The 144,179-nt window shown below is 47.5% G+C and overlaps 1 protein-coding gene across 1 annotated transcript; it reads left to right on the forward strand.

Annotated features, from left to right (window-relative positions):
• The first annotated feature begins 97,331 nt into the window (after positions 1-97,331).
• Positions 97,332-100,881, forward strand: LOC123143711 (uncharacterized). The gene is made up of 5 exons (XM_044562672.1): positions 97,332-97,979; positions 98,081-98,188; positions 98,707-98,804; positions 99,386-100,059; positions 100,548-100,881. Exons 1-4 carry the CDS (start codon positions 97,727-97,729, stop codon positions 99,422-99,424), a joined length of 498 nt encoding a protein of 165 aa, XP_044418607.1. The 5' UTR covers positions 97,332-97,726; the 3' UTR covers positions 99,425-100,059; positions 100,548-100,881.
• Positions 100,882-144,179: the final 43,298 nt, after the last annotated feature.

Consider the following 144,179-nt stretch of genomic DNA (forward strand, 5'->3'; position numbering starts at 1 on the left):
TGGGAGTAGGACTCCACCTGGCGCGCCCCTCCTGGCCGGCCGCACCTCCCCCCTTGCTCCTTTATATACGGGGGCAGGGGGCACCCTAGAGACACAACAATTGATCGTTTGATCTTTTAGCCGTGTGCGGTGCCCCCTCCACCATAGTCCACCTCGATAATACTGTAGCGGTGCTTAGGAGAAGCCCTGCATCGGTAGAACATCATCATCGTCACCACACCGTCGTGCTGACGAAACTCTCCCTCAACACTCGGCTGGATCGGAGTTCGAGGGACGTCATCGGGCTGAACGTGTGCTGAACTCGGAGGTGTCGTGCGTTCGGTACTTGATCGGTCGGATCGTGAAGACGTATGACTACATCAGCCACGTTGTGCTAACGCTTCCGCTTTCGGTCTACGAGGGTACGTGGACAACACTCTCCCCTCTTGTTGCTATGCATCACCATGATCCTGCGTGTGCGTAGGAAATTTTTTGAAATTACTGCGTTCCCCAACAGTGGCATCCGAGACAGGTTTTATGCGTTGATGTTATGTGCACGAGTAGAACACAAGTAAGTTGTGGGCGATACAAGTCATACTGCTTACCAGCATGTCATACTTTGGTTCAGCGGTATTGTTGGATGAAGCGGCCCGGACCGACATTACGCGTACGCTTATGCGAGACTGGTTTTACCGCCGTGCTTTGCGCACAGGTGACTAGCGGGTGTCAGTTTCTCCAACTTTAGTTGAACCGAGTGTGGCTACGCCCGGTCATTGAGAAGGTTAAAACAACACTAACTTGATGAACTATCGTTGTGGTTTTTATGCGTAGGTAAGAACGGTTCTTGCTCAGCCCATAGCAGCCACGTAAAACTTGCAACAACAAAGTAGAGGACGTCTAACTTGTTTTTGCAGGGCATGTTGTGATGTGATATGGTCAAGACGTGATGAGATATAAGTTGTTGTATGAGATGATCATGTTTTGTTGAAGTTATCGGCAACTGGCAAATGCTTTATGGTTGTCTCTTTATTGCATAAGATGCAAGTGCCAAATAATTGCTTTACTTTATCGCTATGCGATAGCAATAGTTGCAAGAGCAATAGTTGGCGAGACGACCATGTGACGACACATTGATATAGATCAAGATGATGGAGATCATGGTGTCATGCCGGTGACGATGGAGATCATGACCATGCTTTGGAGATGGAGATCAAAGGCACAAGATGATGATGGCCATATCATGTCACATATTATGATTGCATGTGATGTTTATCTTTTATACATCTTATTTTGCTTAGTTCGGCGGTAGCTTTATAAGATGATCTCTCACTAAATTTCAAGGTATAAGTGTTCTCCCTGAGTATGCACCGTTGCGAAAGTTCTTCGTGCTGAGACACCACGTGATGATCGGGTGTGATAGGCTCTACGTTCAAATACAACGGGTGCAAAACAGTTGCACACGCGGAATACTCAGGTTAAACTTGACGAGCCTAGCATATAACAGATATGGCCTCGGAACACTGAGACCGAAAGGTCGAGCGTGAATCATATAGTAGATTTGATCAACATAAATGATGTTCACCATTGAAACTACTCCATCTCACGTGATGATCGGACATGGTTTAGTTGATATGGATCACGTGATCACTTAGAGGATTAGAGGGATGTCTATCTAAGTGGGAGTTCTTAAGTAATATGATTAATTGAACTTTAATTTATCATGAACTTAGTCCTGGTAGTATTAGCATATCTATGTTGTAGATCAATAGCTCGCGATGTTGCTCCCCGTTTAATTTTATATGTTCCTAGAGAAAACTAAGTTGAAAGATGTTAGTAGCAATGATGCGGATTGGATCCGTGATCTGAGGTTTATCCTCATTGCTGCACAGAAGAATTATGTCCTTGATGCACCGCTAGGTGACAGACCTATTGCAGGAGCAGATGCAGACGTTATGAACGTTTGGCTAGCTCAATATGATGACTACTTGATAGTTTAGTGCACCATGCTTAACGGCTTAGAATCGGGACTTCAAAGATGTTTTGAACATCATGGACCATATGAGATGTTCCAGGAGTTGAAGTTAATATTTCAAGCAAATACCCGAGTTGAGAGATATGAAGTCTCCAACAAGTTCTATAGCTAAAAGATGGAGGAGAATAGCTCAAGCAGTGAGCATGTGCTCAGATTGTCTGGGTATTACAATCGCTTGAATCAAGTGGGAGTTAATCTTCCAGATAAGATAGTGATTGACAGAATTCTCTAGTCACCATCACCAAGTTAGTAGAACTTCGTGATGAACTATAGTATGCAAGGGATAACGTAGATGATTCCCGAGCTTTTCATGATGATGAAATCAGAAATCAAGAAAGAGCATCAAGTGTTGATGATTAACAACACCACTAGTTTCAAGAAAAGGGCAAAGGGAAAGAAAGGGAACTTCATGTAGAACGGCAAGCAAAGTTGCTGCTCAAGTGAAGAAGCCCAAGTTTGGACCTAAGCCTGAGACTGAGTGCTTCTACTGCAAAAGGACTGGTCACTGGAAGCAGAACTACCCCAAATAATTGGCGGATAAGAAGGATGGCAAAGTGAACAAAAGTATATTTGATATACATGTTATTGATGTGTACTTTACTAGTATTTATAGCAACCCCTCAGTATTTGATACTGGTTTAGTTGCTAAGAGTAGTAACTTAAAACAGGAGTTGCAAAATGAACAGAGACTAGTTAAGGATGAAGTGACGATGTGTGTTGGAAGTAGTTCCAAGATTGATGTGATCATCATCGCACAATCCATATAACTTTCGGGATTAGTGTTGAACCTAAATAAGTGTTATTTGGTGTTTGCGTTGAGCATGAATATGATTGGATCATGTTTATTGCAAAATGGTTATTCATGTAAGTTGGAGAATAATTGTTGTTCTGTTTACATGAATAAAACCTTCTATGGTCATACACCCAATGAAAATGGTTTGTTGGATCTCGATCGTAGTAATACAGATATTCATAATATTGAAGCCAAAAGATGCAAAGTTAATAATGATAGTGCAACTCATTTGTGGCACTGCCGTTTAGGTCATATTGGTGTAAAGCGCATGAAGAAACTCCATGCTGATGGGATTTTGGAATCACTTGATGCTTGCGAACCATGCCTTATGGGCAAGATGACTAAGGACTCCGTTCTCCGGAACAATGGAGCGAGCAACTGACTTATTGGAAATAATCCATACTGATGTATGCGATCTGATGATTGTTGAGGCTCGCGGCGGGTATCATTATTTTCTGACCTTCACAGATGATTTGAGCAGATATGGGTATATCTACTTGATGAAACATAAGTCTGAAACATTTGAAAAGTTCATATAATTTCATAGTGAAGTGAAAAATCATCGTAACAAGAAAATAAAGTTTCTATGATCTGGTCGTGGAGGAGAATATTTGATTTACGAGTTTGGTCTTCATTTGAAACAATGCGGAATAGTTTCGCAACTCACGCCACCTGGAACACCACAGCGTAATGGTGTGTCCAAACATCGTAACCGTACTTTATTAGATATGGTGCAATCTATGATGTCTCTTACCGATTTACCACTATCGTTTTGGGGTTATGCATTAGAGACAGCTACATTCACGTTAAATAGGGCACCATCTAAATCTGTTGAGACGACACCTTATGAACTTTGGTTTGGCAAGAAACCAAAAGTTGTCGTTTCTTAAAATTTGGGGTTGTGAAGGTTATGTGAAAAAATTTCATCCTGATAAGCTCAAACCCAAATCGGAGAAATGTGTCTTCATAGGATACCCAAAGGAGATAGTTGGGTACACCTTCTATCACAGATCTGAAGGCAATATATTCGTTGCTTATAATGGATCCTTTCTAGAGAAGGAGTTTCTCTCGAAAGAAGTGAGTGGGAGGAAAGTAGAACTTGTTGAGGTAACTGTACCTACTCCCTTATTGGAAAGTAGTTCATCACAGAAATCTGTTCCTGTGACTACTACACCAATTAGTGAGGAAGCTAATGATGATGATCATGTAACTTCAGATCAAGTTGCTACCGAACCTTGTAGGTAAACCAGAGTGAGATCCGCACCAGAGTGGTACGGTAATCCTGTTCTGGAGGTCATGTTACTTGACCATGACGAACCTACGAACTATGAGGAAGCGATGATGAGCCCAGATTCCGCGAAATGGTTTAAGGCAATGAAATCTGAGATGGGATCCATATATGAGAAGAAAGTATGGACTTTGGTTGACTTGCCCGATGATCGGCAAGCCATAGAAAATAAATGGATCGTCAAGAGGAAGACGGACGCTAATAGTAGTGTTACTATCTATAAAGCTAGAATTGTCGCAAAAGATTTTCGACAAGTTCAAGATGTTGACTACGATAAGAGTTTCTCACTCGTATCTATGCTTCAGTCTATCCGAATCATGTTAGCAATTGCCGCATTGTATGAAATCTGGCAAATGGATGACAAAAACTGCAATCCTTAAATGGATTTATTAAAGAAGAGTTGTATATGATGCAACCAGAAGGTTTTGTCAATCCTAAAGGTGCTAACAAAATATGCAAGCTCCAGTGATCCATCTATGGACTAGTGTAAGCATCTCGGAGTTGGAATATACGCTTTGATAAGTTGATCAAAGCATATAGTTTTATACAGACTTGCGGTGAAGCCTGTATTTACAAGAAAGTGAGTGGGAGCACTACAACATTTCTGATAAGTATATGTGAATGACATATTGTGGATCGGAAATAATGTAGAATTATTCTGCAAAGCATAAAGGAGTGTTTGAAAGGAGTTTTTCAAAGAAAGACCTCGGAGAAGCTACTTACATATTGAGCATCAAGATCCATAGAGATAGATCAAGATGCTTGATAAGTTTTTTCAATGAGTACATACCTTGACAAAATTTTGAAGTAGTTCAAAATGGAATAGTCAAAGAAAGAGTTCTTGCCTGTGTTACAAGGTGTGAAATTGAGTAAGACTCAAAGCCCGACCACGGCAGAATATAGAAAGAGAATGAAAGTCATTCCCTATGCCTTGGCCATAGGTTCTATAAAGTATGCCATGCTGTGTACCAGATCTATTATATACCCTACACTGATTTTGGCAAGGGAGTACAATAGTGATCTAGGAGTAGATCACTAGACAGCGGTCAAAATTATCCTTAGTGGAATAAGGATATGTTTCTCGATTATGGAGGTGACAAAAAGGTTCATCGTAAAGGGTTACGTCGATGCAAATTTTGACACTGATCCAGATGACTCTAAGTCTCAATCTGGGTACATATTGAAAGTGGGAGCAATTAGCTAGAGTAGCTCCGTGCAGAGCATTGTTGACATAGAAATTTGCAAAATACATACGGATCTGAATGTGGCAGACCCGTTGACTAAACTTCTCTCACAAGCAAAACATGATCACACCTTAGTACTCTTTGGGTGTTAATCACATAGCGATGTGAACTAGATTATTGACTCTAGTAAACCCTTTGGGTGTTGGTCACATGACGATGTGAACTATGGGTGTTAATCACATGGTGATGTGAACTATTGGTATTAAATCACATGGTGATGTGAACTAGATTATTGACTCTAGTGCAAGTGGGAGACTGAAGGAAATATGCCCTAGAGGCAATAATAAAGTTATTATTTATTTCCTTATATCATGATAAATGTTTATTATTCATGCTAGAATTGTATTAACCGGAAACATAATACATGTGTGAATACATAGACAAACAGAGTGTCACTAGTATGCCTCTACTTGACTAGCTCGTTGATCAAAGATGGTTATGTTTCCTAGCCATAGACATGAGTTGTCATTTGATTAACGGGATCACATCATTAGGAGAATGATGTGATTGACTTGACCCATTCCGTTAGCTTAGCACTCGATCGTTTAGTATGTTGCTATTGCTTTCTTCATGACTTATACATGTTCCTATGACTATGAGATTATGCAACTCCCGTTTACCGGAGGAACACTTTGTGTGCTACCAAACGTCACAACGTAACTGGGTGATTATAAAGGTGCTCTACAGGTGTCTCCGAAGGTACTTGTTGGGTTGGCGTATTTCGAGATTAGGATTTGTCACTCCGATTGTCGGAGAGGTATCTCTGGGCCCTCTCGGTAATGCACATCACTTAAGCCTTGCAAGCATTGCAACTAATGAGTTAGTTGTGGGATGATGTATTACGGAACGAGTAAAGAGACTTGCCGGTAACGAGATTGAACTAGGTATTGAGATACCGACGATCGAATCTCGGGCAAGTAACATACCGATGACAAAGGGAACAACGTATGTTGTTATGCGGTCTGACCGATAAAGATCTTCGTAGAATATGTGGGAGCCAATATGAGCATCCAGGTGACGCTATTGGTTATTGACCGGAGACGTGTCTCGGTCATGTCTACATAGTTCTCGAACCCGTAGGGTCCGCACGCTTAACGTTTCGATGACAGTTATATTATGAGTTTATATGTTTTGATGTACGAAGGTTGTTCGGAGTCCCGGATGTGATCACGGACATGACGAGGAGTCTCGAAATGGTCGAGACATGAAGATTGATATATTGGAAGCCTATATTTGGATATCGGAAGTGTTCCGGGTGAAATCGGGATTTTACCGGAGTGCCGAGGGGTTACCGGAACCCCCTGGGGGCTTAATGGGCCATAGTGGGCCTTTGTGGAGAAGAGGAGAGGCGGCCAGGGCAGGGCCGCACGCCCCTCCCCCTAGTCCGAATAGGACAAGGAGAGGGGGGGCGCCCCCTTTCCTTCCTCTCTCCCTCCTCTTTCCCCTCCACTCCTAATCCAACTAGGCAAAGGGAGGGAGTCCTACTCCCGGTGGGAGTAGGACTCCACCTGGCGCGCCCCTCTTGGCCGGCAGCACCTCCCCCCTTGCTCCTTTATATACGGGGGCAGGGGGCACCCTTGGAGACACAACAATTGATCGTTTGATCTTTTAGCCGAGTGCGGTGCCCCCCCCCCACCATAGTCCACCTCGATAATACTGTAGCGGGGCTTAGGCGAAGCCCTGCGTCGGTAGAACATCATCATCGTCACCACACCGTCGTGCTGACGAAACTCTCCCTCAACACTCGGCTGGATCGGAGTTCGAGGGACGTCATCGGGCTGAACGTGTACTGAACTTGGAGGTGCCGTGCGTTCGGTACTTGATCGGTCGGATCGTGAAGACGTACGACTACATCAACCGCGTTGTGCTAACGCTTCTGCTTTCGGTCTACGAGGGTACGTGGACAACACTCTCCCCTCTTGTTGCTATGCATCACCATGATCCTGCGTGTGCGTAGGAATTTTTTTTGAAATTACTGCGTTCCCCAACAGGAGCGTGTCATAACAAACAGAACGGTGGAAAGTTGCATGGCAATATATCTCGGAATGGCTATGGAAATGCCATAATAGGTAGGTATGGTGGCTGTTTTGAGGAAGCTATATGGTGGGTGTAAGATACATGCGAAATGTGCGCGGTATTAGAGAGGCTAGCAATGGTGGAAGGGTGAGAGTGCGTATAATCCATGGACTCAACATTAGTCATAAAGAACTCATATACTTATTGCAAAAATCTATTAGTTATCGAAACGAAGTATTACGCGCATGCTCCTAGGGGGATAGATTGGTAGGAAAAGACCATCACTCGTCCCCGACCGCCACTCATAAGGAAGACAATCAATAAATAAATCATGCTCCGACTTCATCACATAACGGTTCACCATACGTGCATGCTACGGGAATCACAAACTTTAACACAAGTATTTCTCAAATTCACAACTACTCAACTAGCATAACTCTAAAGAATCAAACTTCTCATCGTATTCAATACACTTTATATGATAGTTTTTATTATACCTATCTTGGATGCTCATCACTTTAGGACTAAAATTTTAACCAAAGCAAATTACCATGCTGTTCTAAAATACTCTCAAAATAATATAAGTGAAGCATGAGATATCAATAATTTCTATAAAATAAAATAAACCACCACCGTGCTCTAAAAAGATATAAGCGAAGCACTAGAGCAAAATTATCTAGCTCAAAAGATATAAGTGAAGCACATAGAGTATTCTAATAAATTCCGATTCATGTATGTCTCTCCAAAAGGTGTGTACAGCAAGGATGATTGTGGTAAACTGAAAATCAAAGACTCAAATCATACAAGACGCTCCAAGCAAAACACATATCATGTGGTGAATAAAAATATAGCATCAATTAAAGTTACCGATAGACGAAGACGAAAGAGGGGATGCCTTCCCGGGCATCCCCAAGCTTAGGATTTTGGTGGTCCTTGAATTTTACCTTGGAGTGCTTTGGGCATCCCCAAGCTTAGGCTCTTGCCACTCCTTGTTCCATAATTTATCAAATCTTTACCCAAAAACTAGAAAACTTCACAACACAAAACTCAACAGAAAATCTCATGAGCTCCGTTAGTATAAGAAAACAAATCACCACCTTAAGTTACTGTAATGAACTCATTCTTTATTTATATTGGTGTTAAACCTACTTTATTCCAACTTCTCTATGGTTCATACCCCCCGATACTAGCCATAGATTCATTAAAATAAGCAAACAACACACGAAAAACAGAATCTGTCAAAAACAGAACAGTCTGTAGAAATCTGTATCAAACGTATACTTCTGTAACTCCAAAAATTCTGAAATAAATTGGTGGACGTGAGGAATTTATCTTTTAATCATCTTCAAAAAGAATCAACCTAAAAGCACTCACCAGTAAAAAATGGTAGCTAATCTCGTGAGCGCTAAAGTTTCTGTTTTTTACAGCAAGATCACAAAGACTTCACCCACGTCTTCCCAAAGGTTCTACTTGGCACAAACACTAATTTAAAACATAAAACCACATCTAAACAGAATATAGATGAATTATTTATTACTAAACAGAACCAGAAAGCAAGATAAATAAAATTGGGTTGCCTCCCAACAAGCGCTATCGTTTAACGCCCCTAGCTAGGCATTGATAATTTTAATGATGCTCACATGAAAGAAAGGAATTGAAGCGCAAAGAGAGCATCATAAAACACGTGAAAAACACATATAAGTCTAACATACTTCCTATGCATAGGAATTTTGTAAGAAAACAAATTTTCAAGGCAAGCAAAAACTAGCATATGCAAGGAAGAAGAAACAGACGATAGCAATCTCAACATGACGAGAGGTAATTTAGTAAGATAAAAATTTCTACAACCATATTTTCCTCTCTCATAATAATTACATGTAGGATCATAGGCAAATTCAAAAAATAGCTATCACATAAAATATTTTCAACACGATCCACATGCATGCAAAGTTGACACTCTTCCAAAATAGTGGGATTAACATTAACTAAAGTCATGACCTCTCCAAACCCACCTTTATCAAAAATTCCATAAGATTGAACATTCTCCAAATATGTGGGATCTAAAGTTGACACTCTTCCAAACCCACTTTCAATAATATTGCGAACATTATTATCAATCTCATATTCATCATGGGGCTTAAATAAATTTTCAAGATCATAAGAAAAATCACCCCAATCATGATCATTGCAACAAGTAGTGGACCTAGCAAAACTAGCATCCCCAAGCTTAGGGTTTTGCATATTATTAGCACAATTGACCTTAATATAATTTATAATAACATCATTGCAATCATGCTTTCTATCGGAGGAACTATCAAGTATGGGCGCAATAGCAACGATCTCATGTTTAACATAAGGAACTATAGCAAATTCGTCTTCAAAAATATTGGCATCATGGCCACAAGAATAGCAAGCATCATGTTCATCAAGGGAAATTTCAATCAAATCATCGGAATCATCATTATCTATAGATTCATGCATATCATTATTTCTTCCAAAGCAACGGTCATTCTCTCAATAAATTCTTTGACATAGAGATTATGAGCATAGTTTTCATAGCAATATTTAAGCATGTCAAAATTTTCAGATTTGTAGAGAGTAATATCATACTTTTGAATCAAAGAAGCAACTTCATAAGCACCCTTAAAAGAAACAAATTCTTCAATTTGTTCGATATCATAGTAACTATAAACACCCGTTGCATAAGAAAATAAGATTTCATTATTATTAAATTCACATAGGTAGGGAAGGTGTTTTTTATGGCTCTTAGAGCAACAAGTAAAATCATAAATTTCACAAAGATTCCAAGCATAACACAACAATCTGTTTATTTGATCCCATAAGAGTCTCCCTTTTTCAGACAAACGGTGACGCACAAAATGAGCCCATCAACTAGGCTAGTTGGGGTTTCAGCACGAGCACATAAGGATCAAAGATGATCCAAGTAGAACACTTTAAGTGGATCCGTATCAATAGATGTTTAGCAAGAAAAGATGCAAGCAAATAGAAGGCACATGGAAACACAAACAAAGATACATATGGGAAGAAGGCGAAGAAAAGGCAATGGTGAAGTGGGGGAGAGGAAAATGAGAGGCAAATGGCAAATAATGTAATGCGAGGGATAAGACTTTGTGATGGGTACTTAGTGTGTCTTGACTTGGGCGTAGATCTCCCCGGCAACGGCGCCAGAAATGGCTAGTTGCCAGGAGATAAAATCTTGACTTGACTTGGTGCAAATATCCCCGGCAACGGCACCAGAAATCCTTCTTGCTACCTCTTGAGCATGCGTTGGTTTTCCCTTGAAGAGGAAAGGTGATGCAGCAAAGTAGCGTAAGTATTTCCCTCAGTTTTTGAGAACCAAGGTATCAATCCAGTAGGAGATTACACGCAAACCCCTCGTACCTGCATAAACAAATAAGAACCTTGCAACCAACGCGAAAAAGGGGTTGTCAATCCCTTCACGGCCACTTGCAAAAGTGAGATCTGATAGAGATAATAAGGTAAATATTTTTGGTATTTTTATGGTATAGATTGAAAAGTAAAGATTGCAAAATAAAATAGATCGGAAACTTATATGATGGAAAATAGACCCGGGGCCCATAGGTTTCACTAGTGGCTTCTCTCAAGATAGGAAATTCTATGGTGGGTGAATGAATTATTGTCGAGCAATTGATAGAAAAGCGAATAGTTATGAGAATATCTAGGCATGATCATGTATATAGGCATCACGTTCGCGACAACTAGATCGAAACGATTCTGCATCTACTACTATTACTCCACACATCGACCGCTATCCGGCATGTATCTAGAGTATTAAGTTCATAAGAACAGAGTAACGCATTAGGCAAGATGACATGATGTAGAGGGATAAACTCAAGCAATATGATATAAACCCCATCTTTTTATCCTCGATGGCAACAATTCAATATGTGCCTTGCTGCCCCTGCTGTCGATGGGAAAGGACACCGCAAGATTGAACCCAAAGCTAAGCACTTCTCCCATTGCAAGAAAGATCAATTTAGTAGGCCAAACCAAACTGATAATTTGAAGAGACTTGTAAAGATATCAAATCATACATATAAGAATTCAGAGAAGAATCAAATATTGTTCATAGATAATCTTGATCATAAACCCACAATTCATCGGATCTCGACAAACACACCGCAAAAAGAATTACATCAAATAGATCTCCAAGAGAATCGAGGAGAACTTTGTATTGAGATCCAAAGAAAGAGAAGAAGCCATCTAGCTAATAACTATGGACCCAAAGGTCCAAAGTGCGGCAGATCCAAAATTATAAAATCAATCTGCAGAATCTTGTTTATCCAGCACTTAGCCAAATGCTTACTGATAGATCAGAAGTATCATAACTTGTCATGGCGGCTTATATAACCATCGTTACCCGCCATATAACATTAGGCCCCTTTTAAGCTGCCATCATATGCTTCATAACCTGCATAACTCGGTAATATTCTCCGGCTTAACCATGCTTGCTTATTCATCCTCATAATTTGGTTCTGCACAATGTATTTGACTTTTAAACTCTGGCCGGCTTAACAGCATAATTCTTAACCTGGCAATATTTTCCTTTGTAGTTCATAATGTCAAAAGCAAAATCCGTCGCCTCTGGTTTAGAATTTACTTCATTTTCTGAAGTGTTGTAGATCCACAGCCATTAGCCCTTCACGATGGTTTAAACAATAATTTGTAACCTGCGAGGTGCCCGCCGGTTTAATAACATCTTAAAATCGTTTTGTTCAGGCCGTGCACCCCAATCATGACTAAGACAGTTATGTCATGCGACGGGGTCCCGTCTATTGTCACAGAAGAAATGCTTCAAGAATATGTCAAAATCGGCTTCTTACCAGCAAAAAATGTCATTCACTGGCGTGTTCCCCAGCCAGATGAAGTCAGACCTCAGCTGCAGGATAAGGAGGTTATTTTTTTTACTGATCACATGAACCGGGGTTTCTCACCGCCCGGGTCAAAATTCTTCCGAGATGTTCTGTATTTCTTTCAGCTTCATCCTCAAGACATCGGACCCTATTCCGTCTCAAATATCTGCAATTTCCAAGTCTTCTACGAAGTATATCTTCAAGAGGAGCCCAGCATTGAACTTTTTAGAGAATATTTCTCTCCGAGCCGACAGAACGAGTTCACCGATGGACCCAGCTTAGAGCTTGGTGGAGTCTCAATTCAGCGGCGGAGAGATGCCATCCTTCCTTATGCTCAGCTTCCAAGTCATCCCAAGGATTGGAATCAGAGCTGGTTCTATTGCCAAGATACTTCTCCTGCTGACGAGAACCCCTTGCCGGGTTTTCGTGACCAGCGGCTCAGCCCGAGGCACCTCTCCCCAAACGGCTCACCACTACTGAATGAGCCAAACTTATGCCTACCTTTTCAAAGGTTAGAGCGTTGTTGGCCAATAGATTGACTGGTGTCGACCTGGTCCTTTGTTGCGTAGCTTGGAGGGTCATACCTTTGAGCCGCCGGTCCGGGTTAATGTGCACATATACTGGTGATACCAAAGATCCGCTGCGCCACTGCCCAGCATGTTTATCTGATAAAGCGATTAATGATATGACAAAAACCCTTCTCAACGAAAGCTTGGAGAGCTGCAGCAAAGTGGGACTGAACCCCTTCTGCAAACTTAACCCACCACCTGAGGTAAGTTCCTTAATCCTCTTATTTGTCCTCACTGTTTATATGATATGTATATCTCTTATCTTCATATGACTTACATAGGCTACATCCGCCTTTTGGAACAAGAAATATGACGAGAAGGCGGCCAAGAAAGCCAGGGCTAAAACTAAACCCCTTCAGAAGAATAAGAAGAAATCAACCGCCTTATAACTTTTAAACTTGGAGGAAGATGATGAGTCGGAGGGAGATCTTGATTCCATTTGCTCTTTTTTCAATTATCTTATTGACACTGATTGCTATCAGGACGACGCGGAAACCAGCCAGGCGGGCGATGAAGAGATAACTATTATTTCCGCCGACTCAGAGCCTTTGCCAAGACAGAAAATTTGCCAAGTAACCCGGAAAGTAAGGTTTTCTCACCCCTTAGCTTACTTGGATCCCAACTTTATTTTGAAGCAACAACAACATGAGAACCGGCGCAGAACTCAGATTAGCGGCGGCGGAGAGCTTTCCTCCGGGTTACCTAACACACCAGCCCCACGTAAACGCCGGAACGAAGTGGTTCAGAATTCCAACTCTTTTATTCCCAAGGCAGGTCTTATTTGCCAGCCACTTAATCCTTCCGACTCAAATTATCAGGGGACCTCTCACTCCTCTTCTGGCGATTCATCTCAGACCCAGCTTCTGGCTTTCAAGACTGCCCCTGGGTAAAGATTTTATCTTTGTTATTTCACATTTCTGCACATACACTGACCTCGTCTCTTGTCCGCAGTGGGATGGCAAAGCCTAGCAAGAAGGCAAAAATTAATAAGCCGGTTGAAGACCCAAAAGCTCGTTAGCCGGAGAAGACCGGTATCTGAGGCTTCTGTGCAACACCCAGAGGCAAGTGCTGATGACCCGCCACCAAAGAATCCTGGCGCCTCCACTGATCATACAATTATCGACCCTTTGAGTGCTGAACCGCCAAGCCCAATCAAGCCTTCAGAACCAAATACTGAAGAGGTTCTGATCACCGGCACTGGTTTCCAAGAACCGGGGAATCCCACTGTCCTGGTGAAACACTCTGCCAAAGAAGAATTGATTGAGAAATGCAAAGTCAAGTTTGACATGGCCAATTATTCTCATCTGAGCATCAGTGAAGTACTCTCCGGTTATCTCAGCCAAGTGCACACCAGTCGCGATCTGGAGATTGACATGGTCAAACGCATGCACCAGAAATATGAGGTATCAACTTCTGCCTTGTCTGTAAGATATATTCCTTCAGCCCCCAAGTCTACTGAATATGATAGAATTGAATATGCTGTAGACTTTTTAGATAGCCTTAGATATGTATGTAAGTCAAAACCAGTAGCACCCAAGGGCCAGTTTAAATTTATCAAGTTAAGCCGGGCTTTAGATAGTAGTGATCAACTTTGCACCTGTAGCCCCCAAGGGCCGGTTTAATCAACATGAATAAGCTAGGACTTATCATCATCACTGAATAAAATCTCACCTTATCGCCCTCACAGGCCGGATTATCTTGGAAAAGATGAACTGGATTTTCCTGTCACTGCTTCATAGAAGAAACTTTCTGCACCCATTAGCCCCAAGTGCCAAGTGCTATTGCTTGCAAAGGGCTTGGTACTTTTTCCGAATTTATATTGTGACATAACTGTTGATAATTATTCAACCTTTTTATTTACAGGAAGCCTCAGCTCAATTTGGATCTCAATTGGCTGATGTAAAAAACTGACTTGAACTGCAAGAAGCTGAGACCCGGAAGGTTGACTCCAAGTTCAAATTTAGCTTGGATGAAGCAGAGAAGCTTAAACCTGGGTTTAATACTGAGAAAGCCGTCTGGGCTGAAGAAAAAACCACCCTAATACAGAGAGCTGGAAAAGCTGAAGCCTCTTTGCAAGATGTCACCACAGAACTTACCGGCTTAAAGCATCATATCACACAGATGACCTCTGCCATTTTTGGTAAGTAAGGCTTTAAATATTGTAATGAATTTCCACACTCCACTTTGTAAGCCGCCTAATGACTTAACCAAATTGCATTATACAGGCCCCAGGAGCAATAATCTTGGTCAAGAGATGCTGATAAAGCTCAAGGCGGTTTACACGCTGGTGGAACAGTTATATACTGGTGCGCAGTGTACAATAGCCACCATCTCACCAACCAATCAAGCACCATCCCTTCTTAGTGACGTGTTGAGCAAACTTTCTGTCCTGCCCGCAAGAATTGAAGAAATCAAGCGTCAGCTGCGAGAGCCGGTGCCATTACGGCTTTAAGCCGGGCTAAGGCATGGCAGGCAGAATTAGACCCGGCCGAGCTAGCTACTGGCTGCCCCAACTTCAAAGAGGACGGGTCTCCCTTTGATAAGAAGGATTTTGCTGCCTGTGTGAAAGAGATATGTCTATTGGCGAGCCTTATTGCCGAAGAAACAGATCTATCGAGATATCAAGCGGCTTATACAGCGGACAATCAGAAGATGACAACGCCGGCTTACAAAATTGTGGATCTCATCTCTCCAATCCGTAAGCATACTTTTGCCCCCGAAATTGATCCGTCTGAGCTTATCGATGACGAAGCTGAATTTCAAGCCTTGACTGGCATCAATTGGTCATCACCTAACTTCGAGACGACGGAGGAAGAAGAAGAACTAGCGCATGATGACCCGGAAGCCTCAACCCGCCAAGATCAGGAAAATTAATCCACTGGACGGCTCATAATCTGCCTCTTTAGACGTTGCTTAAAAACACTTAATCATTTGGGCTCGTGGAGCCATGTAATAGACTAGGAAAACAATGATCTGTCGTGCCATCGTGCACGTTTTATCCTCGGGAAAACTGATGGTACTTGTTCTTTTGCCTTGAAAGATTATGGAAAGTAGATCATGTTATCTCATAATGCATCTGCACATTGAAGAAAAAACGCCCTGGCGGTTCTCGTCAGGGCGGGTCATAACATCCAACATGATATGTCCTGGCGACTTAAAGTCTAGGACTAGGGCGGTTTGAAAAAACCAAATACTTATTCAAATATGATATCATACCTATAGACCAATAGTATATCGGTGTTGTAAATATGTAAGTTTACAAGCCGGAAGCTTGACATGAATCCAGAACAGTGCAGCTCGATTCTGTTTTTGAAAAAATTTCTTTTTTATCCCATAAGCCGGCTCTCACGTGACATAAATTCATTGTTTTAACGTTAACCAGTTCCGGGTCTTATTAAAAAGAGTAACTGGTCAAGAGTACAATGGGCCACATAGTGGAGAGACTGCGACAATGGGTGAGTTTGTCCTAGCTCTCTGTAAGCCGGCTCTCACGTGACAAAGGCCGTCGTTTTAACGTTGACAAGTTCAGGGTCTTACTAAAAGAGTAACTGTCAAGAGTACGACGGGTCACCTAGTGGAGTAGCATCAAGCAAACAGGCAGGTTTAACTCAATGGTCGGCTTGAAAACTGGATCACATGGGTGTGAACAGCTATGCTCGGGGAGCAGGAAGCCCCCATGTGACCAATGAGGTGGCTGGAAGCCGGAGCACGATGGGTGCGCGAGCTATGTTCATTGAACAGGAAGCCCCCAAATGTCCAATAAGGTGGCCGGAGGCCGGATCAAGTTGGGTGAGCAAGCTATGTTCAATGAACAAGAAGCCCCCAAATGTCCAATAAGGTGGCCGGAGGCCGGATCAAGATGGGTGAGCGAGCTATGTTCAATGAATAGGAAGCCCCCAAATGTCCAATAAGGTGGCCGAAGGCCGAATCAAGATGGGTGAGCGAGCTATGTTCATGAACAGGAAGCCCCCAAATGTCCAATAAGTCGGCTTGATAACCGGATCTCATGGGTGTGAATAACTATGCTCGATGAGCAGGAAGCCCCCATGAGACCAATGAATCAGGGAACAAAGACTCAATTTTGCTGGGAACTGAAACGACAGAGGCCCTGAATTCTCAGGGGTGCCGGCTTTATTAAACTGAATCATAATATATACATTGGTATAAATATGTACATCACAAGAGACGGTGGCTCACGTGTAATAAGGCCGAAGATGAGCAATATTCCACGGCCGACGTGTAGTCTCGAACATCGACAAGGTAGTATGACCCGTTGTTCAGATTTTTGCTGACCACAAAGGGCCCTTCCCAAGGTGGGGATAGCTTGTGCATGCCAGTTTGATTTTGGATGAGCCGGAGCACCAAATCTCCTTCTTGAAAGGTCCTGGTCCTAACCCGATGGCTACGATAACAACGCAGATCTTGCTGGCAAATCGCCGAACGAGCCACTGCAAGGTCACGCTCCTCATCCAGAAGGTCAAGAGCATCCTGACGTGCTTTTTCATTATAGCTTCAACATAAGCCACCACACGGGGCGAGTCGTGGTGGATGTCACTTGGGAGAACCGCCTCTGCTCTGTAAACCATGAAGAACGGCATGTAACCCGTAGGTCTGTTGGGGGTGGTATTGATACTCCAAAGCACTGAAGGTAACTCCTCAACCCAACAACCCGGCGTCCTCTGCAAGGGGACCATAAGCCGGGATTTTATGCCTCTCAAGATTTCTTGATTGGCTATTTCAGCTTGGCCATTGGACTAGGGATGAGCCACTGATGACACATCAAGACGAATATGCTCTCATTGACAGAACTCTTTCATAGCACCTTTAGACAGATTAGTGCCATTATTAGTTATAATGCTGTGAGGGTAGCCGAAACGGAAAATCACCTTTTTGATGAATTGAGCCGCTGTCACCACATCACACTTACTGACCGGTTCTCCCTCAACCCACTTAGTAAACTTGTCAACCGCCACCAAAAGGTGGTTCTTTTTATCCTTGGATCTTTTAAAAGGTCCAACCATATCCAACCCCCAGACCGCAAACGGCCAAGTAATCAGAATCATCCTAAATTCTTGAGCCGGCACATGAGCTCATCTTGAAAATTTCTGACAACCATCACATTTACTGACCAAATCCTCTACATCAGCATGAGCCGTCAGCCAATAAAACCCATGACGAAAAGCCTTGGCCACAAGAGACTTAGAGCCAACATGATGACCACAATCTCCTTCATGAATTTCTCGTAGAATCTCACGGCCTTCCTCGGGAGAAATACAACGTTGAAACACCCCTGTGACACTACTTCGGTGCAACTCTCCATTGAAAATAGTCATTGACTTAGACCGTCGGGTTATCTTCCTGGCCGAAGTTTCATCTTCAGGTAACTCGCCCCGGGTCATATAAGCCAAATATGGAACTGTCCAATCAGGAATAGCATGAAGAGCCGCCACCAACTGCGCCCCCGAGCCAGGAATAGCTAGATCTTCCTCCAAAGGCAATTTGACTGAAGGGTTATGTAGAATATCAAGGAAAACATTAGGTGGTACCGGCTTACGCTGAGACCCTAGCCGGCTTAAAGCATCAGCCGCCTCATTTTTCCTGCGATCAACATGTTCCACTTTATAACCTTTGAAATGACCAGCAATAGCATCAACCTCTCGGCGGTAAGCCGCCATGAGTGGATCTTTAGAATCCCAAGTGCCTGAAACTTGCTGAGCCACCAAATCTGAGTCGCCAAAACACCTCACCCGGCTTAGATTCATCTCTTTATCCATCCGAAGACCATGGAGCAAGGCCTCATACTCAGCCGCATTGTTAGTACAAGGGAACATCAACCTTAAAACATAACAAAATTTATCACCTCGTGGGAAAGTCAAAATAACACTAGCCCCCGAGCCTTCCAACTGCCTGGATCCATCAATGCGAATAGTCCAATATGTGCTATCTGGCTTCTCCTCAGGCATCTGCAGCTCAGTCCAATCATTGATAAAATCCACAAGTGCTTGAGACATGATTGATGTCCGAGGCATATATTTCAAACCATGGGACCCAAGCTCAATGGCCCACTTGGCTACACGACCTGTGGCTTCTCTGTTTTCAATAATATCCCCCAAAGGAGTAGAACTGATCACAGTGATCGGACGACCAAAGAAATATTGCTTCAGCTTACGACTAGCCATGAACACTCCATACACCAGTTTCTGCCAATGTGGATACCAATGCTTGGATTTAATGGGGACCTCACTGATATAATAAACTGGCCGCTGAATCAGATATTCCTTGCCTGCCTCTTTCTGTTCCACCACAATTGCTACACTTACCACTTGGCTATTAGCAGCCACATATAACAATAAGGGCTCCTTGTCAATAGGAGCTGCAAGGATTGGTGGCTCAGCTAACTGTTTTTTCAATGCTTCAAACGCTTGATCAGCAGCATCACTCACTACAAAAAAAGACACATCCGTGACATTTTGAGCCGAATTTTTTTTCTGTCATACTTATGACACTTCTATGACGATAATTGTGACAAAACCCGGTATCATCATAGATGTGGTGGGGTCCTACTTCTAAGACAAAAAATCATGACAGAAAATGGGCTTTTCGTCCTGGGCGGGCCGGAGACGTAGCTGCATGACATTCTTTGGGCCGTCCATGACGGAAAAAACCGTGGTAGTAGCGAGGGTGAGGAAAATATCGGGGTGTTCCCGGTTACGGTGGGTGGTCAGGGCCGAGCGATGCGCGTTTCTCTCGTACATGCACGCGCGTGGGTGCGAGGCGTTGGGCTCTAACTGAACCCGAGCAAGGCATTGGGATCTAACTAAACCCGAGCGATTGCACTGCAGGCTACGCGTTACTGAACCTGAGCGATCGATCGATGGCTATTAACTGAACCCGATCGAGTGATTCCTTCGCTACTGCTGCTAACTGAAGCCGATCGATGCTGCCTCTGGATGAACAGTGAGCGTTGCTGGGGGGTTTGGATGAACAGTTCCCGGTGGGGGTGGATGAACAGGACCCCGTGGCGTTGCCTCTGGATGAACAGGACCCCGATCGATCGAGCCAGTTGGGGCTGGATGAATAGGACCCCGTGGAGGGCTGGATGAACAGGACCACCCCGTGGAGGGCAGGATGAACAGTAGACGGTGGAGGGCTGGATGAACAGTAGCCCGTGGAGGGGTGGTTGAACAGGAGCCCGTGGAGAGGGCTGGTTGAACAGTAGCCAGTGGAGTAGCGCGCGGTGGAGGCTGGATGAACAGGAGCCCGCGGATGAACAGTCGCAGGTGGAGGCTGGAGGAGGTCAACGGTGGATGAACTGTAGCCCGTGGAGGCTGGAGGGGGTCGACGGTGGAGATGAACAATATCCCGTGGAGTCCCATTTTGCGGTACGCCACACCCCTCCTGATGAACTGGACCCCCGTTTTGACCGTAGCGCTCCAACACAAGTCTGTTTCCTCCGTTTTGCGGTATGCCACACCCCTCCCGATCAACAGGACCCCCGTTTCGACCGTAGGAGGTCCATTTCCTCCATTTTGCGGTACACCAGACCCCTCCCGATGAACAGGATCCCGTTTCGAATGTGGCCGGTCGAACACAAGGCCGTTTCCTCCGTTCTGTGGTACGCCAAGCCTCGTTTCCATCGGCTGTTCCATCCAAGCCCACCCGATGAACACGACGACGCATTCCGTTCCGACCCAGCCGGTTGGCTCCACATGAACACGACGACGACGCAGTTTCTTCGTTCCGACCCAGCCATGTACACGAGCCCTGGCCGTACTGTCGGGGGGAAACGGCACCTATGGGATCACAAGAATCCCTACCACGGTTGCCGGGGCGCAGGGTTGGAAGAAGAGCAGGATCAGTAGCCAGCACAAGGAGCGTTTACCCAGGTTCGGGCCGCGAGGATGCGTTAAACCCTAGACCTGCTTTAGTGGGTGTATTTCAGGGAGTTCTTGAGCTCTCGAACTAGCTGTGGTGAGTGCGTGGTTCGAAAGAGCCGAATCCTTCTCCAGTATGCCATGGGCCTCCTTTTATAGTCGAAAGGAGGTGGAAAGGCGCACAGTGCCCTGAGCTTATCGCTTGTATTACAGGACAAGAAGCATTTAATGCGTAGCTTAGGTGTCCCCCTGCTTTATCGGGGACAGGGGCGAGGACCGTCCCGTCCGTCGCCGCTCCTCGTTGCTTCGACACGTGCCTTGGCCAGCGATGCATGCGGCGCCATGTAGGCAGGCAGGCAGCTGAGGTGGCGCGGTGGTGGAGCCTTCACGAAGATCTGCATGCCGCCACGCAGGCGCTCGATGAGTTGCCCTGGGGGCTGCATGTTGCCACGCAGGTGCCTGCCCAGCTGGTTGGGCTGGCAGCTGCATGTGAACGGCGGTGGAAGCTTGGTTGGCGTGGGCCTGGCGGTGGTCCTGCTGGCGTCCTTGGTGAGAGCCTTGCCGGGCGGCCCGGCAAGGGTCTTGCCGTGTGGCCCGGCAAGGGTCTTGCCGTGGCGCGCTGTCGTCCCCGGCAAGGGCCTTGCCGGGGGTCTAGTGGCCATCCTCGGCAAGGATCTTGCCGAGGATCGTCGTCTTCTAATCCTCATCTGATCTTGAATATGTCTTCACAAAGATCTGCATGCCACCACAGAGGTGCCTTCCAGAGCCCTGGCCCCATGTGGATGATGGCGTTGGGGACTGTGGGCTCAAGGGTGGCTCGCTCTATTGTTCTGGGGCTAGCTGCCCCGGCAAGGGTCTTGCCGGGGCTGCTGAGGCTGCCCCGGCAAGGGTCTTGCCTGGGGAGCCTGCTTCGTCCCTCTGCTCCTTGTGGTCTCGGCCTTGGCGTTGCTCTGATTATCTTGGGCTTCGGTCTTACCTTGGCTCACCTCCCGTGTTCTGCTTGGTGTGACCGTGGGCGTGGCTCTGACTGCCCGTGCACAGGTAAAGGGGTACAAAAGCGTGCCCCTCTTTTTATACACCGACAGGAGCCCCCGGGCCTGGGCCACACATAAGCACGACACGCTGTTGGGCCAAGGCCAAAACGGTGCGTGGGCAGGCGGGGCGGTTTTTACCGTGGTAAGGCTTTTGGCGCGCTGCGCTTCCCACGGCCCGCGCGTGCGGCGCGGCGTGGAGGGGTGTGCGTGACGTGGGCGGCATGCGTGGGGCGGTTTCCACACGCATGCGTCATATCGCAGTAAAGAGGCGGCTCGCGCCTTCCCCGTAAAAAGAGGGAGGCATGGAGGCATGGCTCATTTACTGGACGGGGCTGGGTCGTTGTCTTCAAGGCGTCCACTCCCCATGTTCACGGGGTGGGGAGAGGTCGCTTCACCCGTCCCCTCAGTTCTGCAGGTCCGCCACGCGTCCTTCATGCGCTTGGGGTGGCAAGAGGTGGAGGCGGGAAACCGGGCTGTCGCTGGTTGGGGCAGCGGGTCGGTCCTGATTCCCTGCGCCTCCGGTGGTTGGATTGGCCGAGCGGGGCGGCCGAGCCCCAACCCCGCCTCTTTATACAGAGGGGGAAGGGGTGATGGCGTCCCGCATTCTTCTGTCATCCATCTTCTCTTGCTTCTGCTTCTTCCTTTCACTCGCCATGGAGAAAGGGAACCTGGGTCCCTCGACGGTGGCGGCGAGGGTTGCCGCTCGACAGCGCGTCCCTCCTCCTCCTGAGCCCGTGGTGGTGGAACCGGCCGCGAGGGGAAGGGGGAGGGGGCGAGGCCGTCGGCGAGGCCGGGGCAGAGGTCGTAGTGCTCGGGGAAGAGGAGGACGGGGTGGGGCGCCGGCTTCGCCCCTGCCAATGGTGCCTTTCCCGATGGAAGGTCATGTCGGAGACCAGCCCCGCGAGTTCTTCATTAGGCCTCCGCGTCGCCGTCTCCGTCTTCCCGCCCCGTTTGCTCAGGAGATGGAGCGTGACCGGCCCCAATCCCTCAGATTGCACATGAGGGGTTGTGGGAATGGGGGCACGCAGGTCGATGTCGACTTCCCGGCTCCTCGGGTCATGTACCTCTGTCGCGAGTGGAAGACGTTCACTCGCATCCACAGCCTAACGGCGGGGCTCGTCCTCTACTTCAAATTGATGGAGGATGACTTCTCTCCGTCAAGGTCTTCGAAGACTTCGGGACTCGCCTGAAGTGCTGCGTGGAGAGCTCCTTCGTTGGAAGCTCTTCCTCGAGCGACAGTGATGAGGAGGACAGCGGGGCAGATGACGGGGATGAGTCCGACTAGGCATTGGACGCCCCGCGCCTGGGCGGGTGCGGCAGCAGCGGCATCTGCACCTGGCCGCTCCTCCGGCAGGGTTTTGCCGGGGGTGGGGCCAGCTCCTTGAACTTCTCGGGTCCGTCTCCTTGGGCGGCTGGCGTCAGGAGGCTGCGGAAGAGGAAGAGGGTGGGCGGCAAGGCCGTCAACTCGGAGTACGCGGGCACCAAAGCCTTCGTCACATACTGCCGATCCTGCCGCCTCGTCTTCCAGCTCCTTTCCCGGCACCGTCATCACCGGCCTATCCGTGGGCGGCCACCGAGGTGTTCTCTTGGTGCTTTCTGCTGCTCGTAGCTCGCCTAGGCGCCCCTTTTGTCCTCTCGCCTCCTTGACCTGCCTCCTAAGGAGAGGGACAAGAAAGGGATCACGGGCACCTTATCTCTTTTTTAATCTGTAAGCCTTCGGGCCTTGTTAAATTTAAAGCTTGTCATCCCCTTTGTTCATGTTTTTCATTCCGTACGAACTGTACCTGTTGTGGGATGCGTTTAATGAAAAAGGGATGTTTGCCGGGTTTTTCGTTCATGGGCAGACCCCGCGACAAGGAACGGATCCTTGTTATAATTTAAGTTAAACCTTTTCACCCGGCAACAGGCCTTGCCGTCCCCCTACTTCGCTCGACCATTCTCGCGCCCTTGGCGGAGGCAGGGGTGAAGCGGGCTCAGGCTCCTTGTTCTACTTCCTTGCCACCGCGGCTACAACCAAATCCGGGCCGAGGAGATAATCCTTGGGTATAGAAAAGGGGAGCACGGTGGCCTAGAAATAAAACGAGGTTCCACATATCCCCGTTCCGTTCCGAAATGCATGATAGAGGATGAAAGACTTATCTGGATCTGCAGCCCCCGGCAACCTTGTCTTGCCGCGGTTGGATCCTCATGCTTGCGGCCCCCGGCAACCTTGTCTTGCCGCGGTTGGATCCTCGTGCTTGCAGCCCCCGGCAACTCTGGTTTGCCGGGGTCGGGACGCCGGTCCGTTTCCCTTCTTCCAAGTAGCTCAGCAGAAGTGCTCATGTGCCCTGCGAACCAAAGGAGGACAGAAAAGAAACAGATTGACACACACTCGACCTCTAGGCTAAGGGTCAGTCGCCGCTAAGCACTATCAACCCTAACCAAGGAAGAGATTCGACCTAGCATGCATGCTATAACTTAGGGCGCCAGGCTTTATTTATTTATGCTCAGGGTCCGCGCTTGGCTTTGTACAAAGGGTTACATGCCTTGTCGGCAAGGCTTGTACAAAAGGTGGCTTGCCGGGAGGCCCGGCAATCCGCGCCTTACGGGTAAAACTTGCGAAGATGCTCGATGTTCCAGGAGTTGCTCACTGGGATAGCATCTTCGGTCTCCAAGCGGACTGCGCCGGGCCTGGTGACTCGTATTACCCGATAAGGGCCTTCCCACTTTGGCGTCAACTTGTTGGAATTCTTGGCCGACTGAATGCGCCGAAGAACAAGGTCGCCTTCCTCAAAGCTTCGGGCATGAACCTTGCGGCTATGGTAGCAGTGCAAGGCTTGATGGTGGCGCGCTGCTCTCACAGCCGCCCGAAGACGATCTTCCTCAAGGAGCGTTGCGTCATCTTGGCGCAACTGCTCTTGCTCAAGCTCATCATAAGCGAGCACTCGAGGTGACCCGTATATGAGTTCCGTGTGGAGAACTGCTTCTGCCCCGTATACCAGGGCAAAAGGTGTATGGCTGGTGGCTCGATTTGGCGTCGTCCTGATCGACCAAGGAACCGCCAGCAATTCATCAATCCACCGCCTTCCTCTCTTGCGCAGCTTGTCAAAAGTCTTTGTCCTTAGGCCTCGCAACACTTCAGCATTTGCCCTCTCCGCTTGGCCGTTGCTCCGTGGGTGTGCCACGGAAGCAAACAGACCTTGATGCCGAGGTCTTGAATGTATTGCATGAAGGCGTGGCTCGTGAACTGCATGCCGTTGTCGGTGATGACTCTATTTGGCACACCAAAACGGCAGACCAGTCCCTTGAAAAACTTGACAGCTGATTGAGCAGTCACCTTTCTCACTGCTTCCACCTCCGGCCACTTTGTGAACTTGTCGATCGCAACGTACAAGTACTCAAAGCCCCCGACAGCGCGGGGGAAAGGGCCCAGTATATCGAGCCCCCAGACCAAGAATGGCCAGGAGAGAGGGATTGTTTGAAGGGCTTGAGCTAGTTGATGAAGCTTCTTTGAATGGAACTGACACGCTTCACACTTGGTTACTAGTGCCGTCGCATCCTGGAGGGCGGTGGGCCAGAAGAAACCTTGCCGGAATGCCTTCCTGGCAAGGGCCCTTGACCCTATGTGGGAGCCACATATGCCTCCATGTATCTCCACCAACAGCTCCAGTCCTTCCTCCCGGGGGATGCACTTCAATTTCACACCGTTTTGGCCTTCTCTTGTACAGGACGCCATCGACGAACTGGTACAGGGCGGACCGGCGGGCTACTTTTTCCGCTTCTTCCTGCTCCTCAGGAAGCTCCCCTGTTTGGAGGAATTGGACGGTATGCTGCGCCCATGCCGGAGCCTGGGGCGCGATGGCAAGGACCAAAGGCATTTCTTCCACCATGGGAGCAGCTGTCTCTACGGCCAGGGCTTGACGCCCTGCCGGAGCTAGTTGCTCTTGGGCAGGCTAAGCGTCTGTAATGCCCCGTATTCGATGCGCCAGGTGTCTGCCAGTTATTCACCGTCGTTGCCATGTCATTTGCTTGCATGTTGCATTTTGCCATGTCATCATCTGCTTTTCATTTGCATGTTTTTCAAAACTTGCATCCGTTCGGGTCCTCCCGGTTCTCTCCGTTGTCCGTTCCGACCCTTTTCACACTCGCACGCGCCCGCGGCACCTCCGAATATTATTTTATAAGTGGCTTAAAAATGTTCTAGGAATGGGATGTAAGTTGGCGTGCGGTCTTGTTATAGCGTAGGTAGACCGCCTGCCTAATTTCGTCGCATTCGGAGTCCGTTTGACTGCCCAACCGTTAGACTTATAGCGGCATCGCTGCCGGTACCTGCGCCGGATGTTTCGGTCTCCGAAACCATTGCCGGGCTGCATTTCATCTCTCTCCTCTCAGCCCAAGCCTCTCTCTCACCGCCCACCTAGGCCTAGCTACCCCTCCTCGCGTCCGGAACCGCCCAATCGCGATCGGAGGGCTCCGAAAGCCCCAAAAACCCTAATCCTAACCCCCCCTTCCTTATATAAACCCCTCCCATGCCATTTTGGGCAGACCCTAGCCTCCCCTAACCCCCAGCCGCAGCTATCCCCCCTCCTCCTCGGGATCTCCGCCGCCTCCCCCTCGTTTTCCGGCGCCGGCCACCTCCACCTCGCCACTTGGCAGCTCCCCATTGGCCAGCCGCCACCGCGCCATCGCCCTCCTCCTCTCCCTGCGTAGCACGTCGCCCCAGCCCCGCGCCTCCAGCCGCTCGGGCCCGCCGAAGCCCGTGCGGGGCCCGCCAGGCCCATCGGCCTCGCCCCGAGCCGCCAGCGCCCCGCGCCAGGAACGCTCGCCTCCCGCCGCTCGGGAGCTCCTCCGCCGCCGCTCGCCGAAGCCCCAGCTCCTCCCGCCTCCTCGCACCGGCCAGCAGAACACCAGAGCCGCCCCGCCTCCTCGCCAGGTCGCGCCTCCCTGAGGCCCTCTCCCTCTCCCTTCTGTTTCTCTCTCTCTCTCTCAGATCCGTCTCTCTCTCTCCCCGCGACCTCATCTCCCCTCTCTCTCGCAGTTGCTCCTCCGTCGCCATCCACGGAGCTCGTCGGAGCCCCTCGCCGCCTGGGCCCGAGCCCCGATCCGATCCAAACCTGACGCCCGCGTTGACTTCGCCCCCCCCCCCCTCGAGGTTGATTTCTGCTAAGTCCCAAAATCATACATTCTGGTGCTCTGTTCTCTGCATCATAACTCCATGCATGCTGCTCCGTTTCGTGCGTGTAATATGTCGAAATGTTCATTCATAGGTGCTCTACATTTCATTCCATTGTGTCATGTTTGTTTGAGCTCATCTTGATGCCCTAATCATCATTGCAAGACTGCTATGTGAAGTTATCTGCTGTCTGTTAACAGAACTTGGTGATTTGTCTTTTTCATTGCATTTTTGTGTGTGCACCCTATGAGCATGAGCCCTACATGTGTTTTGATCTACATCATGCCATATTTACAGAGGTGTTTGTCTTGTATTTTTGTGATCTCTGTGGTGACTAGCACAAGCATGCAAAGTAGCCTCCCTGATGTTGCTGATTTCTGTGACTTGGTGTTTTCTGTTAAGTCTGAGTCTGTTATATTTTGTTGCCATGTAAACCTGCTGCTACAAGTCATTCTATGCATAATCTGGAGATGTTCACTAAGGATGTTTTGTTATACATGTTATGATGAATCCATCCATGCCCTTGTTTGCATTTATGCCCTGCTGTAGCTTGTTGTAATCATGCTCCCAAGTTGCTAAATAATGTTGCCTTCAGCCTGTCAACATGAAGTTAATTATTGCCATGTGCTTTGTTAGTGTCCATGTACCCTGTGACTATGATATTGCCATTCTTAGCTTCATATTTATGCCATCTTGGTGTTTGTTACCTTGTCATGCCATGTATTGCCCTGTGGTGAGTGGATCAAGCTTACCAACATGCCTACTTATCGTTGTTTCTGCCATGTCCTGTTATTTTCACCAAGTCTGAATCTGTCATATTACTTGCTATGTTTACCTGGGTGCTATCACATCTTCTGTGCCCTTTTAGCTCATATTCAGTAAGGGACTTTTGTTCTATGCAATTAGTAGATTCATGTGATGCCTTAGTTTGCTATGATTTGTTCCTGTAGCATGTTGCTTGATAGCTCTAAACATTGCAATCTGATGTTATTTCTGCCATGTCCAGTAATTTCTGCCAAGTCTGTGAACCTGTTATTATTTGCAATCTTGCCATGTCATTTTGAGCATGTTCTAGTGATTTCTGGAGATAGCTCAGTGTTCATGTTTTGTCATGTTTTACCTGTACATCATGCCTATGCCTTTTTTTCATGTTAGGTTGCTGTAGCATGTTGTTTTGATGCCTGCATTATGCCTAGATGCTGTTTTGGACAGATTGTTGCTATGTCTTGTTTGGAGTGTATGTGTTGCACCGTTGCTCCGTTTTGAGTGTGTTCTATATGAAACTTGCTTAGTTTTGCATGAAGTTTCATATTATCATGTTGCATCCTTGTTTTGAGGTGTTTGCTTGATATATGGATGCATTTTGCATCAATGCCATTTTAACTTGCTTTGCTCATATCTTCTAGGCCATAGCTACCAATCTAATGAACTTTATATGTAACTTGACTAGAATTTCATGTAGATCATCACGGTGCTCTTTAAATTGCTGTTTAACAACTTGAACATGAGGTTTAGTCAGATCTGGACCAATGTCGAAATTTGCATATGAGGACTTACCGGATTTGTTATATGTTGTTTCCGGCCTCATTTAAACTTGCTTTGATGTGTTGCTCTTGTATGCATCATCTCTTGCCATGTGTAGCTTCATATAGCCTTGTCATGCATCATACTTGATTGAGCTTCATGCCTTGTTCATGTGTGGTGTGTTTACCTTGTTGTGTGCTTCTTCTCGATAGTTCCCGTGTCGTTACGATCGTGAGAATTCGTTCGTCTTCGTGGCTTCATCTTCTTCATGGACTCGTTCTTCTTCCTAGCGGGATTTTAGGAAAGATGACCGTCACCTTGGATCTCATTACTATCATTGCTATGCTAGTTGCTTCGTTCTATCGCTATGCTGCGCTACCTATCACTTGCTCTTCAAGCCTCCCAAATTTCCATGAACCTCTAACCTTTGTCACCCTTCCTAGCAAACCGTTGTTTGGCTATGTCACTGCTTTGCTCAGCCCCTCTTATAGCGTTGCTAGTTGCAGATGAAGATGAAGATTGCTCCATGTTGGATTATGTTTATGTTGGGATATCACAATATCTTTTATTTAATTAATGCATCTATATACTTGGTAAAGGGTGGAAGGCTCGGCCTTATGCCTGGTGTTTTGTTCCACTCTTGCCGCCCCTAGTTTCCGTCATACCGGTATTATGTTCCTTGATTTTGCGTCCCTTACGCGGTTGGGTGATTTATGGGACCCCCTTGACAGTTCGCTTTGAATAAAACTCTTCCAGCAAGGCCCAACCTTGGTTTTACATTTGCCTCACCTAGCCTTTTTCCCTTGGGAGTCGCGCTCTCGAGGGTCATCTTTATTTACCCCCCCCCCCCGGGGCCAGTGCTCCTTCGAGTGTTGGTCCAACCTGTCAGTCGCCGGTGGCCACCAGGGGCAACTCTGGGCTAGCATACCGGAACCTTGCACAATCCGGTGTGCCCTGAGAACGAGATATGTGCAGCCCCTATCAGGATTTGTCGGCACATTCGGGCGGCTTTGCTGGTCTTGTTTTACCATTGTCGAAATGTCTTGTAACCGGGATTCCGAGACTGATCGGGTCTTCCCGGGAGAAGGAATATCCTTCGTTGACCGTGAGAGCTTATAATGGGCTAAGTTGGGACATCCCTGCAGGGTATTATCTTTTGAAAGCCGTGCCCGCAGTTATGTGGTAGATGGGAATTTGTTAATATCCGGTTGTAGAGAACTTGACACTTGACCTTAACTAAAACGCATCAACCGCGTGTGTTAGCCGTGATGGTCTCTTCTCAGCGGAGTCCGGGAAGTGAACACGGTTTCTGGGTTATGTTTGACGTAAGTAGGAGTTCAGGATCACTTCTTGATCATTGCTAGTTTCATGACCGTTCCGTTGCTTCTCTTCTCGCTCTTATTTGCGTATGTTAGCCACCATATATGCTTAGTCGCTGCTGCAACCTCACCACTTTACCCCCTCCTTACCCTTTAAGCTTTGCTAGTCTTGATACCCATGGTAATGGGATTGCTGAGTCCTCGTGGCTCACAGATTACTACAACACCAGTTGCAGGTACAGGTTTTGCGATGATCATGACGCGAGAGCGATGTTTCTTGTTTTGGAGTTCTTCTTCTGCTTCTTCTTCGATCAGGGGATAGGTTCCAGGTCGGCAGCCTGAGCTAGCAGGGTGGATGTCATTGGAGTTTCTGTTTGTGTTTCATCCGTAGTCGGATGTTGATCTCTTGTATGATATTGATGTATTCTTGCGGCATTGTATGCTTCTTGTATGTATCCCCATCTTTTATGTAATGTTGATGTAATGATATCCACCTTGCAAAAGCGCGTTCAAGATGCGCTTCTATCCTTGGTGGGACCGTCGTGTCCCTTTAGGATAGGGTCGCATCTTGGGCGTGACAAGTTGGTATTAGAGCCTCGACCGACCCTAGGACCCCCCCCCCCTTGATTGATCATGTAGTTTGGCCGTTGTTGAGTCTAGAAGAAAACTTTTTGGAGTCTAGTTATATCGGAGAGTAGGAATTCTTTTTACTCCTCAGCCACTTCGCCACTCTGGTGAGGTCTCCTGACGTAGGTGTTTTGAATTACTTCTCTTCCCCTTCAAATTTTTCTTTAGGATCACGCAGTTGGTTTTGCGATCGTTGTTTCTCTGTTCTTTGCATCCGGTGCATTTCTCGTCAAGATGATTCGATACTCTTTGTCTTTTGCGAGATCAGTCCTCAGTTCTTTCTCATCCGATGTTGTTTCCCTGTCCGAAGTTGTCCTTGTTTTTCCCACCCGCCCACCCTTTTTCTTCTCGGAACCGGAGTCCGTAATCGAGTATCCATCCTACTCGTGCGAAGCTTTTGTTTTTCTCCTCAATCGTTTCAACCGGCGCTTCTCTATTCAATTATTCGTCGTTCCAGTTGCCTGTGTTTTTCCCGCCCTCCCACCCTTTTTTTCCCGGAGTCTGAGCCTCTATTTCATTCGTGCGGAGTATCTTCAGTCTTTTATCAATTATTTCAACCGGTGAATTCTCGTCTCGTTTGACATTCTTCATCTCTTTTTCTTTTCCCGTGGATTCAATGAAAGTATTCCATGTTGCTCATATTCTTGTTCGTCTGTTTTCAATTCATTCGTGGTTGTCACCTCATTCAAGTCCTTCATTTGTTCCGGTTCATCATCTATCTGGTCAACAATCCTTTATCAACGGTGTTTCTTTTCAAGTGGGCCCTAACCCACAGGTCTTTTCCCAGGATCTTACCTGACTCTTCTAATTTCCCGGAGCTATTCTCAAATCCTTTTCGAAGTTTGACGTAAGTATGATTTTCATTAGTCAGATGCTTCTCCAAGATCGCTTTCAAATTCTTTCATGATCGGGTCAACCTTTTCCTCTTTTCAGTCTACCGGAGTATCTCATCAATTTTGGAATTATTTCTAGTCGTACAATTCTTTTCAGCCATCCGGAGTATTTCAGGAGTTGTTTTCTCTCTCGATCATTTGAAGGCCATCTTTTCAGAAGATTTATTCGTCCTAAGTTTTCAGGTTCGTTCTCCAATTATTCTATATTCGTGCCCCTTCGTTCTTTTACATATTCTTCCGGTGCTTCGTTCAAGTATGCTTCATTCAGCTCGCGATCTTTTCTTTTAATTGCATCTTGTTTCCATCAAGTATATTCGTGCTTTTCCTATTTTTCCCGGTGATTCATTCTCTTTCGTCATTCAATTTTGAGTTCTAACGGTGGTTCGTTCAAGACCCCTTCTCATGTGTAATCATATCAATTAATTCGTTCTTTCCAAATCCTACCTGTTGAGGATATAGACCTTAGAGTCACCCGCCAGAAGGGGTCGGGTTACTCATAATGGTCATCGCCAGAAGCCCGACGACAAGCTTGAAGACGGTGGGCCAAAGATGGGCTTAAGACCCGGATATGGCTTAAGGCCCGTAGTTACAATCATCATTATAGTATAGCTTGTAGTGTAAGGCAAGAATACTTGAGAGTCCGAGCCGGACACTCTTATGAGCCGGCCGGGACTCTGAGAGCTGCTGGGCGTCAGCCTCCCTATATAAAGGGACGACCCGGTGGCGGTTTAGGGACGAGAAAGATCTGATCAAGAGCCAGGCATAGCAGTTAAGCTCCCTGGTGATCGAAACCCTAATCAATACCACCTCAACTGGACGTAGGCTTTTACCTTCACCATAAGGGGCCGAACCAGTATAAACCCTCGTGTTCCTTGTCCCGCTTAACCCCTTCAAGCTTTCTAGTGGCGATGGCTCCACGACTAAGTCCTAGCTCGAGGACATCTGCCGTGACAATTCCACGACAGTTGGCGCCCACCGTGGGGCTGGCGCACGATGGATTTGAGTTCTTGAAGGGCAGCTTCAAAGGGCTCAAGGGATACGCTGTGGGCCGGATGACCAAGAGTCGTCGCGGCAAGCTCTACATCGATGATGCAGACTGGGGCCCTAACGCCGGCTCAATTGAGTACGGATACCGGGTCCCCTTCGGAGGAATTCATGTGTTCATCGGCAAGATTGGTGAGCCGGGCCCTGAGCCGGATCTCTGCGCCGATCTCGTCGAGACGGCTCAGCGCGCACGACCCGCCCGGGCCCAGCCTGCCTTGAAGCGTGCTTTCGTGGGATGTATCCATGGAGGGCTTTCTCATGGATCCGGATCTGGTGATGAGGCGGCCGCCGGCTCTGACGGAGAGTCATCTACCGGTGAGTCAAACTCGTTGTATCAACTTCAAGATGGCAGGCTCATGGGTTATTCCGATGGGGACAGTATTCCGGATCCGTTTGAGCCGCCCAGCCGGGTTGGAATCTTCATGGCCGGTGCGCAGCCTGTTCAGAACCCTGCTGCTGGGGCAGGAAACCCGGTGCCTTCGCCGGCTCAGGTGCTGATGGATCTCACGGACAAGATGACGGTCTTGTTAACCGCCACAGTTGACCCGGCGGATCAAGCCCAGCATGACGCGGAGGTGGCACAGTTAAAGTTAGACCTAGCAAAAGCCAAGGAGGATCTAGCAGCGGAAGGGATCAGGATGGCAGCAGAGAGGGCGGCTCTCGACGCCCAGACTCAGTTGATTCAGGCGCAGTCCTTCCAGCTCACGATGGATCAGAACGCGTCCAATGAGGTCATGAGAAGGAGGCATCAAAAGGCCCAATCTCGACTCCCTCTGGTTTACGATCCTCGGAACCTCTTCAACACGCCGGGTGCAGAGACTAGTAACCCGCCGGGAGTCGTAGTGTCCGGGTCTGGGACCCCTGTTATGGGGCCTCCCCGGGTGAACCCTGCCCCGCCTCAGTATGTGCCAATACCACCGGGTCATTATGCTAACCCGCTGGAAAACATGGTCGCCGCAGCAGCACGGCTGGCGGCTCTCCCAATTGATGGCGACTCTCCAATGGCTGTGGAAACCCGTCGGGTCAGGGAACTCCTTCAGACAGCACTGGCGCAGCAAGAGGCATACTCTTACAGCCGGGATAGGATCCACTCGACCCCTCGTCCAGGCCGGAGCCCGAGTTACAGCAGACACATGGTTTCAGCGACCGGCTCAAGTAACGTCCGGCGCCATGACCCGGCCCTGGCCATGGTCCGGTTCGTAACGGAGCCTTTCACGCAGCGGACCAAGACAGAGCGCGGCAAGAGGCGGAGCAGGGGCCTCAGTTGACGGCTTACCAGACTCCCCCGGCTTATCCGACGACTTCCGTCGACGTGGGTATCCCTACCAGGACTGGAGGTGTCCCTTGTTTAGTACTAGCTATCCGCAACGAGCGTCTACCCAAGGACTTCAAAGGCCCTAGAAAGGTGCCTAAATACACAGCTGACTTACAACCCGCAGCCTGGATCGAGAGTTACGAGATGGCCATGGAACTGCTGGAAGTCAGTGAAGCAGCAATGGCCAAGTACTTCACCATGATGTTAGATGGGACTGCCCGCACTTGGTTGAAGGGGCTACCACCGAATTCCATCGGGTCTTGGGCTGAGCTGAAGGCCCGGTTCATCCAAAACTTCAAGGATACTTGTAGGCAGTCTATGTCAATTGTGGATTTGACTAACTGTAAGCAGCAGGAGGGTGAATCCACGACGCATTGGGTTCGCCGGGTCAAAGAGATCATACATTCATCAGATAAGATGGATGCCGGCTCTGCAGTCTTAATGTTGGAGCAGAATTGTCGTTTCGTGCCCCTGAAGATGAAACTCGGGCGGCTTAAGCGCGACTGCAATGATATGGGTACACTGATGGCGGCTCTTGTCAAGTACGCCGATTCTGATGGTACCAAGGACCCCGCTTCAGATGATGAAAGGACAGGGAAGGGAAAGAAGAACGGCAATGGCAAGGGTCATCAGCATAACCCGGGGAACCAAGGAGGTGGCAAGCATAAGGCGGACGGCAGCCTAGAGTTCGTGGCCAACACCAGCTCGCAGGGGAATAATCAGCGACGCAAAGGGAGGCCACCTCCCCGAGGCGGCGGATCAGGCCCGACGCTGGAGCAGCTGTTGAATGAGCCTTGTCCAAGGCATGGCTCTAGGGAGAAGCCAGCAACTCATCTATGGAAGGACTGTGCAATCATGAAAGCCTTTAAGAATACCAACACCTTTAACAGCAACAATGGCCCGGGCGGCGGCTCAGGCGCCGGCGGCTTTCATGGCCCGGGCGGCGGCTCAAGTTCTAATCCTCAGAACGGTCAAGGGGGCTTTAATCAGCAGTCTGGCCAAGGTCATCAACAGCAGCAGGGGGGTTATCAGACCAATCCAAAGCAGCTTAATGGTGGCCAGTATCATGTGTTTACCACCAGTCTGTGTAAGCGAGATCAGAAGCTTCATAAGAGGGCTGTAAATGCTGTTGAGCCGGCGGTTCCACGTTATTAAGATGGTCTGAACAGCCTGTCGTGTGGAGCAGGGAGGATCACCCTCCCCGGGTTGACAACCCGGGTCATTTGGCCTTGGTGGTGGCTCCTCAAGTGGGAGGATATAAGTTCACTAAGGTGCTTATGGATGGAGGCAGCAGTATTAACATCCTCTATTATGGGACTTCCCGTCGTATGGGGTTAATTGATAAGGACCTCCACCAGTCAAACACTGTTTTCCACGGTGTGGTGCCTGGTAAATCGTCTTATCCAGTTGGCAAAATCGAGTTGGAAGTGGCTTTCGGCGACGAATACAACTACAGGGTGGAAAAATTGACCTTTGAGGTGGTCAAGATAAGAAGTTCGTATCATGCCATATTTGGGCGGCCGCTTACGCCAAGTTCATGGCACGGCCGTGTTACGTGTACTTACAGCTCAAGATGCCGGGTCACAATGGGACCATTACGGTTCACGGCAGCCGGAAGGTGGCTTGGAATGTGAGGAAGGCGATGCGGCTTATGCAGAATCTGTTTGTGCAACAGAGGAGTTGAAATTCTACAAAGACAACGTTGACCCAACGGATATGACCTCTCTGAAAAAGCCGACTACGGAGCAGGAGCCGGCAATGAAATTTAAGTCGGCTGATGAGACTAAACTTGTTGATTTCGTTCCAGGAGATTCATCTCAGCAGTTTAGCATCAGCGCCAATCTGGATCCGAAATAGGAAAGCGCGCTCATCGAGTTCATCCGTGAGAATAGGGACATTTTTGCATGGAAGCCGTCTGACATGCCAGGTGTACCTAGGGAACTCGCTGAGCACATTCTCAATGTTGATCCAAAATTTAAGCCGGTCAGGCAATTCCTTCGGCGGTTTAATGAAGAGAGGCGGAAAGCTATTGGTGAAGAGGTGGCCCGGCTCTTGGCGGCCGGGTTTATTGTTGAAGTCTTTCACCCAGAGTGGTTAGCTAACCCGGTGCTCGTGCTCAAGAAGAACGGCACCTGGCGGATGTATGTGGATTACACGGACTTGAACAAGGCGTGTCCGGCTGATCCTTTCGCCCTTCCCCGTATTGATCAAATCATTGATGCTACGGCGGGCTGTGAGCGCCTGAGTTTCTTGGATGCTTATTCTGGATATCATCAGATTAAAATTGCAGTTAAGGACCAGGAGAAGACGGTGTTCATCACTCCCTTTGAAGCCTTCTGCTATGTGTCTATGCCCTTTGGACTCAAGAGTGCACAGGCGACTTATCAGCGTTGCGTGCAGAACTGTCTTCGTAACCAGATTGGGCGCAATGTTCATGCTTATGTGGATGATATTGTGGTTAAATCCAGGAAGGAGGAAACCTTGATAGATGATTTGAGGGAAACCTTTGATAATCTCCGGGTCTACAAGATGATGCTTAACCCGGCCAAGTGTGTTTTTGGTGTTCCTGCAGGCAAGCTCTTGGGTTTCTTGGTTTCTAACAGGGGCATTGAAGCTAACCCAGAGAAGATCAAGGCCATCACCTCTCTAGCTAAGCCGGCGTGTATAAACGACGTCCAGCGCTTGGCGGGTCGTATTGCTGCTTTAAGCCGGTTTTTAAGCCGTTTGGGTGAGAAGGCCATGCCATTATATCAGTTGATGAGGAAAACTGATGACTTTGTCTGGAATGATGCAGCAAATACTGCTTTTGAGGATTTGAAGAGGCAGCTGGCAGAGCCCCCGGTCCTTGCTGCTCCGGTTGACAAGGAGCCTTTATTCCTGTACGTGGCTGCTAACGCACGAGCCGTCAGTGTGGCGGTGGTGGTGAGCGCAAGGAAGAGGGTAAGGAGCATCCGGTTCAGCGGCCGGTTTATTATGTCAGCGAAGTACTCATTGAGTCCAATCAGCGGTATCCGCATTGGCAGAAGCTTGTTTATGGAGTGTTCATGGCAAGCCGGAAGCTTAAGCATTATTTTCAGGGTCACCCCATCACTGTGGTCAGTTCTGCCCCCCTTGGAGATATCATTCAAAACAGAGAGGCCACAGGGAGAATAGCTAAGTGGGCTATAGAGCTCGGACCTCATGGTCTAAAGTACGTGCCACGCACTGCTGTTAAATCTCAGGCTTTGGTGGATTTCATCAATGATTGGACAGAGCTACAAGTGCCCGAACAAAGGCCGGATAACACATATTGGACGATTCACTTCGATGGGTCCAGGCAATTGGAGGGCTCGGGGGCTGGAGTCGTTTTGGCTTCCCCCAAAGGTGACAAGTTCCATTATGTGCTGCAGTTGATGTTTCCTTGCACTAACAATGCGGCTGAGTACGAGGCCTTGCTTCATGGTCTTCGGATGGCTAAGGAGATGGGCCTGAGGCGAGTAAGGTGCTTCGGCGACTCAGATTTGGTGGCTCAACAAGTATCCGGAAAGTGGGACTCCAAGGACCCTCTCATGGCGGCTTATCGTCGCGAAGTCGATGCCATTGCGGGGCACTTTCAGGGTTATCAAGTAGAACACATTGATCGCAGGAAGAACGAGGCGGCTGATGCTTTAATCCGGCTCAGCTCTCAGCGAAAGCCAGTGCCGCCTAATACTTTCCTGGACATCTTGCATAACCCTTCTGTTAAGTTGCCGACGGAGGAAGACTTGGCTGTCCCTGACCCGGAGGCACGACTGGTGGCGGCTCTCCACATCATCCCAGACTGGACATTGCCCTATCTGGCTTACATGACCCGGGGAGATTTGCCTGAGGATGAAACTATGGCCAGACAAATAACCCGGCGGTCTAAGTCAATGATTGTTATCAATGGTGAGTTGCATCGCCGCAGTGTTACGGGAGCGTTCCAGCGTTGTGTCTCCCCTGCGGAAGGTCAAGAGATCTTGCGTGAGATTCATGAAGGGGATTGTGGCCATCACGCCGGTTCAAAGTCTCTTGTGGCCAAGGCTTTTCGTCATGGTTTTTATTGGCTGACGGCTCATGCTGATGCGGAGGACTTGGTTAGTAAATGTGATGGTTGCCAAAGGTTCTCGCGACGGGCTCATGTGCCGGCTCAGGAGCTGAGGATGATCCCAATTACTTGGCCCTTTGCGGTCTGGGGGCTTGATATGGTTGGGCCTTTTAAAAGGTCCAAGGATAAGAAGACCCACCTCTTGGTGGCAGTTGACAAGTTTACCAAGTGGGTTGAAGCAGAGCCAGTTAGCAAGTGTGATGCAGCCACGGCAGTTCAGTTTATGAAAAAGGTGATCTTTCGCTTTGGCTTTCCACACGGCATTATAACTGACAATGGTACTAATTTATCCAAAGGAGCCATGGAGGAGTTTTGCCAACGAGAGCATATTAGACTTGATGTTTCATCAGTGGCTCACCCTCAGTCCAATGGTCAAGCTGAGAGGGCTAATCAAGAGATTCTGAAAGGCATCAAACCCCGGCTTTTGGTCCCTTTACAACGGACGCCGGGTTGTTGGGTGGAGGAGTTACCCTCCGTGCTGTGGAGCATCAATACTACTCCTAACAGGTCTACGGGTTTCACGCCTTTTTTCATGGTTTATGGAGCGGAAGCAGTTCTCCCCAGTGACATCCGTCATAACTCGCCTCGAGTAGCGGCTTATGTTGAGGCGGATAATGAACAGGCGCGCCAAGATGCTCTTGACTTGTTGGATGAACAGCGTGATATGGCAGCAGCTCGCTCAGCGATTTACCAGCAAGACCTGCGCCGTTACCATAGTCGCCGGGTTAAATCCCGGGTCTTCCAGGAGGGTGACCTGGTGCTCCGGCTCATCCAGGATCAGACAGATACACACAAGCTATCCCCGCCTTGGGAAGGACCCTTTGTGGTCAGCAAGAACTTGCACAACGGGTCATACTACCTTATCGACGTTCGGGAGCATAAAGATTCACGTAAGTCGGAGGAGGAGACCCGTCGGCCGTGGAACATAGCTCAGCTTCGGCCTTATTACACTTGAGCCGATGGCTCTCATAATGTACATATTTCTCTAAGCCATGTATATATTATGATAAGTAATAAAGCAGGACCTCTGTCCTTTTTTCTCCTCCAAAGATAAATGTGTTGTTTCCATTATAAGATCACATGGTACCTTGGAGGTGGATCCGGCTTATGATCGTATTCGAATCTAGCCGTATGCAATATAGTCACTTGGGGGCTTCCTGTTCAAACATAGGTCGTATTCGAACCAAAGAGAACATAGCTGTCGATACCCATTTGATTGGCAAAGTGCCGAGCTCATTGGGGAGTTTTTCTTTGATCATATTTGAATCATAGTTTAACCCCTTTGGGAACCGACGTGGATCGTATTCGAATCAGCGTCGTTAAACAACTCCTAAAGTCATTTGGGGGCTTCCTGTTCAAACATAGGTCGTATTCGAACCGAAGAGAACATAGCTGTCGGTACCCTCTTGATTGGCATCGCCACACCCACTGGGGGCTATATGATCGCATTCGAATCTTAGCATAACCCCTTTGGGACGGGTTTCTGGTCGTATTCGAACCGGAAGCCCCTAAGCCTTTCTGATTTACAAAAAGTTCTTCTGATTATTTCAAGTATGCACGGCCGGGTCTCACTTTGCCGGCTTAACTTTGATTTATGATACTGGTCGAATACAGTCGGTGTTATTAAGACTGGTAATCGGAAATGAGGTACCAACCTTATTACCCGGGTTATATAAGCCGGAAGAATGCTCGCAGGCCGGTAAGTGTGTTATTACGGCTATATCAAGGACATAATTGAGGACCAGTCTTTTTTGATTCATCTTCCGGGTTATATGTCTAAAACTACGACTCTCAGTGCGGTAAGCCGCCTAGAGACTTGTGATTTGTCTTTCTATGCAGGATAGTTAGAGGCAACTATTTGAGACTAAGGAAAATGAATGACCCGGAGAAATATAAAGGAGACAACTTCAATAGACTTCAACATTAAATGCGTGCACGATGGCACGGCAAAGATAAAGTGTTGGTCCTACTCTATTACAAGACTCATTGAGTCCAAAAGGGTGAGGCATTGTTTGATAAGCCGCCAGCAGAGTTACGATGTTTGCTGGGTTGAAGTCTCCGGCTCATCCCTCTCTTCTCCTCCGGCTGTTCCCAAGACCTGGAAGGTTGACGACTTCCAGTCGATGCCGCTCAGAGCTTCAAATTGAGCTTCCTCGTCAATCAACCCCGCCGGGTCAATCTCCGGGGCGAAGGTGTGCTTGCGAGTCGGCGGGACTAAGCTGAGGGCTTCATAGCGCGGAGTGGGGATCCTCTGATTCTCTGCATCGTAACCCGGCTGATACTTAGTTAGATCTGTATCATTGCCAATCAGAGTGGCCACCGGGCGTACGATCTTCACGCAAGCTGCGAAGTCCTTCTGGTCGAAGGCGGTGCCGTCTTCCTTCAAACTGGGATAGCCCAGAGCGATGTCCGTCGGGTCTAGCTCTGGAAGGAACGCCTTAGCCCGGCTTAGCGCCGCAATGGCTCCGGCTCTTGCAGAGGCCCATCGCAGCTCTTGGATGCGTTGAGGAAGAACGGCGAGATGGTGAAGAACTTCCGCCAGGTGAGTCGGCACCTCATTGTATAGGGCCACCACAGCCAGAGCACGTTGTGACCCGGTGTAGAGTTGCTCCACCAGGGTGTACACAGCCTTCAGCTTGGTTACCACACTTTGGTTGAGGTTGGCGCTTCTGGGACCTGTTTAACGGAATAAGATAAGCCGCTGACAAGGATGAGTTATGGGATATAAAGATTCTAAACTTGATGAAAGCCGGTGAAATGACTTACCGAAGATTGCGGCAACCATCTGGGACACTTGGCGCTTTAAGCCGGAGAGTTCGGCGGTCTTCTCTGAGAGAGCCTTCTCCGCCTGTTCGGCCCGGTTCACCAGAGTGGCCTTCTCTTCGGCCCAGGCTCTCCGTTCAGCATCAAAGTCCGTCTTCAGCTTTTCTTGCGCAGCAATACTGGACACAAATTTGGCATTTGCTTTCCGGGTCTCAGTTTCTTGCGTCTTCAGACGGGTCTTGAGATCAGAGATGTCAGCTTCAAACTTCTTGCCAGCAGCCTGCATAATTTCCGGGTTATAGGATGAACAGTTATTATACAATTTTAAAAGTCCCAAGCGCTTTCCAAGCAAAGACACTTGGCACTTGGGGGCTAATGCATATTGAACGTTTCTATCTACAAATTGCCGGTTCAATTGAGTAACCGGAACTTAAGTCTACAGCATATTCTATCATAAGTCGTAGACTTGGGGGCTAGAGCATGGTAAGAATAACAAGATAGCTATACAGTAAACAAGAAGAAAGAAGAGTGGTACCTCTGACTTCTGCTGAATCTGGTTCACCATGCCGATCTCTGCATCCCGGCTCTTGTGCACTTGGCTGACGTAGCCGGAGACGAGCTCTCCGATGCTCAGGTTGGCGTAGTCGGTGAGATCTAGATTAACCCGGCGGGGCTGTAGCAACTCCCCCTTGGCAGAACACTTGGCCAGCGCAGTAGGTCTCCCCGGCTCAACAAATTCCGTTCGGGTGATTACCACATCCGGGTCATCTGCTGGTTGAGCCGAGCTGGAGGCCTCCGGGTTAGCAGAAGCTTCTGCTATGGGCTTGTTGGTTGGAGCAGCGGCCTCAGGAGCAGAGGCAGCTGGCGGTTCTTGAGCGGCTACCTCCGGCTTAGGCAAGTCCGGCTCATCGACCGGCTTGTTCTTCTTCGCCCTTTTGCTGAGTTTTGCTTGGGCACTGAAAGGACAGAAAGGTTAAGCACAAAAGTGTAAGTAAAGACAAAGTACAACATGAGATGATCATTATTACCCGGGCACGGTCTTGAAAGCCGGCAGGTTCGACTGCATAGAGTCGCCAGAAGAGGGGGAAGTTTCCTGATAATTTGAGTCAGAAGAGTTGAGCGGTTGACGTATAACACCTGCCAAAGGATGAAAAGGGTACAACTTTGAGATCACCTCGGTCCGACGTTTCCTCGATGCGTCAGGCAACCCGGAGGAGAGGTCAGTGTCTTTGTTGGTCCAGGTGTGCCGCCGGCTTTCATGAACCTGTCGCTTCAAAATATATTGAGGATCTTGATAAGCTAAAGGATGTGAAAAGCTTACTTTCCGGGTTACCCTTCGGACTTTCAGCCTTGGCAAGGGCTCCAAGTCGGAGGAAAGTGACATTACCTCTTCAACCACCGGGTTACTTGCGCCGGTGTCATCCTGTTGATGCATAGTATTGATAAGGTGGACAGAAATAAATAACAGATATCACCAGAGTCTATAGGTTCAAGGGTTACCTCTGACTCGGAGCTCTGAAGCAGTAGGCCTACTTCCCTTCTTACGGGGAGCGGCTTTCTTGGCGGCTTTCTTCGCCTTCCTGGCCTTCTTGGCCGCCTCATGGTCATATTTGACCTTCCAGAATTTGTCATCAGCCTGAAAAGTACAATGATGATTTCTTAAAATATTCAGATGAAAGTTATCTACAGAAGAAGATAAGATGTTCAGATCAGCGGCTTACCGCTGGGGCTGGGTTGGTCTTGCAGAAGGGGGCTAACCCGGTCCTCCCACAGTCTGCGAGGCTCTCGTTCAAAAGAGCCTTGGTCATGTCCTCAACAACATCTTCAGGAAGATCGTTGCGGCTGTGTCTCTGGGGTCATCCTTTCGACCCGTGTACTCGCACATTAAGCCGGGGCGGCGGCTCAATGGGATCACCCGCCAGGAGATCCAAACTCGGACCAGATTAATTCCATTGAGACCATTGCCCAGGAGAGCCTTGATCTTGTTGATAGTGGGGAGCAGAGGTTGGCGCTCCGCTTGAGTCAGCTTGTCTGACAGAGGGTGTGTTGGCTCCAGACGTGAAGGGCGAAAGCCGAGCAGCGGGCTCTCGTCAGCCGGCGACGTGTCTTGGCAATAGAACCACGTCTGGTTCCAGTCCTTTGGGTGACTCGGCGGCTCAGTGTAAGGGAAAAGGCAGTCTCTCCGTCGCTGAATGGAGATTCCGCCGAGTTCCAAACTTGGCCCGTTGGCGCACTCATTCTGGCGGTTCAGATAGAAGAGCTCTCTGAAGAGTAACAGGCTGGGCTCTTCTCCAAGATAAACCTCGCAGAACACTTGGAAATTGCATATGTTGGACACTGAGTTGGGTCCTATATCTTGTGGCCGCAGGTCAAAGAAATTCAGTACGTCCTTGAAGAACTTTGAGCCGGGCGGTGCGAAACCCCGGCTCATGTGATCCGCAAAAATCACTACCTCCCCGTCCTTTGGCTGTGGTCTCTCCTCTGACGGGTCAGGGGCACGGTAGGACATGACGTCCTTCTTAGGCAGGTAACCTGACTTGACAAAATCCGCTAAAGTCTCGTTGGTGACATTGGACCTCATCCAATTGCAAGTAATGGAGGCTTTAGGAGCTTTCGGAGGCATGGTGAAAGTCGGCAGCCTATGATAAAAGGAAACGTCCGGTTTAATTATAAGCCGGAGGAAATTTACAGTTCAATGTTAAGGTGGCGGCTTATGAAGGGGACTAATGACATATATCTAAGTGCACCAGGTTATTTAAGCCGCCTGAGGTATTGAGAGTAATTCGATTGTCTACGGCCTTATCACAGATGAGCCGGAAAATTTCTGTCGAAAGAATTGAAGATTGACATGAGCCGGCTCAAATCAATCTGGGGCCTAATGTTGAGGATATAGACCTTAGAGTCACCCGCCAGAAGGGGCCGGGTTACTCATAATGGTCATCGCCAGAAGCCCGATGACAAGCTTGAAGACGGTGGGCCAAAGATGGGCTTAAGACCCGGATATGGCTTAAGGCCCGTAGTTACAATCATCATTATAGTAGAGCTTGTAGTGTAAGGCAAGAATACTTGAGAGTCCGAGCCGGACACTCTTATGAGCCGGCCGGGACTCTGAGAGCTGCTGGGCGTCAGCCTCCCTATATAAAGGGACGACCCGGTGGCGGTTTAGGGACGAGAAAGATCTGATCGAGAGCCAGGCATAGCAGTTAAGCTCCCTGGTGATCGAAACCCTAATCAATACCACCTCAACCAGACGTAGGCTTTTACCTTCACCGTAAGGGGCCGAACCAGTATAAACCCTCGTGTTCCTTGTCCCGCTTAACCCCTTCAAGCTTCCTAGTGGCGATGGCTCCACGACTAAGTCCTAGCTCGAGGACATCTGCCGTGACAATTCCACGACACTACCGGTGGTTCATGAAGACTTTCTCAAGTTTTGCGCTGTATCCCCCCCCCCCTTAATCTTTCCAACGAGAATAAGTAGTATGCAAATCCATGGTATCTCATCAATTTAATTGGTGGAGGATAAGCATAACGTAATCCTTATTTTCTTTCTTCAAGTGGTTCTATCTCTTCTTTTCGGAGATTGTTCATCTTATCAAATTCTCGGTTCAAAGTGTTTTCATCTTTTCTTTTCCGGAGTTCTAAGCTTCTCGCCGATTTCGTCGCGAACCTCCATCTAAATCATCACAAGGCTTTAACCTTATACCTTTCATCCTTCAAGTTTATCTCGTCATTCTTTTGTTACCGGAGTCCTTCACGGTGGCTCGTCATGATTAAATCCATTCTCCAAGTGTTAACCAAGATTCTTATCGAAGGAGCTCAAATATCTTTCCTTTTGCTTTTCGAAGTGCAATTAATTCTCCGTATTTCTTTTGAAGTGGAGTTTTGCATCTCTTCGTTCTTCTTAGCTATCCAATCATTTCCGCTTGTGGCCGGTTATCACCTTATGATCTGGAGGTGTTACCTATAAGTCCACAACAAGCTTATTCTTTTTGCTGTTGATTTTCTCAACAACTCCGTTTAAACCTCCCTTCTAAAGAGGTTTTCAATTTCATTAGTGGCACGAGTTGTCATTTTCTTCTCCGTTCTTTTCATTCAACTCTTTCAATTCTTTCCGGATGTTTGGTGTCGTGTCTTCATCAAGTATCATTCCATTCTCTCTAGCTCGTGTTCTATTCCTCCGTGTTTCATCCGGAGTGCTGCCTAAATCCTTTCAGTCTTATTCGTTTCTTATCTCATCTAACCGGAGTGGTTTCAGAGTCTATCTGATTCCGTGAGCTTTTGACTCTCATCATTCTCGTCGATCCTCTCTTCTTCTTGAGTGCTCTCGATTCTTTGCTTTTCCTCTTGTGTTCTTATTTCACCTCATCACTTTTTCCTTCCGTCTCGGTCCTAAGATCTCGGGACGAGATCTCTTGTTAGTGGAGGAGTGTTGTAACGCCCCGGATTCGATGCGCCAGGTGTCTGCCAGTTATTCACCGTCGTTGCCATGTCATTTGCTTGCGTGTTGCATTTTGCCATGTCATCGTCTGCTTTTCATCTGCATGTTTTTCAAAACTTGCATCCGTTCGGGTCCTCCCGGTTCTCTCTGTTGTCCGTTCCGACCCTTTTCACACTCACACGCGCCCGCGGCACCTCCGAATATTATTTTATAAGTGGCTTAAAAATGTTCTCGGAATGGGATGTAAGTTGGCATGCGGTCTTGTTATAGCGTAGGCAGACCGCCTGCCTAATTTTGTCGCATTTGGAGTCCGTTTGACTGCCCAACCGTTAGACTTATAGCGGCATCGCTGCCGGTACCTGCGTCGGATGTTTCGGTCTCCGAAACCGTTGCCGGGCTGCATTTCATCTCTCTCCTCTCAGCCCAAGCCTCTCTCTCACCGCCCACCTAGGCCTAGCTACCCCTCTTTGCGTCCGGAACCGCCCGATCGCGATCGGAGGGCTCCGAAAGCCCCAAAAACCCTAATCCTAACCCCCCTTCCTTATATAAACCCCTCCCATGCCATTTTGGGCAGGCCCTAGCCTCCCCTAACTCCCAGCCGCAGCTATCCCCCTCCTCCTCGGGATCTCCGCCGCCTGCCCCTCGTTTTCCGGCGCCGGCCACCTCCACCTCGCCACTTGGCAGCCCCCCATTGGCCAGCTACCACCGCGCCATCGCCCTCCTCCTCTCCCTGCGCAGCATGTCGCCCCAGCCCCGCGCCTACAGCCGCTCGGGCCCGCCGAAGCCCGTGCGCGGCCCGCCAGGCCTCGCCCCGAGCTGCCAGCGCCTCGCGCCAGGAACGCTCGCCTCCCGCCGCTCGGGAGCTCCTCCGCCGCCGCTCGCCGAAGCCCCAGCTCCTCCCGCCTCCTCGCACCGGCCAGCAGAACACTAGAGCCGCCCCGCCTCCTCGCCAGGTCGCGCCTCCCCGAGGCCCTCTCCCTCTCCCTTCTGTTTCTCTCTCTCTCAGATCCGTCTCTCTCTCTCCCCGCGACCTCATCTCCCCTCTCTCTCGCAGGTGCTCCTCCGTCGCCATCCACGGAGCTCGTCGGAACCCCTCACCGCCTGGGCCCGAGCCCCGATCCGATCCAAACCTGACGCCCGCGTTGACTTCGCCCCCCCCCTCGAGGTTGATTTCTGCTAAGTCCCAAAATCATACATTCTGGTGCTCTGTTCTCTGCATCATAACTCAATGCATACTGCTCCGTTTCGTGCATGTAATATGTCGAAATGCTCATTCAGAGGTGCTCTACATTTCATTCCATTGTGCCATGTTTGTTTGAGCTCATCTTGATGCCCTAATCATCGTTGCAAGACTGCTATGTGAAGTTATCTGCTGTCTGTTAACAGAACTTGGTGATTTGTCTTTTTCATTGCATTTTTGTGTGTGCACCCTATGAGCATGAGCCCTACATGTGTTTTGATCTACATCATGCCATATTTACAGAGGAGTTTGTCTTGTATTTTTGTGATCTCTGTGGTGACTAGCACAAGCATGCAAAGTAGCCTCCCTGATGTTGCTGATTTCTGTGACTTGGTGTTTTCTGTTAAGTCTGAGTCTGTTATATTTTGTTGCCATGTAAACCTGCTGCTACAAGTCATTCTATGCATAATCTTGAGATGTTCACTAAGGATGTTTTGTTATACATGTTATGATGAATCCATCCATGCCCTTGTTTGCATTTATGCCCTGCTGTAGCTTGTTGCAAGCATGCTCCCAAGTTGCTAAATAATGTTGCTGTCAGCCTGTCAACATGAAGTTAATTATTGCCATATGCTTTGTTAGTGATCCATGTACCCTGTGACTATGATATTTCCATTCTTCGCTTCATATTTATGCCATCTTGGTGTTTGTTACCTTGTCATGCCATGTATTGCCCTGTGGTGAGTGGATCAAGCTCACCAACATGCCTACTTATCGTTGTTACTGCCATGTCCTGTTATTTTCACTAAGTCTGAATCTGTCATATTACTTGCTATGTTTACCTGGGTGCCATCATATCTTCTGTGCCTTTTCACCTCATGTTCATTAAGGGACTGTTGTTCTATGAAATTAGTAGATTCATGCTATGCCTTTGTTTGCTATGATTTGTTCCTGTAGAATGTTGCTTGATAGCTCTAAACATTGCAATCTGATGTTATTTCTGCCATGTCCAGTAATTTCTGCCAAGTCTGTGAAGCTGTTATTATTTGCAATCTTGCCATGTCATTTTGAGCATGTTCTAGTGATTTTTGGAGATAGCTCAGTGTTCATGTTTTGTCATGATTTACCTGTACATCATTCCCATGCCTTTTGTTTTCATGTTAGGTTGTTGTAGCATGTTGTTTTGATGCCTGCATTATGCCTAGATGCTGTTTTGGACAGGTTGTTGCTATGTCTTGTTTGGAGTGTATGTGTTGCACCATTGCTCCGTTTTGAGTGTGCTCTATATGAAACTTGCTTAGTTTTGCATGAAGTTTCATATTATCATGTTGCATCCTTGTTTTGAGGTGTTTGCTTGATGGTTGGATGCATTTTGCATCAATGCCATGTTTAACTTATTTTGCTCATATCTTCTAGGCCGTAGCTCCGAATGTAATGAACTTTATATGTAACATGACTAGAATTTCGTGTAGATCATCATGGTGCTCTTTAACTTGCTGTTTAACAACTTGAACATAAGGTTTAGTCAGATCTGGACCAATTTCGACATTTGCATATGAGGACTTACCGGATTTGTTATATGTTGTTTCCGGCCTAATTTAAACTTGCTTTGATGTGTTGCTCTTGTATGCATCATCTCTTGCCATGTGTAGCTTCATATAGCCTTGTCATGCATCATACTTTATTAAGCTCCATGCCTTGTTCATGTGTGGTGTGTTTACCTTGTTGTGTGCTTCTTCCCGATAGTTCCCGTGTCATTACGATCGTGAGGATTCGTTCGTCTTCGTGGATTCACTTCTTCATGGACTCGTTCTTCTTCCTAGCGAGATTTCAGGCAAGATGACCGTCACCTTGGATCTCATTACTATCATTGCTATGCTAGTTGCTTCGTTCTATAGCTATGCTGCGCTACCTATCACTTGATCTTCAAGCGTCCCAAATTGCCATGAACCTCTAACCTTTGTCACCCTTCCTAGCAAACCGTTGTTTGGCTATGTCACCGCTTTGCTCAGCCCCTCTTATAGCGTTGCTAGTTGCAGATGAAGATGAAGATTGCTCCATGTTGGATTATGTTTATGTTGGGATATCACAATATCTTTTATTTAATTAATGCATCTATATACTTGGTAAAGGGTGGAAGGCTCGGCCTTATGCCTGGTGTTTTGTTCCACTCTTGCCGCCCCTAGTTTCCGTCATACCGGTATTATGTTCCTTGATTTTGCGTCCCTTACGCGGTTGGGTGATTTATGGGACCCCCTTGACAGTTTGCTTTGAATAAAACTCTTCCAGCAAGGCCCACCTTGGTTTTACATTTGCCTCACCTAGCCTTCTTCCCTTGGGAGTCGCGCTCTCGAGGGTCATCTTTATTTACCCCCCCGGGCCAGTGCTCCTTTGAGTGTTGGTCCAACCTATCAGTCGCCGGTGGCCAGCAGGGGCAACTCTGGGCTGGCCTACCGGAAGCTCGGACAATCCGGTGTGCCCTGAGAACGAGATATGTGCAGCCCCTATCAGGATTTGTCGGCACATTCGGGCGGCTTTGCTGGTCTTGTTTTACCATTGTCGAAATGTCTTGTAACCGGGATTCCGAGACTGATCGGGTCTTCCCGGGAGAAGGAATATCCTTCGTTGACCGTGAGAGCTTATAATGGGCTAAGTTGGGACACCCCTGCAGGGTATTATCTTTCGAAAGCCGTGCCCGCGGTTATGTGGCAGATGGGAATTTGTTAATATCCGGTTGTAGAGAACTTGACACTTGACCTTAACTAAAACGCATCAACCGCGTGTGTTAGCCGTGATGGTCTCTTCTCGGCGGAGTCCGGGAAGTGAACACGGTTTCTGGGTTATGTTTGACGTAAGTAGGAGTTCAGGATCACTTCTTGATCATTGCTAGTTTCACGACCGTTCCGTTGCTTCTCTTCTCGCTCTTATTTGCGTATGTTAGCCACCATATATGCTTAGTCGCTGCTACAACCTCACCACTTTACCCCTTCCTTACCCTTTAAGCTTTGCTAGTCTTGATACCCATGGTAATGGGATTGCTGAGTCCTCGTGGCTCACAAATTACTACAACACCAGTTGCAGGTACAGGTTTTGCGATGATCATGACGCGAGAGCGATGTTTCTTGTTTTGGAGTTCTTCTTCTGCTTCTTCTTCGATCAGGGGATAAGTTCCAGGTCGGCAGCCTGGGCTAGTAGGGTGGATGTCGTTGGAGTTTCTGTTTGTGTTTCATCCGTAGTCGGATGTTGATCTCTTGTATGATATTTATGTATTCTTGCGGCATTGTAAGCTTCTTGTATGTATCCCCATCTTTTATGTAATGTTGATGTAATGATATCCACCTTGCAAAAGCGCCTTCAAGATGCGCTTCTATCCTTGGTGGGACCGTCATGTTCCTTTAGGATAGGGTCGCATCTTGGGCGTGACAGCATCCGCGGCGGCACCCTTGCTGGTAGCCCCAGGGGGCTTGGTAGGAAAGTACTTGCCGGGACCTGATTTCCTCCGCTTGTTCTGCCACACTGATGGTTCGATGGATGGTTGAGTTAACCGGAGCAAAAAGGTACCTGGTTCCACAGGTAGCTTGAATGCGGCACGCTTTGACAGGTAATCGGCGATGTCGTTCTCCGCTCGGGGGACGTGCTCCGCTTGGATACCGTCAAAGCGTTCCTCCAGCTTCCTCACCTCATCTACGTAAGCTTCCATCAATGGGCTCTGATAATCCTTGTTGACTTGTCTGACAACGAGCTGCGAGTCACCCATGACGATGAGCTTCTTAACCCCGAGGTCTGCCGCGATCCTGAGACGGGCAAGCAATCCCTCGTACTCAGCAATGTTGTTGGTGGACATATCCCTGGGGAAGTGCATCTGGATCACGTACTTGAGGTGCTCTCCGGTGGGTGCGACGAGCAGCACACCGGCACCGGCGCCTTGCAGCGAGAAAGCCCCATCAAAGTACATGACCCAGTCTCGATCTGCTTCCTTGCCGGGGAGAGTGGTCTCCTGGATTTCTTCATCAGGCGCCGAGGTCCATTCTGCAATGAACTCCGCCAAGACTCTGCTCTAAATTGTCGAGGTACTTTCAAACTTTAAACCAAAGCTTGACAACTCCAAGGCCCATTCCACAATCCTTCCAGTCGCATCTGGGTTATGCAGTATCCGTTGTAATGGGAGGCGGGTGATGACAGTGATCTCGTGGGCTTGGAAGTAATGACGCAGCTTCCTTGAGGCCATAAGGAGGCCAAAGAGCAATTTCTGCACACCGGAGTACCTCGATCTAGCTCCCTGCAAGAGGGAGCTGACAAAGTAAACCATGTGCTGCATCATCTTCTTCTTTTGCACCACCTCACTTGACTGCGCGGGCACTGCCTCGGTGGCATCAGACTCTGCCGGGGGCCTCGCCTTGCCGGCACCAGGCCCTGCCGGGGGAATTTTGGGCTTGCCATCCGCTGGTTCTGCCGCGTCACTACCTCCTTGTTGACCTCCCTCTGTGCCACCAGTGCGGTGCTGACCACTTGATTCGTCGCCGCCAGATGCAGCAGAAACGGCTCTTGTGGTTTAGGCGCAACCAGTATTGGCGTGGAGGAAAGGTATTTCTTCAGATCCTGCAATGCTGCCTCGGCTTCTGGGGTCCACTCCATTGGGCCTGCCTTCTTCAAGATTTTGAAGAAGGGAAGGGCGCGCTCGGCGGACTTGGAGATGAATCAGCTCATGGCGGCAACGCAGCCGGTGAGCCGACGCACATCCTTGATCCGCTTGGGCGCCTCAATCTGCTCAATAGCCTTGATCTTGTCTGGGTTTGCCTCGATCCCGCGCTGCGACACAGAGAACCCGAGAAGCTTGCCGGATGGAACGCCGAAGACACACTTCTCAGGGTTCAGCTTGAGGTTGATCTTGCGCAGGTTAGCAAATGTCTCTTCCAGATCTTGCACAAGAGTTGGCCCGTCCTTGGTTTTGACCACTATGTCATCCATGTCTGCCTCCATATTTCTATGGAGCCGAGGTTAAAAACCAATTTGGACTGCTCTTGCGAACGTTGAGCCAACACTCTTCGACCCGAAAGGCATCCGTAAAAAGCAATACGTACCACATGGGGTGATGAATGCTGTCTTTTCTTCATCCTCTCTTGTCATGAAGATCTGGTGGTAGCCCGAGTAGGCGTCAAGGAATGATAACAGATCACACCCGGCTGTGGAGTCAACAATCTGGTCGATGCGCGTCAACGGGAAGGGGTCCTTAGGACAAGCCTTATTGATATCTGTGTAATCAATACACAGTCTCCACTTCCCATTCGCCTTGCGCACCACTACCGGATTGGCCAACCACGTCGGGTGGAGCACTCCTCTCACCAAACCTGCCGCTTCCAACTTTTTGATCTCCTCTGTGATGAACTCCTGCCTCTCGAGAGCCTGCTTTCTGACCTTCTGCTTGACGGGCCGCGCGTGGGGGCAGACAGCTATGTGGTGCTCAATCACCTCCCTGGGAACACCGGGGATGTCGGATGCTTGCCACGCAAACACGTCAACATTCGCCCGCAGGAAGGTGATGAGCGTGCCTTCCTATTTGCTGTCTAGGGTGGAGCCTATGGTGAAAGCCCCTCCCGTGCCATCCTCCCTGACGGGCACCTTCTTGGTCTGCGCCGGCTCGGCCCTGGATCTCTTGCTCTTGTCGGTAGACCTCTCTGGCACGTCCTCGACGGTAGCACAACACTTCGAGGGGGTGCGCTTGCCGGAGTGGGCGCGAGAGGTCTTGCCGGACGGCTTCTTCCCTCCCGGGCCTTCAGCGGCAGGAGCAGGTGCCTTGACGGCAGCTGCTGAAACTGCTTCCCGGTAGAGTTGGTCGGCGCAGATCAGCGCGTCCTTCTTGTCGGAGGGGACGGAGATGATGGTCAACGGCCCGGGCATCTTTAGCATGTTGTAGGCATAGTGTGATGCCGCCATGAACTTGGCTAGTGTCGGCGGCAGAGGATCCCGTTGTAGGGCAAGGGGATCTCGGCCACGTCGAAGATGATCCTCTCCGTCCTGTAGTTCAACTCTCCTCCAAACGTCACGGGCAGTGTGACCTTCCCCTTCGGCTGGCTCCTCCCCGGGATTGACCCCTTGAAACGTGCCCGTTTCCTCGAGGTCTCCATCAGGGATTTGCAATCTTTTGTTCACGACAGGCGAGATCAGTTTCAGGCCGGCCCCGCCGTCAACCAACATCTTGTTCACTCAGAGGTTGCGTATCGTTGGTGAGACCAACAATGGCAAACACCCGACCGCGGTAGTGCCGTCAGGGTGGTCCTCGGTGTCAAAGATGAGGGGCGTGCTGGACCACTTCAGCGGCTTCTGAGCGTCGAACGACGGCTCCGCTGCTGTAATCTCACGCGCCCACTGCTTGAGCTGGCAGTGAGAGGTATACAGCAAGGCGGCGCCATCGACGCACATGGCCTCCTTAGCCTTCTGGAACCCTTGCTCACCAGACTCGTCGTCCTCGTCGTGGTCATCATTTTCTTGTTTCTTGTCACGGCCTCGGGCGGGCCTCTCTTGCTGGTTGTCCTTGCCGGGGCAGATTCCTTGGCCGCCACGCTTCTTGCCGGATCCCTCAGCACCGTCCTGGTCCTTCTCCTTGTCCCGCCTCTCATACTTAGCTTTTTGCTTCTCAGCAAGCAGCTCGACTTGTCGGCAGTTCTGGAGGTCGTGGCCCTTGGTGCGGTGGATCTTGCAGTATTGCTTGCCGGAGCTTGCTGGCTTGTCGGTAGCCGCCAAGGCCCGGCAGGCGGTGCACCCGGCAATCTCCTTGCCGGGGGCGTCTGTCTTGACCTTCTTGCTGGCACCAGTATCGTCAGATCCCTCAACGGCAAGCACGGCCTTGCCTTTGCGTTTCCTGTTGTGATGCTGGCCCTTCTTCGTCGGGGTGGCGGCGTCTTCATCGGTAGAGTCGGTTTCCGCGCCGGCGCCTTCGCCGGGGTACTTCCTTCCCTCTTCAGCCCGGGCGCACCTATCGGCCAAAACGTAGAGCTCGGCCACATCCTTAACTTTGGTCATCGCCATCTCTTCGCGCATCTTGCGGTTGTGCACGTTCTGGTGGAACGCGCTGATCACAGCAGCAGGATGAACGTCGGGGATGTTGTACTGCACCCGGCTGAATCTCTGGATGTACCTGTGCAGGGTTTCCCCTTCCTTCTGGGGAATGATATGCAGATCACTGGCCTGGCCGTGAGCTTGGTGGCCTCCTGTGAAGGCGCCAACGAACTCATGACACAGATCCGACCAAGAAGAAATGGAATCCACCGGCAGGTGCATCAACCAAGACATCACATTGGGCTTCAGCACCAGCGGGAAATAGTTGGCGAGCACCTTGTCGTCGCGAGCTCCAGCAGCCTGCATCGCGATGGTGTAGATGCTGAGGAACTCGGACAGATGGGTCTTGCCAGTGTAATTCTCGCCGACGTCGGGCTTGAACGTGCGGTGGGACGGCCACTGGAACTGCCGCAGCTCACGGGTAAAGGCCGGGCAGCCCACCTCATAAGGTAGGCCGCCGGGGCCCCCCGGTGCTGGGTGGTCCATAGAGAGTCCCGCCCGCTTGTCCGACTAGCGGCACGTTTCGCGCCGGCGCTCGACGGTGGTTCAAGTGTCTTCATGGGCTCGCTCCCGAAGGACCTGGCGCTGGTCGCGGAGGGTCCGCGGGTCAGACAACGCTATGGAGATGTTATCACAAGCGTCGTCACGACGGGCCGACGCCCGCGACGGCTGGCGAGGAGGAGGAGAGTGCACCGTGGCCGCAGCTCCCCCGGTCCTCCCAGCGCCAGCATGTGGTGGCTCGGTGGAGCGCCGACCCGAGGGCCCTGCCGATCGCCGATCGTCTTTTTTTGCGACGGCGATGAGGCTCCGGATGGTGGCCCTCCACTCGTCGAGCTTCTCCGCAGCAGGAGGGAAGTCGAGGAGCAGCTACGCGCGCGCCAAAGCTTCTGCTGGTGTGGGCGGCGGTGACAGATGTGTGGATCGCGGCACGCTTCGACTTCTAACTACGTTAGAAGGAGCTCCGTTACGACCCAGCGGCTGCGTGCCATTTTCGCCAGCGCTTCGGCGAGCGTGCTGAACCCCTTCATCTTGCGGATGACGCACAGGGCTCTTCCCACGGCGGTGCCCAGGGTCACCAACGTGGTGACGCTTCTCGGCGCGCACACCATGGGAAGAGCGCGCGGTGGTCGCCTGTGTGGGCGTCTTGGAGGTCGCTGCGCCGCCCGGAGGTGGCACAATGACACCCCTGGAGGGCCCCGTGCCACCTGCGGGGGGCCCAGCTCCGTCTTTGGATCTGGCGACGTGCGGCCGGTCGTCTGGCGCGCGAACAACGCCGCTCGCCAGGCTCTGACTGCCTGGGCGATAATGGTGCTCGCGGACCGCGGCCCGGGTCCTGTCCGCGACCGGTCCACTGCTCGTCCGCACCGGCACGGGCCGTTCGGCTCCCAATGAGCCGATCGCCGTGGCCGTCTTCTTCTTAGGAGCCATGGCGACGAATAACTGCTAGGCTAACTACTAGACCAGATTCTCACAATTGCGCCCCCTACTTGGCGCGCCAAAGATGTCGGGGGAAACGACACCTATGGGATCACCAGAATCCCTACTACGGTTGCCGGGGCGCATGGTTGCAAGAAGAGCAGGATCAGCAGCCAGCACAAGGAGCGTTTACCCAGGTTCGGGCCGCGAGGATGCGTAAAACCCTAGTCCTGCTTTAGTGGGTGTATTTCAGAGAGTTCTTGAGCTCTCGAACTAGCTGTGGTGAGTGCATGGTTCGAAAGAGCCGAATCCTTCTCCAGTATGCCATGGGCCTCCTTTTATAGTCGAAAGGGGCTGCCACAGTGGCATATAGGAGGTGGAAAGGCGCACAGTGCCCTGAGCTTATCGCTCGTATTACAGGACAAGACGCATTTAATGCGTAGCTTAGGTGTCCCCCTGCTTTATCGGGGACGGGGGCGAGGCCCGTCCCGTCCGTCGCCGCTCCTCGTTGCTTCGACACGCGCCTTGGCCAGCGATGTGTGTGGCACCATGTAGGCAGGCAGGCAGCTGAGGTGGCGCGGTGGTGGAGCCTTCACGAAGATCTGCATGCCGCCACGCAGGTGCTCGATGAGTTGGCCTGGGGGCTGCATGTTGCCACGCAGGTGCCCGCCCAGCTGGTTGGGCTGGCAGCTGCATGTGAACGGCGGTGGAAGCTTGCCTGGCGTGGGCCTGGCGGTGGCCCTGCTGGTGTCCTTGGTGAGGGCCTTGCGGGGCGGCCCGGCAAGGGTCTTGCCGTGTGGCCCGGCAAGGGTCTTGCCGTGGCGCGCTGTCTTCCCTGGTAAGGATCTTGCCGAGGATCGTCATCTTCTAATCCTCATCTGATCTTGAATATGTCTTCACAAAGATCTGCATGCCACCACAGAGGTGCCTTCCCAAGCCCTGGCCCCATGTGGATGATGGCGTTGGGGACCGTGGGCTCAAGGGTGGCTCGCTCTGTTGGTGTGGGGCGAGCTGCCCCGGCAAGGGTCTTGCCGGGGCTGCTGAGGCTGCCCCGGCAAGGGTCTTGCCGGGGGAGCCTGCTTCGTCCCTCTCCTCCTTGTGGTCTCGGCCTTGGCATTGCTCTGATTATCTTGGGCTTTGGTCTTACCTTGGCTCACCTCCCCTGTTCTGCTTGGTGTGACCGTGGGCGTGGCTCTGACTGCCCGTGCATAGGTAAAGGGGTACAAAAGCGTGCCCCTCTTTTGTACACCGACACGTACGTATGCGCGAGTAGGAGTTCGAGACCCTGCCCGTATGTACGTACGTGGCCGTATTTTCTTTCTTGCACACTGGCCGTTGTACATACGTGTACATGCTACGTGCGCGCCTCTACTACGACACGTGCGCGCCTCTACATCGACCAGTATGTACGTACACGTTCGCGACCAGAATGACAACGCTACGTACGCTTCGACCAGGTGGGTCCCGACTATCAGGCACTTCCTTGTGTGTGAAGATGTAGCTGGTGGGTCCCAGCAGTCAGGGGGGCGAATCGTTTTTTTTTTTTGCCCGGACGCACTTCCTTGCACGCGAAGATGTAGCTGGTGGGTCCCAGCAGTCAGGGGGAAACGTTTCTTTTGCGAAATACGGTGGCCCGTCCGGTGGGTCCCCGCTGTCAGGTGGAGGAATAATTATTTTGCGCGTAATAAGGAGGCACTTCCTTGCTGCGGCCGTGGACCCAGCTGTCAGCCTCTCCATGTACAGTCCACGTTCGATGGAAGCCGTTCCTTGACCACGTTGACCACGCCGCGCCGAGAGCACCAGGGCTATGGACGACGGCGAGGCCTAGGAAGGGGACGATGTGGAGCCAGGGAAGATGCGGCAGTGGATGCCCACGCGGAGAGGAGTACGAGGGTTCACTGGTTCGGCTGCGGTGTGAGGCTGCCGTCGCCGCAGAATAACAGGGGGTGTGGGTGAGTAGAGGGATGGCCTAGCCAGCGGTGGGAGTAGTAGGGGGCGGTTAGGCCTCCGCGGCATCGCAGCCGGCCATGGGAGGCAGGAGCACCAGGCACGACCAGCGCTGGTTTGGGCGGCTAGAGCAAGAAGACCAGAGGTTGAAGAAGCACTACGGCCGTTGGATGGACATCGTACGGGTAATGGAGCTAGAATCGTGCATATTGACTAAGTTGACAAAGCCCTCCGTCCCCGTCAACTTAGTAGGCCCACAAGTCAGCCTCCGACTATACTGGGTCCCAGCTAGCAGGGGGAGTGTTCATTTTTTTGTGCGTAATAAGGAGGCACTTCCGGTGGGTCTGAGCTGACAGCGGGGGAAACGTTTTTTTCACGAAATACGATGGCCCGTCCGATGGGTCCCAGCAGTCAGGGGGAAACATTTTTTCGCCAAATACGATGGCCCGTCCGGTGGGTCCCTGCTGTCGTGGCTGCCGTGGACCCAGCTGTCAGCCTCTCCACGACAGTACTCTTCCGATGGAAGTCGTTCCTTGACCACGTTGACCACGCCGCGCCGTGAGCACCAGGGCGGTGGACGATGGTGAGGCCTAGGAAGGGTACGACGCGGAGCCGGGGAAGACGCGGGAGTGGATGCCCACACGGAGAGGAGTACGAGGGTTCACTGGTTCGGCTGCGGTGTGAGGCTGCCGTCGTCGCAGAATAACAGAGGGTGTGGTTGAGTAGAGGGATGCCTTGGCCAGCGGTGGGAGTAGTAGGGGGCGGCGAGGCCTGCACGGGAGGCGGAGCAGGCGGTCCCGCCGGCGCTGGATTTGGCGGCTGGAGCAAGAAGATCAGAGATTGAAGAAACACGACGGCCGTTGGATTGACATCCAACGGTTACGTCTGCTAGAATCGTTTGTTGACGTATATAATAACTAAAAAATCTTGCATGCGCGTCAACTTAATAGGCCCATAAGTCAGACCATTCCCTCTATTTAATAATTTATATATAGCTCACTTCGACTTCTTATGCAATTTATTGGAGTCCTTTTTTTTGGTTGGCCAGGGCCAATTTCGCATATTTCTGTGGGTTCCAAACTATTTTTAATACCGAAATGTCAAGCCAGATTTAAAGTACTTTGAAGATGTATTTAAATTAGGTTAATGCCTAGTGAAATAGGAATCTGAAAATGTGAAAAAATTTAGAAATTATAAAGTAATTGCTAATTTATCATCTGTTTTTATATTTACAACCAATTTCATATTACTTTCAAGATTTGCAGGCGTCTTGAAAGAGTTGCAGCCCATCAGGGCGTAGAAAAATAAATAGGCCTGGATTGGGTATTCTTCAGAAAAAATAAACTAGGCTCATTTTCACAAAGAAAAAATAGCTGGGCTGGTCACATGGTGAACATAAAATATAAGCCTGGGCTAGACGGGCCACAGCCCAGCTCAAACCCTGCTCCGTCCCAACAATAACAAAAAAAATACTTCTCGAGCAGCTACGTCCCAGGTGTCAGCCGATCTTGTGCTGTTCTCTTGTCTATTGACTATATACGCTCACAATGTCGTGGGTCCCATATGTCAGGAAAACACTAGGAGGAAGCATTTTATTTCTCCATACACTGACATGGTGGGCCCGTACTGTCATCCTCTCCACGTAACTTCCGCCGATTCCTGTTGTTTGTTGACCATGTTGACAACGCGAGAGGACGGCGCTGCAGCGAGCGCACCAAAGTGCGCGGAGGATGACGGCAAGGCCTCGGACGTCGGCGTTAACGATTTAGGAGACGATGGGGCGGCGATGCGTGCGCTGAGGCACAGCCAGCCGTGGGAGGCGGAAGCAGGCGGCCCCGCCGGCGCAGGTTTGGTTTTGGCGGCTGGAGGAAGACAGGACTGAAGAAACACGACAGACTGTAAAAGCAGCAGGAGTACTTAACAACCTTAACTAAAACCAGCAGGGGCACTTAACAACCATAGCTGAAAGCAGTATGAGTACTTATACAGGTTCAACCGTACAAAGCACGCCTCGAACAGTGCTACTTTGCCTACAGTTAACCAAGGGTGAGGCTGCCAAGCCCCAGGACAAGGCCCGGGCGCCACCCCGCCCATCCACAACCTTCTGAAAGCGGCTTCATCTCGCAATGTGGTCAATAAACAGGATATTCGCTTTAGAGCCATGGAAAAGCAGGAACATAATCTTCTGTCCTATTCTCCAAGATGGACGGGCCTTCATTATTTGAGACCACCCATGAATAAGTATCTTTTCACCTCCAAGGGGAATGCAGTAGGTTGACATAAACATCATGTTGTGACCAAGCGCAAGTCTGACCCGACCATGCTCAGGCATCTGTATAGGAACAATAGAACTGGGCAGTTTCTGTTTCAAGAAGATCACAGCTGTAAAACTGTGTATAAGCAATAGTTTATGAACAACATATATAACAGAAAACAGCTCGTACCATAAGTTTCTCGACACAGTTGGACCTGTTCAACGAGTGCAGCAGTGGCACACATATCCCACGTGGCCTTCCACCATTGAAAGGCCCCACAAGGACCTCAAGACGATCAATAAAGTGTAGGAACTAGTGGATGTCGTCCCAGTCAACTTCAGTGCCATCAGTAACAGCCGAGTTGTTACAGAATAACAAACGAGCAGCCTGCTTAACTCTGAAAAAACCTACACGTGCCACCAATTATAAGAAAATATTAGTTAGAAGTAGCATCTTCGTGAGAGATTCGTTGCTACTTCTAAAGTTAAATTGTGATTAGTTAGACAGAATAGGTGGATTAAGAAGTAATCGAGGCAACAAGCAAGAACCATATACAAAACTAACATGGATGAACAATTGGAACGACGTCGGGGTGGAAGATCGCAGTAAAGATGAGACCAGGTTCTGCTATTTCCATCAACATTCGTGCGCCAACTTTCAGTCTGTAACACTTGAGAAAGTTTATCCAAGTTCGGCCATAAAAAAAGCAGCGATCTTCTTGGTTCATGAACCTCGGAACTTATATCCATGGCTTGTCTTCACTGTGACCATTAAACTGGTGTATTCAGTTATGGCAAGGCCGAGCATCTTGAGTACATGTGTTCTGGCAGAGCAAATAATGCACTGCAAGAAAAATAATATGAGAACACAATGTATTCCCTATCTAAATCTAGAAATAACTTCCTCCTTCACGTCAGTGTTGACCATCATACTGGTAGTACCTTTTATCCAAATATAGCAATCCAAATTTCCAAATTAGTCGACAGCATGTTCAAAAAAACCCCACCCTCCCGGATAGAAAAGAGGATTCTAGGAACATACTGTGCGCGTTTTAAAATCCTGTGTTAGGATGAGAAGGAACAAGTGTGGCGTCTCGCCGAGGGCGCAGAAACCTGTAGGGTCCTCGCACTTTGGGCACTGCAAATGAAACACACTAGATTTAGTAGGAAGAAAAATGCATCAACGGCGGAGGCTGCCATCCTAGGATTACCCGCGACTAAGGGACTTGGATTTATCGGGGATGGAGGAAGAATTTGTACCTGGTTCTCCCAGAGAAAACCGTATGCAATCGCCGAGAGGGGGTTTTCTCTGAACAAGCAGACGAGGGAGAAGGGGATTCAGGCCCAGTGAAATATTGCCGCTTTGTCCGTCTAGCTTACTGCTAAAGCTGGAAATGGGGGGTTTGTGATTTGACGGCTCATTGGGCATTACTGCGGCGCTACGACCGGGGTGTGTCTACCGTGCAGTTGTGCACTCTAATTTGTGCATATGGCACGTGGACCCCATTGCCGGATGCCCCACATATCAGCGAAAGGAAGTAGAAAGACAGGAGTAACTAGTTACACAAAAATATATTTTTGACAGAGAGATACTCCCTCTGTAAAGAAATATACAAATCTTTTATATCACAACTTTATACATAAGAAAAATCAAGGGGAATATATATAACATATATAATTTTAAAAAACAGAGTTGTTTTTAACACAGTATAGACGAGTTGGTGATGATGGTGTGCCTGCCATCCTGCAATATAGGCCGTCCGATTTATATCTGACGGATAGGAAGGAAACTATGGCAATTTTGCAAAAAGGTACCCACACACCTCTCCACATTTGCAAATAAGGCCTTCCCTCGTTCATCCTTTTCTCTCACAAGATAAAATACTCATACAAATGCATCTTGATGTTACGTGCAACGCACGGGCATTATGGGGGTTCAGCTGAGAATATAATACTCGGACAGGCTCACGATTCTGGACTTTGGGCTGCAGGCCCACCCTGCATGTTTGGGGGGCCATGTGTTCTACCTCAGCGCTTTTTGTATTGCAAGCGATCGGTACGGCACTGGTTTTAGATGCTGTCGCAAGGCGAATACACAAAATTGAATAAAGCACGACAGCTGTTGGAATGAAATCGAACGACAGTTCCTAACCAGCAATGAGAGTTGCAGTTCTATCAACGATATACCATGTGATAAATAATATTGTCGTATTACTTATACACACAGGACACTTGTTTCACCATGCCAGATTATTACATCAAAATCTCTCGTAGGATAGATCAGTTCAGCAGTTGCGTGCTGCTACTAAAGAATTTCAAAGTTGATTTGGACTAGCTCTCCTTGCCGAGAAAGTTCGATTTTCAGATCATCCCCTACCGAAAGATATGATTTAGATTTGAACCTTGACCATCCTTTAGCATCAATCATCATGCGACCATCCTTTGTACTTATGGTATATTGAGTAGGTTCATTCACACCAAGGCTGTGCATGGTAAGAGAAACTTGGCCGCTGTCGCCCGGATTATTGAACGACTCCCTCCTTGCTCTAGGAATTCTCTGTTTGCAAACAAGAAGACATACCCAAACAGTTAGATCAGCAGAGTGAATCATGCGAAACAACATGGAAAGAAAAAAGAAAGAAACACTTGGGCGGCCAATGATCCAATATCCAAACAGTTACCAAGGCTGCACCATCACCTGCACCAACACTTACCAAGAAGGTGGACATGTCGGTTTTTGTAAGGACTTTGGTATATGAAGTGAGAACTGTAGCCCAGTCTGTTGCCGGTGCAACTGCTCGTTCGGTTGCCGCTGCACAGGCCGGAGCAGATGCAAGTCCAAGTGTGGTGCAGGTGCCGAAGCCGCCGCCGCTGCCAGAGATGTTGCTCCTTGTAGAGCTGGTGCCGGTGTCGGAGCAGGTGCCAGTGTCGATGCCCGATCCTCCGGTAGATCGGCCTGATCCGCTGACGCGGTCAGTGCCCATTACTCAGCTGGATCAGACTGAGTTGCTGCCGCTGTCAGTGCTAGAGCAACTGCCGGTGCTCGATCCGTTGCTGAAGGTGGTACCGATGTGCGAGACAGCGGCGATCGTGTCTGGTCTGCTATGATCAGCTTTCTAACTTGACTAGGCTTCGTGACCGTGATCCAGTTTTTTCTTCATTTCTTTTAAACGTGAGAAGGACTAATTGTGGCGTTTTAGTTAAACCAAGCTGTAGTTCATCATAGGGATTCAGCTTGTACTCAGACAACAGACTGATCCAATTTTTTCCAGTAATATAAGTGATGGACAGTGCCTTCGTTACTCACACGACATAAGAAGTGAAACCTGCAAAAATAGCTATCGTAGAGCAAACCAAACGGTTTATTCTGTGATGAATGTCACATGGCAAAACGTGCATCCTAAAATTGCAGGAAAAGAAAGAAAACGTGACATTAAATCAATAAGATTTAGACAGTAAATCAATAAGATTTACTTGATGTGACACGAGTGAATCCTTACCAGGAAATCACTATGTTGAAGTAGTAAACAGAAGATTGATCGTCCAACTACGGGTGGCATGCAGGGGCCCTGCCTACTCCCACAAGCAGGACAATCCAAAGGTCATGACAAATCGTATGGACCGAAAATCCATGGGACTGGAAATCCTGGTGGGTGCGATAAACCCTGCAATGCATACAGATATTGGAGTGTAACCATAATTGCTAAACCGTCCTCACAAAAAAGATGATCTGGATACTTCAAAATATACAGACTGAATTGAGTGGACAGACATTAACATAGACCGTTCTCAGGACTGACCACACACCAAAAGCGGCAGTACTAATAAACAATACAGGGTTCACAAACACAAATCAAGTACTGAACAATAGTACTTACTACAGACAAGCAAAGTTGCAATAATTAAACTTTGCAGACTATTTCTTGCCACCGACCTACGGGATGAACCCCGCATAACTGACTAGGCCATGGACTTTGTGAGAGATGTCTACATGCACCATCACCATCTCGTCAACCTTGGAGAACCTAACAGAGTGGTCTTTCCACTCATAAACATGATCATGAAGATAGGCTGCATCAGATATGTTGGGAAGCTTTACAAGAACCACACCCTTCGTAATCGAAGCCATAGTCAGGAAATTGTTGTGGTCAAGTACAGCCTCGAGAACACGCCTGACAACAATGCTACAAGAAAACACTAGTTCAGGACACGTGGCGACAAGGACACAGCAACTAGATAGTTTAGCAGTAGAACTCATCCTCAGGTCTTCCAGTTCACACGGCATGACTTTGAGAACTTCATCTCCACCGCGGACTTGGTTCTAATTCAAACAGAAACCATATTTTATTACTACCTCCGTTAAGAAATATAAGATGATTTTCGATATTATACTCCATATATAACTACATATATGCACAGAAATGAGTGAACAAAGACACTAGAACATGTCTTCAAAGGCATGAGAGCAGGGGGATTACTTGCAATATCCATAACACAAGTTACTGAGGCAAATAAACCCTCTTCAAAGGTAGCATTGATGTTCGTAAAGTACTCCCTCCGTCCCAAAATTCTTGTCTTAGATTTGTCTAGAAACAGATGTATCAAGTCACATTTTAGTATTAGATACATCCGTATCAAGACAAATCTAAGACAAGAAATTCGGGACAGAGGGAGTAGTTGAAAGTAATCTATAAGAAATCAGTGTCAACCTCTCGCATGTTTTGGTCAAAAGAGGAATTTAGAACTGTCATTTGGCACACAAAAATCACATGCAAGATTACCCAGAAAGTTGTACTACTAGTACTAGTATTGCGTGTTAGATGAAAAAACACGATCAAGATCGAGAAAAAGATCGTCAAGAAGAGATATTACCTGGACTTGCTTAATGAGGGATCCCGGAGAGGGGGGCTTGGACAGGGCGATGGCTTTGAGCTTGTCTGCGGTAGTCTCGGCGGGGTGCTTGCGCTTCTTCGTACCATGAGCCTCGACGGTTTTGGCCAGATCCATAGACGTCACTTCGGCCAGTGCTCCAGCGTCCCTCAAGAAACTGTCAAATAGAAATAAAAGAAAAGAGACCATAATCACAAACCCAAAAGAAGAAAAGAGAGGGAGTTATAGGATCAGTCTCGGGGTTGCAAGACCGGGCCTTGGCCAGAATCAACACCATTGATGTGCTCACCTTTCCTTCTTTGGGAGAGAAGAACAATGGCAGAAGCAGGTCGGGGTTTTTCTTGAAGAAGTGAGGAACAAGATGAGGGAGAAGCGAGGGTTGGGTAGAGAGGAAGCTGAGAGAGAAGAGTGAAATGATGGTTGCTTCGTCCGTCCATCTTACTGCTGGAAAGGAGGGGTTTTTGTGATTTGACGGCTCGTTGGGCATTACTGCGGCGCTTCGATCGGGGTAGTCTACCGTCACTCTAATACGGAGTAATTTAGTGCATGGCTGGTGGACCCCGATGCTGGCTGTCCCACACGTCGGCGAAAGTGAGTAATTTAGTGCATGGCTGGAGGAGGATCCGCACGGTAGAGCGTGTCTGCTGTTTTTCTGAAGAAGAAAAATGATTACAGCAAGCGTTTCCAGTATTACGACGGAGGAGTGCGAAACATGGCAGCCACTTGAACATACACAGTGCTCCTACTACTAGGCATGTGCAGTGGTTCATACGTCAGTACTACATAATCTTGTTGCTAGTGTATTAAGATATGACGACAACAAATGATGTTGTGCGCATGTAACTATATGAACAATAATGTAGTAACATAGTACCACTTTCTCGACTGTCCGGTCGAGAATGAACGGTGAGATCAATGTTAAGAGAACTAGGTCTACAGCGCACAGAGAGTACGGTGCTACAGTACTCAACGAAACATGAACCATATGAAGCACGAATAGTGTTAGGCAGGGTGTATGAAGGGTGCACGGGATGGGAGCAAAAGTTCCCTTCTCGACCCACTTTTGGGTGTTTGGCAGAGTGCATGAAGGGTGCATGAGTCCACACTAGTAGGTTAACACAAATACACGAAGAGGAAACAACTACGACCAAGGCGGAGAGGAAAACGAGAAAACTTAATGTCTTTTTGCTAATTAATAGCATTGATGCAATGAACTAACCACTGCATGTCATGTTTATTAGTCTCAAGTCATTGAAAGCATGCACGGCCCACGTCTCTTATTGGTTGATATGTCACAAAACAAGAAACGGGGAGGGAGTTAATGTACCGTGCCTAAGTGTTTTGGGATTATTTGGTTTTCGTAAGGTGACTTAGACACCTAGACAGAGGAGTATGTTGAGATGAGAATGCAGCCAAACGCACCCACATGCTTTGTGCTACAGTGAATGATCTGCACCGTCTGAGTTTGATCCAACGGTCATGTTGCGCCGAGACATGGACATGCCCATGCAGAGGGCGCCTAAACAGCACCGAAGTCCCTCTGCTTCTCGAGGCGCACGACGTTCGTGATGCAGGAGGCGAAACAGCTGAAAGGCAATGCAATCTACGGGAAGGCAGAGGGAGCCAGCCAAGGAGCGGGGAATCTTTTGGTTTTCAACATGGTAAAACACCAGTCGACGACTTCTCACATCAGGGAGCAATGGGTTTTACAGGCGGAGTCATCGTGACTAATTGCTGCCGCGCCTACTCCCGTCCATCAAAACATAAAAAATCCTGCTGCGCCTGCTCCCGTCAATCAAAAAATTAAAAATCCTGCCGCATTCAAACACCAGAGCAACGCCGCGGTGGATATTTAAATTTACCTGCCGGCAAGTAGATAAAAAAAAGGGGCGAAAAAACAAATGTGGCGGCGGCCTAGCTAATCGGTGGAACTAGCCCAACTAGCTAGCCACCGTGCTTCACTGATGTACTCGGCAGGAAAAGTGGTCTTTCGTGATTTGATGACTCATTTACTTGCTTCGGTGAAAACGCGCGGTAGGGCATCCCACATCAGGAAGAATATATGCGTGCACCACCCGGGAGGACCCCGAAACCGCGCGGTAGGGTGTGCCATGTCTCGGCACGGAGGAAAAATGTGCGTGTAAAAATTTACTGTATCAGATGTAGTATCTATGGTTCGACCTCGGGACCTAGCCAGTCGGTCGAAAACACCCCACTAGCCACACAGCTTCATCATGCTAACATGGCACGGAGGATAGGTGTGGTTAGCTCTGTCTTGACCAGCCACAATGTCTCTTGTTCTAGGCGATTCTTCTATTTTTCCAAGCTCTTTTTTTAGTTGTAATAACACCACGGCAAGCTAGCGCCGCTCTTCGTGTGTGCCCGTGCAAAGGTTAGACGATGGAGAGAAGAGAGAGATCGCAGACCTGGGACCCACCAGTAAGTGTGTCAACGGTCATGCACGTGTTGACGAGGCACTCCCTCTACTCTACTCAACGTAATACTGTATAAAATCAAGTTATGGGACAAAGCCAACAACCGTTGTTGTTTCAGGCTATCGACTTACGCTTTGTAGTCTAGGTTGCCAGTTCGAATCTCGTCTTTCAGATTTGTTAGTTTTAGGTCCAAATTTGATTAATGACAAGTGGGACCCCCGTGTGTTGTTCCGATATTTCAGTGCAGGATGGTTTTTTTGAACAAACACTTTGTGCGGTTAGACAAGTAACGGCACAAGTTACATGTATTTTGCAAGTTTACGAACAAAAATGACAGCGGCATAGAATATCACATCCACCCCGCAGCTTAGATGCTATGGTGATACGAGTTTTTACACCGTTGGAAGTGAGATCCAATGGCTTGGGAGTAGTCTTTGTAATTATGCGCAATTTCCAAACTCACCAAAGGTTTTTTTTTGCAAATAAGACATTCAGGCCTCGTGTGTGCCGCTGCATCTTGGATCCAACGGCTGCCCGTTGCTCATATTAGGTGCTCCCCGTAGCTTAATTACCCGCTACGGTGATATGAGCATCTAGGTCGTATGATCAGTGATCAGATGGCACATGCGTAGTACTTGTACTTTCTGCGCAATTCCCAAACTCTCTCAGCCGGATATTGCAAAAACATTCAAACCTCCAACTGTGGGCCGTTAGATCTCCGTGAACTTGTATCACCACAGAATCTACGGTTCGGGAGCACCTCATGTTCTCCCGTGTGAGAAAACATAAGGTGCTCTCGCAGCTTGGATGCTACGGTGATATGAGCTTCGAGGTCGTTTGATCTGAGATCCAATGGCATCTGAGCAGTCTTTGTGCTTGTAAGCAGTGGCCGAACTCTTTGGGGGCTTTTCTGCAAAAAACCATTCGAACCACCGAGGAGGTGTTGGGTCACAAATCCAACGGCTCCGAAGAGCTTGTATCACCAAAGCATCTCAGGTGTGGTAGCACATGATATTGTTACATACAGGAGAATATGATGTCCTCCTTCATCTTAGATGCTACCGTGATACGAGCTTCGAGGTCGTTGGATATGGGATCCAAGGGCATCTGAGTAGTTTTTGTACAAATTGTGTGCAATTCTCAAACTCATCAAGGTTTCCTGTAAAAATATTAAGACATCATGTGAGCTGCTATATCTCAGATCTACAAGCTCCAAGCAACTCATATCGGCATATCTAAGGTATGGGGGCACATGATATTATCCCGGGGAGGAGGGGTGGGGGTGCACAACCAATCGGTGGTTGGGAGGGTGGGGACAAATATAATCTAATAAACCCTAAATAGAGCTTCACAATTTCATCTAAGGTCGAGGGGGTGACCCCCGACAATCATAGCTCCGCCTAATTAAACACAACATTTGCATGTACTGTAGTACTAGACTTAACATTCATGTTTCAGTTTCATGTTCGTTTTAAATATTGAATTGAGGACCATGCATGTCTTACATTTTACTCCCTTCATTCCTGAATATTAGTATTTTTAGAGATTTCAAGTGGACTGGCACATACAGATGTATATAGACATATTTGAGAGTGTAGATTCACTCATTTTGCTCCGTATGTAGTCGCTTGTTGAAATCTCTAAAAGACTAATATTTAGCAACAGAAGGAGTATTTTTTAATTCGTGTCATACATGCATGGTTTGGAAAAATAGATGCACTATACTTATTAGATTGTTGTTGTGTCCGTGTGTGGGTGTCTCTCTGTGTGTGTGTATGTGTGTGTGGTCATATGCTTGATACATACAAAGTTTTCTCACCTCCATATTCTAGCTAGGCGAGCATGCCCAAACGCCGACCCGAACTAGGTATCCACACATCACTCCCTTGTGCACTGTTCCGACGATGTTTGGATATGCTTTCACTTCTCTCTTAGCTTACACACCTATCCAACTCTGACTTTAACTCTTATTTCTTCTGGAGATATCATCTGAAACAAGCAAATCCATTTTTTAGCGAAGCATGACGGCGCTACGGGATCTGGTACACATCCTGCACACCCGTATAACCTTGTAAGTATCTGTCCTCCGGTACAACAGCAAGGTCGATTCCTCTTATTTGATTAGCCATTCACCGTGTCAAAAATGCAGAGGGGGATGCAAGGAGCACAAGGCCTGCACATCCAAGCAAGCGGTAACATGGACTTGTACATGGAACATCCCAAGCGTAAGCAGAGCTGCAGTGAGCCTGTACAACGAGCTAGCGTAAGTCCCTGCATTTCATTTAATTCGTACTGGCATTCGTGTATGATTTGTGTGTAGTGGCAGATCCACGAATTCAAGTTACCAGGGGCGAACATTTAACTTAAAAAATACGAAGGCACTTGCACTCCGGAAATCAACATAACTTGAGAAATGTGAAGCTACATGCACTTTGAAAACCAGCTAATGATCCAAAGTAGTTTAGATTATAAACACTAAATGATGCAAGCACCAAAAAACACAAAATGCAACATGGTGTACAAGGACTACAAACATGGTCTGTACCTGCTTGAATTATTCATTCTCTGGCTGAAAATATCGAAGTGTAATTGCACCTATAACCAGTGCGCAAACTGCATATCAATATATCTATCCTGCACAAGTATGCCATTAGTTTCAACCAACAGATTAGAAAAGTATTTATGCTACGTTGTCATGATACGGGGACTTTCTAGTAGATGGCCTCGACGTTTCCTCAAGCCATGGAAATGCACTATAATTTGCTTGTCATCAATGCCTGCAACTCTCTATGTCTCTCTCAACATAGGAGATCATCATTAGACACTAAATCCTTCAATGGGAGCTTGCAAAATGCTTGCATTAGATGCCTCATTAGACACTATATGTTCATCAACAGGAGCATGTAAAATGTTTGCATCAAATCCTTCATTACCAGTCTGTTCATTAGACACTTTAGGCTCAAGAACAAAATGAGCTTGGATGTTTGCACCGGAAACTTGATTAGATTCATCAGATTCAGTCAGTTCAGTATTGATTGGGGGAGTTATAAAATAAGTACAAATTGGTTTCATTTTCTCATAGATTCCCTACATACAAGCAGTTTTACAACACCGTCAGGTTTAACTATTGGCCAGAAATTGAAGAGTTGAATTAGATATAATCAGGGATGTGATGTACCTGCTCGTTGCGCATGCTACTCTTGCAAGCTGCAACTGTCCGTTTGCGCAAGCTCGATGCCATGCCCGTGCTGCCGCCGCTGCCTCCGACGCAGGCTACACCCAGGGTTGGATCTTCATCTTCTTGTCCTTCCGTTCGCTTGAAGCCCGGCGACCGCCCTCCAACGAGGGCGCGAGGAAGTGCTGTGTCGGTCTGTCCAGCGGCGGCTAGGTTAGGAGCGAACCAGACTGGAGGCTGGAGCGGATGAATTGGGATTTTTCCTACTGTCGATCGATATGGGAGGCGCTCGTTTGGGCCGCGAGCCTGCTATAGGGCCTGCCTTGCACTTATGTTATTGGCCTATCCAAATTGAAACATTTTTCTTCATTTTTTACATTGCCTGCTCGTGGGTTGGGACGAACAAAACTAGCCTGGGCCAACCTGGACGACTCAAACTAGGTGCACACTTTCGAGCCACCCGAGGCAGCCGCCCATACCAGCCCCTATGGTGGCGTCGCCCCTTTTTGCGTGTATGATAGGGGTAGTGAAAAATATTGCAGTGGCGCTTTTGATTTACCCACAGAATGGTTGAATTGCTTGTTTCTATGAACTGAGTTCGCCAATAATGTGAAGGATGTCAGTCTTTTCATCCTATTGTAGATTGCTTAGATCTCGATATGCCAAAAGTAATCGCATGAAATATACAGTAAAAGCCAGTGTGATGTGTGTGGCTACAACTAGTCTGACTACACGTCCTCATATAACATATCAAGGACGCACCATCTTACCAGATTAACCATTCAACTTACCAATGCAGCGTGGGAAGAAAGAAGTATTGGGACTGCGTATCCAAGCAATTGATGCCATGGACTCCTTCGTACAACCTTGTAAGCGAAAAAGAAGTTGCAGTATGCCTGTACAAAGAACTAGTGTAAGTTCAGTTACCTGCTTCTCGGAATTTCAGTTAGCCACTTATTGCAAAATTGTTCAACTATGTTGCTTGGCTTAATTTAGTTTGCTACTGATTATATAATGCCACAGCCTGTTAATCCTATTATAGATTGCGCCTATCTATGTGTTTGATACTTACTGTTAAGAATTACTTGTTTGCCTGAACTTAAATAGCTACTTGTTTGTTTAACTGCTTTGCTGCTGCAACAACGGGTTACAATGATGTTAATAACTACTTTTCAGCATCGAATTGAAACTCTTTAATTCCTTGTTTGTTTAACTGATTGCTGTTATAACTCCCAGTTGAGATGTTTTGCTAACTTCAACTTTTCTGAATCCAATCGGAACTTTAATGGCAAAACAGGTTAGCCCAAGATCAAAGAGTGAGGTCCCCATGGACGTTGTATCATCCCATGGGAGTGGCACTGGCCCAATCGTGCATTATGAATTGCCAACTGCTGATGCTCTAGAGGCTAAACTAGTGGTAGAAAGAGATTCTGCTTTTGCACTTAGATATGAAGTTGACATGTTGAGGAAGCAAACAGCACAATCAGTAGCAGTACTCAAGACAACCATTAAATATTTGATGGATTTCAAAACAAAGCAAACTGAGACTGACCACATTGTTAAGGTCCTGAAGGAAAAAAGGAAATTAAATTCCCACTTGGTAAATCATAGGTGAAATGTTCTTTCCATCGTTGAATAACCTTTGTGTTGTTTGTTCATGTAATCAATCAAACCATTTGTTTTAGAGATCATGTAATCAATCAAACCATTTGTTTCGGAGACATTTCATTTTGATTGCTGTGCCAGACCTACAAATATGCGAATCGGGCTGAATGTGCATTCAGCAATAATAGTAGTATAGATGGACCATAAGTGGCATGCATCGGAAAGGGCCAAGATGCTGTAGTAGCTTGGCTAAAAAAAGGATGTTGTTGTAGCAATGAAAAGTACAGCGGCCTGGCTTATGAATGTTAGATGATATTATTGATCCATATTCTCTATAAGTGTTTATATGTCTGTTAGTTCTGTACATTCTTGGTTGATTGACTTGGTATTTGAATCTTGATACATCGCTTGTGTACATATCTAAATGGGAGTACACATTATGCTGCGTGTAACATTTGAGTTGGACATGAAGTGTTCCAAATATTCGAATTCACCTTAAACTGGATTCTAGGTTCTGAATTTGAGTATCGGCATTTGTAAACCATATTCATATATGACAGTGGAATACATCTGTGTCGTCCTTTCGAAGATATATAAAAACACATAGAATGATTTATAAAGATTCGTATAGGAATACAAAATGGATTCGAATTTAGTTGCCAGGGTAAACGTGGATGCTTATTGTCCCAAAATTCGAAAGAAGCTGCAAAATGTCCACTCCCATGTCGGCTGCCCGAAGCCAAGTGTTTGGGAGATGGAAATTACTGTCTACCCATTACACGGACAATCCATCGGCCCGATTTCCACTTCTCTAAATAGGGGTAGGATAGTAACTTCAATTAGATGTGCTACGACCGCCTCTGAGCCCATTCCGACACAGTGGGCGCCAAACATGGCCGGCAAAACACATTTGATTCAAGCTCGTCTGAAAGACCTTTGTTTCTCCCTCCATTTCCCCATTCATACACGATGGGCGGCAAAACAAACTCGACTCGGCCAAAATCGATGTAGGCAAATATTTTCAATAGGGGCAGGTTTGTAACTTCACTCAGACGTGACACAACCGCCCTACCTGTCAGCCCCGTTCATACACCGTGGGCGCCAACCATGGGCGCCAACCACCCTCTCCTCGCCCGAAATCGCTTTGGGCAAATATTGGCGAGATGCGAGATTACCGTCGTATCCCCAACCGACGAGACGTCCAAATTTTAAACGGGGGCTAAGTTCATAACTTTCCCATATTTCAGACAGGCGCATCCCAAAAACATGGTTCCCTGTACCTCTCCCTCCATTTTCCCATTCATACAGCGTCCGCGCTAGAACACCATCCCCACACCAGCCTCCGTCCGCCACCCCATCCATCGCCGCCATCCTCCACCACATCCATCGCCGCCGTCCTCCACCACATCCATCGCCACCGTCCTCCACCATGCCGGAGCGCCTACCAAGACCGCGTCGTCCACTGCTAGAGATGGACGTTTCTCATCCACGATGGCGGACCAAGAGCCTTGCATCATGTCCTCTCGCTTCATCGGCGCCGTCGTCCTCTTTGCCGGGGCCGCTCACATGACCTTCTCTTCCACAGCAACGGGACTTATCCCCCGATGCACCCATCTACCGTCGTAGATCTGCTTCAACTCCACCGCAGCCATCGCACTCCCGATGCCTACACGGCGCCGCAAGAGAGGTGGTACTTCATATCTCCTCAACTTTTTGATCTCAACCAGAAAATAGATCTTAGCTTGGTTACTCTACTTTCTTTTCAGCTCTTAGAATTTAGTTCTTAGTTCGAAGCAAACAATGGCTGCTAAATATCATTTCCCTGGTTTCCCCCGTTTACGATCACTATACAATCAGAATACGTGCTTCGTGTCATAATAGCACTGCTCGACCCATCAAGCTATACAAGCTTAGTTGTTCAAATACGAATCTGATATTATTACAATAGATTCGTTTAATTGGTCAGCTAAATGTTCCTAAATTAGTTTCAAAAATGCATGTTCGCCGCTCGGGTGTGTATCTCTACAGGGTGCCCATGGTGGGCCGGCCCACCCTGGGATTTTGGGTCGTCCCAGGCCCTGATTCCCCTCCGTTCTGCTGCGCGCTTCCGATCTCTACTCGCCCCCAGCCGCCTGCCTCGCCGGTGAATTGCCGTCCCTGGACGGCATGACTCTAGGAGGAGATGCCGGACTAACAGGAGGTCAGGAGCCGCTCGCCCAATAGCGTCACCGCTGCCCGGGCGCGCTGCCGTGCCTACCTTCCCAGTCTGTTCAGGGCTCAGGCGTGTAGCACCCACTAAGCCAACCCGATTTATCCTGAGATAAGTCCTCAACACTCAGCAACCACTCCTCATCACACATTTTCTAATTGATTCATTACTCATTAGGTAGGACTGTCATTAGGGTTTGTTGTGTGCTCAGTGCTACCTACACTTAATGGTTCAGATGTATTTCGGTAATCTTTAGTACCTGTAAAGTTCACAGGGTTTTCAAAATTCCGGCCCTAGGAACAAACACTAGTCATTTTGGATTGTTGGTCATAGTGACATTGACCCAGATTACTACTGCAAGCAAGGTTTGTTGACAATTTTACTTGTCTTTCTTCCTCATTCGATATAATATCCAATTATTCACGTTGATTAGTTGCAAACAATAAGTGATAGACAAACTTCTTGATTCAGATTTTGGACGGTCTCTTACTGTAGTTACAATTCTGCATACTTGTCCTAGTAAGCTCACAAGTAAATGATTGATTCACTACATCTATGCTTGCCTTGTCATATTTGTTGTCAATATTCTTTTAGGGTGGACCACCCTGTTTCTAAATACTGCAACCGTAGACATGAGTGAATAGTATTTCTCTATGTGATCTCTTCCATCATGTGTGGGCACCAAACACTGCATTGTATAGAAAGAAAGTGTCATTTCCAACTTTTACATAGGCTTCGATCTTTTACATGGAATACAATCTGCCTACTTGCTTTGTGTCGCACTAACAACACTCCACCCTTGAAGCTAAACATTATGCCACTCATAATTCCTTAGTTTATTTGTTCAAATACGAATTTCATATGATTCTAATGTTCCTACTTCAGTTTTGAAATGTGTGTCTGCCTGTTATAGAGACATAAGGGGTTTCTATTTCTGTGTGTGGTCTGGTCAGCACGGTTTGGGGTGAACTTTGCATATGCAGGGGTTTATAGGGAGACACTCTTCGAGTTAAATCCGCAATGCATTCCATAGATAATCTGTCTACTTTTTATGTTTTCATGAATCTCAGATTCTGAACAGCATCATAATGATTATGAGCTTGCGCGCATGAAAAGAATAAAGCAGAACAATGCCATGGCTGTCAAACTTGGCATTAAGGGACAGAAATCAAGTCTGGATGCAATGCAATGCAAACGCTCTCCACCTACAGATTCATGCTCAGCATATGATCCTAATAGTGATTCTGAGCTAGAGGGAGACCTAAGTCAATGTAGCTCCCTAGTGGAGGAGTCAGAGGAAGATGCCCTATCTTATTCACCCATCAAGGTGCTTGCTCTAACTTTCCAAGGTTATATTTGTCGCACATATCTTGCAACTGATGCTTTGCATTGCTTCTACTTTGTTGAACTGCCATTAGCTTAGTTTACACATCATGTATGTGAATACGCCCTTCCTATCCATTTTCAGTACATATTCCATCTGTCATCATACCATATTTATCCATTCAAATGTTGTTCTTGTGTATCAGACGTTCAAAAGGAAGAGGGCGATTGTTGATCGTGGAGGAGCACAAGCAAAGTATTTGGAAAAGGTAGTGGCACCTGATAAATCAAATAGCCCATTAGGTGTAGTTGCAATATCACCTGACCCACAAAACACCCCAACTCTAGCAGACTCTAGCCCTACTACACTGGTCATTTTTGATGCCCCAACTCAGCAGACCCCAACTGCGGCAAACATTATGATTATGCCAATTGACATAGCACCAGCTCTACGACGCAAAACCCCCATTCCAGCAAAGAGTACACCAAATCCAGTTGCCAAACCCCTTTTCAAACCAGAGAGAGCCCCAATTGCAGCAAATAGGACCCCTGTTCCATTTCTTCCCAGTTTAGAAGACAAAGCTTATATTGTTGTCAGGAACTTTGTGCGCATCTTTCCTTCATGGAAAGATTATACCGCAGACACAGAAAAATTTCCAGTCTTCCTCCGCAACTTACGCGTAAGTAATGTACTAATGTTATTCATGGTCATTGCTGCATATGTTTCTACTGACAGAAGACACAAGATTTCATTCTTTTAAATAGGCGAGGACCAAACTAGATTGTGAAGACGAGCAAGGGTTGGTTGCGCTTTTCAAGCACTCGTTGATGAAGTATCGTTCCTACCTGAGGCAAGCGCACTCCGGTGCTACATTTATCCGACGGTGACTGGAATAATCTTGTTACACATTGGTCTCGGCTGCAGCGTAAGGTACTATCTATGATATCACATCACAATTTGAACTACATTTCTGCATTTGCCTTAACGCCTCACTTGTACGAAAACTGTTAGCAGAAGAACATTCATTCTCAAGGGACCACAGAATCTCGCAACTATACTGCACACTGCATTGCTCTTGTGAGTACATCTTGCCCTGTATGACCATACTTACTTTCATAGCTGTTTGATTATGTAGCATCACTGCACATGTTAACCTCGTTATCGTCCATTTGGTGGACATTATAAGATCCGTATGGACTCTTACATAAATTTAGAATCAACCCAATGCTTTTGAAGAGGTTTAGCTCTGCAGGCCTCTTGTAAGGACTGAACGTCGTCTATCATTGTACTTACATTAACAGCTACTCCCTCCGTCCCATAATATAAGAACGTTTTGTACAGTACACCAGTGTTCAAAACACTCTTGTATTATGGGAAGAGGGATTGGTTCATTGTGTAGCATTCTGCATCTTATCTCCCTCGCCCACCATTTACTAAAAAAGATCAGATCTATATTTAATCTTACCAAAAGTAGAATACACACACAATGCCAGTGCAGAAGTGTAGCCCATTGCTCTTGTCAGTACATTTTGTCCTGTAATGCTTGTACTTCTAGGGATTGGTAGTTGATTATGTAGCATCAATCTGCATCTTATCTTCATTATCCTCTATCCCTTCAAGTATTATCATATCTATAATTACTCTCTACAAAATGTAGAGTACAGGCAATGCTTATGAAGAAGATTATGTGCTGAAATTCTTGAGTTATCCTTCCCTTGACATGGAGAAGGGCATTATAAAGCCGGTGTTAACTGTTAATGTAAGTCAGTCCTTCTAAAGCCTTTATCCTCAACTGCTGTTTAATTTTCTCATACTCCCTCTCGTTTACTACTGTTTAGTTTGCTGTTTCTACCAAAATGCATGTTCGCAAGAACCGTAAGTTCTAAGTTTTACTTGTAAAACCAAATTCCTTATTCATACCATGCACATTACTCAATACTCCCTATATGTATGCTTGTTTTTGTGGATCTATAATCCAGTGTGTGGTGAAGCATCCCACATTTGCACCTTGTCATCTCCTGTTTTATCTTACTGATGTGGCTGATGATATGAACAACATGCCATGCACATTAACCAAAATAGATACAATGATTTTCTTTGCCCTTCATCTATGCTTGTTATGTTGACATGGTAATCCAGTAGTGTGGTGAAGCTCCCCACATTATGAACAATGCGAAATTATGCTATTGATATTTTGAACTTACTCTTTATTTTCTAATTTGAAATTGGCTGGAATTGACAGCATAGTTATCATCTTTGTTTATACACGTGCAAAACATGTCATCTCTCTGCTTGGTTTCAGGGTGATATGCCTAATGGCATGCACAAGTCTGCTGAAGGCTGTGAGACAAACCCAACATATATTGCAGCAAAGAAGGCAAAACATCTTGAAGATAGCGAGACAACCCCAAAGTCTTGTCTTGATGCAATGTTCAAGTTACTCGAGACTAGCAGTCAGACAAGCTCACAGAATTCGGTGTCTGAATCAGTTCGACTTCTTCGGTCCCAAGTTCTAGCAGAAAGGCATTCTGCAACTCAACTTCGACTTGAAGTCCTATCTCTAAGAAAGATTGCGGAGAACACCAATGAGAACCTCATCGCTAAACAGCTACACCTGGAAGCTATGACCGACATGCTAGGCCGGTCTCACAGCCTTGCTCAGCAGCTTGCGCCGTAGTTCCCGCGCAAGGCTAACCTTTCTTGAACTGTCTTGGAAGTGGTCTCGGTTCAGTACTATTTTTTTACGCTGCAATGGTGCCCAGTTTTTGTAATCTGCTTCTTCGTTGCGCGTTATGATCACTGGTGGCGAACTTCGATGCCCAGTGGATGTAATATACCATAAACCCTTTATTGTATAGTGTAGGTTTATTCTTATTTACTATGCCATAATTTGTTTATTGTATAGAGTAGGTTTGTTCTTAATTCTTACTAGTTACTGCCATCTAAAAAAATCAGATGTAGTCGACCGGGCCGAAACATTCGCCTCTAACGGGCCTGGTGTTTAGCGGGCCACAATTGGGCTGGTCTGCATCTTTCTTAGGCCCGAATCATTGGGGCCTTCACACTTTGCACGAGGCCCACAACTTACACCGGCCTATATTTTAGTTGGGCCTTTTGTGGACCCAGCGCTTAGTTTGGCCCAGGTAGCGTTGGGCCATTACCAGGCTGAATATTGTACTGGCCTGTTATGGCCCAGATGAAACCGGGGCCTTTAGTAGGCCGAAATGCATATTGGGCCTCAATTTTCACTAGTCGTCGATGGGCCTTCAGCAGGCTGAAATGTAGACGGGGCCTTTTTGGGCCCAGTTATATCACGGGCAGTTACCAGGCCGAAACATATCTCAGGCCTTTGTTGGCCCACTGATATCATGGGCCTTTAAGAGGCTGAAAGCTTAGTACACACATCAACAGGCCAAATTATGCGACAGGCCTTTAACAGGCCCAAAGTCACATTGGGCTTAACTGTTGCCACCTTTTTCACAAGCTGTTAGTGGGCCCGATGTCCTGTTGGACCATATATGGCCCATGGGCAGCACGGGCCATTCCCAGGCCGAAAGCCAGACCAGGCTGAAATGGGCCCATGTCTACATCGGGCCTCTAACAGGCCGAAAGTCACTGGGCTGTAATTGGGCCCAAATATTCGGCGAACAATTAACGGGCCAGATCTGGCTTCGAGCCATAAATGGGCCCAAATATTAGGCCAACAATTAACGGGCCAGATCTGGCTTCGAGCCGTAAATGGGCCTTTATTAAGCAGGCCGTTCTTGGGCTGGCCCACTAGTAGCTGAGTAAGTACTACGGGCCTTTGACTGAGCCGGCCTTTTTAACCTATATGCGCCTCTGTTGGGCCGTACCACGTGTCGACGTATCATAGGCGCTTTGGGTCCAATGAGTGGAGGACATCTGTCCCAATGGTGAGCCGACACGTGTTTCCTCCAGCCAATGATGATTTTACACGTGGAAAATCCCCATTGGTCGGGGCTGTTAATGGGTTATCGGATCCAAAACTGGACCCGATAGCTTAACAGCGTTCCGTTACGGTGGATGCCATGTGTCGGTCACCCTTGACGAAAGCACTTCTGTGACGCGCGATTTATCGTCATGGAAGTGGACACTTCCGTGATAATAATTTTGGTAATATCATGGAACACTTCTACGACAACACAGGTATGACTATCTTGATTCTGTCATAAATTTGTCTTGGATGTACATGCATGACAGAAAACGTGACCTACTGTGACAAACACGTATCATCACGGAAGTGTATTTTTTTTTGTAGTGACTCCAGACAAAGTGATCTGTTTTCTTTATCATCTAGTACAGAGGGAAAGCTTTTTCGCCCAACCGGCTTATGAACCGGCTTAAGGCCGCAATATGACCCACCAGACGTTGGACATCATTAATACACGCCGGCTTAGCCAAGGAAGTGATAGCCTTGATTTTCTCCGGGTTAGCTTCAATGCCCCTTTGAGAAACCAAAAAAACCCAAGAGCTTGCCTGCTGGCACACCAAAGACACACTTGGCCGGGTTAAGCATCATCTTGTAGACCCGGAGGTTGTCAAAGTTCTCTTTCAAATCAACTATCAAGGTCTCCTTCCTGGATTTTACAACAATGTCATCCACATAAGCATGAACATTACGTCCAATCTGGTCATGGAGGCAATTCTGAACACATTGCTGATAAGTCGCCTCGGCACTCTTGAGCCCAAAAGGCATACACACATAATAGAAGGTTGCAAAGGGAGTAATGATAGCTGTCTTATCCTGGTCCTTAACTGCCATCTTGATCTGATAATATCCAGGGTAAGCATCTAGAAAACTCAAACGCCCACAACTTGCCGTAGCATCAATAATCTAATCAATACGAGGGAGAGCAAAAGGGTCGGTCGGACAGGCCTTGTTGAGGTCTGTTTAATCCACACACATCCACCAAGTGCCATTCTTCTTAAGCACCAGCACCGGCTTAGCCAACCACTCAGGATGAAAAACTTCAACGATAAACCCAGCCGCCAAGAGCCGGGCCACTTCTTCACCAATGGCCTTGCGTCTCTCTTCATTAAAATGACGAAGGAATTGCTTGACCGGTTTAAACTTCAGATCAATATTAAGAGTGTGCTCAGGGAGTTCCCTCGGTACACCTGGCATGTCAGAAGGGTTCCATGCAAAGATGTCCCAATTCTCACGGATGAACTCGATGAGCGCACTTTCCTATTTTGGATCCATATTAGCACTGATACTGAACTGCTTGGATGAGTCGCCAGGAACAAAGTCAACAAGCTTAGTGCCATCTGCCGACTTAAACTTCAATAAAGGATCATGCTCTATGGTTGGTTTCTTCAAAGGTGTCATATCTGCCGGGTCAACATTATCTTTGTAAAACTTCAACTCTTCTGTCGCACACACAGACTCAGCATAAACAGCATCGCCTTCTTCACATTCCAAGGCTATCTTCCTATTACCGTGTACGGTGATGGTGCCCTTATGACCCGGCATCTTAAGCTGCAGATAAACATAACAAGGCCTTGCCATAAACTTGGGATAAGCCGGCCGCCCAAACAAGGCATGATAAGGGCTCTTGATCTTAACCACCTCAAAGGTCAATGTCTCCACTCTGGAGTCATGATCATCACCAAGAGCAACTTCCAAAGCTATCTTGCCCACTGGATACGCCGACTTACTAGGCACCACACCATGAAAGACAGTATTAGACGGCTTAAGATCCTTATCAGTCAAACTCATAGGACGAAAAGTATCATAGTAAAGGATATTGATGTTGCTGCCTCCATCCATGAGTACTTTAGTAAACTTATACCCCCCCAACCTGCGGCGCAACCACCAAAGCCAACTGACCCGGATTATCAACCCGGGGCGGGTGATCCTCATGGCTCCAAAGAATAGGATGTTCAGACCATCGCAAGTAACAAGGAATCATCGGCTCAACTGCGTTCAGCGCCCTTTTATGAATCTTCTGGTCTCGTCTTCATAGACTCGTGGTGAACACATGATAATGTCCACTATTCAACTGCTTCGGATTGCTCTGATACCCTGACTGCTGCTGTTGATTCCCCTGGTTGGACTGCTGGTTAAAACCCCCTGACCACCTTGTCCTTGAAAACTGGAACTTGAACCGTCGCCTCCAAAGCCAGGTCCGTGTGAGCCGGAGCCTGCTCCGCCATGCGGGCCATTACCATTATCGTGGTCCTGGTTGAGGTTGTAGTTCCTGTACTCCCTCATGATGCTACAATCCTTCCACTAGTGCGTTGCTGGTCTATCAGGCCGGCTATGCTTTGGATAGGGTTGGTTCAGCATCGCCTCCAGACTAGACCTTGACCCTGCAGATTGGGGCTGGAACCTTCCCTTGCGGCAACGATCATTGTTCTGCACATTAGTGTTAGCCACAAAATCTGAGCCATCGTCCGTATGCCTGTGCTTACCATTGTTATCTTGACCCGCCATATTTTTTTGCTGCCCCTTACCGTTTTTCTTCCCCTTTCCAGCCTTCTCCTCATCAGATTCTGGATCCTTGGTACTATCTGAGTCGGCGTATTTGACGAGAGCCGCCATGAGCTCCCCCATATCACTACAGTGGCGCTTAAGCCGCCCCAGCTTCTGTTGAGGGGAAGGAAACGGCAGTTTTTCTCTAACATGAGGATAGCTGAGCCGATGTTGATACCGTCTGAGGAGTGAATAATGGTTGTGATCCGGTGCACCCAATGGTTCGTTGACTCTCCTTTGCCAGTGTCTAAGTCAAGAATTGACATGGGCTGCTTGCACGTAACCTTGAAATTCTGAATGCAACGGGACTTCAATTCATCCCATGAACCAATGGAGTTAGCAGGCAACCCTTTTAACCAGTTACGAGCCGGCCCATCTAACATCATGGTGAAATACTTAGCACACGCAGCATCACTAACATCCAACATCTCCATAGCCATCTCATAGCTCTCAATCCAAGCTTCTGGAGGATGATCTGCTGTGTAGTTAGGCACATTATGGGGGCCCTTGAAATCCTTAGGCAAGCGCTCATTGCGTAGAGCCGGCACTAAACATGGCACACCCAACGTTCTAGAGGTCACTCCTGCCCCCACAGACATTGACGGATAGATCGGAGATTGCTGTTGAGCCGCCAGCTCGGCCTCACGCTGCGCCCTGCCCTGGTCCACCAAAGCATGCACATCATTGCCAACACGAGGCGGGTCATGCCCACGAGGCTGATTATGGTGTTGTTCACTGCTCGAAACTGCTGGCGAGTCAATGTGCCTGCTATAACTCTAGCTTGGACGAGGGGTTGAGTGAATCTGTTCGCGGCTATACGAATAAGCCACCTGTTGTGCCACGGCTGTCTGAAGAAGCTCTCTGGCCCTCCATGTCTCTATCGCCGCCAGAGACTCGCCTTCAACTGGGAGAGCCGCCAATCGTGTCGCTGCAACAATCATATTATCTAGAAGGTTAGAATAATGACCCGGCGGTGTCGGGATATGCTGAGGCAGAGTCATATCCAAACGAGGTGGATTCGTAGTACGCGGCTGAACCGACGCTCCGGTCACGGGCGCCTCAACCGCCCAGTTCACCACAGGTCCCTGCCCTAGGTGTGTTGAAGAGGTTTCTCGCATCGTAAACCGGTGGTAAGCGACTCTGGTGCCTCCTTCTCATGATGGCATTTGAAGCATTTTGATCCAAGGTAAGCTGAAAAGAGTCTGCATGAATCTGTTGTGCCTGAGCATCCAAAGCAGCTCATTCTGTGGTCATCCTGGCGTTCTCAGCCGACAGCTCCTCCTTGGCCTGAGCTATCTCATCTCGTAGCTTCACAAACATCCACTTTGTGCTATTCTTGAGTGTTTGGGGTCACCTCCACCCCCATCAAAGCTGCCAAAGCATCCAGCAATTCAGTCAGAACCTGAGCTGGCGGGCGCGCAGAGCCGCTAGCCCCAGCCGTCACCGCAGTCGTTGAGCCGGAGGTCATGGCTGCGGCGGTCGTCGAACCGAGCGCTGGTTGTGTGCCAGCCATGAAGATTGCAACCCTGTTCGGCGGCTCATAGGGGTCCGGAATACTGTCGCCATCGGAACAGCCCCCGAGCCGGCCTCCTACAGTTGGTACATTGAATCAGTCTCACCGGTTGACGACTCCCCATTATAGTAGATGGCTGTCTCACCACCAGACACAAATCCTTCCTCAAGTTCAGCCCCATGGATGAAACCCACGAAAGCGTGCTTCACAGCGGTTTGATCCTTGGCGGGTCGCGCATGCTGAGCCTCTCGACGATGTCGGTGCACGTGTCTGGCTCAGGGCCCGATTCGCTGATCTTGCCGATGAAGACGTGGATTCCGCCGAAGGGGACCTGGTACCCGTACTTGATTGAGCCGGGCTCGGGACCCCAACCTGCGTCGTCGATGTAGAGCTTGCCACGGTGACTCTTGGTCATCCGGCCCACGGCGTATCCCTTGATCCCTGTGAAGTTGCCCTTCAAGAACTCAACACCACCGTGCGCTGGCCCCATGGTGGGCGCCAACTGTCATGGACTTAACACGGCAGTTGTCCTAGCAAAAGGACTTAGGTGTGGAGCCAACGCAACTAGGTTAGCTTAAAGGGGTTAATCGGGAAAAGGACACAGAGAGTTTATACTGGTTCGGCCCCTCGTGATGAGGTAAAGGCTTAGTCCAGTTTGGGATTGTATTGCCACTACAAGAAATATGTCAACTAGTGACCTTCTGTCAGTGACCCTGGAAGAATTGGTCATAGATCTATGACCATTTCAGACCAATTGGTCAAAAGCTGTTCGGGGGGCTCCAAACCCTAAACTATAACGACCATTTTGGTTAGAAAGGTCGTAATTTCCTTACACAAAATGGTCATAAAGCAGATAGCACTGGTCTGCTGCCTTATTTCTAGCTGATCATGACCAATATAGATGGTCATAACCTTGTAAATTGTGGTGGGTTGGTATGAATAGGTGCCACCTCATCAGTTTTGCCTATGTGTCATGTTCATGTGGCAATTTTTGCCCCAGGTTGTGAAGCAACCTATATTTCTATCATTCCCAAAATTCCCAAAAGAATCTCATAAATTCTTTGGGTCATATCTTTGTCAAATATGTAAAAAACCTTCCTTACCTAGTTCAAAAATAATTCAACAATATTCCTTTTCCTATTCTGTTCAGAACAACACTTTGTGAAGGAAGTACCACTTTGGCATGTCCAAATAGTATCCATTTTCTACAGTGCTTTCCTATGCCCAAATAACCGTCCTCCACCAAATGCCAGCTCAATCCATTCATTATTTTGAGCCCAGCTTCAACATTCGTATTTATGTCCAGTGTGGTACTTTGCAAAGCAAGTACCACCTAGGCTCCTCCTTTTGAGCTAAAAATTTGTGAAGACGGTCTTCTTAGTAACTGATCATCCTTAGCCAAAACTCACGCCCATTAGCCATGTACATTTCTCGTACCGCTAATCAAACACTTGGCTGCTAATTCATGTTTGAGCATCGATCGGTCTCCTCGTGAGAATCTTATGTTGTAATTTTCTTCCTAGCACCTACCTGGGGAGTGCCCAACCCACTAGACATGCCTAGGCCGCCCAAAACACATGGCAACGCCACGGTCACGCGGTGACCACGCGGCAGGCATGTGAGTTTACGCGCCTAGAGTTGGGGCCCTCGGCCACCGCCAAAACCTCGACATATCGCCACCAAACCATGTATTTATGATTAAATAGGGACTTATGTAACTAGAAATGATTTTTGGAAAAAATAAATAGCAAACTACAAGGCAGCTGCAGTTCAAATTTGACCCGCTTCCAACTGAATCGGCGGAAATTTGTCTTTTTCACGAGAGGTGGATCAAAACGTTTTACACATAACCATTTTGTCAATTGTGCATTAAATATGTCCTAGTATTTTAGAAAATTGATTTGGTCCAATTTTGCAACATATATTTGGGAGGTCCTTCACAAAAAAACCTCCTTTTGGGCACTCGAAAAATGGAAAATGTTTTTTTCGTCCAAAGGAAATGAAAACTTCCTTAGGCAACATTGTTTGCCATTCCAATATGCACCCTTGTGCACAATATGAGATCATTTGAACAAACTATGCCATGAATGCGGCCATAAGATTGATCATTTGGGTTGAAAGCCATGAATCTTCACACATGATAGCTCATTTCTGAGAACACTTTTTTAAAAGAATTGCCGTATTACAAGTTTATTATTTTTCCTGGTAACTTGGTCACATATAATGACACAATGCGAAGGTTTTCCAATTTTTTGATTTTTTTTTTAATTTTTTATGCCCGTTTCAAAATGTGGTCAAAAAGGCAGGAATGACCGTTCCTAGCTAGTGGTTGAATCTTGGAATTTTTTTGGTGTTTCTTTGATTAAATAGATACTTTTGTATCTAGAAATGATTTTTGGAAAAAAAAAGAGCAAACTACGAGGCAGCCGCAGTTCAAATTTGACCCGCTTCCTACTGAATCGGCGGAAATTTGTCTTTTTCACCAGAGGTGGATCAAAACTTTTGACACCCAACCATTTTGTCAATTGTGCATTAAATATGGCCTAGTATTTTAGAAAATTGATTTGGTCTAATTTTGCAACAAATATTTGGTAGGTTCTTCACAAAAAAACCCATTTTTGCCACTCGGAAAATGATTTAAAATAGCTAGAAAGATCATAAATGCATACAAATTGGTCCTTATCCATAAAATGTGGTCTACAGTACTAGGAAAAGGGCTATAGATGGAATGGCCACTAATGGCGCACCAGACATGTGGTGCGCCATTGCTATGTAGTAGTGGCGCACCATGTGCTGGTGCGCCATTAGTGTGAAATACACTAATGGCGCACCAGACACACGGTGCGCCATTAGTAAGAAATTTTTTTTTGCCAGACATACTAATGGCGCACCAGGACATAGTGCGCCATTACTAGTTGTAACTAGTAATGGCGCACCAGCAACATAGTGCGCCACTAAATATTTTTTTATTTTTTACTTTTTGCAAAACTACTAATGGCGCACCAGGGGCAGTGCGCCATTACTAGTTTAAGCTAGTAATGGCGCACTGCTCCCCCGTGCGCCATTAGTGTTTTTTTGCAAAACTACTAATGGCGCACCACCAGCAGGTGCGCCATTAGTAACCAGGGTTACTAATGGTGCATTATGGGGTGGTGCGCCATTAGTAACCTGGGACGAGCTAGATATTTTGGACAGCCACACCTACCCACTCACTTTCCCCACTTCATTCTCTCCTCCCTCCTCCAAGCTTGTCTCGGCTGCCTCCTCCTCCTCACCTCATTTGCACCATAAATTCATCCAAATTACGTGGTTGAAGCCCCTTTTTTGATAGGTAAGTAAGGGGGAAGCTATCTTTATGTTGTTCTCCCTCCAACAACGTGCACATGCACTTTTTATGTCCTAGCTAGATCTATGTATGTTTGTGGTGTTGCATATGTTTGTGGTGTTGCATATATGTTTGTGTTTGCAGGTACCGGTATTTGAAATGCGATAGTTGCCAATATTTTGCCGGAATGTTGATTCATTTCCGTTTCGGCGAGAATTTTGGCACTATGCATTCTTTTTGGTCCTATTTTTAGGGAAAGTCATGCCAAATTTTTTCTTGGTTCTAAAATATCGTTTTGCTCTACCCCGCAGGTGACCATGGTCCGCACGATGACCGAAGGCATCGTGAATAGGTTTTTGAGCTCCGCGAAGGCCGAGATGCTTGAAAAGAACGAGACGGAGATAAGATGTCCGTGTCGAAGATGCAAGCTGAAGAGCCTTATTGCGGACCCGGATTCCGGGCAGGTGCGGGACCACCTGCTCTTGCGTGGTTTCATGGATGGCTATCGGTGGCAAGGTGATGAAGATGACTATGAAGTCGTCCATGGGGGTCGGGCAAGAAATGAGGATGGGCAGCAAGACAACCACCGCGGCTCGGGCGGGCGAGAAGACGAAGAATCTCCAGGACATGATCACGACGGTGATGCTGTACACAGTCATCATGTAGAAGATGCCGGACATGATGATGAGGAAGATGCGGGAGCAGACGAAGGGCATGATCATGAAGATGAAGATGCCGGCGGAGCAGACGACGATGGACCATCGATGGGCTGGGTGCAGGACCCTCATATTCAAGAGCTGCTTCTCAAGCAGACGGATAACGCAAGAGCTGCCGCCCGAGAGAAAGCCAAGCTGGATCAACTGGAGATAGACGCGGTTACTCCATTGTATGAAGGATGCAGGCCCGAGGATACCCGCCTGAAAGTAACGCTCATGGCTCTGGAGATGAAGGTAAAGCACAAAATGACCGACGCATGCTTCGACGAGAACATGTCATTCTGGCACGAACGTCTTCCCAAGGGGAACAAGTGCCCGACCAGTTTCGAGGAGGCGAAGAAAATCGTGTGTCCTCTGGATTTACCGCACGTGAAATACCATGTGTGCATGAACAATTGCATCATTTATCGGGACGAGCACACGGAGTCTACCATATGTCCGGTGTGCGGCGTCACTCGATACAAGAAGAGGAAGAAAGCTCCTCGAAAAGTGGTGTGGTACTTTCCGATCACTCCTCGTCTGCAGCGGTATTTCGCGGACCCTAAGGTAGCAAAGCTCCTGCGTTGGCACGCGGATAGGGAGGAGAAGAAGCGAGAAGATGACGCAAATGATCCGGAGATAAATAAAAAAGACAAGATGCTGAGTCACCCTAAGGATGGGAGCCAGTGGCAAGCGTTGAACTTCGAACACCCAGAATTTGGGAACGATCCAAGGAACATCGTGCTGGGCGCGAGCACCGATGGAGTCAATCCGTTTGGCAGCCAGAGAAGCACACATAGCACCTGGCCTGTGTTTGTGTGGATGTACAACCTTCCCCCCTGGTTGTGCATGAAGAGGAAGTACATTCACATGAGTATGCTAATTGAAGGGCCGAAACAACCAGGGAACGACATCAATCTGTATCTGGGGCTGCTGGAAGAGGAGCTAGACACGCTGTGGAAAACGCCAGCCAATACGTGGGACGCCGCAGAGAAAGAATATTTCCCTATGAGAGCCGCACTGCTCACGACGGTGCACGACTATCTCGGTTTCGGATATCTCGCGGGGCAGGTGGTCCACGGATTTTCTGGATGTGTCAGGTGCATGGATGACACAACGTATCGCCAGCTAGATAGAGATCCCGGGTCTTCGAAAACCGTGTTCATGGGACATCGAAGGTGGCTTCGCGACGATGACCCGTGGAGGAAACGCAAGGATCTGTTCGATGGTGAAACCGAACCCCGAAGACGCCCGCGTACGAGGAGCGGCGAGGAAATAGACGAGCTGTTGAAAAATTGGAAAGATTGCCCACTGCCGGGAAAGAAGCAAAAGGCGCCAGAGCCGGGAAAGAAGCGAAAGGCGCCAGAGCCACTGCTGAAGGTATGGAAAACGAGGTCTGTTTTCTGGGACTTGCCGTACTGGAAGATCCACCGTGTGCCTCACAGCCTTGATGTCATGCATATCACGAAGAACGTGTGCGAGAGTCTGCTTGGTACCCTGCTCAACATGCCAGAGAGGACCAAAGATGGGCCGAAAGCAAGGGCAGACTTGAAATCAATGGGCATCAGGGAGGAGCTTCACGCTAATGATGATGATGATGAGGCGAAGCAGGACACGGAAAGTCGTCGCAAAGGCAAAAAGGCCAAGAAGACCGGAAATGACTTCCCTCCCGCGTGCTTCACTCTAAGTCAGGAGGAGATCGATCAGTTTTTCACCTGCCTCGTAGGAGTAAAACTTCCTTACGGTTACGCGGGGAAGATAAGCAGATACCTAGACTCAGTGAAGCAGAAGTTCAGCGGGATGAAGTCTCACGACTGTCACGTGCTGATGACGCAGATACTTCCAGTTGCAATCCGTGGGATCATGGACGCGCACGTCCGTGAAACGCTATTTGGCCTATGCAACTTTTTCGACGTCATCTCTCGGAAGTCGGTTGGCGTGAGGCAACTCAGAAGGCTACAGGAAGAGATCGTGGTGATACTATGCGAGCTTGAGATGTACTTCCCTCCCGCATTCTTCGACGTTATGGTGCATCTGCTGGTCCATATCGTGGAGGATATCATCCAACTCGGGCCGACGTTCCTGCACAGCATGATGCCGTTCGAAAGGATGAATGGTGTCATCAAAGGATACGTTCGCAACATGTCACGTCCAGAGGGAAGCATAGCCAGGGGCTTTCTGACCGAAGAGTGCATCTCCTACTGCACGAATTATCTAGGCATCGAGAACCCCGTTGGTCTGCCCGTCAACAGGCACCTCGGCAGGCTCGCTGGATGGGGTCACCGTGAGGGTCGCCGCGAAATGCATGTCGACTTCGATGGTCGACTCGCCGACTTTGAAAGAGCAAACCTAGTCGCGCTACAACACATAGACGTGGTCGATCCTTGGGTGGTAGAGCACAAAACGTTTATTGAGAAGACGTACAATGACCGAGGCCAACAGAGGACAGACGGAGATATAATCAAAGAGCACAACTCATGTTTCACGCGTTGGTTCAAGCAGAAGCTTCTGTCGTACCCTTTACATGAGGATTCTTCCGCGGAAGAACAACTCATATTCGCCTTGTCACAGGGCGCCGAGCACAACCTGATGACGTATGAGGCGTACGATATCAACGGCTACACATTCTACACCGAGGACAAGGACATGAAGAGCGATGGTTATCAGAACTCCGGGGTAACGATGGAATCCTACACCGGTAACGACAAGGATAGATACTACGGAAGGATCGAGGAGATCTGGGAGCTGAGCTACGCTGGAGAGAAGGTCCCGATGTTCCGTGTCAGATGGGCCAAGAGCGTCATAAAAGAAGACCGGTATTTCACCACCATGGTTATACCCGAAGCCAAATCCAAGACCGCAGGCGCGAACGTCACCGCGAAAAATGAGCCATGGGTACTGGCTTCCCAAGTGGACCAATGCTTCTTCATTACCGACCCATCAAAGCCCAGTCGTGTTGTCGTGAGGAGAGGCAAAAGGAAGATCATCGGAATGGATGGAGTCGCCAATGAGCAAGACTTCGACAAGTACGGCGACCCGAAGATGGAACATGACGACGACGATGAAGTATCAGCATACACCACAAGAAGAAGCAGGACCACCCTACCTAAAGGACGTTCGTTCAAGAGAAGAACTCCATTAACGAAAAATAAGGGCAAGAAGATTGTGAACAGATAGCTAGCTAAGATCGATTGTATTTAAATTGTAGCCTTCATTTCTTGATTGTATTTCATGGGCACTTTTTGAACTCATGAATGTTTTTAAATTTCATGGACACTCGATTGTATTTCCTCGATTGTAGCCGACCCCCCGCACCCTCCCCCGCTCCACCGGCCGCCGCCGCCGACCCCCGGCCCGCACCCTCCCCCACTCCACCGTCGCCGACGACCCACCGCACCCTCCCCCGCTCCACGGCCGTCGCCGATGACCCCCGCACCCTCCCCGGCCCGCTCCACCGTCACAAATGAATGCAACTAAATTTGCAAAAAAAGCAAATTTGATTATATTTTCAAATAACAAATTTGATGATATTTTTTAAAAAATCATTACTGTTTTTATAAAAAAAATATTACTGTTATGATTTAAACAAGTTTGAACATATTTAAACACAAATAAATATCAAACAACATTTTAAATGCATAAAAATAAAAATTGGGGAGCTTGGGAATCGAACCCAGGACCTCCTAGTGTGTGTGCTGCGTGCTGACCAGTCGGGCTAGTGGGCGTGTTCTGATGGAGATAGGGTTAGGTGGGATATAACCTGACCAGTCGGGCTAGTAAGTAAAACCAAATTCTAATGGCGCACCAGGGGGAGGTGCGCCATTAGAGTTGACGTACTTATGGCGTACCAGGGGGAGGTGCGCCATTAGAATCGACGTACTTGTTCCCCTCGCACTGTGGCCTCCCTCCCTCCCTCGCCAGAACCCCCACTCGACCCCAACCGTACGCCGCCGCCCCCTTGCTCCGCCCCCTCCGTCCGCCGCTGTGCTCTTGCGCTGCCTCAACGCCGCCGCCCCGACCCCCGCGGGACTCCACCCCCGCCGCCCCCGCGCCCCCCGAACGGGATCGGCCGAGCGCGCGCCGCCCGCTCCTCTCCTCTCCTCCTCCCTCCGACGAGCGAGGGCCTCCTCCGGCCCCTGCAGCAGCCGGCGAGCGCGGCCCCGACGCGCCCATCCCGCCTGCCCCTGCCGTCCTCCGCCACTGGCCCCTGCTCTCCTTCGACCGCGGCCCCGACCCCGACCCCGACCCCTCCGGCGACCAGGTACCTCTCCTCCTTCCTCCTTCCTCTGTGCCGACGATACATACCGAACCTCTCTTGTCCTTTGGCATCTAGAATTATGTGCTTGATGTAGTATTAGCCTAGAAAACAATTGTTGGTGTAGTATTAGCAAATCTGGGTCACTAGATCAAAAAAATAAACGGTCCAAAATAACTTGTTGTACTGTAAAAGGTCTCTTTTTTATGCCTAGAAAACAATTTTTCTTTCCTTTTCTTTTACAAGATGGAACATACTGCTAGGAGAATATACTTTACACTACTCTGTCATCACTGTTATAGGAAGTAACTCCAAATTTAGCAAAAAGTGTATATTGTTATTTTCTTGTCATATTCTTTAGTTTGTATGCAATTTTTTTAGCAAAATTACTGCCAACTTATACTCTAGTTATTTTCTTGTCATATTCTTTAGTTGTATTGGCAGGGGTCACCGAAATTATTATTTTTCTGTCTTAAAATTAATTTTCATTTATATTATATCCTATAACACTATCAAGTAGCTGAGCACTTAGATCTTCATCTCATATGTTGGAAAATGAACTAGACATTCACAGAGGCCAGTTGGTCTAGAATTATCCAAATTATGTCAGTTTTTAGATGCCAAAGGAAAATTCAGTTATGGCATCTAGAATTATGTCAGTTTTGTTTTGTAACTAGAAGACCAAAGTGTTAGGAATTCTGTCCAAACTGTAGTTTTCAGTATTCTGTCCAAACTGAAAACTGTTAAAAAGACCATGTGTTTTTTGGTCAAAATCTGCATGTAAAACTGAAACAATCAGTCATAAAGAATATCCTCAAGACCATGTGTTTCTTGGATTTCTGTAATGATGATGGAACATTATAAAGCATTGTACTCCAGTGTGTATGAAGGATACAAAAAATTTAGCAACTTCTCTTATTTTATAAAGTTGTTCTTATATGGGTGAAACTTCACTTGTTTTTAGGCTAGTGCAGGGTGTTGCTTTATTGTGATGCCTCTGAATTACTTGTGACATGAGTATTTGGCCTGCCCATCATGTTTTGTCTCCGACCATTGTGTCGTGATGAATTTGCAGGTACCCCGAGAGGCCCTTGAGTTTGCTGGAATGTCGATTAACTTCCGTTCCGGCAAATTCGGGTACTCCATATGTCCTATTTTCAGCAAAGGTCATGCTGAAATTTTCCCTATGAGATTTAGCATGACTTTGCTAAAAATAGGACATATGGGGTACTTGCGACTAATGCATGGGCCGGGGTATCTTAGTACTTAGTTAAGTAGGATCGACTGCCCCGCCATTCTTGCTGCATTAAACCATAGGTGGCAATAGAGCCAAGTGATTACGCCCAACTTAGAATTCTCCTTAGCATCGATAAACCCTAGATGATAAACCCAACATAGGTGGCAATAGAGCCAAGTGATTAGTGCCAAGTGATTAGCCCCAACCTAGGGTGCCTCGGCATCGATAAACCCTAAATGATGAAAACTTAACTTAGCATTTAGGGTGCCTCGGCGTCGACAAACCCTAAATGATGAAACCTTGGCTTCTATAGGGTGCCTCGGTGTCGATGAGAACCTAAATGATGTACGCTTAGGCTTTTAGGGTGCCTCGGCGTCGACAAACCCTAAATGATAAAAGCTTAGCTTTTAGGATGCCTCGGTGTCGACAAACCCTAAATGATGAGACCATGATCTTGTTCCTTGACAATAACCAACTTTTTGACCAAACTTTTTTCCTATTTAGAGCGAAACATGGCCCACAACGATGAGGCCGGCGGTTCGGGCGGCAAGCAATTCTGGGAGCTGTCCCAGGAGATGGAGGAAGAACCTCACCGCTATGAGGACGCCGCGGAAGACACCGATCCTGACTACACAACCCCTAGTGGGTCGGGGATGACACCACTGATGGTGCCGCCGAGGATGCCACCACTGATGATGGCGGCGCACGCACAGATGGCAGCCAACCGAAGAGGCAACGGAAGGACCGGCGCCCGAACATGCTCGGCACCGTCAAGGAGGAATTTACTGAAGTGAACTCCGACGGGCATCCAACGGCGCCCAAACATGTAGTCAAGGGGTACTCGGTTCAGCTCGGGTGCATTCTCCGGAGCACCGTCTCGATCAACACCGAGAACCTAAGGCATAAGGACCGAGGGAATTTGCGCTGCCTCCTCTTCACGAAGCTGCACGAACGATACAAGTTCCCCAATGAGTTTGCAAACACACGCCTCTCAGGGAATAAAGTGAACAGTGCCGCCCTCACGAGGATGAGCACGGCCCTGTCTACATGGAGAAGCACGGTGAAGGCAATGATTGAAAAAGGTGATAGTTATGAGAAGATCAAGGCGAAATATCCTTTGATGAGCGAAGATGACTACAAGGAGTTCAAGATCAAGTGCGAGAGCAGCGCAACCTCCGAATCAAGTCAGTGGGGGAAAGAAATGCGGCAGTTGAACTTAGGGGTCCACCAACTCGGTCCCGGCGGTTATAGAGTGGCGGAGCCTATATGGGACAAGGAGGACGCGGAGCGTGCCGAGCAAGGCCTACCGCCCCGCTTCGAGAAATTCCCTGACAAGCAGACCAGGAACTTTGTCAGGGCCCGGTACAAGGAGGACCCGGTAACAAAGGAGCTTACCACGGATCCGAAGACCAAGGCGCTTGAGAAAGTTCTGGTAAGGAATACACCCCCGCGTAATTAGCTACATATATGGTTGCATTCTAGTTAATGAAGCCAAATTTCTAAATGGTTCACATTCCTTCCGCAGGAGGCTGAAAGCAGTAGCGCGGGGTCATCTCAGAGCTCCCCTTTTGACACCCCTTTAAATAGGGCGTTGAACGTAATGAAAAACAAGGATAAGCTCAGTAAGCCGTCGTCAGCTGGTCGTGTGGCCGGCAAAGGCTTGTCCACAAAATGGTCGTCATACTATACCGCTGGTGGGCGAAAGGAGAAAAAGACCAGCTCGGAAAGCCAGTCGCGCGAGGTTCAAGAACTCAAGGCACAAGTGGCGCGGATTCCGGAGATTGTCCAAGAGCAAGTGCAACAACAACTGGGAACGACGCTCACCGCCATTGTGCCTACCTTGATTCAGGGGCTGACGACGTGGATTGCGGGCGGCCAACAGGGGCCTCCCCCGGTTCCCAGCTTCACGGCCAGCAACTCGCACAACGCGCAGGCGGCGCCATTGGTGTCTCCGGCGGAGGCGGTATTCGTGTCTCCGGCGCCGGCACGGGCATTGGAGCTTAATGCACCTGGGTGTACGCCGGCCGGCACCTCGCCAGCAAGCGGCCCCTCCGTCAGTTGCACGCGCACGCCCGCCGTTGGCGGTGCCTCGACATTAGCCGAGCTCGACGGCATCACGGTAACTAAGCCTCTCGGCCGATGACTTCATCTCCTTGCCTTTGACTGGGCATCCCTGACGCCCTACATGTTTTCGCAGGGCGCCACCGATGTTCCTTGCACTCTCCTGCACTTCGTGGGCGGCGAGTTGGTCGATGTCGCCAAGGGCAGAATCGTTCAACCGGGCAACCGCGTGTTCCACGGTAATCCGATGCCACCCACCTTCTATAGGGTTGAACTGGTTCGGGTACTGCCAGGCTGCGACGAGTTGTTACCTCCGATTCGACCCGCTGGGGCCGACGAAGATGATGTGATGACCCTCAGCGCCTGTGTAAGCTGGCCCCTGCTTTGGCCGAAGAGCCAGATTCGTTTGGGGGCGGGGGACACCACCCCACAGACAAGACCGCCAGTCGTGCCAGCGCCAAGCCATGGCAAGAACGCCGCAACGCTACCGGACCTGCCGGACATCCCTATGGCACAGGATCCGAACATGCATATGGCACAGGATCCGGACGACGACGACAACGACGACGGTACATTTACCAACGTCGATAAGTACTTTGCCGAGCATGGGTACGGTGACGAGTTCTGCGGGCCTCCTTCTCAAGAACCCAACCCTCAAAAAGACGACCGCGATCTAGCTGGTACGGCGGAGAAACCCAATTGCAACAGGCGTCGTCTGGCGTTCAGTTCTCAGGAGACGCCTCCAGCTGCCGCCTTCACCGAGCCTCAGATAGCTGAGGTGCCAAATATTATCAGCCCCAACACGCTCAAGAAGGCGGTCTGTGAGCAGAACTCGATCCCATTACAGCAGATCAAGAAGAAGGGACGGAAACGAAAGACTAACAAGGGCGCCAGTGCGAGCCAACCGGCACCGAGTACGATCCGTGCTCAGGACGGACCACCTTCACCTAAGGATATCTCGAGGAGGGTGCATGTGGCGGGTAGGCCGATGCTACCGACAAATATGCTCAATGCTGCAACCGGTGCTATGCGGAGTCTGCATGACAGTGTTCTTTCTTTGGAGAAGCGGCGTCTCAGAGAGAATGATGTGGCATACCCGGTTTTCGTGGCCAAGGTGCCAGAGGGCAAGGGCTTTGTGGATAGCGCCGTCGGGGGTACGATCGTCCTGCGATTTGATGACATCTTTGCTATGCTTAACCTTCATCCGCTGCACTACACCTTCGTTCGGCTGTTTTCGCTGAGTATGGAGATGCGGATCATTAGAGACAAGACCCCGGACATTGTGATAGTCGACCCCTTCTACATGCGTGCCAAGATCTTGGGCAGCGCTGGGGACCGGCAAGTCGCGAGTTCACACCTCGAAGGCGTCATTCTGGCAAACCCAGATAAGGATAACTTCCTCGTGCCTTACTTTCCCGAGTAAGTCATCTCCTAACCGCCCCGTAACATATGATTTCTTAGATTTCGATCGTTCTTTTTTTTCTAACATTCCGTGTTCTGTGCAGTGACACACATTGCACACTCATCCTCTTAAGCCCGAAATATTCCATGGCCACGTATCTCGACCCGGACCGTGACTCCAAGATAGACTACACAAATATCAAGAAAGTTCTTGATGATGCTCTCCCCGGCTACGCCGCATCTGGAGGCACCTTTAAGAGGCCAGTTCGTAGGTACGGCAGGCACGTGTTCACCCACAATACGACGTTCCCCTGCGTCAAGCAGCCGCCTGGCGGTCAGAAGGATGCCTACTACGCCCTCCATCACATGCGGGCGATCGTGCGGGACCATAATCACCTTCTGCTACCAAATAATCTCAAAGATTGGGCCGCAAGCTTGGGGGCAATCCAGGACGCGGACATCCGACAAGAATTCTTTCGCATCCAGTCGGAGTTTGCAGAAATCATCCATCAAGATGTCCTTCGTACCTCGGGGCAGTTCTACCTCAAATTTCAACCGTCCAACAGCGAGATAGACACAACGCTACAAATGCAGGCTGACAACGCCCGCGACTTCATGACCATCACGACAGACGGCGGCTTCATCCACGCTCCGGTCCCATGAGTCGAGTCGAAAGTTGTGATGCTATGTGTAGTTCTGAAACATTCATTAGCTCATGTTGTAATTAAACTGTAGTGAACTTGTATGTCTCTTTGGTTTGGACAGTCGTTCAACTTAGATGTAATCGATGCTATTTGTTAGTAGGACCATGAATCGTGCTATGGATGTCTTGCTTTTCTCTTCCGATCCTTTTGTTGCATACTTATATATTGCTTATGTATTGTCTGTTGTTTGGCTAGTGCATAGAGATGCCGTCGTATGTCGTGTACAAGGGTAAGGTTCCCGGAGTCTACGACGACTGGGAGGAGTGTCGGAGACAGGTTCACCGTTTCAGCGGTAACAGTTACAAAGGGTACACCACTAGGGCGGAGGCGGAATCTAGATACGCGCGCTATCTAGCGGGAAAGAGGAGGGAGCGGTGGAGGAACCGGATGAAGACCAGTTTCATCGCGATGATGCTCATCGTGATGACCGCATCTCTCTTCTATGTGATGGTAGTTTAGATGATCGATATCGACTTGTAATGTGAAGACAAACTCGCTACTCGCGGTCTCGAGACTTGTAATGTTCTATCTTCGTTCGGTCTTTTGAATTCGGAGACTAATATGATGAATTGTATTCGGAGACTAAACTTCTATTGTATTCGATGAATCTGCTGTTGCTGTGTCCTGCTGCTTATTTTCTGTCCAATAATATATTTTGTAATCTGTGCAAAAATCAGAAAAGAAAAAAAATAATCCCTAATATACATACTAATGGTGCATCACGCCAACGTGCGCCATTAGTATGCCAAAGGATACTAATGGCGCATCCCAGAGCAGTGCGCCATTAGTATGCCAGAGAGTACTAATGGCGCATCACCAAGCAATGCGCCATTAGTATGGCAAAGCACATGGGTATATATGGCCCCCTGGGAGGCATACTAATGGCGCACTGCCAGATGCGCCATTAGGGTACCAGATACTAATGGCGCACCAGCGGTGCGCCATTAGTAAAAATTACTAGTGGCGTGATGCTAGTGGCGCACCAGTAGTGCGCCACTAGTAAGCCTTTTTCTAGTAGTGCTAAGTCTAGTGAAAATTTGTGTGGTGCCCTTTTTCAAAATATTTTTGATAACTGCTTCACAAAATTCCTTTATTTTTAATACTTGAAGACTATTTTAAATTACTGATTTTTCGAACCAATGAGAACTCTTTCCATGGATCGATGACATGGCGCCCATCCATCCATCCCTCTACCCCACATCCATCCATCCATCTATCTACAGAAAAAAGAAAAGAAAAAGATCCCCACCCGAAGCCCAAACCCTAGCTCAGATCCCCCATCGCACCCCTCCTCCCTCATCCCCATCTCCTCGCCGCCGCCGCCACCTCCTCCCCGTCCTCTGCACCACTCCTCGTCGCCAACCTCGCCGCCGCCACCTCTTCCCCGTCCCCTGCACCACTCCCTGATCCCTCCTCCGGCCCCATCCCCGGCCATCCCCGGCCATCCGTCCCAGTCGCTGCTCTCTCTCGGTTCAGTGAGATGGGATCCACTCCCGCAGCCGCCGCTCCACCCTCACCGTCAACGACCCATGCCGCCGCCGCACACCACCGCGCCCTCCCCTCACCTTGGCCCCAAGTCGGGCAGTGCGAGGCGGCGCTTCCAGACCGCGATGGCCGCAACCTTGCCCACTCCGATCTGGATCCATGGTGCACTCCTTCCTCCCTCTGGATCGATGGCCGCAGCCTCGCCGATGGATCCAGCGCCTGCCGGAGACGAGGGCTGCCAGATCCGCGACCTGGGACGCTCCTCCTGTAGGATACGGGAGCAGCACACCGCACCCTGCAGTCGTCGGTCCGGGACGAGCGCAGCAGCTCGAGGAAGCCGGCGACAAACGCCGGCGCTCCTCTGCTCCATCGACCTGGACGGCTGCTACTCCGCCAAAGACGCCGCCTACAGGTTCGCCAACTCCTCTCAGCTCTTGCGCATGTGCTCTGCTCCATCAACGGTTGCAACTATTCCTAATTTTTTGTTCTTGTTCGATTTGGATTTGGATGCAGGAGGTGCTCTACTCTTGCGCATGTCTGGTGGCGTCTCCGGCGCAGTGGTACTTCTTGAGGTGACTGGCGTGACGGCGGCTGTGTATGGCGGTGACCACAAGCTCTCCGGTGAGCGGCTCCCTCTCCTACCTCTAGTTCTCTTTCTACTCCTATAGCATTGCTCTGTTGGTTTAGAACACTAGCAACTGGAGTACTAAAAGCTTACTGATGTAGGAGTAGTGAAAGCTTCATGGTTGATCCTGATTGCTGAACATGGGAGATGTATCTTCTTTTGCATATCAATTACATAGCAGTACTATGTAATGGAACAGTCTATGTACTGTTATTTTTAGGTTAGGTTGAAGTGATTGGTAGGCCTTCGTTAACAAGCAAGCTTCTTTAAATTTCCGTTGTTATTTGCACTATATTCCACGCACGCCTCATGTGAATCTGTGATCGTATCCATAAACCAGTGAATTTATTGCACTATTTGCTTGCTGTGAAGTATCCAATATTTGTTACATTATGTCTTTAAGTAGTAAAATTGAGAATGGCAAGCTAAATTCTTCAACTGAACTGCTCTTTCATTGTACCACGAAATCGGAAATACTGAAGTTTTGTTATGTATAACATTGCTACATGTGCAGGTCCGGCTTGTGGGGATTGTCAGCGGCAAGGCAGAGCGGAACACGGACGTGTCCTTCACGCTCGACGACGGCACCGGCCGTATCGACTTCATCAGATGGTGAGCGCATCTCGGCAAACCGCTTGCTTTTTTACTTCAATTCCAGATGTATTTTAGGGGTACATTCTTAGACTTTTGTTTGGATTCCATTGCTGGATGTTGACTGGATGTGGGATTTGCCTACTGTTGCAACTTCAATCTTCACTACTAGATAGAAATACTGTTGGTTGTTGGTATGACAGTGCTAGATTTGCCTACTGTTGGATGTTTATGATTGTCTAGTACTTAAAATGTTTGAATCGGGGTCAATGTAATCACTTGCTGCATCCTGTTTGTTTGACCGGAGATGCTAATAGGAAAAGCATGTGCTGCTGCTTTTGCTTATCCTCCGCACACAAGTAAAGCACCTGACTGACAACTTCTTATACCACCTGATTGACTACATTGATCTCTTGTTAAATTGGAGAGAAAGATTGCAATTTATGGTGAGACTGATGGTTTGCAGGATGATGGCAAGTTATATATTTTTCTTGAACTTTGTGACCGCTTAGATTGGATCTTGTCTTGATGTTTGAATTTCATTTTGCTTTGGCGCTTTTGCTGGTGATATAACTTCATTGATGTGTGTGCGTGTGTGGCAGCCTGGAGCAGAAGGTGATTCCCTAATGCAAGGTGGCTGACTAGGCGGTGCTCATCAACGCCTACTGCCCCTCTCGCCCCCTAAAGCGCAACTACATGTATGCTTATACTTCCAGCCAAACTCAACAACCTCATCGACGGTCCGTGCTGCTGCCTCCCACAAGTGTTGATGTATGTAGAGAAGCTGGTGAGTTGATGTGTAGCTTCATTTGCCTAATATAAGTGTAATCTAACTGCTCAGAGCTCAAGATAACCTGTGATATGACATGCTACGGTACTAATTGGAACATTTCTGATGCCTGGGAGCCACCCGTCCTTAGTTTCTGCTTTGGTTACTCGCTGTGCTTTGTGATTAAGTGAGCTGTTGTAATCTCCGTACTAGCTTACAAGTTGGAATGCAAAATTGCTTGTGTCAATGCTATGTGTAGTTGTGTCGTGTGTACTACTTTGAAACGTCGGTCTATGGTTGTAGAAGCTCTACTTTATGCTAATACTTGCTTGGTCCTTCATATCAAAGCTTGCATGTACTGTAGAAGCTCTACTTTATGCTAATACTTGCTTGTGTAACATTTTTCATGGCATACTTCTAAATGGACAAGTACGTGCGACTTCCAGCGTCAACGATGATGCGGACCATATGTTCAACTGCAGCCCCATCCATTGCATCGACACAAAGGTATGTACTCTGTCTTGCTGAACAGATATGGGCCTGATGCTTGATGTCCTTATGCCTGATGCATGTATCATGTGACATACACATAATTAACTTTGACATAGTTGCTCTGTTACAGATGATGGCAAGATGAATAGCTAGTGTCTGTTTAATTCGATCATGCACCTGGTAGTTTAATAGGTACTATTGATTGAATATGAATGTTATTCCATATAGTCAAATGGAACTTCGATCTGCTGTAACTTTGAATGATGGTTTTTAAACCTTGTCGTGTATGTGAAACATTCCATGCTCGTTTGCTGCTAAGTTTGTCATATGTGCCAATTCAATTCCCAATTTTGATGAATAGCCATATTCTGGATAAGTAGAACGATCTGGTTAATAATAATAATAAGTAGAATGATAATATACTGGTGTATCTTTACTTTTTATTTTAAAAGTACTCTGTATTCTATCAGTGACATACCTTTTGTTCTCTTTTGAATGCTCAGATGTTTTGCATCAGCCTGTCATTGCTAAGGGAGAAGCGGGACTTGGAGAGGAAATCTTTCCATTAAGCAGATTACATGTTTGGTTGCTGTGAAGTACCAGATAGGCTAGTTCTATTTTTTTCACGTCCTGGAGTATTTCAGCAGCGCCATGCAAATGCATTAGCGTTAGGTTTCTGATTCACCTTTTGTAAAAACTTAGTTAGCCCGCAGTCAGTCAGTAGTAGCTCAGCCAGCCAGCCAGCCTCAAATAGTATTGCTGGAATGAATGCTTGTAATATAATAACATTGCACGTTGCTTTGAAAATGTATGAGAACTGGGCTAGGCCTAAGATAACTTGTGGTGTGATGTGTTGTAATGTCAATGGCATAATATTTTTTTTGGATTGGATCAATTTTTTCGGAACTGGGCTAGGCCCAAGTTATATTGGACAATTATTTTTGAGGGAAAAACATGAGAGGCCCAGCAAAGAAATGTCCTAGAAAAATACATGATCAAATAGAAAACCTGTTGTTAAAAGGCCCATGCAAAGAAATCAAAGGCTGAATTGTTGGGCCAGACCCATGTAGCTAATAAAAGCACAGGAAAAAAATACATTAAAAAGGCCGAATTGTTGGGCTAGACCCATGTAGAAAACCGAATTGGACCGGGCTGATTCTTGTGCCACATCAGCTTGCCACGCTGGATGCCTACGTGGTCTGGGGAGGTTGCTAGTGACCAAAATTTTGGTCGAAGAACCAACGACCTTTTACAGAAGGTCGTTAATTTTAGTTTACGACCGCCAGCTTTTGACCTTCTGTTTTTCGTCAAAAAAGGTCGCAAATGAAAAACAATGACCTTTCAGCGGCCAATAGTGAGGGTCACAAGTTGACATATTTCTTGTAGTGTGCTAGGGTTTCGATTACCAGGGAGCGAATCCGCTTGACCTAGTTCTCAACTTGTTGTTTCTTGAGTTAACCCGCCGCCGGGTCACCCCTTTATATACACAGGTTGATGCCCAGCGGCTTACAGAGTCCCGGCCGGCTCATACACAGCGTGTCCGGCTCGGTGACCAAGTAAGCTTGCCTTACAATACAAGTTTATACATATGGCGGTTCATCCTCTTGGGCCTCAAGTCGCCTCTGGGTCTTGGTCTGTCAATAGGCTTGCCAGATCCGCCATCTTCATTTTAAAAGTCGTCAGTGGTACGACCCGGCCCCTCCTGGACAGGTTATACCTAATAGTTATATCCCCAACAGTTACTATCTTCCGAATCCTCATTCCCGACAGGTTCGTCGGGGTTGACTTGTCCCTCCTCCCATTATCCTGTTCGGATGCAGGCTCGACGGGGTCTTCGGGGTGTTCGGCGTCATTCAGAGTGTTATTGTCCCGGTGCCGGTATTGCTTTCCTTTGCGCGACGTGATTTTGAGCGGCGCCGATGGTGCTTCAATGGGTTTGTCCTCAATCGGGTCTTGCCTGTCATCGTCGTCGTCCTTTTTAGGAGTATCTACCATATACACATCCTATGTGGAGGTGGCCGTCCAACGCCCAGTGATAGGCGGATTGTGGCCTGAGTCGGCTTCGGCATCGTTGTCCATACCGTCGATGTCTTCGGAGACGTAGTCTAGCATGTCGGTTAAGTCCCCGACAGTGGCTACCAAGTGGGTGGTGGGTGGGACACAAAATTCCCCGCACTCAGCCCCTAGTTCGGGCTGGGCATAGTTCGGAAGCGACGCTTCGGTGATGGCGAGAGATCGCATTAGGTCCAGAGCTTCGCTTAGAAGTGAAAACTGGACGGGTGGCTGAGGATCTGCGGGCCGGGCCTGATGAACGCTGCTTGGCCATGCCCAACGGACGCAGACCTCAAGGGTTCGGAGTTAACATCCAGAGGTGAGTTCGGCTTTCTGATGATAGGGAGAACCCTGTTTGAGTTCTGGTCCGCCGATAATATGGCCGCCTCTGGGTCTCCGACAAGGAGCTCCATAGTAGGGGGGAGTCCGGTGAGGTTAATACTCCCGTCTTCGGACGAGGTGGTCTGCTCTGGATCTAAGGCCAGGGCAGGAACGATAGTTGATCCTTGAACGGTCCCTGATGGTGGATCCGACGGGTTTCCTTCTTGCAGATGAGGAATAGCGGGCGAGGCCTTGACGCTTCGAAGATCAAGTCTCCTCGGATATCAGCGACATAATTCAGGCTTCCGAACCTGATCTGATGACCAGGGGCATAGTTATTGATCTGTTCAAGGTGACCAACTGAACTGGCACGCAGAGCGAAGCTGCCAAACACAAAAAGTTGACCAGGGATAAAAGTTTACCCAGAAAAAGCATCGTTGTCGACGATCGAATGAGCCATCGAACCTTCTGCCGACGACACAGTGGAACTCTCAATGAAAGCACCAATGTTGATGTCAAAACCGGTCGATCTCGGGTAGGGGGTCCCGAACTGTGCGTCTGAGGATCGAAGGTAACAGGAGACAAAGGGGACACGATGTTTACCCAGGTTCGCGCGCTCTTAATGGAGATAAAACCCTACTTCCTGCTTGATTGTCTTTGATGAGTATAGGGGTTACAAGAGTTAATCTACCTTGAGATCGTAATGGCTAAACCCTAGCTGTCTAGCCTATGTAAATTCTGATAGCCTCTACGGACTAAACCCTCCAGTTTATATACACACCGGAGGGGTCTAGGGTCGTATAGAGTCGGTTCACAAGGGAAGGTAATTACATATCCGGACACCAATCTTGCCATCCACGCATAGGAGAGTCCTATCCGGACATGGGGGGGACGTCTTCTGCCTTGTATCTTCATGGCCCATCAGTCCGGCCCATATCACATAGCCCGGACACCCGACGATCCCCTAATCCAGGACTCCCTCACTAATAAAATAGTTTTGTAGAACTCAGTGGGAGCTATATAAAGTTTTCAATCCTGTATGTCTATGACCTATTATGGAATAGAAACAATATAAATTTCCTAAAGCACATAACAAAAATGATTTTGAAACACTTTTTCCATCAAAGTGTAAAGAAAAAAAATTGGGCAGGAAAGAATCTATGAAGATAGATTAAGGTGTCTGGTTAAGCTAAAAAAAGTTTATATATATATTTTGGCAAAATTTTAAAATAGTTTTTAAATAGAGAAAATTGTTTTCTCTAAATGTCATATAACTTGATGCTTATGAATGATAAGCTTGGAAGATAATTTTTTCTTGATAAGTTATGATATATATATATAATGGCTGGAGTATATTTACTAAAAGTTATTAACTAAAATATCAAGGAACTCAAAGAATAAAATGTCTATTCTGAGGTATTGAAGTTGAAATTCATTATTAAGAATATATGAAATATCAAACTTCATAGTTCTTATGATTGGGCTTTAATAATTTAGAATTATTTATGAACAAATTTGTTGAATCTATAAATGATAAGGATATACGTCTTGAAAACATGAGATGTTTCAATTTTATCTGAATCAAGAATTGTCTTGATATAAATGTTTTGTCTGAATAAATATTGCAAGAGTTGTAAGTGACCCATAAAGGTTATGCAAGAAGAATCTCTGTAAAATGGGTTAATTCAAGATATGATCAATAAGAGTCTTGACATAAAATTATTATGATCATAAATCCAATAATATTTTATTTTGAATAAAATATTATGGCTGAAAAAACTACATGGATTAAGATCTAGGAATCAGACAATAATGGCACAAATATCACAAAGTTTTTTGAGTGTGCCAAACTAATGACGAAGGCTCTACCACAAGCAATGCATTAATAACACAAGATAAGTTATTAAGTGTTATGAACTAGTTTATTGACTCTAGTGCAAGTGGGAGACTGTTGGAAATACGCCCTAGAGGCAATAATATTGTATTATTATATTTCCATTATTCATAATTAAGAGTTTATATTTCATGCTATAACTATTATGATCCTGGAATATGCGATTCAGTGGAAAACTCATATGCACGTGTGGAATGATAAACGGTCAAACAATAGGTTCCCGGTCTAGCCTTTAGGACTGGCTAAGGTGCTGTTGGTGATCACGTTTTCCGGATCTTAGGATATCTTTATGTGCAACGATATTCCTAAGACAACATTGAGGGTATGACGTTAGAGGAACGATCATATTGAATCGACCCAATCTTGTGTGTTATACTTTGTGATGTCAGGACCCCGATTCTAAGTCACACCGATCTAGCATGTAACACCTCATATCACTTTGCAGCCTCACGCACGGTATTCCCACGGGTGTCGCCTTACTTGGCCCGGCACCATTTGCGCCTTTTGGCTCACGTATATGATAGTGTCGCTAGCATCCATATGACAGAGAATCCGGGCCGACATGACTAGTCGTGAACCCAAAGTGGCACTAACTTACGGGGACAGGCATACATGAAACAACATCGAGCATGTCGGTCATCAGCGTGTGAATTCGGGCTGTAGCAACTGGGCTAACAGGACTCCGGGAACCCGGGCTGTAGCAGGCTAGTAGGACTCCGGAAGTCACCGCGTGACATTTCCCCGAAGGGACAGACACAGGAACGATGTGAATCACATGCCGGCCAGTCTAAGTGTTCCGGAGCAGTAGTGCTGGGCTAGCAGGACTCCGGTAAACCGGGCTGTAGCAGACTACCATGGCTCAGTGGAAGCACCAAACTACATTTCCCCATAAGAGAGGCTACCAAGGATAGACAACTAGGTTGTCGGACCCCACACATACCAAGCATTTCAATCATACACACAATATGCTCGATATGTGCAAATACAACATGGCATCACAACAAGACTCTACGACTCAGAGTATTTATTCATTAGGCTCTGAGGAGCCAAGTATTTCAAACATAGGTCTCATGACCCAACATACAGAGCATACAAGCAATAAGCGGAAGCATAAATATGTCTGAGCATAGACAACTACAAATGAAAAAGGCTGAGAAGCCTGACTATCTACAAGACCCTCCCAAGGGTACAAGATCGTAGCTGAGGTAACAAGCTAAACGTCGAAGCCCACACGGAACTACTAGCGAGACTGAAGTCCCTCTGCAAAAACATAAAATAAGCAAACGTGAGTACAAATGTACCCAGCAAGACTTACATCAGAACTAGCTACATATGCATTGGTGTCAACAAAGGGGTGGTGGAGTTTGACTGCAGCAAGCCAGCTTTGACTCGGTAGCTATCCTGAACTACGACTGCAAGTAACTCTTTTGAGGTGGCGCACACGAGTCCACATATTCACCATATCAATACACCACTATGGATTCGCTCCCGTCTCCCTACGAGAACACCATCCATAGCACTCACGCTTATCTTGCGTATTTTAGAGTATCCACTTTCACTTGTCTATGAACTATGCAGGCAACCCAGAAGTCCTTTACCGCGGACACGGCTATTCGAATAGATGATGTTAACCCTGCAGGGGTGTACTTCTTCACACACGCTCTCGCCACTTACCACCATGTACACGTCGTGTATCTCGGCAACCTTCAAGCGGAAGCCTGGCGAGGGAGTCGGCCATGACCTGACTAACCACACAAGTCTCTAGTCCAGGTTTATGGCCTATTCGGGTTCCATCCGCAAGGAGATCCGGCCGGGGTGTCGCTCACGGCCCCAAACGATGTGTGCAGGGTTCCCAAGCTCACCTCGACGGATGGATCTATGCTTTGTACACCGTGCCATGGTGCCTAGTCTATCCCAAGCTCACCTGTATCGGGTACCACTTGGTAGACTACTAACACAACCTACAAACACCAGAAACTAGTTGCAACTCCTGGACAGAGATCAAGTTGATTAATAAGTCGAGAGAGCTTGGAGTTCCCAGAGCCCAATGTGTGGTAGTAGCTGTTCATGGATCACAAACACAGAACTCAGTTCCTAAGGACGGTTTCAATGAGACAACCCACCATGTACTCCTACATGGCCTCTCACCGCTACCTTTACCAAATCGTGTTCACACACTTAGCTCTCAATAGTAGGACCTGTTCACCACATTCCAATTCATTCCTGATGAATCAGACCTGACTCAACTCTAAGCAATAGCAAGCATGAAAACAAGCATGAATGAGTAGGCACATCAGGGCTCAAACAACTCCTACTTATGCTAGTTGGTTTCATCTATTTACTGTCGCAATGACAGGTCATGCAGAGGAAAGGGGTTCAACTACCGCAACATGTAACAGTTGAATCTTTGTTGTCCTAATGCAGTAAAAGAGAGCAGGAGCGATAGAGTGGGATTGTATCGGAATGAACAAGGGGGTTTTGCTTTCCTGGCACTTCTGAAGATAATATAGCTCTTCATCAGTGTCATCGATCACGTCGTCGGTAACAATGTCTACTCTGAGGGAATAGGTACCGGCAACAGAGACAAAGAACAATCAATGCAATGCACAATATGATGCATAATCATGACATGGCAATATGTTGTGATTTGAACTAATGCAACTAAAACCAGATTAAATGAAGTTGGTTTGAACCAAAGATTCAAATTCAACTCCACATGTGATTATTTAAATGTCACTTATTTGATTTGACCTGTTCAGCAGGCATAAGTTGTTCAAACATGCATGATAATGCCATAAATAGATTCTTTGGATTTTTCTGATCATTTTTCATATATAATTTATTTCATTCTAAGTTACGGTTTATTTTATATGATTTTTAGAAGTTTTGGATATTTTTTGAAATAAACAAATCATTTAAGATTTATTTAAAAATGCAGAAAAGGATTACTGCGTCAGCTTGACATCATGATGATGTCAGCAAGTCAATAGAGCCTGTCCGGGTCAAGCCTGACCAGTGGGGCCCACTGGTCAGTGACTTAGCTAATTAACTGGGTTAATTAGCATTAGGTTAAACCTAATTATACTGTCAGTGAGGCCGGGGCCCGCATGTCAGTGAGTCAGTTGCTTAACTAATCTTCAATTAGTAATTAAACCTAATTAGTAGGGCCATGGGCCCACCTGTCATTGACCCAGGGAGTCAAACCACTGGTCAAACGAGGTCAACCCCGCTGGAGTTGACCCGCGGCTTGTCGCCGGCGAGGCCAGGGACGACGGAGGGCTTTGGAAAACGCTCGCAGGGCTCAGTTTTGGACGCGGTTAGTTGCGTTCGAACGCACGGAGTGGTGCGCGTTGAACGGTGGCAGTGGGAGGTGCTGGGGTGGTCGGGAACGATGGCGGGGAGCATGTCCGTGACGGCCGGAGTTCGGGCGACCACGGGTTGGATGCTGCAGCGAGCAAGCGGGCTAGTTTTTGCACTAGGCATGCTCTACGGGGCACTACGAACGCGTTGGGCTCGCGAGGGTGACCAAATGGTCACCGAAACTATGCCGTCGGCGAGCTCAGGCGGCTGCTTGCTACGGCCTTCTATGAAACGATGGCTACGGCGAGCGGCAAGCCACAGAGTTAGGGGGAAAATGTGTAGAAGCTCACGGTGGGTCGGAAGAGGTAGACGGCGAGCTCGGGGAGGCAGAGATGGCGGCGAATCGACGAGCACGGCCTTCGGTGACCGAGGAGGAAGAAGGTAGAGTAGCCGGTGATGCAGGCCGTACCAGCGCTCGGGGCCAGGGTGGGGCGAAGCAGCGGTCGACGGCGGTTCTTGCAGACACGGAGGGGCGGCGAGGGGAGCATAGTGGGCGCGGCTATGGCGGCAGCGAGATCGAGCACGCGTCGGCCATGATGTCAGGGGAGGTGAAGGAGAGAGCAAGGGGAGAATGAGAGGTCGGAACAATCGGGACGGCACCGAGGAGAAAATCCGCGGCGTCGCGCTGTCCCGTGGACGCAGGCAGGCAGCTGGTGGCGTGGCGCTCTCGCGGTGCGCGCGCGTCGGCCACATGCCCAGCCGAATGGCGCCAGGAGGACGACGGCGGTGGTGGGCTGGCCCAGCTGGGCCGCTGGTAGGTTTCTCTCTCTCTCTTCTATTCCTGTTGTCTGTTTTCTGTAATTTGTTTTGAATTAGTTTTGGACACTAAATCATTTTTGTTGGTTCTGATAGTTCTTGTAGGGAGTAGTTGGATTATTCCAAATCCCTTCACCAAAGATCAGAATTATTGGACATATATTAATTAATTAACAAATATATATCCAATGTAAATAGTTATTGATTTAATTCAACGGCCCAAAATAAATATCTCTGAGATTCCAAAAATATTGTTTTGAGTTTTACCTCTTGCCAATATTTTCAGAGACTAAGAGGAACATTTTCCTGGACTTCTTTGAAAATATTTTAATGTTGATTATTTTTGAAGTGATTTCTGAGGGTTTCAACTAACCTCAATTCAATTTTTAGAAATTTTAGACATGAAGCATGAGTGCAGATGCAACTATTCACTCAGGTATTCTAGGGCTGTGACAACTCACCCCCACTAAACAAGAATCTCGTCCCGAGATTCAAGACGTGAGGTATGAAGACAGAGGGGACACAAGGCTAACACAACTTCATGATCCAATTGTCCTTCTCGAAGATGTTGATTCACTGCTTCAAATTGATTTTGACGTCTTTGTTTTCGAGATCTTCATCCAACACGACAATGAGAAGAAAGGGAAACTCTAAAGAGTCAATCTTCTAGAAGATCGAGCAACTCAAAATCAACTCATGGAATGAGACGTGGAAAACATCTCTTGAGCTGGGACACAAAACATAAATCAAGATGGATGGATGGATAGTAACAGATGACGAAAGCTCGATTTGGTAGGCAACAATTCCACGCTTAGGAAGATGGCGCACTACATTCAAAGTAGCGAGGAGATAATTGCCTTGATTCCATAACGGGACATCTTGGGGAAGGTGACTCGTGGAAGTAATCCCTTAAGTGGCAAAAGAATTACTTTTGATACAAAGATCATTGAAACTCTCTAAACAGCCTAAGGAAAAGCACAACGATCTTGTGAAGGAGCTTGAAGAAATGGCATACTCATACTAGAATGGATGATGTGGACTACCTTGTTGAAGACAACGCAATGGATGTTTTTTTTGCTTATCATCAGAAATGGATGGGACCCATGGTAGGACCACTTCTGAAGATGATCCTGTACAGCAATTACTGAGAGGGGCAGCCCATGGGAAATTGGCACAATGGCGGTGCAAGCTAGGAACAAAATGCAAATGTTGGGAATGTTCCAACTATCATATCTGCCTGAGATTCAGATCTGGTTGGTAACAGGATATTTCAGACAACATGTCTCGAAAGAAAGTTTGCAACACAAACCGACGAGATGGCGTTGCGAGATTCTCAGGGAATGAACTATGATAGCAAGCTCCAAAACATGAGCTGATTCTGCTACATACATGTGAACACACTGTCCCAGACAAGCATGACCACGTAGTAGTCTTATAATAAAACACTACCGAGTTCAGGTGGGGAACCATCAACGAGGATATCGAAGTCTTGTGCATGAACTAGTATTCGCACAGCAACTCCTTTTTCTTGAACAATTCAATCAGTGGCTTTGTGTGCTAGGGAATACATATGGAATGAAGATGATCAGTCTATCAGACCATAGATACTTCACACGGGCATGACTGACTTGGGATGATTCCAAAGGAAGCAAAACAATCTTTCTCGAACTCACGGCGGCAACTTGCATCGATTGCACGTGAACTAGAGGAAGTCACTTCTCTCATCCAAACATATACCTCATGGACGGGACACGAAGGCATTGTTTACAAAGTTTCCAACACTAGCTTAATGTCAACAAAATCATGGAGAGGATAAGGATGTTGTCGATGGGCTCAACAACAATTCATCCAGGTTTCCATACAAATGGAATCCCACAACTATGTGAACAAGGAGACAGTATTGGTCAGACCCAAAGATGTAATGGTGTATGCTCGAGGGATCAACCACGAGTAAGACAACATAACGAACACCATTGGTTCTGATTTGATTTGAGGATAGCCCACACTCAAATCAAAGTTTGGACAAGACAATAGATCCAACAATTGATCACGAGGATCAATCAATGAAGATATCATTTTTCTTCAACACACACACACACACAAAAATATCCCTTTGGAATGAACTAAGTCAGACAAGTTTTTATCTTCCAACTCTCCAAGTTGTTGTTTGGCTTAACCAACTAGCTCAGGGGTATCCAACACGGATTCTTGGAGAAAGGGTGGTTTATAAGAAAACCGGCTTGATCACGAACTCAACATAGCGGTCAGGTCACTAGTAGAAAAGAGGGCTTTGGTTCAGGCCGGGTCAGCCCATTAGTCCCGGTTCAGTCCAGAACCGGGACCAATGGGGGCACTGTCCCGGTTCGTGAGGCCAGGGGCCTGCCGGGCCTCGTGGGGGCATTGGTCCCGGTTCGTCTGGCCCCTTTGGTCCCGGTTGGTGGGACAAACCGGGACCAATGGGCCTCGCTCCTAGCCCACCACCATTGGTCCCGGTTGGTGGCTTGAACCGGGACCACAGGCTGCCCTTTAGTCCCGGTTCATGCCACGAACCGGGACCTATGAGGTGTCTATATATACCCCTCACCCGCGAGCAGAGCACTCCAGTGCTCTGTTTTTCTCTGGCCGGCGAGGGGAGGGCTTTGTGGTGCTCTAGCTCACCTCCTATGCACATGAGGTGTTCGATGAAATGCCCGAGCCACAATAGTTAAGCTTTCTTCTCTCGAAGCTCGACCTCAAAGCTCCATTTTCCTCGAGATTTGTCTAGGTTTAGCGGCCCGTCACGTCCCATTCCCGTCTTCACCGCCGTCGATCGCCCGCGCCGATCTCGTCGCCGGCAACACCGTGGTGAGCCTCTTGTTCTTATCTTCTTTCTGAAAGAAAAAAATGCTTACTTTAGATAGATACTTGTCTAATTTTCTTACTATTGTATTGCTTGTTATTATATAGTGCGATGGTTTTGGTATCCGCCCCCGTCGGCCCTCGTCCTGTCTATGATTCAGATGTGGTATATATTATCTTTATAACTATTGGTTCATTTATTGTTTATGAAAATTATGCCGACCAACGTGACATAGATTTTATTTATCTAGGAGGTATGTGAACCGGAAATTCCAACCGACCCTATTGTCGAGAGGTTAAATTTAGTTGAAGAAGAAAACAATTTCTTGAAGGAAAAAATAAAAAAAGTTGAGGAGGAGAAGATGATATTGGAGTTGCATGTTGCGGATGTCGTCGATGATCACAAGATCAAGATGGATGCAATGCGCTTGAAGATTAGAAAGATTAGAAAATATGCCATTCATACCGAGGCTTGGTATCATTATGCCGTCGGATCAATTGTTACCTTGGTTGCGATTATGATCGCATTTGTTTTCGCGTTGAAATGTTTTACATAGTTTCAATGTATGGTTTAATTAATTAGATGCTCTGGAGAGCTATATGTTGTTAGATGAGAACTATGTATGTACTTTGGTTTTAATGTGATGATGAACTTCTATTAATTTGGTCACTTAATTATCTATTCATGATGTTCTGTAATGGTTTTTGACACACTTAATTATATATAATGCATGCAGATGAACCGGCAATGGATGTACGGTGATAGACACACCTTCGAGTACATTAAGGGCGTGCATGATTTTCTCGAAGTGGCTAAGGCAAACAAGCAGAAAGGTTTTATGTGTTGTCCATGCCCTACATGTGGGAATACGAAGTCTTACTCTGACCGGAAAATCCTTCACACCTACCTGCTTTACGAGGGTTTCATGGCACACTATAATGTTTGGACGAGGCACGGAGAAATAGGGGTTATGATGGAAGACAGCGAAGAAGAAGAGGACGATGACAACTATGTGCCCCCTGAATATGGTGATGTTGCAACGGGGGAAGCTGCTGAAGATCAAGAGGAACCAGACGATGTGCCCAATGATGCTGCAACGGGGGAAGCTGCTGAAGATCAAGAGGAACCAGTGCCCGATGATGATGACCTTCGCCGGGTCATTGCCGATGCAAGGACGCAATGCGAAAGTCAAAAGGAGAAGCTGAAGTTCGATCGCATGTTGGAGGATCACAAAAAAGGGTTGTACCCCAATTGCGAAGATGGCAACAAAAAGCTCGGTACCGTACTGGAATTGCTGCAGTGGAAGGCAGAGAATGCTGTGCCTGACAAAGGATTTGAGAAGCTATTGAAAATATTGAAGAAGAAGCTTCCAAAGGATAACGAATTGCCCGACAGTACATACGCAACAAAGAAGGTCGTATGCCCTCTAGGATTGGAGGTGCAGAAGATACATGCATGCCCTAATGACTGCATCCTCTACCGCGGTGCGTACAAGGATCTGAACGCATGCCCGGTATGCGGTGCATTGCGGTATAAGATCAGACGAGATGACCCTGGTGATGTTGACGGCGAGCCCCCCAGGAAGAGGGTTCCTGCGAAGGTGATGTGGTATGCTCCTATAATACCACGGTTGAAACGTCTGTTCAGAAATGAAGAGCATGCCAAGTTGATGCGATGGCACAGTGAGGACCGTAATCAAGACGGGAAGTTGAGAGCACCCGCTGACGGGTCGCAGCGGAGAAAAATCGAGAGAAGGTACTGGGCTGAGTTTGCAGGTGACCCAAGGAACGTATGGTTTGGTTTAAGCGCGGATGGCATTAATCCTTTCGGGGAGCAGAGCAGCAATCACAGCACCTGGCCCATGACTCTATGCATGTATAACCTTCCTCCTTGGATGTGCATGAAGCGGAAGTTCATTATGATGCCAGTTCTCATCCAAGGCCCTAAGCAACCCGGCAACGACATTGATGTGTACCTAAGGCCATTAGTTGAAGAACTTTTACAGCTGTGGAATGGAAACGGTGTACGTACGTGGGATGAGCACAAACAGGAGGAATTTAACCTGCACGCGTTGCTGTTTGTAACCATCAACGATTGGCCCGCTCTCAGTAACCTTTCAGGACAGACAAACAAGGGATACCACGCATGCACGCACTGTTTAGATGGCACTGAAAGTATATACCTGGACAAATGCAGGAAGAATGTGTACCTGGGCCATCCTCGATTTCTTCCGACCAACCATCAATCTCGAAAGAAAGGAAAGCATTTCAAAGGCGAGGCAGATCACCGGAAGAAGCCCGCCATGCATACCGGTGATCACGTACTTGCTATGGTCAATGATTTACACGTAATCTTTGGAAAGGGTCCCGGCGGACTAGCTATTCCGAATGACGCTGAGGGACACACACCCATGTGGAAGAAGAAATCTATATTTGGGACCTACCATACTGGAAAGACCTAGAGGTCCGCTCTTCAATCGACGTGATGCACGTGACGAAGAACCTTTGCGTGGACCTGCTAGGCTTGTTGGGCGTGTATGGTAAGACAAAAGATACACCTGAGGCACGGGAGGACCTGCAACGTTTGCACAAAAAAGACGGCATGCCTCCGAAGCAGTATGAAGGTCCTGCCAGCTACGCTCTTACGAAAGAAGAGAAAGAAATCTTCTTTGAATGCCTGCTTAGTATGAAGGTCCCGACTGGCTTCTCGTCGAATATAAAGGGAATAATAAATATGCCAGAGAAAAAGTTCCAGAACCAAAAGTCTCATGACTGCCACGTGATTACGACGCAACTGCTTCCAGTTGCATTGAGGGGGCTTCTACCGAAAAACGTCCGATTAGCCATTGTGAAGCTATGTGCATTCCTCAATGCAATCTCTCAGAAGGTGATCGATCCAGAAATCATACCAAGGCTAAGGAGTGATGTGGCGCAATGTCTTGTCAGTTTCGAGCTAGTGTTCCCACCATCCTTCTTCAATATCATGACGCACGTCCTAGTTCATCTAGTCGACGAGATTGCCATTCTGGGGCCCGTATTTCTACACAATATCTTCCCCTTTGAGAGGTTCATGGGAGTCCTAAAGAAATATGTCCGTAACCGCGCTAGGCCAGAAGGAAGCATCTCCATGGGCCATCAGACAGAGGATGTCATTGGGTTTTGTGTTGACTTCATTCCTGGCCTTAAGAAGACAGGTCTCCCTAAATCGCGGTATGAGGGGAGACTGACTGGAAAAGGCACGCTAGGAGCGGACTCAATAATATGCAGGGACGGGCATTCTTGGTCTCAAGCACACTACACAGTTCTACAGAACTCTACCTTGGTGACCCCGTATGTCGATGAACACAAGAACAGTCTGCGCTCCAAACACCCGGAGCAGTGTGACGACTGGATTACATGTGAACACATCAGGACTTTCAGCAGTTGGTTGGAAACACGTCTTAGAGGTGACACCACAGTTTGTGATGAGTTGTACTCGTTGTCCAGGGGACCATCTTCGACTGTATTGACTTACAAAGGATACGAGATAAATGGGAACACATTTTACACGATCGCCCAAGATCAAAAGAGCACCAACCAAAACAGCGGTGTCCGCTTTGATGCAGCAACCGAGAGGGGAAAGGACACATATTATGGTTACATAGTGGACATATGGGAACTTGACTATGGACATGATTTTAAGGTCCCTTTGTTTAAGTGCAAATGGTTCAATCTGTCAGGAGGCGGGGTACAGGTAGACCCACAGTACGGAATGACAACAGTGGATGTGAACAATCTTGGGTACACTGACGAACCGTTCGTCGTAGCCAATGATGTGGCACAGATTATCTATGTGAAGGACATGTCTACCAGACCGAGAAAAAGAAAAGATAAGGAAGCGAATACATCATACGATGAGCCAAAGCGCCACATAGTTCTTTCAGGAAAAAGGTACATTGTGGGAGTGGAGGGCAAGACAGACATGTCTGAAGATTATGAAAAGTTTCATGAAATTCGTCCCTTCAAAGTCAAGGCTGACCCAAGCATCCTGATAAACGATGAAGATTATCCATGGTTACGGCGCAATAAGCAAATGACACAAGCGAAGAAAAAGTGAAGACTTTCTCCCGCAACTATTATGATGATACCATGCCAACTTTGTAACAGACGAGTATGATACCATTGTCCATTTTGTACACGAAGTGCATCCAGTTTTTGCCGTAACCCTCTCATCTTCCCTGCACATGCTATGTGGATGAAATGATGATACCATGCCAACTTTCAACCTTTTCAGAGTTCATTTGAAATGCTTTTCAATTTTAGGGTCTTATACCTCAAAATAATCAGTAAATGCATGAAAAATGGTGCATGAAAAATAACAAATAAAATAAATAAGTAATTAGAAACAAAATAATATAAACTTTAATAAAATATATAAGTAGAAACAAAATAAAATAAACTTTAATAACATAAATAAAATTTATGAAACTAAAATTATCAAAGTATTTTCTGTTCAAAACATTATAAGCAACCACTAGTATTATTGAAACTAAAATTATATAAAATCGATGCAACTAAAATTATCGAAGTATTTTCTGTTCAAAATCATTGAAAGCAAAAAGAATTTTCATAAAGAACTTTTTTTGTTAGAAACTTTAATAGCAAAAAGAATTATCATAAAGTAAAATAAATAAGTAATTAGAAACAAAATAAAATAAAATAAATAAGTTTTTTGTTGAAAGTAGAAACAAAACAAAATAAATAAAGCAAAAAAAACAAAAAAACAGGCAAAAAATAAAAATTAAGCCACCTACTGGGCCACCACGGCCTGAATACGACTAGAAACCCATCCATGGGCCAGGATTCAGGCCTGCAGAAGGCCCAGTAGGCCCACAGGCATGTACAGAGAGGTTAGGCCCGTAAGCCTGCTTTAGAGAGGAGCTCGACAGCTCAGGCGCGCCGCACCTTATAAACAGGTGCGGCTCTCTCTCAGCTAGCGAGGTGGGACTAAACTCCCACAACCACGCCGCTGTGCAGGGCTTTCCGTCCCGGTTGGTGGCACCAACCGGGACTAAAGGGTGCCTTTGGTACCGGTTGGTGGCACCAACCGGGACCAATGCCCCCCTTTAGTCCCGGTTGGTGCCACCAACCGGGACCAAAGGCCGCCGCTTCCCGCCCTTTGGGCTGCTGAAAAGAGGCCTTTGGTCCCGGTTGGTGGCACCAACCGGGACTAAAGGTAGGATTGGTCCCGGTTGGTGCCACCAACCGGTACCAATGCCCTGGATATATAAGCAAACACTTAGCAGTTTCGACCAAATCCATCACTTCTTCACCCCCGACGCCCCTGCTCCTCCTCGCCGTCGCCGCCCGACGCCCCTGCTTCACGTTGCCGTCGCCGCCCGACGCGGACGCCGTTAGGCTGCTCGACGTCGCCGTCGCCGCCGCCACCGACTCAACGTCGCCGCCGCCGCCGCTTTCGCCCTCTGCCCCGACGCCCCTGCTCCTCCGAGTCGCCGTCGCCGCCCTCTGCCGTCGCCGTCGCCCCTGCTCCACCGTGCCCCGCCGCCCCCTGTGAGCACCAGCCTGCTCCCGCGCCCCTCCCCTGTCCCGCGCCCCGCCCCGCCGGCGCCGGCGCCGGCCCCTCCGCCCCTGCCCTTAGATGTTTTTACATGTTTTTACATGTTTTTTAGATTATTTTAGTTTATGTTTAGTTTAGTTTTAAGATTAGGAAAATTTCAGATGTGTAGTAATATTTATTTAGATGTGTAGTTAACTTAGATGTTGTAATTTGTTCATAAAAATTGTGCACTTTTGTCTAGAAACTTTATTTTTTTTCATATTTACGAAAATGTAGAGTGAAAACGAAAACAAACATATAAGAAAAAACAAAGGAAAAAATGAAGAAGGAAAAGAAAATCGCCCGGCCCGGCCACCACCGCATTTTCATAAAGTGTTTCCACCGAGTCCATGTCGCACCGATCGAGCACCCGCGGGGAAGCAAGTCTTTTTTTAAGGTAGTTCTTTGTTAAAGTGAGGGGGGACGTCGGACATTACATGAGGCGGGGGGGGGGGGGGGGCGTCGGACATGACATGAGGGGGGACGTCGGAAAAAATAAGAAGAGGAAGAAGAAGAAGAAAAAAAGAAATCTTCCACTCCTCTATTCCTTCTTCTTCTCCTCTTTTTTTTCTTCTTTTTTATCGGGAATGAGGGTGTCGAGGATCGCCGAGCGGTCGAGGATCGGGAACTAGGGCGGAGGGTCGAGGGTCACCGAGGGGTCGAGGGTCGTCAAGGGTTCGAGGTGCGAGGGTCGTCGAGGGGTCGAGGGTCGAGGAACGCCGAGGGGTTTTGTTGAATCCTTTGACACTAGCTAGACAAACGTGAAGCGTGCCGAGGCCACCCCAAACCTGGGAGAAGCTAGGTCTATGTTATGCAGATTGAAGATCGCCGAATTAAGTCTCTCTATATAGGTCAGCTCTTTCATTGCATGTATTTATAATTATCCTCACTATATTATGCAGATTGAAGATCGCCGAATTGAAGAAAAGACAAATTGGTGATATTGGGTTCATTAACACAAATCTCATAGATGCAATTGAGGTTAAATATCATGCAGAAAATACCGAGGCCAACTTGCTACGATCATTGGTAATAAATGAAAACAAAGATATAATACTCTTTCCTTACAACTTCAAGTGAGTGTTACTGTCTTGTGCATATTCGGTTTCCCTTATTAGTCTAGGTTATAGTAATGCAATTGATGACTTATGCATGCGTGCGCAGCTTCCACTATATTCTCCTAGAGATTAAGCTTGAGCAGGGAGTAGTAACCGTCTTAGACTCGAGACGAAAAGATTTCCAGGACTATGCAGACATGACTCAAATGCTCGAGAAGTAAGTTAAATCGATCATTATCCACCATATCAGCAACTTTGTTCATTTCCTAATATCAAGTAATTGTTTTCTTTGTCTGGTAGGGTTTGGAGAAAATTCACCAAAAAAGCTCCGGGACTGCCGAAGAAGCTGCAATTTAGACACCCGAAAGTAAGTACTATAGTAGCATGTTCCGCGCATCTCCTAGTGATTCAAGCGCTAGTTTCATCAATACCATTTAGCATGCTTGTTTATCAGTTTGATTGACCTCTATTTCTTGTAAAGTGGTTGTGGCAGGAACCCGGGAATAATTACTGTGGATACTACGTTTGCGAGTCCATCCGCTACATGACCTGTGAGCGGGGCTACTCTGACGAACAATATGAAGTGCGTAAGCAATAATATTCACATTTTTATTTTATTACCATCATTTGTGTCGAGTTTCATTTATTCATATATATATGTATTGACCCCCTTCTTCAAATTAGATCTTTCGGATGCGGGATGAACTCCTAGCACCAGATCGTATGCGAGCAATTCAAGAGGAATTGGCGGCATTCTTCCTTGACCACATGATCGCTGAAAACGGAGAATACTATGTGGACCCTGTGTTCTTACAATTTAATTAGGAGATTATATTGTAAGAGATAATTACTGTATATATGTAGCCGGTAGTGTCGGATAGAAATACGAGAACTTGTTGTTCGACCAATCTCTCGGAGAAGGAGAGGTGGTCGATATCACTTCTCTCTGTATGCATATGTTCATGACGATCTTTTGTTTCCTTCATTTGCTTACTAGCTAGCGTGTCTAGTCCTCTCCATACGTATATAGTACGTAGCGTCGACCAAGCATGGAGATAAGAGAGGACACTTCTCTCTATTAATTAGCTAGCTAACACAATATATGAAACACCTAAAATAACCCCCCAAAACCCCCAACCCCCCCCTTTCAAAAAAAACAAAAACCCCAGTCACTGAAATGCTGACGCGTGGATGCCTATTGGTCCCGGTTAGTGCCACCAACCGGGACCAAAGGCCCTCCTGCCTGGGCTCGCCGCACCGGCCACGTGGAGGCCCATCTGTCCCGGTTCGTGTAAGAACTGGGACTAAAGGGTTAGGGCATTAGTAACGACCCTTTAGTCCCGGTTCAAAAACCGGGACAAAAGGCCCTTACCAACCAGGACAATAGGCCCTTTTTCTACTAGTGGGTGACAACCTGGTAACACTTCCAAGAAGATATTCGGAAAATCACGAACCACCGATATGTTATTAAGCTCGAGAACAATCTTGCTTTCCAGGCAAGATGATATAATTAAAAGAGCGAGGGATTGACACAATCCTAACTCTTTGATCGAAGAGTGCACCAGGAAATGTGGACTAGGTAGCACGATCAATCTTAGGATGATGATTCAATAACCAACACGCTAAGAATGAAATTGTTGTCCATTCGCTACCAAGCAACGGGGTTGCTAGTAGTATTGATTTCACACATCATAGTTCACTTGTCATCATTCCAGTTGCGACAACACGGGGACCGAGGAATGAAAAATGATGGCGAGAAGTACCACTGTATCAAGAGTTCATAGGATGGTGTGCAATTCCCATGATATTCTTGATATAAAGATGGTAATACTCCAAGGTAGAACAGAACAAAAACTAGATTGGCATTTTGATCTGTGGAATACAACTACTTTGACTCAATCCTAGAAATGGATGAGGTACTGGAGTTTGATTTTCCTAGTCATTCCGGGATAGAATGGCTTGACGGAACGCAAGAGTAAAGGCAATGATGAACGAATGCACGCATACTCTTGACTATCAATTGATAGATGAAGGTCAGAAAACAACTAAAGAGGGACAAATCAAAGGAACGTATGATTTTCTGAGTTGTGGATGCATAGATTCGTATGTCAAACCAAGTTCAACAGGTTTCTTTCGGATAATCCATGCGGAGAGGTAGAATTGGCAGAGTTACAAAATAGAATGGTGAACTCGTCAAGAGCACTCTTGTTGTGATCTTTTGGTTCAAAAGAACTTCTGACATAAGCAGTTCATGGTATTTGGAAGAAGGAAATACCATGGACCTCGAGACTATCGCAAGGGTTACTAATATCCTAAAGGAACGAACAAATACTATCAACAGGAGGTAAGTAGAATGAATCTTGGGTTTAAGGACCCAGAAATAAAATACCTACTAACTAAATGGCATCACGGGATGCTTTCGAGAATAATGGCCAGAATCATCACACTGGGGATACAAAACATGGATGGATCACTAGGTGGTTCTCTAAGACACCTAGGGTCATAATAATGGCTTAAACATACACACCGAGGCAATGGAGTACCTCAACTCACTGGTTAGTGTGCTTATTCTGACGAAAAGGACATCGGGACCGGAAAGAAAGGATTTGCAAATGCATCAGACTAGTTAGAAACCTGGGATGACTCGGACAGCATAACGGCTGTAAATGCTCAAAAGATTTGAGACATCCTGCAAAATGGTGGCATAACCACTCAACATCACAATATCAAAGTTCCGCGATCAACGATCAACATACGGAAGTACTAGAAACCGAACTGAGACTTGAATCCATCAATCTTATAAGTCTCTATCACACTAACTCGTCAACCTGATAGATAGATGAGAAGGCCTAGTTCTTAACCCCCGTAGAAAAGAAGAGGTTGACACAGATCAGAAGGGCATAAGGTAAAGGAGTAAAAAGAGCCTTACGTTCCCTTCCACAGTCAATTCCCTTATATAACTAAAGCATTTCTAGACTCAACTTCGACCAGTTTGGCTTGGTAATTCTACAGGCAGTCAGGCTCTGATACCAAAGCTGTCAGGACCCTGATTCTAAGTCACACCGATCTAGCAAGTAACACCTCATATCACTTTGCGGCCTCACCCACGGTATTCCCACGGGTGTTGCCTTACCTGGCCCGGGACCGTTTGCGCCTTTTGGCTCACTATATGATAGTGTCGCTAGCATCCATATGACAGAGAATCCAGTCCGACATGACTAGTCGTGAACCCAAAGTGGCACTAACTTACGGGGACAGGCGTACATGAAACAACATCGAGCATGTCGGTCATCAGCGTGTGAATCCGGGCTGTAGCAACTGGGCTAACAGGACTCCGGGAACCCGGGCTGTAGCAGGCTAGCAGGACTCCGGAAGTCACCGCGTGACATTTCCCCGAAGGGACAGACACAGGAACGATGTGAATCACATGCCGGCCAGTCTAAGTGTTCCGGAGCAGTAGTGCTGGGCTAGCAGGACTCCGGTAAACCGGGCTGTAGCAGACTACCATGGCTCAGTGGAAGCACCAGACTACATTTCCCCATAAGAGAGGCTACCAAGGATAGACAACTAGGTTGTCGAATCCCACACATACCAAGCATTTCAATCATACACACAATATGCTCGATATGTGCAAATACAACATGGCATCACAACAAGACTCTACGACTCAGAGTATTTATTCATTAGGCTCCGAGGAGCCAAGTATTACAAACATGGGTCTCATGACCCAACATGCAGAGCATACAAGCAACAAGCGGAAGCATAAACATGTCCGAATACAGACAACTACAAATGAAAAAGGCTGAGAAGCCTGACTATCTACAAGACCCTCCCAAGGGTACAAGATCGTAGCTGAGATAACAAGCTAAACATCAAAGTCTACGCGGAACTACTAGCGAGACTGAAGTCCCTCTGCAAAAACATAAAATAAGCAAACCTGAGTACAAATGTACCCAGCAAGACTTACATCAGAACTAGCTACATATGCATCGGTATCAACAAAGGGGTGGTGGAGTTTGACTGCAGCAAGCCAGCTTTGACTCGGTAGCTATCCTGAACTACGACTGCAAGGAACTCTTTTGAGGTGGCGCACACGAGTCCACATATTCACCATATCAATACACCACTATGGATCCGCTCCCGTCTCCCTACGAGAACGCCGTCCATAGCACTCACGCTTATGTTGCGCATTTTAGAGTATCCACTTTCACTTGCCTATGAACTGTACAGGCAACCCAGAAGTCCTTTACCGGGGACACGGCTATTCGAATAGATGATGTTAACCCTGCAGGGGTGTACTTCTTCACACACGCTCTCGCCAACCTTCAAGCGGAAGCCTGGCGAGGGAGTCGGCCACGACCTGACTAACCACACAAGTCTCTAGTCCAGGTTTATCGCCTATTCGGGTTCCATCCGCAAGGAGATCCGGCCGGGGTGTTGCTCACGGCCCCAAACGATGTGTGCAGGGTTCCCAAGCCCACCTCGACGGATGGATCTACGCTAGGTACACCGTGCCACGGTACCTAGTCTGTCCCAAGCCCACCTGTACCGGGTACCACTTGGTAGACTACTAACACAACCTACAAACACCAGAAACTAGTTGCAACTCCTGGACAGAGATCAGGTTGATTAATAAGTCGAGAGAGCTTGGAGTGCCCGGAGCCCAATGTGTGGTAGTAGCTGTTCATGGATCACAAACACAGAACTCAGTTCCTAAGGACGGTTTCAATGAGACAACCCACCATGTACTCCTACATGGCCTCTCACCGCAACCTTTACCAAATCGTGTTCACACACTTAGCTCTCAATAGTAGTACATGTTCACCACATTCCAATTCATTCCCGATGAATCAGACCTGACTCAACTCTAAGCAGTAGCAGGCATGACAACAAGCATGAATAAGTAGGCACATCAAGGCTCAAATAACTCCTACTCATGCCAGTGGGTTTCATCTATTTACTGTGGCAATGACAGGTCATGCAGAGGAAAGGGGTTCAACTACCGCAGCATGTAACAGTTAAATCGTTGTTGTCCTAATGCAGTAAAAGAGAGCAGGAGCGAGAGAGTGGGATTGTATCGGAATGAACAAGGGGTTTTTGCTTGCCTGGCACTTCTAAAGATAATATAGCTCTTCATCAATGTCATCGATCACGTCGTCGGTAACAACGTCTACTCTGAGGGAACAGGTATCGGCAACAGAGAGAAAGCACAATCAATACAATGCACAATATGATGCATGATAATGACATGGCAATATGTTGTGATTTGAACTAATGCAAGTAAAACCAGATTAAATGAAGTTGGTTTGAACCAAAGATTCAAATTCAACTCCACATGTGATTATTTAAATGTCACTTATTTGTTTTGACCTGTTCAGCAGGCATAAGTTGTTCAAACATGCATGATAATGCCATAAATAGATTCTTTGGATTTTTCTGATCATTTTTCATATATAATTTATTTCATTCCAAGTTACGGTTTATTTTATATGATTTTTAGAAGTTTTGGATATTTTCTGAAATAAACAAATCATTTATGATTTATTTAAATTCCAGAAAAGGATTACTGCGTCAACGTGATGTCATGATGATGTCAGCAAGTCAACAGAGCTGGTCCGGGTCAAAGCTGACTAGTGGGGCCCACTGGTCAGTGACTCAGCTAATTAACTAGGTTAATTAGCATTAGGTTAAACCTAATTATACTGTCAGTGAGGCCGGGGCCTGCATGTCAGTGAGTCAGTTGCTTAACTAATCTTCAATTAGTAATTAAACCTAATTAGCAGGGCCATGGGCCCACCTGTCATTGACCCAGGGAGTCAAACCACTAGTCAAACGAGGTCAACCCCGCCGGAGTTGACCCGCGGCTTGTCGCCGGCGAGGCCAGGGACGGCGGAGGGCTTCGGAAAAGGCCCGCAGGGCTCGGTTTTGGACGCGGTTAGTTACGTTCGAACGCACGGAGTGGCGCACGTCGAACGGTGGCAGTGGGAGGTGCTTGGGTGGTCGGGAACGACGGCGGGGAGCACGTCCGCGACGGCCGGAGTTCGGGCGACCACGGGTTGGATGCTGCAGCGAGCAAGCGGGTCAGTTTTAGCACTAGGCATGCTCTACGGGGCACTACGAACGCGTTGGGCTCATGACGGCGACCAAATGGTCACCGGAGCTACGCCGACGTCGAGCTCAGACGGCGGCTTGCTACGGCCATCTACAAAACGATGGCTACGGAGAGCGGCAAGCCACAGAGTTAGGGGGAAATGTGCAGAAGCTCACGGTGGGTCGGAAGAGGTAGACGGCGAGCTCGGGGAGGCAGAGACGGCGGCAAATCGACGAGCGCGGCCTTCGGTGACCGAGGAGGAAGAAGGTGGAGTAGCCGGTGATGCAGGCCGTCCCAGCGCTCGGGGCCACGGTCGGGCGAAGCAGTGGTCGACGACGGTTCTTGCAGACACGGAGGGGCGGCGAGGGGAGCATAGTGGGCGCAGCTATGGTGGCAGCGAGATCGAGCACGCGTCGGCCATGACGTCAGGGGGGTGAAGGAGAGAGCAAGGGGAGAATGAGAGGCTGGAATGATCGGGACGGCACCGAGGAGAAAATCCGCGGCATCGCACTGTCCCGTGGACGCAGGCAGGCAGCTGGTGGCATGGCATTCTCGCCGTGCGCGCGCGTCGGCCACATGCCCAGCCGACTGGCGCCAGGAGGACGATGGCATTGGTGGGCTGGCCCAGCTGGGCCGCACAGTGTTGGGCCGCTGGTAGGTTTCTCTCTCTCTTCTATTCCTGTTTTCTGTAATTTGTTTTGATTTAGTTTTGGACACTAAATCATTTTTGTTGGTTATGATAGTTCTTGTAGGGAGTAGTTGGATTATTCCAAAGCCCTTCACCAAAGATAAGAATTATTGGACATATATTAATTAATTAACAAATATGTATCCAATGCAAATAGTTATTGATTTAATCCAAAGGCCCAAAATAAATATCTCTGAGATTCCAAAAATATTGTTTTGAGTTTTACCTCTTGCCAATATTTTCAGAGACTAAGAGGAACATTTTCTTGTACTTCTTTGAAAAGATTTTAATGTTGATTATTTTTGAAGTGATTTCTGAGGGTTTCAACTAACCTTAATTCAATTTTCAGAAATTTTAGACATGAAGCATGAGTGCAGATGCAACTATTCACTCAGGTATTCTAGGGCTGTGACATGTGATCATATCGTTTGAAATCATCTATTATAACACGGAATGTTAGCATGTGTACTTTAGTTCCTCGGACCATGAGAGTGTCTCAGTTACTTCCTACCAGACGGTGGACTTTGGGTTTCTCAAACGTCATCTGTAACAAGATGATCATAATGACAACTTTCAATTTCACTGGAAAGTTTGACAAGTGAATGGACAGCTTGAGAGTGGGATTTTCTCCTCCGACGATGGAGAGATATTCTTAGGGCCCTCTCAGTGTGACGGCATCCATCATTGTTTGTCCAAACACAGGTGACTACGTCACGAGGATGCCAGAACACGTCAACGAGAAAGAAGAACAAAACCGGTAACGGGATCAACGGTATAGTGGGCATGGCGATGACCCAGGAGGATACCGATGCACACCGGGTTTTGTAAAGTATCATGAAGCGAAGGGAACTTCACATGATAACCAAAGGTTCACTCGAATATCATTTGTGTAATCATAGGGACCAATATGGATGTCCATATTTCCGCTATCGGTCATTGAACGAAGGGATTTTCGTTCATGTCTATGTTTACCGAACCTACGGGGCCACAAGCTTAAGGTAATCATGATCTGCTGAGTGTTAGTAGGACGGGAGTAATGAGAATATATTTGTGGAATTGTTTCATTAATATCCATAATAGTTCCAAGAGGTTCCGGAAGCATTTCAGGGTCACCAGAAGGGTTTCGAGAATATCGGGTAATACTGGGTATTGCCGGTTAATATATATAGGTGGAAAATGTTTCCAGGGATGTTAAATTATATATATTATGCTCCGGAAATGTTTAGAACAAAAATATATTTAATTTAATATCAACGGGCCAAATAAGGCCAAGAGGTGGAGAAGGAGTTGGGCCACAAGGGCCCAACAAGGGAGGCGCCCCCCCTTCCTAAAGGGGGCCGAATCCTACATCCCAAGGGGGCTCTTTCCCCCTTGTTGGCTGCCCTCTCCTCCCCACCCAACCTATATATACTAGAGGATTTCCACCCTTTGGATAAACAAGTTTTGGAGCCTCCTCTAGTTGATCTAGTTCTAGTTCTAGTTGGTCCTAGCTGAATAATTAGAGCTAGCCCTAGCCATCTCTAATCCTCATAATTAGAAGCCCGGTGTGGTTCTAATCTCCTCCCTCTAATTCTCCGGCGACGACTAGCTCTAGATGGCGAATCGCTGCCAGATCATGAAGACCATATGCTTGCAACCAAGTAGAGAGGCCGTGCTTTCGGTCTTCTGTTCGAGGGATCATTCGAGGACGATTCGTGGGATCATCATCAACGTTCGTGGGACTCCAAGTACGATCTACACCGACTCATGTACTTCCAGTGCACTCTGGAGTCGATAATGATCGTTGATCACAACCCATTATGCATCTTCATATTGTTCCTGGCTGTTCGTAGGTGCTATTTTTTTTGTTTTCTACTACGTTTCCCAACACAGAAGAGCAAGGCCGTCGAGCTCGAAAAACTATGCTTCGTGTGTAAAGAGGCCTAGAGTCAGGCCAGAGCGAACCGCGATCGAAGAGCTTCATAAAGTGAAGCAAATAGCCGCTGGTAAGCCATCCTTGCTAAGATGCATCTTTGGTGACATCAGGTTCATCCAACTGACGCAAATCTAGTGTTCCTCATGCGCCTTCATGGAGCTGCCGAGGAGTGCGACGGATGCTTACCGCTACCACTTGGAATAGGATATGGGTTATGAGTATGACCCGGAGTCTTCTATAAACCAGGGGCCCAACCTATTATATAAAGGAGGGTTCCTGGGACGTCAAGGAACATGTTAGAAGTTCTCCAAAGCTAGGTAGAAAAATCGCACCCTTTAATCGGAATCATCATCAATATCAACAAAGCAGGAGTAGGCCTTTACCTCCACCTTGAGGGGTCAAACCTGGGTAAACTTGCATCCCTCACTTCTGATCAACCCCATTAAAGCCACCACCTAGTAGCAATGGCCTCGCAACTTAGTTCTGTCACGAGGACAACTGCCGTGACAAAACCACGACACCAAGGCTGGGCAAGATTGCAGGGATCTGAAGGAAATATGCCCTAGAGGCAATAATAAAGTTGTTATTTATATTTCCTTATATCATGATAAATATCTATTATTCATGCTAGAATTGTATTAACTGGAAACTTAGTACATGTGTGAATACATAGACAAACAGAGTGTCCCGACTAGCTTGTTAATCAAAGATGGTTAAGTTTCCTAGCCATAGACATGTGTTGTCATTTGATGAATGGGATCACATCATTAGAGAATGATGTGATGGACAAGACCCATCCGTTAGCTTAGCACTATGATCGTTTAGTTTATTGCTATTGCTTTGTTCATGACTTATACATGTTCCTATGACTATGAGATTATGCAACTCCCGAATACCGGAGGAACACTTAGTGTGCTATCAAACGTCACAACGTAACTGGGTGATTAAAAAGATGCTCTACAGGTGTCTCTGATGGTGTTTGTTGAGTTGGGATAGATGAAGATTAGGATTTGTCACTCCGTGTATCGGAGAGGTATCTCTGGGCCCTCTCGGTAATGCACATCACTATAAGCCTTGCAAGCAATGTGACTAATGAGTTAGTTGCGGGGTGATGCATTACGGAACGAGTAAAGAGACTTGTCGGTAACGAGATTGAACTAGGTATGATGATACTGACGATCGAATCTCGGGCAAGTAACATACCGATGACAAAGGGAACAACGTATGTTGTTATGTAGTTTGACCGATAAAGATCTTCGTAGGATATGTAGGAACCAATATGAGCATCCATGTTCCACTATTGGTTATTGACCGGAGATGAGTCTCGGTCATGTCTACATAGTTCTTGAACCCGTAGGGTCCGCATGCTTAACGTTCGATGAAGATCGGTATTATGAGTTTATGTGTTTTGATGTACCGAACGTAGTTCGGAGTCCCGGATGTGATCATGGACATGACGAGGAGTCTCAAAATGGTCGACACATGAAGATTGACATATTGGAAGGTTATTTTTGGACACCGGAAAGGTTTCGGATGAGTTCGGGCATTTTCTGGAGTACCGGGGGGTTACCTGAACCCCCCGGGGAGTTAATGGGCCTTGATGGGCCATAGTGGAAGAGAGGAGGACGCGGCCAGGTGTGGCCCGTGCCCCCCTAGGCCCAATCGAATTGGGGTAGGGTTTGGGGGGCCGGCCCCCCTTTTCCTTCTCTCCCTCTTCCCTTCCTTCCCCCTCCTAGTTGGACTAGGAAAGGGGGGAAACCTACTCCTAGTAGGAGTAGGAATACCCCCTTGGGGCGCGCCCTAGGAGGCCGGCCCTCCCTCTCTGAGGGAGTCCTGGACTAAGGGGTCCTCGGGCGTCCGACCGGTTAGCCATGGGCCCGACTGATGGGCTGTGAAGATATGAATACCGAAGACTCCCGGACTCTCCTTTGTGTGGAAGTCAAGTTTGGCGATCAAACATGAAGATTCCTTTCTTTGTAACCGACTTTGTGTAACCCTAGATCCCTCCGGTGTCTATATAAACCGGAGGGTTAGGTCAATAGGACCGAATACTCATAACCATAGTCATACAGGCTAGACTTCTAGGGTTTAGCCATTACGCTTTCGTGGTATATCAACTCTTGTAATACTCATATTCATCAAGATCAATCAAGCAGGAAGTAGGGTATTACCTCCATTGAGAGGGCCCGAACTTGGGTAAACATTGTGTCCCCCGTCTCATGTTACCATCGATCCTAGACGCACAGTTCGGGACCCCCTACCTGAGATCCGCCGGTTTTGACACCGACATTGGTGCTTTCATTGAGAGTTCCACTATGCCGTCGTCGAAAGGGTTGATGGCTCGCCTTGTTTTCATGGAAAATATCACCTCCAGAGGAACCCTGGCCCCAGGCCAAACCCTCTGGCTGAGTGGCTTCGTCATGACCGCCTGTCCGGCCCTTAAGCCAACGATGACCTCTCGAGTCATCGAAAATTGCCTCCGCGTTGATCCTCAACACTCCAAATGGATGGATCCGACGGAGCTATCGTCCTTAAACGAACTCCTAGATCGCATCACCGCCTTGGGAGTCGCTACCGACTACGATCGGATTGGGCTTAAACCTGACCAGAGAGAGACTAAAACTCCGCCGATCACCCACTAGATAGCGGTAGCCGAGGAGCAAGACAACTCCTCCTTTATGTTGAGGACAAACTATGCTCTGATCTCCGATCTCGAAGAGCCGGACACCCACCAGCAGAAAGACACACCTTGTTCTCCGAACATAGAATCGGATGGCAAGCCTAAAAAGTCAGTTGATATCACGGAGCCCAAACTGTTATGTCCGGAAGATCTTCAGACTCCGGATCCAAAGTTGGGCCAGGGTACGGATTTAAATCCACCCACCCACCCGAACATAAGCGCTCTCATGAGCATACAACAGCAGTCTCAGGAAACGGTCCATCACTTCTGGGCCAGATTCCTCCTTGTCAAAAACAAGATTAAAGATTGCCGCGACGAGGATGTGATCTCAGCGTTCCGCAACAACTGCACGGACGAAGGAATCCTTAACGCCATCAATCGTCGTCACATATTACACTTCGCTGACTTGGCAACTATCGTACAAAAGTACAGCGTAATGGAAAGCGCCTGGAAGACTCAGGCGGCCTGCTGGGAATCATCGGTCCCCACTCAACCCCTCGTTCAGGCAAAAAGGGCACACCCTCGTGGCACGCCCGGTCCAATAATAAAGAAATACAAGCCCATTATGGGGCGCGGAACCGTTCTGGAAGGATGGCTCGACGGGCCATGCAAAATACACACAACACCGGATAACATGCCAACCCACAGCCTTAGAGCATGTTGGGTACTCCGGCAAGTGGCCAAGAGCGGCGAGGATATCCTCACCAAGAATACCCCAGAACAACACCCCCCAGAAGACAACAACCTCAAAGTATTGACGGTCTTCGAGACATTTGCTTCAAACAATAGGCGCAAAAGGGCACTGCGCGAACTCGCCGAAGTCTACCAAATTGCAGCAATAAACCCTTGGAACGACACGGCTATAACTTTTAACGCCGGTGACGAACCAAAATACAGGGCAGTCCGAGCACCAGCTGCCTTGGTCCTCAGTCCAATCGTGGACGGCTTTCGGCTCACCAAAGTTCTCATGGACGGCGGCAGCGGACTAAACCTCATGTCGGTGTACAAAAGAAGGGGCGCACCTTTGTACCCCTTTACCTGTGCATGGACAATCGGAGCCGCGCCCACGGCTGCACCAAGTAGAGCGGAGGAGGTGAACCAAGGTAAAACCAAAGCCCAAGACAGCCAGAGCAACGCCAAGACCGAGACCGCAAAGAAGCAGAGAGGCGAAGCAGGTTCCCCCGGCAAGATCCTTGCCGGGGGCAGCCTCAGCAGCCCCGGCAAGACCCTTGCCGGGGCGGCTCGCCCACACCAGTGGAGTGAGCCGCCCTCGAGCCCACTGGTTCCAACTCAACCAACCACGTTGGGACTAGGGCTCGGGAGGCACCTCCATGGTGGCATGCAGATCTTTGTGAAGACAAGGAATATTCAAGATCAGATGAAGATTAAAAGACAACAACCCTCGGCAAGATCCTTGCCGAGGAAAGCCACAAGACCCCTAGCTAGATCCTTGCCGGGGACGACAGTGCGCCACGGCAAGACCCTTGTCGGGCCACCCGGCAAGGCCCTCACTGAGGACGCCAGCAGGGCCACTGCCAGACCTGCACCAACTACGTCTCCGTCGCCGTTTGCATGCAGCTGCCAGCTCAACCAACTGAGCAGGCACCTGCGTGGCAACATGCAGCTCCCAGGCCAACCAAGCGCCTGCGTGGCGGCATGCAGATCTTCGTGAAGGCTCCACCACCGCGCCACCTCAGCTGCCTGCCTGCCTACATGGCGACGCACGCATCGTTGGCCAGGGCGCGTGTCAAAGCGAGGAGGAGCGGCGACGGACGGGATGGGCCTTGCCCCCGTCCCCGATAAAGCTAGGGGACACCTTAGCGGTGCACTAAATGCGTCTTGTCCTGTAATACGAGCGATAAGCTCGCAGTACTGTACGCCTTTCCACCTCCTGTGTGCCACTGTGGCAGCCCCTTTAGACTATAAAAGGAGGCCCATGGCATACTGGAGAAGGATTCGGCTCTTTGGAACCACGCACCCACCATAGCTAGTTCGAGAGCTCAAGAACTCTCTGAAATACATCCACCAAAGCAGGACTAGGGTTTTACGCATCCTCGCGGCCCGAACCTGGGTAAACGATCCTTGTGCTAATTACTAATCCTACTCTTCTCGCAACCCTGCGCCCCGGCAACCGTAGTAGGGATTCTTATGACCCCATAGGTGTCGTTCCACACTGACACCTCATCTATGATGATACACTCCACAAAATGGAAATAGACAGGAGCCGCATCGAGCAAAGTAGCACGACCTTCCGAGGAATCATTCCCAGTCGGGAGGCGCGGTGTGCGGGAAAAATCACACCTGACATGGTATTCGGCACGCTGGAGAATTATTGGTCCGAAGAGATAACCTTCCAAGTGGCCCCTTTCAACAGCGGATATCACGCTCTCTTGGGGCGAGATGCATTTACACGCTTCCAAGCTATTCCCCATTACGGGTACATGAAGCTTAAGATGCCCAGGCCCAAAGGCATAATTACTCTCGCCGGTGATCCGGACATAGCACTCCGCGCCGAAAACAAAACCGCATCCCTAGCCCTTGAGGCATTATCTGAGGCCCTCGCGGCCGAAGAATTAACCGCACTGCGCTCCACGGTGGACAGGGACGACGTGATCCTAGACAAACGGCCCAAGTCCACCTCCTTCAAACCGGCAGAAGAAATAGTCAAATTCCAAGTCCATCCAACGGACCCCAAGAAGACAGCATCCATTGGTGCACAACTAGACCCAACGGTTGACGCCGCGCTATGAGAGTTCCTGCGCGAGAACTGGGATATATTCGCCTGGCACCCTTCTGATATGCCAGGAATCCCACGCAAATTGGCGGAACACAGCCTCAATATATTGAAGGGATATAAACCGGTCAAGCAAACATTACGGTGCTTTTCCGAACCTAAACGTCAAGCTATGGGGGAGGAGCTAGCCAAGCTAATCGAAGCCGGATTCATTAGAGAAATAAAACACCCGGACTGGCTAGCAAACCTGGTGATGGTGCCAAAGAAGGATAAATCCTGGCGCCTGTGCGTCGATTTCAAAGACCTCAACAAGGCCTGCCCTAAGGATCCCTTCCCCCTTCCCCGCATCGACCAGATCATTGATGCTACCGCAGGACACGACTCACTATGCTTCCTCGACGCATATTCCGGATACCATCAAATCAAAATGAAGGAGTCCGATCAAGCCGCAACGGCATTCATTACCCCATATGGGCCTTTCTGCTTCAACACTATGCCTTTCGGGCTCAAAAACGCTGGCGCCACTTACCAACGCATGATTCAAACATGCCTGGAGAAACAGATCGGCAAGACAGTTGAAGCATATGTGGAGGACATCGTCATCAAAACTAGGCACGTCGAGTCACTAATAGACGATCTACGTCTCACATTCGACAACCTCCGTGCATATGACATCAAGCTCGATCCGGAAAAATGTATTTTCGGCGTCCCCACCGGAAAATTGCCGGGCTTCATCGTTTCCAATAGAGGAATTGAGGCAAATCCAGCCAAAATCCGAGCTTTGTCACAATTGGCTACGCCAACTGACCTTAAACAGGTCCAAAAGCTTGCGGGATGTGTGGCAGCTTTAAGCCGCTTTATCTCCAGATTGGGAGAAAAAGCCTTGCCACTCCACCGCCTTCTCCAACGCACCGACCAATTCAAGTGGACGGATGCGGCAACGGCCGGACTGGAGGAAATGAAGGCCCTTTTGGCAAGCAACCCAATCCTGGCCATGCTGAACATCGGTGAACCCATGTTATTATACCTATCGGCAACACACCAGGTGGTGAGCGCCGTGCTCATCGTCGAGCGAGAACAGGACGGACACAAATTCCGGCTTTAGAAGCCAGTATATTACGTGTCCACTGTCCTCACACCATGCAAATCCCGGTACCCTCATTACCAAAAGATAGCATACGCGGTCTTCATGGCGTCCCAGAAGCTACGACACTACTTTCAGGAGTGTTCGATCACGGTGGCTTCTGAAGTACCACTCAACGACATAATAAACAACCGCGATGCTACGGGCCGGATTGCCAAATGGGCCATTGAGGTACTTCCATTTGACATAACATACAAACCGCGTCGATCCATTAAATCCCAAGTGCTGGCTGATTTCGTTGCCGAATGGATAGAGGCCGAACTCCCTAAAGAGTATGGCACGTATTCCAACTGGGTCATGTATTTCGATGGTTCCAAAATGCTGGCAGGGTTAGGAGCGGGTGTCGTTTTAAAGTCGCCCACCGGAGACGTAGTTCAGTACGTACTCCAAATATTATATACAGACTCCAACAACGCAGCCGAATATGAGGCCTTGTTACATGGACTTTGGATGGCCGTCTCCATGGGCATACTACGCCTGGAAGTGCGCGGGGACTCAAACCTCACAATATCTCAAATAAACGAAGACTTTGACGCCAAAGATCCAAAGATGGCAGCTTATCGTAATACCGTTCTTAAAATGCCAGCTCGATTCGAGGGGCTCGAGTTCCATCATGTGGCTCGAGAAAGCAATCAAGCAGCGGACGTCCTTGCTCGCATCGGCGCCAAGCGCGACCCCGTCCCACCTAACATCTTTCTGGAAAGGCTTTTTAAACCTTCCGTAGTGTGGCAAGGGGAGAGCGGCAACACCAATCCGGATCCGACCACATCCCCAGATCCCGAACACACAGACATCATCGAGGGTTCAGCCACCGAAATAACACCATCGGCCCATCTCATCATGGCAGTCATTGGCCCATAGACCGAACCCTTCTTAGCCTACCTTAATAGGCGAGAACTCCCTGAGGACCAGAATGAGGCCCACCGCATTGTTCGTCGTTCGAAAGCCTACAAAGTTCACGATGGAGAACTCTACAAGAAAAGCGCTACCGAAGTACTTCAAAGATGTATCTCTGAGGAAGAAGGGCGGCAGCTCTTGGCTGAAATTCATGCTGATCTTGGCGGTCACCACGCCGCGGCTCGGGCCCTCGTAAGCAAGGCCTTCCGTACAGGTTTCTATTGGCCAACGGCCCGAGCAGACGCACAGGACCTTGTCCAACGTTGTGTCGATGTCAGCTTTTCGCCAACCAAAGCCATATGCCACCCACCGCCCTACAAACTATCCCCATCACTTGGCCCTTCGCGGTCTGGGGGCTCGATATGGTCGGACCCCTTAAAGGGGGAAGCCATAAGAAAAAGTATCTGCTGGTTATAGTGGATAAATTCACTAAGTGGATAGAGGCCAAACCAGTTAAAACGGCCGAGGTCGGGCCAGTGATAGAATTCATATCCGGCATTGTGCACCGTTATAGTGTTCCACACAGCATCATCACCGACAACGGCTCCAACTTCACAGCCGCCGAGGTGAAAAATTGGTGTGCTAATCTGGGCATTCAGCTTGATTACGCTTCTGTCTATCACCTGCAAACAAATGGTCAAGTCCAAAGGGCAAACGCTCTTATTATGAGCGGCATTACACCCAAACTAGTGCAGTCTTTGAAAGAATCAGACAAGCACTGGGTTGAGGAGCTCGACTCCGTACTCTGGGGGTTGCGGACCACTCCCAACCGCACTACTGGATATACACCTTTTTTCATGGTGTACGGCGCAGAGGCTGTGTTACCCTGCGACCTTATTCATGACTCACCTCGGATGCGCATGTACGAAGAGAGAGAGAGAGAGGCCGAGCTTGATCGGCAGGACAGCCTAGATGCCCTGGAGGAGGAGCGCTGATACGTCTCTGTCGTATCTATAATTTTTTATTGTTCCATGCCAATATTATACAACTTCCATATACTTTTGGCAACTTTTTATACTATTTTTGGGGACTAACATATTGATCCAGTGCCCGGTGCCAGTTCCTGTTTGTTGCATGTTTTTGTTTCGCAGAATATCCATATCAAACGGAGTCCAAACAGGATAAAAACGGACGGAGATTATTTTTGGAATATTCGGAGAATATGGGAAGGAAAATCCACGCGAGACGGTGCCCGAGGGAGGCACGAGGCAGGGGCGCGCCTCTGACCCTCGTGGGCCCCCGTAAGGCGGTTGCTGCTCTACTTTGGCCGCAAGAAAGCTAATTTTCAGGAAAAAATCACGCGGAAGATTTCAGTCCAATCGGAGTTACGGATCTCCATATATATACGAAACGGTGAAAGGGCAGTAGAAGAGAACGCAGAAACAGAGAGACAGATCCAATCTCGGAGGGGCTTTCGCCCCTCCCATGCCATGGAGGCCAAGGACCAGAGGGGAAACCCTTCTCCCATCTAGGGAGGAGGTCAAGGAAGAAGAAGACGAAGGGGCCCCCTCTCCCCTTCTCTTCCGGTGGCGCCGAAACGCTGCCGTGGCCATCATCATCACCACAATCTTCACCAACAACTTCACCGCCATCATCACCAACTCTTCCCCCCTCTATGCAGCAGTGTAACCCCTCTCTTACCCGCTGTAATCTCTACTTAAACATGGTGCTCAACGCTATATATTATTTCCTAATGATGTATGGCTATCCTATGATGTTTGAGTAGATCCGTTTTGTCCTATGGGCTATTTGATGATCAAGATTGGTTTGAGTTGCATGTTTTATTATTGGTGCTGTCCTATGCTGCTCTTCGTGTCGCGCAAGCGTGAGGGATTCCCGCTGTAGGGTTTGCAATATGTTCATGATTTGCTTATGGTGGGTGGCGTGAGTGACAGAAGCACAGACCCGAGTAAGTAGGTTGTTTGCGTATGGGATAAAGGGGACTTGATGCTTTAATGCTATGGTTGGGTTTTACCTTAATGATCTTTAGTAGTTGCAGATGCTTGCTAGAGTTCCAATCATAAGTGCATATGATCCAAGTAGAGAAAGTATGTTAGCTTATGCCTCTCCCTCAAATAAAATTGCAATAATGATTACCGGTCTAGTTATCGATTGCCTAGGGACAAATAACTTTCTCGTAACAAAAAGCTCTCTACTAAAACTAATTTAGTTGTGTCTTTATCTAAACAGCCCCTACTTTTTATTTACGTGTTCTTTATATTCTTGCAAACCTATCCAAAAACACCTACAAGGTACTTCTAGTTTTATACTTGTTCTAGGTAAAGCGAACGTCAAGCGTGCATAGAGTTGTATCGGTGGTCGATAGAATTGAAGGAATATTTGTTCTACCTTTAGGTCCTCGTTGGGTTCGACACTCTTACTTATCGAAAGAGTCTACAATTGATCCTCTATACTTGTGGGTTATCATGACCTTTTTCCGGCGCCATTGCCGGGGAGCAATAGCGTGGGGTGAATATTCTCGTGTGTGTGCTTATTTGCTTTATCACTAAGTAATTTTTATTTGCTGTTCTTAGTTGTTTTCTATCATTAGTTATGGGTAGGAAACGCAAAATACCAAAAAAATTAGTTGTACCTACTGAACCAATGGTTGAAGAACCACTCAAAATCTATCACACTCCTGAAGCTTATTACTTGGATCATCTTCGATCCCTATGTGCTCGTGCTGAAACCCAAACTAGCTTAGTTGAGGGCAAATCTTTAGATGAGCATGCTTGTTATGTGCGACACCGTATATCTGAAAAAGGGAAACGTTTACTAGATCGAATTCATCGTTTGCAATGCTATGCTTGGAATTTATGTGAAATATATGATGTTACTTGTTGTTCTGAAAACCCTAAGAAACACCTTCCCTACCAATGTGAGTTTATTGATAATGGAATCGTATCTTCATATGCTAAGGGTGTTTATAATTACTATGATGTTCAACAAATTGAAGAATTTGTTGCTTTTAAGGGTGCTTACGAAATTGCTTCTTTGATTGAAACGTATGATGCTACTCTTTACAAATCTAATTTTTTTGCCATACTTAAATATTGCTATGATAATTATGCTTCTAATGCCTATGTTGAACCATATATTGAGGACTACTCCGTTGTCTAAGAAGGGACTAATATTTTGCAGGAGTCTATGGAAGAAGAAATTGATGAAACCGTGAGCTCATTGGATGAAAAAGATGATGAGGAGAGCGAAGAACAAAAGGAGGAAGAGCGGATTAGCTACCCGTGTGCCCACCTTCTAATGAGAGTAACTCTTCAACTCATACATTGTTTAATTTCCCTTCGTGCTTACCGAAGGATGATTGCTATGATGACTATTATGATCCCGTTGATTCTCATGAAATATCCCTTTTTGATGATGCTTGCTATGCTTGTGGCCAAGATGCCAATATGAATTATGCTTATGGAGATGAACTTGCTATAGTTCTTTATGTTAAACATGAAATTGTTGCTATTGCACCCACGCATGATAGTCCTATTATCTTTTTGAATTCTCCCAACTACACTATATCGGAGAAGTTTGCACTTATTAAGGATTATATTGATGGGTTGCCTTTTACCGTTGCACATGATAATTTTGATAGATATAATATGCATGTGCTTGCTGCTCCAACTTGCAATTATTATGAGAGAGGAACTATATCTCCACCTCTCTATGTTTCCAATATGATAGAATTGCAAGAAACTGTTTATACTATGCATTGGCCTTTACTATGTGTGCATGAATTGTTCTTTTATGACATGCCGATGCATAGGAAGAGAGTTAGACTTCGTCATTGCTTGATATATGTTGCTTTGTGCTCACTACTAAATGCCAAATCATTGCTAATTAAAATTGGCTTTGATATACCTTGGGATCCGGGTGGATTCACTACTTGAGCACTATATGCCTAGCTTAATGGCTTTAAAGAAAGCGCTGCCAAGGAGACAACCCGGAAGTTTTAGAGAGTCATTTATTTCTGTTTAGTGCTTTTATATAGTTTAAAAAAATAAAGAGGGGAACCCGAAACTTTTCAAAAAGAAAAGCGAAAGTGCGAAAGACGAGCATTGTTGAAGTGGGAGCTAGCCTTGAACTTTGTTCATGCTCACGGAAACTTTGTGAATCTTGATTACAGAAACTTTTCAACAAAAATAATTATCCCCTTGTACAATTCCATTGTATTATAAAAATATTGTGCCAAGGTTTGCCTTTAGGATGTTTACAATGCTTGTTGGTTTGTACGGTGCATGACAGAAACTTTGGCTGTAGTGTGCGATTTTACATTTTTTACTGGAACGTCAAATGGTTCTGAACCTTTTTCACTGTCTTTCCATACAAATTGTTTATTTTTCCTAATTTTGGCAGAATTTTTCAAGTATCAGAAGTATGGTGAATGTTCAGATTATTACAGACTGTTCTGTTTTTGATGCATAGTCTGCTTGTTTTGATGAAACTATCGATTTATATCAGTGGATTAAGCCATGGAAAAGTTATATTACAGTAGCTATAATGCAAAAACAAAATATGAATTTGTTTTCAACAGTACTTAGAGTAGTGATTTGCTTTATTATACTAACGGATCTTACCGAGTTTTCTTTGAAGTTTTGTGTGGATGAAGTGTTCGATGATCGAGAAGGTCTCGATGTGAGAAGAAGGAAGAGAGGCAAGAGCTCAAGCTTGGGGATGCCCGAGGCACCCCAAGTAAATATTCAAGGAGACTCAAGCGTCTAATCTTGGGTATGCCCCAGAAGGCACCCCCTCTTTCTTCAACAAGTATCGGTATGTTTTCGGATTCGTTTCGTTCATGCGATATGTGCAAATCTTGGAGCGTCTTTTGCTTTAGTTTTCATTTTTCTTTTATGCACCATGCTAGTATGAGATAGTCCTTGGTTGATTTATAGAATGCTCTTTGCACTTCACTTATATCTTTTGAGTATGGCTTTATAGAATCCTTCATGTGCTTCACTTATATCATTTGAAGTTTGGATTGCCTGTTTCTCTTCACTTAGACAATCGCCATTTGTAGAATGCTCTTTTGCTTCACTTATATTTGTTAGAGTACGGGCATATCTTTTGTAGAAAGAACGAAACTCTCTTGCTTCACTTATATCTATTTAGAGAGTTGACAGGAATTGGTCATTCACATGGTTAGTCATAAAATCCTACATAAAACTTGTAGATCACTGAATATGATATGTTTGATTCCTTGCAATAGTTTTGCGATATAAAGATGGTGATATTAGAGTCATGCTAGTGGGTAGTTGTGGATTGTAGAAATACTTGTGTTGAAGTTTGTGATTCCCGTAGCATGCATGTATGGTGAACCGTTATGTGATGAAGTCGGAGCATGATTTATTTATTGATTGTCTTCCTTATGAGTGGTAGTCGGGGATGAGCGATGGTCTTTTCCTACCAATCTACCACCTAGGAGCATGCGCGTAGTACTTTGTTTCGATAACTAATAGATTTTTGCAATAAGTATGTGAGTTCTTTATGACTAATGTTGAGTCCATGGATTATACGCACTCTCACCCTTCCACCATTGCTAGCCTCTCTAGTACCGCGCAACTTTTGCCGGTACCATAAACCCACCATATACCTTCCTCAAAACAGCCACCATACCTACCTATCATGGCATTTCCATAGCCATTCCGAGATATATTGCCATGAAACTTCCATCATCATCATATACATGACTTGAGCATTCATTGTCATATTGCTTTGCATGATTATAAGATAGCTAGCATGATGTTTTGATGGCTTATCCGTTTTTGATGTCATTGCTACGCTAGATCATTGCACATCCCGGTACACCGCCGGAGGCATTCATATAGAGTCATATCTTTGTTCTAGATATCGGTTGTAATATTGAGTTGTAAGTAAATAAAAGTGTGATGAAAGGATGATGGAGACTATGATTCCCCCACAAGTCGGGATGAGCCTCCGAACTTTGCAAAAAAATAAAAGAGGCCAAAGAAGCCCAAATAAAAAAAAGAGGCCAAAGAAGCCCACCAAAAAAATAAAAGAAAATAAAATAAAAAAATGAGAGAAAAAGAGAGAAGGGGCAATGTTACTATCCTTTTACCACACTTGTGCTTCAGAGTAGCACCATGTTCTTCATATAGAGAGTCTCTTGAGTTATCACTTTCATATACTAGTGGGAATTTTCATTATAGAACTTGGCTTGTATATTCCGAGGATGGGCTTCCTCAAACGCCCAAGGTCTTCATGAGCAAGCAAGTTGGATGCACACCCACTTAGTTTTCAGTCTGAGCTTTCATACACTTATAGCTCTTAGTGCATCCGTTGCATGGCAATCCCTACTCCTCACATTGACATTGATTGATGGGCATCTCCATAGCCCGTTGATTAGCCGCGTTGATGTGAGACTTTCTCCTTTTTGTCTTCTCCATACAACCTCCACCATCATATTCTATTCCACCTATAGTGATATGTCCATGGCTCACGCTCATGTATTGCGTGAAAGTTGAAAAGGTTTGAGAACATCAAAAGTATGAAACAATTGCTTGGCTTGTCATCGGGGTTGTGCATGATGTGAATATTTTGTGTGGTGAAGATGGAGCATAGCCAGACTATATGATTTTGTAGGGATAACTTTCTTTGGCCATGTTATTTTGAAAAGACATGATTGCTTTATTAGTAGGCTTGAAGTATTGTTGTTTTTATGTCAAATGATAGACTATTTCTTTGAATCACTCATGTCTTAATATTCATGCCATGATTAGATATGTGATCAAGATTATGCTAGGTAGCATTCCACATAAAAAATTATCATTTTTTATCATTTACCTACTCGAGGACGAGCAGGAATTAAGCTTGGGGATGCTGATACATCTCCGTCGTATCTATAATTTTTGATTGTTCCATGCCAATATTATACAACTTCCATATACTTTTGGCAACTTTTTATACTATTTTTGGGGACTAACATATTGATCCAGTGCCCAGTGCCAGTTCCTGTTTGTTGCATGTTTTTGTTTCGCAGAATATCCAATATCAAACGGAGTCCAAACGGGATAAAAATGGACGTAGATTATTTTTGGAATATTCGGAGAATATGGGAAGGAAAATCCACGCGAGACGGTGCCCGAGGGAGGCACGAGGCAGGGGGGCGCCCCACCCCCCTGGGCGCGCCCCTGACCCTCGTGGGCCCCCCGTAAGGCGGTTGCTACTCTACTTTGGCCGCAAGAAAGCTAATTTTTAGGAAAAAATCACGGCGAAGATTTCAGTCCAATCGGAGTTACGGATCTCCATATATATACGAAACGGTGAAAGGGTAGCAGAAGAGAACGCAGAAACAGAGAGAAATAGAGAGACAGATCCAATCTCAGAGGGGCTTTCGCCCCTCCCATGCCATGGAGGCCAAGGACCTGAGGGGAAACCCTTCTCCCATCTAGGGAGGAGATCAAGGAAGAAGAAGACGAAGGGGCCCCCTCTCCCCTTCTCTTCCGGTGGCGCTGGAACGCTGCCGTGGCCATCATCATCACCGCAATCTTCACCAACAACTTCACCACCATCATCACCAACTCTTCCCCCCTCTATGCAGCGGTGTAACCCCTCTCTTACCCGCTGTAATCTCTACTTAAACATGGTGCTTAACGCTATATATTATTTCCCAATGATGTATGGCTATCCTATGATGTTTGAGTAGATCCGTTTTGTCCTATGGGCTATTTGATGATCAAGATTGGTTTGAGTTGTCCGTTTTATTATTGGTGCTGTCCTATGGTGCTCTCCGTGCGGCGCAACCATGAGGGTTTCCCGCTGTAGGGTTTGCAATATGTTCATGATTTGCTTATGGTGGGTGGCGTGAGTGACAGAAGCACAGACCCGAGTAAGTAGGGTGTTTGTGTATGGGATAAAGGGGACTTGATGCTTTAATGCTATGGTTGGGCTTTACCTTAATGATCTTTAGTAGTTGCGGATGCTTGCTAGAGTTCCAATCATAAGTGCATATGATCCAAGTAGAGAAAGTATGTTAGCTTATGCCTCTCCCTCAAATAAAATTGCAATAATGATTACCGGTCTAGTTATCGATTGCCTAGGGACAAATAACTTTCTCATAACAAAAAGCTCTCTACTGAAACTAATTTAGTTGTGTCTTTATCTAAGCAGCCCCTACTTTTTATTTACATGTTCTTTATATTCTTGCAAACCTATCCAAAAACACCTACAAAGTACTTCTAGTTTTATACTTGTTCTAGGTAAAGCGAACGTCAAGCGTGCGTAGAGTTGTATCGGTGGTCGATAGAACTTGAGGGAATATTTGTTCTACCTTTAGCTCCTCGTTGGGTTCGACACTCTTACTTATCGAAAGAGGCTACAATTGATCCCCTATACTTGTGGGTTATCAAGCGCGACGTTGCAAAAGCCCATTCCGCATTTTATCAACAGTAGGCTCGCAGGTATCAAAGCAGAGAAGTGCGGGCCAAGACTTATAATGTTGGCGAGCTGGTTCTATGCCTACCGGAGAAGAAAAAGGACAAACTCAAGCCCAAGTGGGAGGGTCCCTTCATCATTGACGAAGTTCTCACCGGAGGAGCGTACCGCCTGCGTGATGCGTTAGACAATCGCCTAGAGCCGAACCCATGGAACGCGGCCAGACTCCGAAGATTCTACGCCTCAGCGCCGAACTCTTTGTTCGTCTCCTTCTCCCTATTTTTTCTATTATTTTTCCTCTCTTTTCGCTTTTCCCTTTTTTTAGCCTTCAAGCTTTTTCGTGTGGCTCGACCGTACACCCGCAACATATACATACTCAAATATGTATGTCCACCATACCTGGGGGCTTCTTTAACATAAGCTTATTAATGTTATTTTTCGAGCATCAAGCTCATCACATATGCGTTTTTTTCATATGTACCTTTTCTTCGCCATTATATGCATCGATATGACTTAAGTTTTGGACAAGCTGGGTTGCCTGGCTCCTGTGCTTATGCCCTATGTTCCCGTTAGTTCGGCTAGGGCATAAAGGGAGCACCTCTGCGATTGTTACTGCCGGGTCATCCGGATGTGTACCTCAGACTGGGTGAAGCCGAAAGCTAGCGTTCTTAAGGGAATATTCGGTCGGTGAACTAAAGATTTTCTTGCACTCACTCCATCGTGAACCCCCAGAAGTTATATATACTGCGATTTTTCAATCACAGTTCGAACATGCACGATAACGCATGTACACCCAGGGAAAGGAACCCTTAATGGAACTATTCTCTCTAGAAGATGTTTCTTAAAATTTTAATGTAATATAACATAACTAGTCGGATACTTGTCTGTTCAAGCAACTATGACCCCTACGCCTGGTTTCCACGCATACCCCGGTCTAGTCGCCCGCCCTGGTATTCGGAAACACTTCGCACCCTCGGGTCCAGAGGTCGAAGCGAAAAGGTCTGCCATGATAAGCGTTTTACAATTCAGCTAGAGGAAAGTACATAGTCATTTAAGACTCAAAAACTTCCTGTTCTATGCCGTCCAGCAGGCTGTCCAATTTGCAATCCTCTTGGGAATACTTGGCGACTACTTCTACTTGGTTATACACCAAACTCATGGGAATTTCCTTCCCATCTGACCCTAGAGGCCCGACCCGGGCCATAATATTCGGATCAAGCTTGGTATACGTTGTTTTCACCATGGCCCAGGCTTCTCTTGCACCTTCCCCGTAGGCTGATATTTTCCATAACCGGAAACGCCACCGCGCTCCCTTGAATAGATGTATAAGCTCTCCCATACTTCCTGGAGGGGAGGCGGACGTCCATAATGCCTTGGCAACACTTTGCATCGCCTGCCACGCTTGCTCGTGCATTTGCGACAACTCTTGTAGTAGATCGCCCAAAGATCCGGACATCTCCTCCTCGGGACGGCCAGTCAGCATACCTACAGACATAGCTCTGTCAGTTCCTTTCCTTGCTGAATTACACGGTGGTAAGTTTGAACACATACTAAATATGCCGCCTCGCAGCCTCTTATTTTCCATCACGGAGTCAGCTAGCTGGGCCCGCACATCCTTCAGCTCTTCGCCCAGATGGGTCTTGGAATCCTGGAGTTGATTCTACTCATCAATGACTTATTTCAGCACACGTTCGCCCGTAGCATGTAGCCTTTT

Source organism: Triticum aestivum, chromosome 6D, assembly GCF_018294505.1.
Source record: "Triticum aestivum cultivar Chinese Spring chromosome 6D, IWGSC CS RefSeq v2.1, whole genome shotgun sequence".
NCBI classification, from domain to species: domain Eukaryota; kingdom Viridiplantae; phylum Streptophyta; class Magnoliopsida; order Poales; family Poaceae; genus Triticum; species Triticum aestivum.

Excerpts from the sequence above, each read along its gene's own strand:
- LOC123143711 (XM_044562672.1), top strand. The coding sequence starts at position 97,727 with ATGGTGCACTCCTTCCTCCCTCTGGATCGATGGCCGCAGCCTCGCCGA. Across the intron at positions 97,980-98,080 it reads GCCAAAGACGCCGCCTACAG|GAGGTGCTCTACTCTTGCGC; the intron begins GTTCGCCAACTC and ends ATTTGGATGCAG. Across the intron at positions 98,189-98,706 it reads CGGTGACCACAAGCTCTCCG|GTCCGGCTTGTGGGGATTGT; the intron begins GTGAGCGGCTCC and ends CTACATGTGCAG.